Below are 144179 nucleotides of genomic sequence, written 5' to 3' on the forward strand. Positions count from 1 at the left end.
TTTAGCAGAATAAAGGAAGAAATGCCAAGACAGTTTTAACAGACTATATAAATCACATTCTCTAGCTGGTCTTACACGCTTGGAAGAAATGGAAAAATCAATATAAATATGTTTGTATTTCAAATGTCAAATTTTCTTCATGGCTGAAAGTAATGAGGTCTGTACCCAGTCTGGTGCATGGCAGAAAATAGAGTAAGATAAATAGTTTTAAACATTGATGCTTTTATATAACGCTATATTCTCTGTTACACCTCCAGGTCTTTAGCCTTAGAGGTTCTATAATTTGGATAGTTAGCCTAAACAAAATCAAATATTTACTGTGCTGTCATTGCATTCTTGAAAAATATGAAAATTATTTAATTATTGTAATGAAAAAAAAAAAAATCCAATCAAATCAAGTCAAATAATAAAGCAAAATAAAACAAAAAGAGTATAACAGATACCAGCAGATAAAAATGTATTTTAATATATATATATATATATATATATATATATATATATATATATGGTAAAAGAGAGTGAAAAGCTGTAGTATAGTCGAATGGAACCAAAGTCTCGAGTCCTAAGAAATGTTTTCTATGTTCTGCTGACATCTAGTGTATCTCTGAGGAATTTCATGAACGTTATTTGTCCTTTACAAGCTGCCGTTGTTACGTACTCAAACGTTAAACAAGGCTAGCTTTTAGCAAGCAAACAGCCTAACGTCAATTTCACAAAATTCAGGTAATCACAAACAATTTTGTTACATTTGAATATCGTTATTGACTATCCACAAACAGAGTTCCAGATGATGCGAAACACAGCGTGCTCTCAGCATTTTTCGACTGATTATTAAACGTGACCTCCACTTAGTTTAGCCACTGTGCTAGTGAGACATGCATAAATATTAAGAAATTAGTCATTAACTGTTTATTTTAATTCATTCTGTTGTTACACGTGTTGGATTCATTTGTAGACGAATGGATTAGTTTTATATAGTAGTTATATTTATTGTTGTGTAATTTATTGCTTTATTGTCCCTATTATTGTTTCTTTTGGTTAAAAACACGACAGAAGCTGCTTTATTACACCTGGCATGTTTCTAACAATCATCTTGTTATTGTCTAGTCCTTAGCATGTTTCATATGAGGAAATGTGTTTTTTTTTCAGATGATCTAACAAAACTTTCTCTTTCTTTAAAGCGCATTTACTGGGCTGTTTAGCTCTTCTCTAAACAAAGTTTTGGACATATTTTGCAATCATCCATGTTTTCTTGTGAGGTGCCTAATTAACATTTGCATTTGTTGTGTGTAAATAGCAGTTTTCTCTTTAGTTTAATAAGCATAGCCTTGTGGCTATATTAATGCTTTGTTTTTCCTCCACCCACAGGTGAACTGTAAACAGGAGAAGCCCAACAGGATGACCAGTGTGAGTGTGTGATAATTGCCTTGTATTATTTAAGGTGGATCTATGTAAACGCAACACAATCTAACATCATATATAATTCACTATTCTCATTTACAACTTTTTTGCTTACATGTTTGATGTTTACATCATGTTATAAGTGTTATGTAAGTGCTTGATGTGTTTGGTCAGGTGCTCTGCAGCAGAGCTCGGCTGGTGACGTACCTGCCAGGGCTTCACGTTCTAGTTCATCGTGTTGCTGGAGCCAGGACTTTCTCTGGTGCGTCCTGTTCAGATGAGACACACCTTCACAGCAGTACCCCTGACACTGGTAAATGAGTGTATTCCTCTGTAGAATACTAAGACTTGAATACAGCATATTTTACATATGGGATAATAACAACATTTGCTCTTGTATTTATAGTTGATTGTGTTTTCGCAAGGTGTTTTCTAATGATGTGTGCTTGGTATTTCTGTGAGTAGCACAAAGGACAGTGTGGCCGGACGAGACCATGGGCCCGTTCGGACCTCAGGATAAACATTTCCAGTTGCCGGGTAACATGGGTTTTGACTGTCATTTGGAGGGTGCAGTGGAGCAGAGGACCTCAGCGATGGACGGCGTGATGCCAGATGTGCTCACTGCTCAGTCCAGCAGCGAGAGGCACGGCTTCATCCTAGCCCAGTTCATCAGTGAGCTTCATGTATGATGCTTTCAGAGTAACTTGAATTACAGAATAAACAGAATAAACAAATAATAGTAAGTAGTAAAATAATAATTGTATTAATTGCTGTGAAGTTATTAATGATCATAATCACTTAACAATGTGAATTTGAAAAACAAAAGACTGTACAATCATGCTCGCTCCTAAGTATTATCTCATAATAAATGTAAACTAATACTGTTTATATTAAAATGTAAAATATTATGTAATGCAATGGTGTTCTTGTTCCTACACCACTGTTTAAAAGTTTTGAATCAGTTTGATTTTTTTTCTTTAGGATTTTGAAAGTAGTTTCTTTTGCTAATCAAGGCTGTATCAAAATTACAGGAAGAACAATAATAATGGTGAAAAAAAAAATTATATATATATATATATATATATATATATATATATATATATATATATATATATTTTTTTTTTTTTTTACTATTTTGAAAGTATTTTAAAATGTAATTTATTCCTGTAATGCAAAGCTGAATTCTCAGCAGATATTACTCCAGTCTTCAGTTTCACAAGATCCTTCAGAAATCATTTTAATATGCTGATTTGCGGCTCAAGAAGCATTTCTTATTATCAATGTTGGAAACAGTTGTTCTGTTTAATAATTGTGACCCTGGAGCACAAAACCAGTCATGAGTTTTACAGGTATATTTGTAGCAATGGCCAAAAAAACATTGTATGGGGTCAAAATGATAGATTTTTCATTTATGCCAAAAATCATTAGGATATTAAGCAAAGATGATGTTCCATGCAGATATTTTGTAAATTTCCTACCGTAAATAAATCAAAACTTAATTTTTGATTAATCATATGCATTGCTAAGAACTTAATTTGGACAACTTTAAAGGAGATTTTCTCAATATTCAGATTTTTTTGCACTCTCAGATTCCAGATTTTTAGATAATTTATCTTGGCCAAATATTGTTCGATCCTAACAAACCATACATCACTGGAAAGCTTAAAAAAAAAATCATACTAACCCAAACATTTCTCTGATTTGCTATTTTTTATTATTTTTAATTTATTTTATTTTTTTTAGGAAAGTGATAAAACATCCGCAGAACAGAACCTGGATAAAGCAGAGCACTTCTTCGATCATTCCAGCGTGGAGTGTGCCATTCAGTCTTGCCCGGAATCGTTAAAGAAAGGTCTGCATGTTGTTGTTTTAGAGCATTTGAGTTGTTCAGATTTAACATGGACCGCTATAAAGCACTGTGACCTTCTGCTGAGGTTATCTGCAGTGTGCTTGAGCTCATTTGTAATGTTCAATGTAAAATGTGACCACAAGAGGGCAGCATTTCCATCCCTAATTTAGGCACTGAGTGGTGGTTGTGTTCTATATCCCAAAATGTAACAGTGTTGTAGTAAGCAATAATTACCGTACAGATATTTTTATGCATTGTAGCTATCCTGTGGTTATTGTTCATTAATGTTCATCATCTCATTCAGATTTAAAGTCCATGTTCCCTGAGGCCCCGTCGACTGCCATGATGGTGGTCACAGTGACTCAGAAAACACAGAACGACATGACGGCCTGGACTGAGCAAGTGGACCAGGAGAGAGAAGAGCTGCTCGATAAAGTGAGTTCTTCTAGATTATATGATAATATTATTATAAACATCATGTAAAATATGATTTCTGTACACACCTTGCCTTACTTCAGCAGCTGTCAATTAGTATCAACATACCTCCTGATTAATTAATCATATATAGCCTTTCTCTATGGCTTTGTATTGTCCTTGGGCAAAGTTATGTGGCTTTAGATCAGTAAAACTCGCTCAGAACGTGTGTGTACTAGAGGCAGAGCTTTGTGACTCAGCAGTTCATGCCTTGGGCTCTCTGTGTTATGTACTGTCTGCTTCACATCACTGGAGTTCCTGTCTAATCGATGTGGAGCCGTGCTGCAGGCACTGTATTATTCTCATGCTGTTGTTTGTTTGTGAGCTGCTGCATTCAAAAAGTAAAGATTTATAACTAAGCATGTGCCAGAACTGAATGGGAGCTCCACGGTTAAAGCCATTCATTTTTGTTGATGATTGTGTTGTATGCAGTTCGTTGCAGGGGCAAAGGAGATATGCCATGCTCTCCGAACAGAAGGATTCTGGGCTGATTTCATTGACCCGTCGTCTGGACTTGCAGTAAGTGATATACATGTCTGCTAAACTTTTTTCAATCTAAAAACATTGAATCCCTATGTATTTCTATTGCATTTCTCTCTCTGCAGTTCTTTGGTTCATACACAAACAACACGCTCTTTGAAACGGATGAAAGGTATCGCCATTTAGGTTTTCAGATCGAGGACCTGGGCTGCTGTAAAGTGATTCGGCATGTCTTGTGGGGGACGCACGTTTTTGTGGGCACACTTTTCACCACAGCGCCAGCCGACAGCCAGATCATGAAGAAGCTGCAAGGGAACTAAAGTGAATTAGTTAAAGATGCTAAGTCAGAACACTATTCATTTCAAAACCAAACCTCACCTTTGAGATGATTGGCACATTTAAAACACGCTTACATCCCATAATGCACTTAGAGAAGTTGCCTATCAGCTGCTGCTGGAAATTTGTATTTATTTTTGTAGATCGAGAAACACTTTTGGTGTGACTTTTATTTTTGCTACAAAGGGAAGTCCTGTGTCACATGTCCAGCATCTTTCAGTCGCTCTCTTCCTCTATGTTGCCTTTCTTCTACTACAGACCTCAAAGGAACTAAAATGTGACGGCTAAAAATGTTCACACCACTGCTCCATTTAAATGTGTATTTAGTATTTTGTCAGTACGTTATATTTAAAAAGTTTCAGTAGTGATTAAAAGCAGTATTGTCAGATTTCTTCATAGCTTCACAATAGGCACAATAAAGAATTAAGAGTATCACTGGCTGTTATGTTGGCTTATTGTTTGTGTGACCAGTTTGGACCTGATGACCTTGACAACCATCCCATAATCTGAATGGTTGAGCTACCGAGATATAAAGCCTTCATCACTCAGTAGTGACATGCATTTCAAGTAATAGAGTTAGACTGATAATTGGTTTGACAGATTTTTTTTATGCTCTATTAAATGAAAAAAATATATACTGACCCTAATTTTTTTTTACTGTAGTATGCGTGTAAATATAAGTAGATGCATCTTATGTTTTTATGGGTGTAGGCTGCTGATAATCACCGAAAAAACAAAAAACAACAACGATGATTTCTGTGCATACTATAACTTTCTGTAACTATACCATAAAATGTAGTAGCGTCAATAAAAAAGTTCAGTGAATTATCTTTCTGGATTTTAGTCTCTAACCTATATGGTGGATATTTTGGCCTTATTAGCCTAAAGCGATCAAAGCTGGCAGCTGCTGTTGTCAGTGTCTCACGGGTGTCATTAGAATTCATTCAAACACACAACAGATGGACTGTAATCATTCTTCTTTAAACTTTGACACTAGCATTACTGCAGACAGTTCTTCACTCTTCATTAGCACATGCCTGTCAGTCAATTGAATCATGTGGCTCTTACCGCTCATCTCTCCTTGACACAAAGTCACACAAAAATTCTATAAAAGCTATAAAGTGTTTATTTAAATATTTTGCATTATATTAGAAATGATCATTTGCTTGCATCGTTTTTCAGTCCTTCATAGAACATCTTAGTGCATGCATTGAATCTGAATATACTGTACTGTGGTTTTCTTCCAGTGGTAAGCAGCATCTGATCTGGTTTAAGATATTTAAGTCCTGTCATGATGTGTGCAGGAATCAAAGAGGGCGGTTGATCAAAGCTGTGTGTGGATGGTGACATGTTTTAGAGACAGCAGTCATCACCCCGTGTCTGTCTGATTGACACTGCTATCAATTAGATGTAATTGTCTTGCTAAAACTTGGTTCCTGGTTTCTTTCCTGTTTCACTGAATTCAAACTGTCAAACTGAACAACTCATTAATGATATGATTATAATGTCAGCTTGTCCTTTTATCACTCTAAAAGAACAGAGTTTACATTTATAAATGAACTTTGTGTTGTGAGGCATCTGTTTCCATGTCTCAACTTTGTTTCAAAATTGCATAGCATTGTGTTTCATGTGTATATTTAATGCAAAACAAAGTTTTTTTTTTGGTTGCTGTATAAGTACTCGCCTGTTAACCAAAAAATAGTGTATCAAATTTGAAACAGTGATCTCACAGCTTTTCTTTTATTGTTGCTGCTAAATGTGAGCTACCGTTGAACTCTTATCCTAGTAATATGCCCAAAATGTATTTTTAGTCTTTAGCTGAGTGTTGAGGTAACAAATCGGGCAACATTCACACTGCTTGAACTTTTTTTTTTAAGCAGGGTAAAATAACACATTAATTAAATACATTTATTTACATAATCAAATAAAATAATTTTCTTGTGGCATAAATATGAAATATATATTCATAAACTTTATGCGTGACTAAAGCATTTGCATTGGGGCAATGATTCAAATCAAAGGAGAAAGTCAGGATCATACATTTTTAATTGGGGTTAGATATCTAGGTCAGCCATCTTGTTGCTTTTCATGAGAAATAAATTATTCAAACAAACCCCCGCCCTACCGACCCCACGTCCTCTAAGAACAGGGTTTCTTCTTTTTTTGAAGAAATTATATTTGGTTTATATCTATGAATTTGATAAAGGTCCTGTTATATCTGAAAGATAAATCCTTGATTTTTAAGAAATGTGAACTGGAATTTTTGGTAAATATATATGTGCATTAGTAATTACAACAACGACAATTGTCAGATGATTGATTGAATTGGAAATTCCCACCAAATAACTAGAACGAGAAGGCATATTTTTGAGTAATGCTGAAAAATGTATTGAAGCATGAATGACAAGGAAGGACTAAGCAATTCAAATTGAGTCAAGACGAAGAAGTCAAACACGAGAAATGAAAGTATATCTGCATAAATGAAAATCGGTGTGAGTTGGGTGGGGGGTGCTGTGTCTCCTGTTAGTAAAGTGACAGCAGCGCCAGGACTGTAAAGCAAAGGGAAACCTGGTGTCAGAGGTCTGTTCAGACAATGGAACATTCCCACTCTTATCTGCCAACACTTTCCTGTTTTTAGAAAACTGCTCAGATTTACATTGGCTTGGTCATGTAGAGATGCACACCGTTAAAGATTTTTCTCTGCACTGGGCAAACAACGGAAGGTATTTTAGCACCGTATCTCTTGTGGTCATAACTTTTCAAGTTGACCTGTTCAACAAAACTAAAGATCAAGTTTTGTTGACTCAGAAGCTCAGAGTCTGTGTATTTGGACCGAACCTCCACTGGTTTAATGCCAGACATAATGTGTGCATGTTCATTCAGCGCTGCGTATTCTGACTCCTAATCCTTTTCTCTGCTGGAATTTCATTGAATTAGACTCGGATCAGAATTTAATGAATTAGAAAACTCTTAATGAGTGAGAGCTGCAGCTACATGCACAAAACAGCTGGATCTTCAGAAACAACCTTATTAGACTTTAGCAAACAGTTGATGGGCTTACTAATGATTAGGCTCAAATGCTTATACTTTTTAGAACAAATAATTATAATTTGATATAAAAGTTTTTCTTTTAGATCTGTCCTTTTGTTTCTGCCCTGGTCACTCTTTTTGTCAGTGCTTCTTGCAGTGCTGGTTTTTGAACCAGAAGCTATTTTTAGGATTGATAATTCCTATTTTGGTGTATCCTGAGTCTTTATTCCCCTGGGTCTGTCATCATGGTGAAGCTGAAGCTTCTCTCAGGTCTTCCCATCACACTGCAGCAGTCTGTCCTGTGAGATTTTCTTCCTCTGAAGACAGATTTCACACTTATCTGTTGTTGTCTCCACTCTGTCCTGGAAACTCATAGCGTATTCACACACCAAAAGTTACATTTTGTCCAGCATGCATGATTTATTCAGTCACAGATTGTTAAATAAATATGAATTACTTCTACATGAAAGCCTGATGAAATCATATATTTGGTCAAAACTTCATTTGTGTGTGTACAATATGTGTTTATTTTTTATGCTCACCAAAGCTGCTTTTATTTCATCCAAATACTTTGAAGACAGTAATAATGCAAAATTGTTACAATTCTAACATGCTGATTTAGTGCACAAGAAATATTTTTTGTTATCATCAATGCTGAATTTTTTTTTTTTCGCCTCTTAATATCTTTGGGAACACCATGATACATTAACATTCAAAATGCTGGGGTATGTATAGGGTTAAAAATACTTTTATTCTGCAAGGATGCATTCATCTGTTTAAAAGTGACAATAAAGCCATTTATAATTTTATGAAAGATTTATATTTCAAATAAATGATGTTCTTTTAACTTCCCACACTTAAAAAAAGCATATTAGAATGATTTCTGAAGGGTCATGTTGAGTAATGGCTGCTGAAAAGGCATCATTTACTTTTAAATATAAATAAATAAATAAAAAATGATATTTTAAATTGTAATATTCCAAAATATGAAAGCAGCATTGGTAAGCATGAGACAAAGCAATAAAAACCTTTATTATTCAAAACCTTTGACCAGTATACATTTAACTGTACCAGTAATCATTGTTATGAGCAGTCTATTCTAAAATCACTATAAACAACTGCCTTATTATCTGGTGCAATATTAAACCTATATTTTCACATGTGGCTCAGTCATGCAGAACACAGACAGTTGGCATGTTCCCACAGTAAAGAAAGGCCTGCGTTTGTTTCCATTGCTGCTCAATCTATCCCAAAGCTCGGCATGGCCGTACTGAACAGGATATGCTGCCATGCCCTCCAACAATGAGGGTCATTCTTTGGACTTCAGGCCGGGTACCTGAAACCCAACCTGCAACAGCTCTCGATCATTAAAAACATGTTACTGCTCATCTGGAAAGTCAGCTCTAGAGCGGAAATTCGACTTTGTATCGGCAGGGAATGAGCCGAGAAACTGGATTACTAAAGCAAGAAGATGAAGGGAGCTTTTGTTTGGATTTGGAAACTTATCTGAACATTTGTCGAAATGTCTTTTCTATTTCTTTGTTTTCATTCAATTCCTTCTAAATGCATTTAAAACCCTGCAGCTACTCTGTTGTATTGTATTATCACTTTTCTCTGATAAAGCCAACTTTCTGCTATCACAACAGCTGATTGTTACTAAAAACCTCCATATGGTTGACTTCATTTTCAACATGTCCATTTGTGAAACAAGAAGTGCCCAAAAGGTCAGTGGGTGTTCACATTTGACCTCTGGCACTGGGTTTAATGAGAGTTGTGTTTCCTCTTCTCTGCCCCATTTCAAACATCCCCAACTCCAACATAAATCTGAAGACTCATAAAATAAGACGTAAACCTGTCTAGTCAATATTTGAGTGACATAAACCACTGGAGCTAGATACTTATACATATACCAGCTCTAATTGTGGTGAATGTTTAGGGTATGACTTAATATTAAAAATAAATGTAAAAAATTAATAATATAAATAAAATATGGTCTAGATTATATATATATATATATATATATATATATATATATATATATATATATATATATATATAATGTTTTTTTTATTTTTTATTTGTGCATTGCAATTAATCTCAAACTGCAGTTGGGATATTTTGATTAGGTTAAAAAATAACGTAATATAAATACATGATAACATTAAAAAACATGCTAAAAATGTTATAGTGTATGTATATATATATATATATATATATATATATATATATATATATAATTATTATTATTATTTTATTTGTGTCTGTGTGCCAAATTGAGAAAGTTTATCTTTACCTTTCCTTTTTGAGTGGAAAATGGACAGTGGATGTAAGGGTTGAGTGGAAAATGTAAGAAAACTTAAATATATTTTGTGTGAATAGCGAATGCAAGCATTATTTGAAGAGAACACTGACAGACTCATTTGATTTTACTTGTTGAATCATGACGTGTGTATTTTAGCCAAAGCAAACGTAATTAATATTTATTTTATTATCAGTAAACAAAACATCAGTAAACATTTCAACTGAATACATACAACACAGGTAAGAGACCACACAAGTGTTACCGATGTACTCCAGAGGTGTGATTTAAAAACACATCCAAAATTATGTACACAAGAATATACAGGGATATTACAAACAAGCGTAGAAAAAAATATCTACATTTATAAGAAGCCTTGGCACACGATGGCATGCAGCATTCACAATTTTGTAAGTATAAAAAGTTCATGCAACCCTATTACAAATCTGTATTATTATTTTTTTATATTAAAGATGAGAGTAAAAACTGATTTAAAAAACCTTTTTATGTACACAATGTTATAAATCGGAGCTAATGAGAGCACATTCAGAGGCATGTTTAATGCATATAAGCTCAGATTGTTCGGCCGGGTCTACTCAGGATAAAGGTGTTTCTAAACTGGCACTAACTGGTCCATAATTACCTGAGTAAAGGTTTTCAGCCCTTCTGTGATCACCTTGCCCTTTACGTTGTTCTGATTTAAACAAAATGATTTCAGTGAATGTTACAATCCTTTTCATAACTCAACAAAAGACAGGGAAGAAACGGGAAATAGCTTCATTTACAGCCGGGCACATCGCCTAAACAAATCATAACGCCTGAAAAAAATAACACTGTCGCTGCAGACTCAACACTTTTTTGCTGATTACACAGTCAGCCAGGAATTCTGATTAGGAAATATTACAGTACACAACAATGGACCGACAAATGTGTTGGAACATATACATATCTATATCATAATATTAAAGCCCTCCACTGTAGGCTATATGGATGTTCAATGCTAGTCACTCCACTTCCACACGGCAATCTGTACACAAGTGCTTGCATAATGACACAAATACACAGTGCAAAACTAAACAGAGAATGTTCTTTTTATAGGAGCGAGGAATGCTGGATGACACGCTGAACTTGGATCCTATAGGTGCCAAGCCCTTTTCCATGATGACATGAATACTCGAACAATGAGAGGCCTGGCTGGAAAACTCATGTAGCCTGACCCCCCCAGAAAATATGTTCAGCTTCCTACAAAAACGGATGATAAAAAAATAAATATATCTATACAAACGTATAAAACGCGAAACAAGAAAATGTGCAGGTTTGTGTCAGTTTTGCCATAAATATCCCCATCCCACATCCATCACGAAAAACCACTCAGCTTGAGCCAAACCAAACATTAGTATATGATTCATAAAAATGTATTCATAGGAAATAAAAAGTCCAAGAGCTAACACTTCATTTTGAGAAAGGTAAAGCCCACAGCTGACGACGGTTTCCTAACTGACTGCTGTTAAGGTTTATTCCACTCCGGATGATTGTCTCAGTTAATACTGTGGAGCGTCAGGCTGATGATGCAGACAGAGAGCAGCAGCGTGGGACTCTGTGCTGGCTGAATGCTGGCGTTAATAGGAGACGTGGTGGCAAAGATGGCATCAGTCTCGTTTCGTGGGAGGGGCATGTTACAGATGTTCCCCTCACAACAGGATGTGCACACCTGCATAAAGAAAAAACAAATGATAAATAAGCAGAGATTAAGAAAGTGATCGTTTGCCAAAGTGTTAAATGAAAAACAATACGTTACTCTAATGACAAGCAGGGAAAAAGAAAATAATGTGGCCACAAATTAAAATGATGTTGTAACAACTTATGATTTTGTCGGCCAAAATTTAACTACATTAAAACAAGTGGACGAATTAGTACATATAATGGCCATGATTTAACTAAAACGAGGGAACAAAATAATAAAACATGGCCACAAATTTGGGTATATATCTCTTAACTGTTTTGCGGGAAGCGCATTTCCTCTGAAGTTTTGTTGACAAATTATGGACTTAATGCATGAAGTCGAGGACACGCATCGCAGAGCTAGTGCAAGATGAGCATTTGTGGTGTATATAATAGCAGTATATACATTAACACTGACCAGTTGTTTTGCTAGACCCTTATTCCTTTGTTGGGATCGTGTAGAGACCTCTGAAGCTGAAGTGAAACTACAGTTCGGACCTTCAACCCATTGGTCCCTATTAAAGTCCACTATATGAAGAAAAAATGTTTTCCTCAAACTCAAATCTTCCATTTCTTTTCAACCAAAGAAAGAAATACATGAACATCTTGGATGACATGGGGTGTAAGTAAATCTTGAGGAAAGTTTAATTCTGGAGTGAACTCGCGTTGGAGATGGGAAACATTTTAGTCTCAAATTTCTTAATGTTTCATAAATATTTACAGCAACTCCTCAGTGTTAAGTGTTTTGGGCTGAATCGGTTGCTGAAGTTTAATAGCATACTTCAGATTAGGCCAGAGTGTCAGTACAGTGCTGCACTGTAATAAAAGGCTCAACATCACCCGTCTGAACATAAACACTAAACAGCCATTATTTCAAGTTTACCTACAGAGAAAAAAATCACTTCAGACAAACACAAATAAATGAAACCTTTTTAACCTGAGAATGAACCTTCGGCTTCTAAATTTTCCCTTTTAGTGTAGCTGTGGCATCTTTACAGCACATTTATCTCTCAATCTGGCCTTCTCACATCTGCCCCCTGCCCTCTGCATAACTCCTGTCCTGTGCTAGAGGTAAAAGGTAAGACACAAAGAGTTCAGGGAGTGACCGGGCGCACCTTTCAGCAAGGATTACTCAAAGAAGGATTACTGAGAGACGGCAGCATAACTTTATGCACAACTTTATCGCATCTGCAGCGAAATCACTTGAGAGGATAAATGGATTAACTAAAGAGTTTAGTGTCTTACAGGCAGCAGAACCATTCACAAATGTGTTTATCAACCCCTCCACATGTGCTTTCTTTAAGATCACTTCAAGTGCACTGTGTAAAGTGAGATGAGAAGATAAACGTGGATGGATTTCAGCATTGCGAGCAAAACAAAAAAACTGGATGTGTTTGGTCTGAAACAAAAGTTTCTTGATGTGATGTGAGTTATATCTCACCTTGTTTCCTTCATGGTCCATCTCAGAGCAGCCTGTTTCAAGACAGTCTTCCAGCGCCACACAACGCTTTGTCACCGACACTGTGTTTCCATCCCAGCTCATCTTATGTTGTGTGTAGCAATATCTGCTCTCTAAAAGTTACAAATGGGCTTTACTTAGTTTTCTCAAGGACATACAGTATACATCACAAAAGAAAGCTTTCACTTCTATCTAATAAAGGAGTCAGATTTCAGTGAAAAAGCAATATTCCTCAAGGGATTTTTTTTATTTGCAGAACTCGCCCTCAGCCACTTTAAAAATCTTTAAAAAGTGCCCTTGAAGTGTGAGTCTTACAGTAACATAATATTGCACCATATTTAAGAACTATGTGGAAACACTGAACACAACCATATTTGAGCATTCCTGGAAATATATACATTCCCTGCAAATGTGCAGATGTTCTGCAGCAGCATGCGCACTGAAGGAATGAATGTCTGTAAGGGGTTACAGCTCCTGGGTCATTAACACACTCCTGTAAATCAGACATGACACAGCACAGAGCTTCCTTATATGGAAGGCTATTCACGGCAAAAACATGAACTGAATACATATGGAGCAACTTGTGGGCAAAGCAGGTCCTGAAACATACTGACCCAGCTGCATCTTATTCAGTTATTATCTGAGCAATCACTGAATGCACTTCAAAAGCACTGTGCTGTGACTATTTAAACGCACCATTACTGATTCATGATAGATTGATAGATTGTGTCTTAATAAAAATTGTTGGTTCACAGAATGACAGAAATACTTTTGTTTCAGGATACACAGTGCAAGACGAAATGAAATGATGGGTCTGTCAGAGGATGTAATGGAGATGCTGGTACCTCGTGGACAGTAGCGATCTGGAGCCCAGCGGTTGCATTCATAGTTGTCAAGTGCATCTTCACAAGTAAAACATTTAAATCCTCCTGGATATGGAGTTGCTGGGGAAACATGTATAATAAACAACATTAAAAGAAATTATTGGTAATGGCAAAACTTTTGGTGAAACTTGCATATTATTATGTGAAACATTTTTTTTTTTTATTGGTGTCATTGTTTGTTTTTGAAAGCATCTTATTCTCACCAAGGTGGCACTTTTTAATTGTATTAATTGTATTAATTCATTTTAAAAATATATTTTGAACGAGACACAATCTAATCAAGTGCTCTTTCACAAGCATTTTGCTGTCATTTCTTAGGTGAAAAAAGCTCTTGGGAATAGTGTGCTTTTTCTCTTTCTGGAGCTCCTCAATCTGATTATATAGAAACAGAAAAATCTGTCTCTTTTTTAAAGTTTTAAGAAGAAAAACCTCGTGTTGACCTCACCCAGCAAACATTTGAGAATCTGATCAAGTGACCATTTCAAACAGACCATTCATTCATTCATTCATCCGGACAGCCCTGATCTGTTATTACTTCTGAAGTCTCTAAATAGCTCTGTATACGCAAAGCTTTTGACCTACACTTTTTCTGTTAACTCCCCCAAATTCTTGTGACTCTTATAAAAGTGGTCACTCAATAATTAATACAATGATACAACTGACTATAACCTCTCTTAGATACAGCACAGATTTAAAGAGCTGAGAGAAACATTTTAGTTAAAACAACAGCGAGACATAAACAGTCAGAGACACATTTACAGCCATCTGGTGAATATGTAATTATAAAATGATACATTACCCCCCCCCCCAGCTAATTCAATATGCATGTCTTGTTTTTTTATTTTTTGATGTCAAAAAAGAAGAAAACAAACAAAAAAAATTGTTACATAATTGATTGCAAACATGCTTTTGAGTTTTTCAGCTTTTATAATGAGCTTATTTTTGATAGCGTTCTGTTGTGTTTGTGAGCACTCATTGTAAAGTGGTCTTAACTATGCTAAGCAGCTGGAGTGTGTTTTGTTTTCTGAATGATCTCATGTGGTTGTAAATCCACACTTGCGCTCTGCAGTGATAAAACAAAATGAACTGCATCATCATAATAAATCCTCTTCATCAATATGCAACAGCTAGATATCAGCAGGTAACAAAATCGCTGCTGGTACATAACTATATTGGGATCTCATAAGAACTGATTTCTTTTAACCTCTCTCTCTCTCACACACACACACACACACACACTCTCTCTCTCTCAATCCCCGCTGGGACATTGAGCAGATACGGATATCTCCAGCTGCACACTGGTGAGCCGGCACACAGCTAAAAGGATTTTGGGAGGTCCTGCTCACTGTGATGAAAGAGTTTGGGATTTCAGAGATTAATTCATTCAACAGAACTGAAACCAACCTCCAGTCTCTCTCATCATAGCCAAATTGTACTTGAACATTACCACATGTAACCAACTGATTCTGAGATATTACATATTTAAATAGGAACTGGTAACAAATTATTGTAACTATCAATATAAATCATTGACGAACATGTAATGCATATCTACATCTACAATTTTCATAGTCATGAAAATAAAGAAAACTCTTTGAATGAGAAGGTGTGTCCAAACTTTTGGTCTGTACTGTATATATATATATATATGTATATATATAGGAAGATTAGGAATGGGAACCATGAGGAATGTAATGATTCTGGAAAATGGAAATGGAAAAATGTTCAGAAAGTCTTATTGCTTTCACTTATATACATTCCAAAGTATTTGTTTTTATGTAAGTTGTATATATGTGCTGTATTATACAACTTATATTTGTATATATCCAAATACTGTATATCTATATATGTTTTAAGTCAAAGACTGGTCAACTGATCAAAAGTAAATACATGAATTAATTTATATTCATCAAAGAATCCTGAAATAAAGCATCTTGGTTTCCACAAATATATAACAGCCCAGCTATTTTCAACACTTATATATATATATATATATATATATATATATATATATATATATATATATATATATATATATATATATATATATATATATATTATTATTGTATTTCCAAACAAATACAGCCTTGATGAGAATAAGAAACTTTTTCTTAACTAGTTGATTATTAGAATGCATATATACTAAAATATTAGCCATTTATAAGTCATAATTAAGCACATATTAATGCCTTATTCTACATCCCTAATCTTACCCAATAGCTAAACTTAACAACTACCTTAATAACTATTAATAAGCACCAAATAAGGAATTTAATGAGGGAAAAGTTGTAGTTAATAGTGAATAAGTGTTCCCTATTCTAAAGTGCTACCACATTCATGTTTGTTAATTACTTGATTAAGTTTATTTGATGTATATTTAATGAGCATAACAGCCATTTTAAGCATTTCAAGACACAAATCAAATGAGGCTCAAAGTTGAAAATCTCGGGCAGAATAGGCTACAGTACACTGACCCATGGTGCCATGGCTGATGCCACATGCTATAAACAACTAATTTCGCATCAGGAGGGATGATGGGCAATCCATGAGTGTCAGGGTGGGGGATCTTAACACAGCTGAGACACTGAGTTTAGCTACGGATCACTGTCCTGATGCTCAACCACTGATACATCCTGGAAAGCCAACTATTAGGACACAATATAAAATCTAGAACCCCATAAAGGATCTATAGAACTGATTTCTGACTCTTTTGTTATTCCAAATAACCCAGGAAAAACATCAATTATATCCATTTTATCTTCAAGGTTTTGGCAGAATCTAAGAAGAAATACTTACTTGAGGGATGGAGAAAAATAATATCTTTTTCCGTGAAGTCCCTCGATTGAACCACTTTGATGATGGCGGTCAGCATCAGGCCCCAGGCCATGAGAGGCCAGGGTTCCATAGCTGGAGGAAAACTCACATGAGCAGGTATCCAGATCCAACACGGCACCTGATGAACAAAACAACCATTTCTTAAGAAAACATACTACCAGGGTCATACGGAACAACTTAACTATAGGCACTAAAGGGATTAAAGAAACAGCTGCTGAAGATAGAAAGGAAACTCTATAGGATTAAATCAGTTCAAAAGCAGTGTTATCCCTCTCCAGAACACCGGGCACAAAGAGGCATGCTTGTTATTCCAGCAAGTGCTTCATTATATCAGTGACAATGTCAGCAGTCTGCCAGTGTCCTGCCCTCAGCAACAGTGACCCTCTTAGCCGTTCGCTTTGGTTTTTGGCAGCAGAACAAACACTCATCCATTGTTTTCAATTACTGAATGCCATGCTCACAATGACATCTTTGACGAACACCACAAAATGGATAGTTATATATTTATAGTCTATTAAATGGGATCAGATTTATTGGATAAGAATGTTCACGTGGCATATTTTTTTATAGATTTTATTTAACATTTGGAAAAAAAAAATGTTTAGCATTTTTACTTAAAAGTAAAAAAATAATAACATTTCATTTCCACTATGTATTTTTGTTTAAAAATTTAATATTTAAATTTACAAAGGTTGAAATATGAGAAGGATCTATGCTGTTTTTTGGTGTGATACTTGTTCAACAGAAATCCTAAAATAAGCCTGGAGAAAAGCACATGGCTTAAACACAGAGCTGTGTGGTTTACGTTACTGAAACGAAAGCTGGGGCAGATTACACATTTTTCAGAAGTGCTTGACTAAACCGCTTTGTGTGCTTTCTTCAGCAAGTCAGATGGCGAGCCAGCCAGTAATCAATCCATTCATTTTGGTGAATCAATTTCCCTAACTTTGTTTACAACTCACAAATTGAATTCCCCATGGGAAAAAAAGCTGACTCATAAATCCAAGCATGAGAAAGCTATTCAATTTACTTTCAACATGAAGTAAAAAATATCCTTCAACAACCAAAAAAAAAAAAACTGTAAATGAACTCCTGTAAAGTTTATTAGATAATATTTTAGTCATCAGGTATATCAGCGAACCAGAGCACTCTTTTCAGAAGACATTTACTTAATTTACAGCATACCAGACCAAAGCAGCTCATTGACTTTTAATATAAAATGAAGACAACCAGCACAATTTTTATTTTTTTCCCATCTCCATCAGTTCATTCACTTACAAAACTGAACCTGGAAGGCAAGAAAGCACATCTTCAAAGCATAGCCAATTTTTGGTACTTTCTGTGCTTCATTAATAAGGATTAGACCTTCCTTTGATTTAGCAAGTAATTCCCCTTTAATCAAGAGCAACAATCCCAGCATATCTCTGTGAACACAGATGAGAAAAAAACCCCAAACCCTTAGAACTGTATTTTATATAAAAACTAAAATAATAATAATAGTAAACAATAATCTTTTTTTTCTCTGCATCAATTCAAAGTCAACAGAAATCGGTGCAATCAATGTATTAGAAGGCTACTATTAAAGACTGTAACTGATAGGAGTCCCTAAAGTGATACATGTCCAGTACGATTTTAATGGCTTTCCTGTTTAAGGCGGGAAAAACAGATTTCCTCGTGTTTATTGTGTTAGCCATGCTGGTTTCAGAAAAATGATTCAACAGACCGGCACCGGGCAGCCTTGAGCTCCTGCTGCTGTGTAGCTCCTGACCTCTCAGACAATGCAGAGTGGCACAGCACAGCCATGTTAGAGAGCATCAGGTTTCCTCAAAGTGATCCGCTTTCACTGCTGAAGGTCTAAAGCGGTATTGAAAAGGAACACAGAAGTACATATCGGTTTTCGTTTTTAGCTGTAGATTGGTCCCACAAGCTGTTCGTCAACTGGGAATAACAACAAACAATTTAAGAATGTTTTGACACACCTTTAATAAATGTGGTGACCTCTATTATAAGTTAAGTCTGAAGATAATAAATTGGATTTTCCCCTGGGCTTTCAGTATTATATTAGTAAGAATATAACAAGGGGAAATGTGATTCATGTGGATGCTGAACAGAGATGCAGATGCACGGTGATAAATCTTTAAATGAAAAAGCCAGGTGTTATAATTACTTAAAAGTAATTAACTTAATGACACATTTGTGCAATTGTAGTTTCTACAGAAGAAAAGATTACAGGGACAGTCCATCCAGAAATGGATGTTGGGACATCATTTATTCTCCCTCATGTTGTTCCAAACCTGTAAAACGTTTTTCTTCAGAAGAACACAAAAGGTGATAAGAGTTCATGCTACTCTGTCAGGGTCCGTCAAGCGCCAATAAATAAATAAATAAATGAAAAAAGAAAGAAAGAAACAAAAAACACCATAAATCCAGTTCACAATAAATATAAAAAATAGCACAGAAGTCATATGAATTACTCACTGACAGTAAGTAGTTCATATGACCTCTGTGCTATTTTTAATATTTTAATATCTGAGACACCTTTGATAAATGTGGTGACCTCTATAATAAGTTATTTATGAGAATAAATAAGTTACTGTTACTTTTTATTGTTACTTATATTTTGGGAGCTTGACAGCCTCTGCTTTCATTTTAATGTTATGGAACAGAGCAGCACAAAAAACTGCTCACTGTTTCACAAAAGAAATGAAAAAAAAGACTAAACTATTTCAATTATTTAGTGAAATATATTTAGTGTATCTAACTATATCTACTATATATAACTATAAAGATAGATATATACGTTAAATATATTATCTGGCCAACTAACAAAATCTACACGTAAATAGCCAATGCAAAGCGGTTTATTGCATTTGTATTTGCATTTTTAGCTAAAATAGAGAATGCCTGCAGGTGAAATAATCTGAATCTCTGATAAAATCACCCCAGTATGAGACTGTGACACGAAGAGGGAATATGTTAAGTGAGGGAAGCCTAGAGTAACAAAAATACATCATAGCCTACTGATAAAAAAACATGGATTTGGTTTCAACACACAGGTGTCCTCGGCCAGAGTCGTCTTATTCAGCTTTATCTGTTATTTGTGAGTCTGTCTAAGACTATTAAGCTTCATCCCAGGCCACAACTCAGAACAGAACATGGTTGATAAGAGATCATAATTTCTTCATAATTATTTGAATAATTTTATTTCAAGCGTTGACATTCTAATCACAATAATGACAACTGCAACTCATGCCAGTCAAATATATTTAATTGAAATACATCCGTTTCCAAACAGGGCACATAATAATTACTCTGACATTCAAAGGCAACCTTCCAGACCAATCAGGAAGTGCCTGAGGTTGAACTTCAGTGCCCCATCTCCTCTAAAGCTTTGCCAGGTGCCTGCCATGAGCAATAGCTGTCATCAAAGCCTACACGCCTGCGAGTCGCTCTGGAAAATGGAAACTGCGGTTGTCGGTTTGTTTAAGCAGACTATTCTGTTGTTTAGAGAGGGTTGAAGAGGATCACGCTGCATTAAAGCACTTTTATGTTCAGCATAAAAAAGAAACGACATGATGGAGAGTAACTGATGAAAAAAATTTCATTTTTGTGTGAACTATTCCTTTAAGCATAAACTTTCAGTCTCAGATGTGTTCTGCTCAAATGAAATAACAGAAACAAATAAGACTTTGCTGAATTTGTTGAAATATACTACTGTTTAGATGTTTGGGGTGGGTATGATTTTTTAAATATTTTATGCTCAGAAAGACTGAATTCATTTAATCAGAAATACAGTGAAAACAGTAATATTGTGAAATACTATTACTATTTTATATTTGAATATATTTTAATGCAATTGAAACCTGTGATGGAAATAAAATCAAAATTTTCATAGGTAATTACAACAGTCTTCAGTGTCACATGATCCTTCAGAAATCATACTAATATGCAGATTTGCTGCTCAATAAATATTTCTAATTATTATCAATGTTGAAAACATGCGTGTTGCTTAATATTTACAGAACAGTGTTTATTTAAAACAGAACGTTTTTGTAATATTATGCATGTCTTTACTATCACTTTTGATCACTTAATTGCATGTACAAATAATGTGCATAGTGATGTTTAGTTTCTTTGGTCTATTTTGTAAGAAATGCTTAAAGCTATATCGCAATTTCTGATGTTTTGGCTGAGCCATTGTTGAAAAAACAACAAAGAACAATTCACTTCAATTCATGCAAAATTAGTAGTTCGACTGCATGTATTACTCTACTTTTAAAGCAAAAGTGCTTGTTTTAGTGTTTAGCACCTGTGATATGACTCAATGAAAGCCTGACTTCTTCTCTGTACAGCATGACACATCCAGTCACATTCATGTCATCTCATTACTGCAGGTCACCGGCTGACGGCTGAGGAAAGAGGCTCGCAGCAGGACAAGGGCCCTGGAGTTGCTGCCTGAGCCACTGCCAGGTGAGTAAGACTAACTCAGGTCAGAAACACAATACTCCAGGTTGTGAATTGGCCTGTGAATGCAGTCGCTCCCATTAATGGAGGGAAAGAAATGCAAATCCTCTCTTGTGACTTCCAGAACTTGTTGGACCAGATTTCGCACAGGTTTGAGAAGTGAAAGGAGAAGAGTAGCCTGCCACAAACACCTGAATCTCAGTAATTCACCTAGAAGGAAAACATTATACAAGAGGTTGATATTACAATAGCACAATCCTTATCTATGCCATGAATAGAAAACAAATACAAATATTGCATAACTTATTCAAAACAGTTTATTGTAAAGCTAAATTCCTTGGAAAGCCACAATACGACAAAAACGGACAATAACAAAGATGAAGCTGCACATCTCCATTCATTTGAGAGAGCACAGTGCCATTTCAACAAAGCCAAATGCCATCGAGCAATGCCTGTGCCCTATAGTGCACCCGGCCAAAACCAAAGGAGTCACGTTGGATCAGAATCACACACCAGCTAATTGAAATCCTACAAGCATGCACACACACACACACACACACACACACACACACGCACTAATCCGGCACTATTCGTTTGAAGTGGTCCAGTTCAGCTGCATAATTTTTAATCCCCTCTTCAGTCTCTTGACACATTCAAAGATCCAAGGAATCGGTCATGTAGCACAGAGTAACACAATGGAAAATCAGCTCTCTGTTTAAAAAGATCACTGCTGGAACAATACTAATATGACACAATGTCATATGCTGCATGCTTAAGTTTGGGGGAATACATTTTCATTCATATAATAAAAAATAATTTCAACAGAATAAAAAATACATTAAAAAAAAATAGTAGTTTGATTTTACCTTTTATTATAATTTCGGTAACACTTTAGAATAGGTAACACTTATTTGTTGCTTATTAGCATGCATATTACTAGACTATTAGCCATGTATTAGTGCTAATTAAGAACATATTAATGCCTTATTTTACTTGACCTTATTCTACATCCCTAATCTTACCCAATACCTAAACCTAACAACTACCTTACTAACTATTAATAAATGTAAATATTAAGAGAAATGTCATAGTTAATAGTTAACAAGTGTTACCTATTCTAAAGTGCTACCATAATGTCTATATTGTTTTTGTTCATTTTATTTCTATTTTAGTTGTAGTTATTTTTATATATCTAGTTAAACAATTAAAATATGAAATGCTGCCATTTTATATTTTACTGTACTTCCGTTAATGTTTATTTTATTTTATTTCAAGTAATGATGTTTTTTTATGGTTTTAGATGCACAGTAGTTAACTATGATAACCCGGATGAGTAAATAATAACAGATTTTTTAGCTTTGGGTGAACTAGGCCTTTAATCATTTTCTATTTTGATATGTTTTCTCAACAAGTTATTGATTCATCTGTTTTGCTTGTGTAGATTTGGGATTAACTGATTCTGCTAGATCATATGAACTCTGCAATAGTCTCTCTTCTCTCTTTGGGTTCGGTGAATCCACTGCTTGAAACTAGGAAAAAGACTTGAGCTCTTTGTAGGGCAGGGCAGATACAATAATGTCTTGGCGTGGGGGGGGGGGGGTCGGACTGAAGAAGGGATAAAATATCCTTGTGGCAGCTGTAGAAAACCAAGTGGGTGGGGTAAGTCTGATTCCCTTGAACTTTGGGCCAGCAAAACCATAACAGAATAAGGGTAAATGGGGGCTAAATAGGAATGTTCATGAAAGGATTTGCTACCTCTTTTGTCTTTGGGGCTCAGATGGCAAAACCTCACATTCTCCCAACAAGACATTTACACTCCGTGATCACCGGGAGTTTAATCAGCTCTGCTCTCAACTTTAAGGCTTTTGTGCATGTTTTCATGTAAACATCTACAGTTCAGACATCATTGAAATTCAGATCACCTGACTCTGGAGGTGCTGGTGATTCAGTCAAAATACCATGTCAAAGAACATTAGTAACATAACTTGCCCAAACATAACACCACTATGTCTGTTCAAGGTCTAAATGAAGGGAATAAGATGAATAAAAAAAAAGTGTATGCCTATGTTTTTGCAAAACAGACAACCTGTGGAAAGAATTCACCCATGAAGAAAGAAATGGTTTTGTTGTGTAAACATGAAAGGTTTGAGATGGCAATCAAAAACATACCAGTGTAAAACCTCTACAATTAGGCATGAGGTTTTGAATCTCGTGTCTGCAGTGAAAGCGGGATGACAGGACTGTATTTACAAGGAATGACAATAAGGACAGTCACCTCAACTTTTAAAATGTCATTGAGTAATATCAAAGAAATATACAAGAATATACAAATCAGTGTAGACCATTTATTTATTTATTTATTTCAGAAAATTTTATTAAGGATCAGGTTAAAAGCACTTTTAAATTATATGCTTTTGTATATGCTTGCAATATCAATTATCTGCAAGAATTCAACCAAGCATTCTCATGGAAAGAAAAAAAGATCAAAGGAAATGGAAAAGCTCTGGAGGCATGCTGAGAAAGTATCTGCTGCTGATGCTGAGGAGGGAGAAATGTACCCTGCAAGACAACACCAGGATCGACTGCATACATATACATACAACACATAAAATAATGTGAAATGGCAAAAATAACAGACTAGGCAGTAGTTAAATTTACACTACTAAATGCAATATCATGATCAAATCAAACAAATCAAATCTTTTTATTATATTTATTTTTTTCAGGATTCTTCGATAAACAGAAAGTTCAAAAGCATAGCATTTATTTAAAAATATATATATTTTGGAACAGTTTATAAGTCTGCACTGTCCCTTTTGATCAGGTTAATCTGTCTATGTTGAATAATAAATGAATGAACGAGGTGCTGAACGAAATGCTTGATTTCATAATAAATTCATTTCAAAATATATCTCATTACACTGATATTGAACTACACACTGACTGAGCTGAATGAGCCTTGTTGTTCAAATCCTGGTACAAAGTGTATTAACAGACTGCATATAAATCTTCATATGCAGACAAAAGATGGCAGCAGCTTCACTACAGGGTGCAAAAAGGCCTCCGTAAGACAAATCGGATACATCTGTTCAGTAAAGCATTCAAATGGGGTTCAAGAGCAGCTAATTAGCATCAAAATCTGCCAAAAGCTCCTTAACACCACACAGTTTTACATTGTCCTCTTTGACCAGGATATTCTCCATAGTGACTTATAAAAATACATATATCATGTGGTAATGCTAAAAAGACTTGAAAATGTAAATAATGGAATAATGGGGCATAACATGCAAAAATAACAGATGCATTAAGAGCGCCAGGCGCCTCAGGCAGACTAGCATTGACTCGGGGATAGTGATCTTTGCCTGGTCACTCATGCAGTTAACGCTAAACAAACTTTGCTAAATAATTCAAAAAGAGCATAAGTAATGCCCAGCGTTGAGGGATTCTCCCTTATGCCCCGATGAACAGCGCTTGTTATGTATTCGGCCCAAAGTGAAGGATCATTATCTAAAGACCATCAGCCTTTGTCAAGTTCCTCGACATGGTGAGGGGAAACAAAGGGGTCAGATGAAGCCATCGCTCTGTCTTCTGCCTCACCGTCCCCATTGAGATGGCACTCTGGGTAATGGAGGGTCCGATCAGCACATGGAGCACTGAACCCCCTCCCCCACTACAACGCTTCTCTGATGGTCACGCAATGGTAAAAAAGGTGATATATTGTGGGTATTACAAGATTATTTAAAGAAAAAAGATGCTCCTGACATCTAGCATGTGTTTAATTATACAAAGAGAGTAAATGAATAGATAAATTCATGCACAACACACAGTAACATCGTTACATGTAATGAGCTGGTCAATGGTTCGGAACGACCAGATCAAACATTCCTGTGGCATTCCTCAGCCTGCATCATGCCGTCAGAAAACCACCCTCATACATCAGTAATAAAGACCCATATAACTCGAAATGCTTCTATACCCTTGTCATTAGAAGGTCTCAAATAACACCTTTCAGTTTCCCGGCTGGCTGTCTGGAGAAACACCTGCCCCGGCTCTAACGTGTTTTCAGGTGATCAACTGTTTCTTGGGGTCAGAGGACATGCAAATATGTGGGCCTTCCTGTCACAAGTGTCTATAAGGGAAAATATTCACTCAAACCCAGTGGAATCCACAAACTGGTCGACAGGTAAAGCTAATCCATCAAACCCAAACTAACAAGATGTCAGATTTCTCCATCACAATTATTAGCAGGGCTGGATAATACAGATGGCCTTATTGAACAGAGCCAGTGTGAGAGAGTTTCAGGCCAGTTGTGGAAATGTATAAACACGATATTTGCATAAAAAATTTGACCCTATCTGTGAAAACCCTGAAGCCATTTTTTTTTGTGATCAAGTATTTCTACATAAAATCATCCTTCATAAGGTAAAGAACATTCTGTGAAAATGTAACCTTGATATCTTTAATATTGACTGAGTAAGACTATGTCAAAGATTGAAATCATAGTGAAATAAATGGCTGAAATCAAACGTTGATGCTTTTTACTGTATCTCATAATTAGATTTTGAAACTTTAGCCTGGATTTCACAGAGAGGTTCACAAATATATAGGATATATATGAAGCATTTTAATACAACTACAAATTATATATTGACCTATATTATATTTTACTTTTGTTGTGAGGTTACAGTGGACATATAGTCAGGGTAAAATAGTACTACTACTACTACTACTACTACTATTATTAATAATAATAATAATAATAATAATAATGTATATTGCAAAAGAGCTCTGCACTCTTGTTTCTCTTTCTGTCACTCTTTCAGTCACTATAGTGTTGTAATTGTTTCAGTAAAGCCTTGTACTTAGAACTTGCTAATTAGCTGCATATTTAATTAATCATAAAAGAAGTCTGACCCTTTTCTGAAAACTAAAACATGCCTGAGCATCTATTTTATAACACAAACTACAACTACAGTCTGTATCTCATATTTACTAAGCTTTACTGCTTTGCAAACAGATAATGAAGCAAATCTCTTCAGTTAATATTTACAGAAAATATCACATAAGCCTATGCGTGAGATTGTCTCGAGTTACACCACCCCCATCCAGATAAAGTGAACCAAGAACTAATGGACGATAAATCTTATGCGTGGGTACTGGGATTTTAAAAACGAAGACAAATGCATTTTTCACGCTGGTGAGGACCCTTTCACTTCTTAAACATTTTCTTCTTGAATTCATTGTTCTGACCGTGTCCCTTCAACCAAGACTGCAGCCCCACCACAAAACCAGACCGTCCACAGATGGGCTTTAGACACACATCACTCTATAATTCCATTCTTCCTATGCATGTTTGCAGGAGACGATGCATTTCCTTTGCTTCTGACTGGACGAGACTATAGGCTTTGGTGTATTTAACACTGAAGATGGCTTTACAGATGTACTATATGATTTTAAACCAGTACTTGCTAGATCAACATTATGCAATAGTTAACATAAACTTATACATTCACATCATATATTAACCTCAGTTATGGTTATTATCAAAATACAGTATACACTATATATATATATATATATATATATATATATATATATTTAACATTTAAATTATAAATGATAACATTATTTCAAGCATTATAATCTAATACTAAGTATAAATGATCAAAAATACAAAGTAAAATTAATTAAACATAAAATACGTAATAGTGGTTGCATGAACAACAAAAATTATAATGTGATCAACATTTACACCTAAAGCCTAAAGCATCAACTAATGTTAATGCATATTACTGCAAATCATTCCCATGATATTCTTGAATTTGAAGGTGAATGCTACGCTTTCCAACAGTACTTTGACTTTGCATTGTCTGAAATTGTCATCAGGGCTTTACCGGTAAGAAAAGGGCTTTCCACCTCAGTTGAAATATTTTCTCCTGTCTAATCTCAAAGGAAGCTTGGCTCATAAATTACTCTGTGGATTTCCTCTCACTGTCTGCTAAGTGAGAATATTTTGCAGTGCTCCTTCCCGTTGTGTCCTTGGCTGCTTGTGTTGAGTCTGTACACACACAACCTCGGCACAGACTACAGATAAAAAGCGCTTCAGACTATTTTTTGCACTGAAAAATCTCACTGTGGAAATGAGCATGGAGTCGTTTATCTTCTCCAGCCCCACGCAGGTGCATTACAACTAAATGAGATTAAGCATCGGCTCTAGAAAGCGAAAACAAACGGCCCGGGAACATTCATAAAAAGGTCATTAAAAAGAGAAGATGAGATTCTCATGGTTGGTCAATATTAGGCATTGACTGTGAGCCAAAAAACATTAATCAAAACATTTTTGCATTATATTCTGTATAATAAGCAGCCTACGTATTTGTATTGATGCAGAGAACAAATGGAAAGAAGCAGTGTATACATAGACACTGAATTAACCACTCCTACAAGCATGGCAAACACAAAGCAGCACACAACGCTCCATCAAGCCAAGGGATCGACCCATATCAAATAAAATCTGCCTCATTCCTAAAAAAAAAAAAAAATACAACAACAAAAACATGCACTGCTGCATCCATGCACCTGCTGCATATTTTAATATGAAATATTATAGATCCATTGTTGTGCATGCATTCACACTAATAGATGTTAGAGCGCTTCATTGCTTATTAGTTCCATATAATATAGTACAAATGCATGACACTACACATTCCTGGCATAAACTCATGGTGGGCAGGGAGGGTCATTGCTGACCTTTTATAAATGCATAAATGCAATAAATGCAATACACACATTTAATGAGAATGGAATATAACTTGCTTTTTTGGCCAGCACTGTGTTAAAGATATGAACAGATTTAAGAGTGCAATTTACAGTGAGCTGAATTTCAACCCCTTCGTATGTTTAATTGAACTTATATAATGTCAAATATCAATGATGACTTTTGACAGGATGACCATGTTGTTTGACTTTTGAAAATGGCATTGTGTCTTACACTCCTTACTAATGTAGACTAAATTAAAAAACCACATCTATATTGTTAAGCAACAAACTACACTGCAATATATATATATATATATATACATTAGTAAGGAGCGTAAGACACAATGCCATTTTCAAAGGTCATTGATTGATATTTTACATTATATAAGTTCAATTAAACATACGAAGGGGTTGAAATTCAGCTCACTGTAAATTGCACTCTATAGTACAATTATAATATATACTTTTCTATATGTCAATAAACTATATAATGGTAATATATACACCCATTTAAGATATTTTAATCTGTTTGTCACTGTAAAATTTACTGGAATGAAACAGGAGGACAATAAATGGCCACATGATAAATTATAGTTTATCAAAATGCACAGTGTAATTCACACATAGACAAAACACATCAGGCTATCATAAAACACCAAAATAATGCAAGGAACATTAACTAAATAACCTATAAGGCCATAAATTCCCCATAAATAATTTTTTTGTAAAATATAATTTTTTACCAATAAAATATACATATTGCATTTTTAAAGCCATACATAAAAATCCACAAACATTGTTACAATATTTAAAAGCAAAATTTGAAACGTAGTAGCCTATATGGTAATGTAATAGTTCTGTCATCACAATCAATTGTTTGTTTGTTTTTTATATATTTTTTTAAATATTATAATTATTATTATTATTTTTATGTGTTAAGATCCCCAACATTTTCAGAACGTAAATCACCATAATCAGAAGCGTGTAGCGCGAGCGTTCGCTTCAGTCTAATTGATTATAATGCAAGCGTTCTAGTTTTGACGCAACGCTGTCAAACAAGCTGCCGCTGTTATTTACTATGATTACTATCTTTCAGCTGTGGTTTGGATCAGAAGGTGGAGTGAATACATTTTACATTTTACACACAAAAAAATAACTCTTCTACAGATGAAAACATGACATTATTCAGATTTTAAAGGGTGTGCTCTGTCATGCATTAATCCAATCGCAGCAGGTCAAATAAAAAAGATTACGGCCACTTACCGAGAATGATTCAAACGACTGTAGTCAAACTTTTAGCACGGCAGATTTATCCCTGTATGGCAAGAGCCGAAGAGAGTCATGTATATCAATAGTGTCCTTTCAGTTGTCTGTACTCATGACACGTCCGAGCTGAATCCCTGTGAACTCGAAGCTTCCTAAAAGGCGGATGAGACGCTCGGCTGCGCCTATCAGAGGTCGAGAGGAGGCGCGTCCCGATGGATCCACACACACACACACACCTACTGTACTGGGTTTTATTCGCACCACTTGAAGCCTTGGCTAAAATATCTGGTAAAGTATGTTATAAGCTTTACATTATAGGCTAAGCATATAGCTAATAATAATAGTCTTTTTGTGCACAATACGAACGCGAATTGACTTGTGAGCATATGGTTCATAAAAACGATTTGACAAAAATGCCGTTTAGATTGGCAGTTTACTGAAGTCTTTTCAATGGGCCCTCTGCTGGTGATAAAACTGACTGTGAAATGTCAAATCAAACACTTCCTGTCAGTGAACCACAACCGAATAAATGTTGACAAAATGAGACTTATAAATGGATATAATCCAGCATTCCTATTTCTTACTTTAGTTAAAATAAATATCAACAACTAAATCACAACATTCACAAACTATATGTGTGCGTGTGTGTGTGTGTGTGTGTGTGTGTGTGTATATATATATATATATTTGTAATGTCTGAAATGATTCATTTCTTCACAGTGGAGCTAGACAGTCAAAAATATATTTCTTTCTACTGAATATTAATGGAGACACTTGTGACTAGAAATGGTAAAGAAAGTTTGTTTTGATTTAAAATCACGACACATTTATGGTAAAAGGCTCCTGCACACATGGGGCAAAGTGTATAGGTGCACCTTGAATAAAAAACATTTTTTTTTGTCTAAAAATTTGTTACACTTTCATAGATTCTCACTGGCTACATAAATCTGCAACATTTTAAAAATGACAAAATATTATATTCAATTGACTTGAAAATCAAAATGGAAAATGTACCATAATGGCAAACATGCACTTCGATTTAGTTTTGGTTTTTTGCTATTAACTGTTTTGGGAGAAACACTAAATAGGCCTTTTATCATGGAGAAAAAGTACCCTATCAAGACAACAGATCTATGGCCAGATAATTCACATTTACAGAAGTAATTCTGTAAGTTAAAAGTGCAACAGATCTACCTGCTGTAAGCATTTTAATATCGAGCTCTACTGTCTTTAATGGCGTCCAATTTGGTATATCCTGGGTCACGTAAACCTGCAAGCAAACCTTATTTGTGAGGGTGAGTTAAAAGCTGTGCGGGAGGTAACCCGTAAAGCGGGGAGCATCACAGACCCCCCTGTCACTGCTCTGCCTTTGAGCAAGACCCTAAACCCCGGGTGGCTTCAAGAGGACTGTCTCTGTAATTAGTGCACAGTGAATCACTTTGATTAAAAATGTCAACCTCACACATTACTATATCATGTATGCAATCAGTAAATATGCCTTACTTAGCTTGTTATTATCTAATTATGTGCTAAACCTCCAAATATTATATGCACTGATGTCATGAATAGGTTGTAAAATGCTCCATGCCACAAAAATCCAAAATGTTTCCCTAAGGCAACAATCACCAATTTAAAGACAGAGAGCCTGATGAAAAGTGGCATGTTCTTGAGGAATGAAGATATGTGGCATCAGTAAAACCATAAAACAAGCTGTTCACACTTTTAGTCAATAAAAAAAAAAAAAAAAAACAACGTATTTTGAATCATTGATAATACATTTTACATGTTAAATATTCTTTATTATAAATAATATAATTTACATATCATTTAAATTATTATTATTATTAAATTAAATTGATAATAATAATTTAAATAAATAGATTAATTAACCTATAGACTGCATAATATTGAAAATTAAATATGTAAAAAAAAAAAAATCTAGTGTTTTGAAGAAAACTGGCTTCCTCTGGAAAAACTCCAGGGCCCTTAAAACATTAAGTTAAAGTGTAAATAAATCCATCGTAGCTACTTAAAAGCCTGTGTCTAAAGATCAACTTCAAAGCAGAGAATCTTTGCACAGGATGAGAGTTTGATTTGTAGCGAGCGGATTTAGAGAAGTGCAGAGAGATTGATGGCAGGACTAGATCATGAGGTGAGATCAGCCATGTAAATACAGTGTTTTCATGTGGTTTACTCACTGTACAACTCCTATGTCTCTGAGTAGAATACAATAGGTAGCTTGATGAACAGACCCAAATTCAAACACATCTGAAATAGATGTTCAGAGTTTGTTCTGTAAAAAAAAATGGAAAATTTTCCTCTCCATCTCCACACGAGTTTCCCGTCTGACATGCTGAGATAGTGTCCACACAGCATGGCAGATATCACTGGATCGGCCCGACGGGATGAAGAAAAGAGCATCAGCACCATGTACAAATTTTGTGCATGACTGGATTCCACTTGAAGTTGAAATCTAAAATCAGCCGTTCAGCCATAATTACAACCTCCTCCCGTGGGGTCAGATTTCATGTAATGGAGGTGCAGGGTCTCGCTGGTATGCAGAGCCATGAGATAAGGATAATTTTACTACAGGTTGAAACGAACAGTGAATTAGCAGAGCAAGAGGAGTTCACAAAGATCCTGGAGAAACAAAACGAAGGCAAATAGTTCAGTCTCGATTATTAGCATGCTTTTGGCATCATATTGATAAAAATATGTCATTTGCATGCACGAGGGACATCTTATTGAGTCAAACTGAAGAAAATGCATACTGTTGGTGTTCTTTAATGCACATAGTCTGACCTTTCTTTAAACATGATGGTGTCTCTCCACCTTATTTTACAACATGACATAAGCTATTTTCTGTGAATATGCTAAAATATTTGTGCTGCAAACAGTGTTTATGAATACAATAATAATGTCAAATACCAGTTTGCATAATCAAGCAGCATAACAGACTGTCTTTGTACAACTAAAATAACTAAAGCGGATGACACCAGAAGCCTCACACATTAAAGTTACAAATGGCATCATACTTTAAAAATAAGGTGGATGATCTCTTTATGGCAGCTGTGACAATTTTAAACATTAACAGAATTAAACAAATGTGTGGTATTATGTGAGGCTCTGCTAAAAGGAAAGGGTCTGAGACTATGTTAATACTCTCTTTAGTAAGACCACATAAATAATTCTAGGATTTGCTCTATAACTTCTAAATTCCACAGTCTTGTCTGAAAATAGAGCTACTGTAGACAGAGAGTAGAAGGTAAGAAACAGATTAAACTGCCATTGTCATTTCTGCCTCAGGCTGTCCAGCTGCAAATCAACACCAGCAGTCCTTACAGGCCTGCATGCGCTCCGAGGAACATCTCAGTTGTAGATAATCTGCTTCTCAAAGAAAAAAAGCACCCATGACTTTCAACATTTGCCCACGTGCCAAAGTAAAAAACACATTGATGAGTTGACTGTTACTCATCACAGTCGTTATGCTTTTTTTTTTTTTTTACCTCCAGAAGGGAATAACACACCTGGTCTGTCCTCTTACCTGTCACCAGGCGTCTAGTTGATTTGGTTGGCATGCGAGAGGCACATAATCATCTCAAACTGAATGAACGGGTTGGCTTTGATGATGTGCACTACAGGGACACTGGTGAAGGCATGACTGCCTCGGGCATACTTCAATCATCCGTTCTGGTCTCTTCAAGGAGCACCAATCCTTCTTCACAACATGTCAATCATTTGTACAGAACGAGATAAATGCCCATTTGCAAAAGAGGATTTAGAGATGAAATGCTGGTAGCAATTCTGCATTCCTCCTTCTAATGACTTAGGCCACTTCTTTTTATTCTGCTTTCATCTAGAGTCGCATCTCAAGACATTTGCTTTAGGCAATTTTTGTTGTGCTCAGGTCATATACTCATAAAGCATTAGTTCAGACAGAAATAAAAAAATGTCATCATTTAGTCCCTCATGTCACTATGAAACCCATCAGCATGTCATTCTTCTTTAGAACAAAAATTAAACTTTTAATATTCTTCTAACTTTCTGTCCATGTAATCAACATTTTCAAGCTTTAAAAAGTACATAAAAGGCAGAGTAATATATTAATCAAGTTGTTAAATCCAATTTTTCTGAAGAGACATTGGGCTGGTTGCATAAACCACTTCACTAGACTTGAAAAGCAATTAATCTAATTTGTTTTCCTCAAGGCTCGTCTTAACTCTTTAAAGTTGGTTACAAAAAGGTTAATTTGAATCAGGAAAGTAATACTGATTAGCTCTTGGCTAACAATTTTATTTTTGGCTGAACTAACTCTTTAATACCTCTTAATGTGGGAGGGATAATGAAAAGTTAAGCTAAATTCTATTTCTGGTCCCTAAATGTTTGGCGAGAGAGGGTCAACAGGGGCCAAGTATGTACTTTCCATCAGCCCCAAGTTATTTCTTCTTCATGTTGAAAGGTTTGTAGGCAACACAGGGGGTGTAAGATCTCAGCAAGTCTTCAGACTTCACAGAAACTGCTCTTCACGTGTGCTTAAAGATCACAGAGCGAGATACACCTGTCCTCTTCCATCAGCTGCACATCAGGATTGTAGCACAGTCTCTACTTTTAGACCAGGCTCTGGGTTTTGTACAAACTTTAACTTGTTCTAAGAGGTTATGTAGTTTATAAGGTGGGTTCATCTCACTTTGTCTAAAGCAGTTGTTTGTTACTTATTTTACAATGTACTTCTGATTGTATGTTTAGGAAATTCACTCTATTTTGCACTGTTCATTTAAAAGGTCACAGGCCCATGTTCTACATCTCTGAATCATAAACAATGAGGCCCACTACTCTGCAATCCATCAGAAAACTTCTCGCTCACTGGTATTTTTATTGTCCAATGACTAAGTGGCACTGAGGGTACAGAGCCGTCTTTGAGGTCCGGTTCAACCAGGTTTCAGAGAGGTCCAATCCTCATGGAGAACAAAATCCCTCTGAAAACACCGCCGGCTGCCAATTAGTTCGGTGATCTCTGGCCCTGCAGCGGCTGGCCGTCACAGAGCATATACACACATGATCAAATACGGCCAGTGCTGTGTTGGGATTACCAGAGAAGGCTTGTCCAAAGAGGGTATTTGTGTTCAAAGTACATTTCTTGTTCGTCAAGAGCCCTTGAAGTAGGGAAAGGCTTTTCCCAATGTATTTGCATGTTTGTTTTTTTCACAATTTAATTCTAAACATCTAAAGACATAGAGTAGCTGCCAAGCGTTAATGGCCGGATTCCAGCAGTATGAATGAATGAATTAATCAATTAATCCCAAACTGATCAACAATAATAATAATAATAATGAAAAGCCAGATGAATTATAAAAAAAAGAAAAAGAAAAAAAGAAACAGTACAAAGATTAGGAAATCTCCATATTCTCCAGATAAGGTACTATTGATTACTTTTATTTCATTTGCTAAAGATGTATGTGCACAGTGCTGCCAATCACAAGCCACTTCCTTAACAAGAAGAACACAGTTATTGAAGAAGCCTGTGTGAGGAGACATCATCAATCACCAGACTTCATTCAAACACAAATTTACATGGCGCCACCATAAAAACAAGAGCAGGAATGAAGGTTGTTCATTGTTTGAGGGTATCAAATGCCTCTCAGTAAATGAATGTTGCTTTTGTACTACTTTTATGACGTAAAAGTTTTGCAGTGACTCTTCTTACCAAATGCATCACTGGATAATCCAATAAATCAATTTGTATGTGTAAAACCTGATTATGTTCTCCAGCATTAGAATTTTTTAAAATCTCATGCAACAATGGATGCAAGAAAATCTGTACATCATGTGGCGTTCACATGATCAATATTCTAATTGGATTATTGTATTAAAGGGATACTCCACACCAAAATGAAAATTTATCGTTAATCACTTACCCTCATGTCGTTCCAAACCCGTAAAAGCTTTGTTTTAAGAACACAATTTAAGATATTTTGGATGAAAACCAGGAGGCTTGTGACTGTCCCAGACTGCCAAGTAAGTTACACTGTTACTCAGAATTGTCCATCTGCCATCTGTGTTTCAACCGCAACATTATGAAGCAACGAGAATACTTTTTGTATGTGAATAAAACAAAAATAATGACTTTATTCAACAATTCCTTTGTCTCTCCACATCACTCAAATTGCCTACACTCTTCTGTGTCAGCAGTGCCACAAGGATGTGCTGTTTCTACAGGTATTTATGCCTTGATTGGAAAGAAAACAGCGCATCCTTGTGGCGCGGCTGATACAGAGGAGCATAGGCAGTTTGAGTGATGTGGAGAGACACTGAGGAGACTTTTGACAAAGTTTTCATCCAAAATATTGTAAATTGTTTCCGAAGATGAACGAAGCTTTTACGGGTTTGGCATGGGCATAAGTGATTAATGACAAAATTTTCATTTTGGGGTGGAGTATCCCTTTAATGAGCTAAAATACATTACATTTTATTATTATTATTATTATTATAAGAATTTATTTTTCTCTTTATCTATAACAATTTATTTCTTAAAAAAAAAAAAATCCAATGGTAACCTATGCACACCACTATACAATAAAGCATATTGTGAAAAGTTTTAATTAATTACAATGTCTTTTGGTTGGCTAACATTCTCACAGCAATGCTTCTGGATGGAAGAGACATGAGCTTTCTGTCTCCTCATCTGAACAGACTAGGTTCTGAATAGTAGAGACACATGCGGTGCAGATGAGAGCAACAGCGCTGATACGGTTTTCCTCAAAGGGAGATAAACAACTCTCCAAAGCCTGAAAGTGACAGACTCCAACTCCACGCCTAATAAAACAAGAACAAAGACAGCCAGCAGCCAGAGCAAACAGCACACACGACGAGACAGTCAGCGGAGCAGGAACACACACACACACACACACACACACTTTAACTTCATAAGTCAGTATAAAGCAGCTACACGGAAAGCAAATCTCATTTCCTCTGCAACAATTTTAGAGGAAGAACCATATGTCATGTTTGGTTTAGAGAGAAAAACCCTCATTATTCCAGACAGCAATGATATTAATGGTCCACGGCTTTGTGTCCCACACTGAGATCCTCTTGGGAATGTTTTTATTGTTCTCAGAGCTCTGGGGGGGAAGTTGCTCTTTTGTGCTGTTTGAGGTTCAGCTCCCTCCACAAAATTTAAACCTGGGCATTCTCACGTGAAAAGACAGAAACTGTCCTCCGATCAGCATGGAAGGAATTTTAAAAACGTAGCCCTGCTGCTCTTATACAAAAAGCACAGCGGTATGTTATAGATTAAAGAGATGAGAAACCGTTTACACACTCAGTCAACCCAATGAACGTAAACAAGACTATTTATCATAACTCACTTCAACCTTCATGGGAAGGAACACAGCCGCGTTGTGAGGTTTGTACATTAACATCTATAAAACGCTTTTAGAACTAGGTTTTCTTAGGTTTTATACGTACAGAATTTCGTATTTATACTTTTTTTTATATGCCATGACTAAAAATGTAAAAATTAACTGAATTTGCAATTTGCAAAAATGATATAGGCTATATAAAATGGTGTTTTTATTAGTTTTTACATTTTCAAAGTTTTGATGACAAAATCTTTTCTTCAGTATTTTGATTCCGAGTGAAAACTATCGAATAAGAAAATAAAAATGTAGGATGAGGACTCAATTCTACTTATCAGTTCTTGATTTGATGGAGGCAAATCAGCTAAATGCAAACTTGCATTAGGTTGTAGGTCAGGGGTGTGGTTTAGGACATTTTGGTTAAAAATTATGAGGTTAATTTTTTTTTACACACAATAAAATTAATAAAGTATATTTAGAAAATAGATGAAAGTGAATTTTCATGTAATGCCAGCTGTAAGGGAAATATTAGTAGCAAAATAACAGAGTATTTGTGCATGGACACCTTAGCATTAGTTAAAAAAATAAAAATAAAAAAAATATATATATTTTTATTTCTATTGGTTTTTCGGGAAAGTAAAACATGACAGCATTTGCAATAGTCAAGACTGAATAATTCAAAATATACTTAATTGTAATTAATGAATCACTGCTTTTACATGATGCAGGTCCACCTTCTTAAAGCACTGATATTTATGCAGCAATCCAGATCTCTTTTAGAGACATTCACACCATTTAGAAAACTAGAACAACACATCCCGCGTCCTCTCATTGCTGTGCTCGGCCTGTGAGACAGAATCTGGGACCAGAGCCACAGGAACATCCCACATAGAGACTTCTAATGCTCAGTGTGTGAGCCTCAATTTGCTCAATACAAATCCAGTGAGGCAGTATAAGTTAATTCCACTGCTTTAGTTGCTAAATGCCCATCTGGTTCTCTGTCCTATTTAGCACGTCATTAGTAAGCAGTGATTAGAAGCAAAACTACTCCACTGACAGATCTTCCTGACACAGCAACTTCCTGTGCACACAGTTCCTCAACCACTGGCCGACTGGTTGTCTCCTCGCTGAAAAATGAAGATATGGTTTTGCTAATTTGCATAGTTGAGTTGCCACTACACCATTTGGTTGCAAAATGCATCTGTCTCCACTCCAAGTCATTGTGTTTTCTAAGAGAATAAAATAATTTGTAAGTAATGTATAAGTCACAAACATGTCATTATATTATTGTAGATTATTCAGTGTCCACAACTGTTTTTGAAGGGAGCCTCCAAGTGTGAAATTGACTTATATTACAGCTCCAGACAGTCACTAGTAAGTGTTCTTCTTCTTGTGGTTCATTACCCAATCAGCCAAGCCATGATGTAATTTTTCTTGCGGCTCCAGGGTGATTAGTCACTGATCAGTCGTGAGAACATCTGCGAGCCCATCAGCAAAGATGCCAATCACATTCTTAGAGAGAATCCTGCGAGTGCGACATCCTGCCACTGAGATGAATGGGAACGCTAGCTTTCTCCTGCATGATATTACTGTGTGTGACCTTAATGAAAACATCCATCTGACTGTATTAATATTCCAGTGTGGATGACGTCTCCTCAGTCTCAATGATTTGCAGTGCTGTTCATCACCGAACAGGTTCTTATGACTGAGGATCACAATGGTAGCAGTCCCAGGAGAACTGGGACCAGCAGGGTCACACAATCCCAGATCCTGAAAGTGGGTGCTGCCGAGCTTTGGGTTTGTCTCTGGGTAAACACTGCATTACTGTGATTGGTCGGCAGCTCTACGTTACAAACCATCCCTTCACAGCAAGAAATGCACTCCTGCAAGACAGAAACACATTTTGCAAGTGAATAGTTTTGATGTAAGAGATTATACATGGGTATGAGTGGAATAATGTGCATGTGAATACTCACATGGTGTGTGTTTTTGTGATGTCTACAGCCAGCTAACTGGCATTCTTCACGCACAGCACATCTTTTGGTAACTAATTTTGTCTTTCCATGATGGCTGAAGTGGTGTATTGTCATACAAAATTGAGTATCTGTAAATGAAAAAACAGGTTTTGCTTTACAAAGTAAATGTAGAGACAACTGTGCAGATCTGACAGCGGTGGGTTTGTTTAGTAAACTCACTCTGAGGACACCACACATCTTCTGCCCAGCGGTTACAGCTGTAGTTGTCTAAGGCCTGTTCACATGTGAAGCACTTGAAACTCTTGGGGTACGGGGTGGCTGCACAGACATGAACACTGTGTTATACTATCGCTATAAAGTCACTGGAAGTTCACAAAATTAAAATGAATGAAGAAAACAACTAAATGACCTAGAATAAACAAACTCACCTTCTACAGCAGGCATGATATTGTAGAAGTCAATGCTGTCACCTGTCACCAAATCAACAAGAAGCTGGACGAGAACAGTGACTAAGGCCAGATCTGCTGCCATGTTTAAAACACTGATAGTGACTCCTAAAATAAACAGTCGAAGATAAAGTTTAAGTCTCTGAACATCTGACTTTCTGTTTCAGTCTTTGATGCACGTTCAAAAGAGTAGGGTTGCATTATGAAGTGCCAAAGAGCTCTCGGATTACATAAAAATATTTTATTTTGTGTTCAGAAAATGAACAAAGGTTTTATGGGTTTGCAATGACATGAGGATGAGTAATTAATGACAGAATTGAACTATATTTATGACAGAATAACCACTAATCACAAATGCCTAAATAACAGAACAGAAATAGAGGTGATGGATGGATGGATTCACACATTACTTCTTTTAATTACAGCAAAAGGCTCATACTCTGAAGAAGCACAACCTATGAATTCTAATCATCCAAACAGTATTAATTTCATGCATTATTAAATTAACTGAATGAGCTGGATTCATGACCATTTACATAAAGCCCTCAGGTACAGTACTTCAATTGCAAGTACCTACATTTTTAAGCAGGAAACCAAAATCCAGCCTAATAACTGATGACGAGGGACTAAAGTCCCCATCCACGTCTTCCGCCCCCATTTTTGAAATGTCTTGCACCTGCCCCTGGCATTTTAAGAAGCAGTAAGGCACGGTGACCTCAGAGGTTAATGATTAAGGCTGAACACATTCTCTGAGGACATTAACATGCTCTAGTGCTTGTCTCCATCAGAGTTTAGTTACACAGCATTGACAATCTCACTGTGTGTGATGGACGTTTGCCTACTGCATAACTTATTTCCTGTTTGAAAAAAACATGAGAGTGCATCAGCGAAACATGCTGTGGGCAAGTTCTTTAAATACATATATTTTACTTTTCAAATGACTTAAATCAAGCACTCAGCATCAGTTTAGTACACAGAATTCCACAGGCTCTCCTTCATCTGCAGACAGCATATGGTTTAAAAGCAAACAGACGAGTGTCATTAATCTTGTGGCAGTGACAATCTTCTCCTAAGGTCTCTAGCAGAGTAAAGAGAGATCACACATATATAATGACTGACAGCACAACAGCAATCAGCTCCACTGACCTAGAGGTTAAAACACACACAGGGGCCTGCAGTCTGAAGCTTTTCAGCTCCAAACATAAGTGTTCTTAGGTCACAAACCAGCCAGGGCACATGTAGGGTCTTAAAAGCAGTTCATTAAGAGTGAAGAGCATAAAATGGCCATTTGCATGCATCTTTATTTTGGCATTTTTATGCTGAATTCAAAACCACACAAACATGCGCTCATTCTTACATACACAAAGGCTGCAATCTGAAACATGGTTGGATTTTAAATCAAAACCGTAGTCTAGTTGGATATTGAAATGCATTTTTTGACAGTAAATGTCTTTAAGTGAAATGAAAATGTAAATGAGTTCTAGAGGCCAGTTATGTCTGACTGGTTTGAGAACTTCAGAGGCCTGTTGATTGCTTCAGTGATCTGTGAAGCCACCTGAATAACCAAGACTTTTAACATAGTAACATATATATATATATATATATATATATATATATATAACATCTGTTAGAATCTGATAATTAATATTTAGAATTTACAGAAACTGATGCCTTACTAAAAACACATACCTACTCATCCAATACAAATATCACACTAAATAATATTTACACAAAACATGCATAAATTTGAAATATATATATATATATATATATATATATATATATATATATATATACAAAAAAGACTTACCTTTTGTCTGTATGGAAAGCTTATAGGTTTAACAGGCCAAGTAGACAGATTCCCTGATAAATGTGCAGAGGCTCCTGTCTTGACTGAGGCTTTCAAAGGAAAAGGAAAAGGAAAAGGAAAGAGAAAGCTTAGAAGACATTTTCCATTTCAGCTCTCTCTCCCAACAACAGAAAAGAAACCACCGACCCCAACCCTCCTGAAAACCAAGGCTTCTGATTGGACGGCAGGTGCATTGTGGGGGTGGAGCCTCTAGCCTTTGTGTGAAGTCAGTGACAGTGTGGTGTCAAGCCAGTCTAGTCCATGTAATTAGCATTCACACAAACACACTTAGCTCACACCCCATCTCCTTAACCTCTGGAACACCCAGAACACATGAACTGTACTTTCCTCAATACACTACATGAGTGATTCATGCATTGACTTTTGCTAAATCTGTAGAGATCAACACTAAAACCCACTAATGATAAGAGGTACTTGATAATCTTTGGGGGTTTGCAAAGTCGATTGCTTTATTACTTAGAAATCTCTAGCAGGGAGATTCAATTAATTCCTTGTATTGTAAAAACTATTCATGAGGATCTTACATCTTACAATTTAAAATAACTTTTCTATTTATTTATTTCTTTTTCATTAAAAAAAGTAATAACTACTAATTTCCTTTTTAAAAACAAAACAAAACAAAAAGACTCACACTTTAATGGTAGTGCATTATACAACACCTACTTAGAGAGGTGGTTATTTATCATATCATAAATAAAGCTTTTTATTTCAGAACCAAGCATCACCATGTTTAAACCTTCTGTCATGCACTTGCATGGGGAAAATAAACAGTTGAATTTGAGCCAGGACTGCTAACACATGGAAATGAGCAGGGATCGCCAATTATTTTTGCCTTCTTCTTTTTTTTTTTTTTTTTACCATTGTGGCATGCAGGTTATTTAGGCTTTAGTTCCTCAAGGGGAATTTACCTACTGTGATATACTTCGAATAAATCACAAATTAAATAACATCTTATAAAATAATTTGACCTACAGTATAACTGCGAGCAGCAGCAACAGTTAGCAGTACAGTACGTGTTATTCATCTATGGAGAGCTGCCATTGAGAGGTGAGATCATCAGTGAGTGAAGTGAGGAAAAGACTGCTGAGTGTACAAATCACATCAACACCTCAATAACAGGAAATACAGGCTTCATACTGTGTGTTACCACTCACTTTCTGATACAATATGAATATCATGTACTAAAATATATTACAGTATAGCCTTCTGCCAGTCCCCATAAAAAACTACATGTGGAATATCAATGAAATATGATACAGCACTGCTCATATGATAGCTTGAGTTCTAGCTGTCCCTCACGGCTGTCACAGTAAATATACAGCTGTGAAATCTTCAAGTCTTGTGTAAACATCACACCACCGTGAGTTTTAGTGCATCCTTTGAGCTTTATAAAAGCCTGATGTGCTGACAGGGTTAGAATTACAGGAATGTTCCCAGACTAACCAGGGCTTTTAAAAATCCCTAAAAATTAATGGCGGATTATCCTTTGAATATCCAAATAAAACACTGGTGATATTCTCAAATACATTCCTGAATATTTCACGACTGCCTTTTGGCCATAGACAGTTTGTTTTTCCCCATTTATGTCTTTAAGTGAAGGTTTAACGCTTTATGCTTTATGTCATGGCACTATTTCTATAAAAATAAGAAACGGTTCTTTAAACACATTTTAGTGGAGAATGCTAATCAGCCAGTGTCTTGTCTTGCCTCCAGGGAAAGCATCTTCCACAGTGACAATTTCAAAACAGAGGCTCAACAGGATTGGAAAGGAACGAATCAAGGACAAATTGTTGTGACTTCAGGGTCTTTCTTCAGTTAATCTTAGAATGAGTTAATCCACTATTTTCAATGAGCCAGAGAAATGTAATTAATATGACTTTTCTTCCTGGTCTTTCAGAAATAGACTCTGTAGCTATTAAGAGTCACTTACAGCCACATGCTTTATTTATGTCTTATCTTGTGTTCTTTAGGGATGGTAAAAGTCAGACTGGGTTCATACTCAAAGGAGATTTGCAAACATTAATGCCAAAACAAGATGTACAGTATATGTCCAGGAATACTATATTTCTCTGTCATCTCTTATACTGGAAGACACTGCTGACAGATTTACTACTTTGTTTTTGAAACCAGCAGATTTCTGTCTTTTGACAGATAAAACAGGACACATGACGTGCTCTTCTATAGGTGTCTCAAGGGCCGGAGGGCTTTTCTGATGGCCTGAGGGCCGGTGGATCCATTTCATTACATTATACAGTGCTCTATTTCTACTTGTTTGAGGTTACAGTTGAAAAAAAAGAGGAATGTGAAGAAACTGGGGAAGAAATGTGATGTCACATGAAATCTAATCTTTAAGGCCAATCTTCAGATGTACTGGACCAATCTAGCTTTTTGTCCTATGATTGGCATGATTTAATGCTCCTCAACAACCTTCTCGTAAATGTGATCCTAAGTCTAGCAATTTAAAAACAATTTGTCTGAAAATAAAGATTTAAAAAAAAAAACATTCCCACAGCTCACTTGGAGGCACCTGCATAGGTACGACCCAGATCCTGAGCATTCAAGTGAAAAACACTTAAACCCACATGTCATGTGTCTTGAAATATGTCATAACTGAAAGCTTAGCATGTGTTAGAAAAATAAGCTTTAAAGACCCAAACGCCCCGGTTCCAAGACACTTTGATGTATCAGATTTCTTTTGTGACATCAAAGCAATATTTCTAAGACCTCCATGTTGCTCAGTACACAGTAACACTGGCAGAATTTCAAGTACGCCACACACTCAAGTGTGTATATATCTACCAAGCTCATGAATCATCATGGCATAGCAACACTGAAAGAACAACTCAAACATTCAAATGTTCCAGTTACCTGAGACTTCCTGTTGAGATCCTCAAATGGATAAATCGCTTCCACTTTCTCTCTTAAATGACTTTCCTCCTTAAGAAACAGCTGATAAAAAGGGAAAACAATTAGAGTAACCACACAATTAAATCTATCTATCCAGACTGCTTACTTGACAAACATCTTCATTTCCTCTCTGGACTGAAAGAGTTCAGGATTTTTCCTACACAATCTTCTTTGTCTTCCATTGGTCAGTTACTGGTTAGGTACGTGAGCCCACCTTCACAGGAAGACAGACCGTCATAAACACACCAGGTCAAGGATATAAACTCAAGGGGGCTTTGTGTGACTCATTTTATTGCTCATTTGTGATTGGTGCCTTTTCCACTCATTTATCAATACTGACCAAGTCAGCACACAGACATGTAGGCTGTAAAACACAGAGGCCTGAGGACAATACGGGGGGGCTATTAGTACTCTGGTGGACTAGCAGACATCTTTTAAAGGGGGGGTGAAATGCTCGTTTTCACTCAATATCCTGTTAATCTTGAGTACCTATAAAGTAGTACTGCATCCTTCATAACTCCAAAAAGTCTTTAGTTTTATTATATTCATAAGAGAAAGATAGTCTGTACCGATTTTTCCCGGAAAAACACGACCGGCTGGAGGCGTGACGTGTGGGCGGAGCTAAAGAATCACGAGCGCCAGTAGGCTTTTGCGTTGAGAGCATGTGGAAGCTGTGACATTACCGTGAGGGAAAAACCATCATCCAAAACAAACCATGGCTTACAGTCAGATTCAGCCGTTTATTTATGATCCAGAATCAGATCCCGAGGCTGAAACTGAACGAGAGCAGCAGCAGCAACGACTCGCTCCGAGCGGGGCTCGAACCTGCGTCTCCGGCATGGGAGGGGACGCACTAACAAGGAGGCAGAGATATTTGAAGCAGTTTTACTCACCGCCTGCGGTTCCAACACACGATCGTGACTCTTTTTCGTTGGGATTGCATCATCCTTAAGAAATAAACGATACGCAAATCCGTCGTCAAACTGGGCCTTGTTTGTAAAACAAGCATCTTCGAAATGCAGGGAACAAACAAAAACACTTGCACAACTCCGTTGATGCTCTGTAAAAATAAACTCCATCCACTGGTCCCTTAATGCTGTTTTTTTTTGGTAATCTGTGCAGGGTTGTCTTGCCCTGGCAACCAAAAACACACTTCTTTTGTGACTTTTCGTGACGCTCTCGCTCTGATCAGTGAATTGCTCTGATCAGTGAAATGTCTGTGCTGCTCAGCCTCGCTATACGGGAGCGCGCGCTCTTCCGGCAGAAGTTCCCTTAGGACCCATATAAGGAAATTCCGCTCCATCTAACGTCACACAGAGCCATACTCGAAAAAAAACTTTCCGAAACTTGTGACAAACCGGAAGGAGTATTTTGGAAACAAAAATACTCCTTCAAACGTACAACTTAATTTTTGAAACTTTGTCCATGTTTAGCATGGGAATCCAACTATTTAACAGTGTAAAAAACTCAGTATGCATGAAATAGCATTTCACCCCCCCTTTAATAAAAAAACTATTTGTGCTTTACATTTAAGTCATATTTAAATTTTTTATATTCTAAAGTCACTTTAAATAATAAATTAACTCACAACTGCATTTGAAATTAATTAAATAGTACTAAGTATCGATTAGTACTGAGAATAAAAGAAAGAAAATGAGCAGATCGTGGTAATTTATTTATTCCCGTCTTTATTTGTTAGGGAAGGATGTAGGCTAATAGTTTAAATCTGTTCATTCTGTAAATCTATTACTAACTTGCACAATCTTTTCCATCAACAGATAAACATCAGAATGGCAATTGTTTATTGTTATATAAAACTGCCATGTAAAGATTTCCATTATTTCCTTCAGGCTAAGTCATGTGGATAACGGAGGTGACGTACAGTCATAAATTCAGGATAATGCCTTTCTGTTATCCGATCAGGTCTAGTCGTGCCTAAGAGAGATTTGTGTGGAAAATCCCTGAGGTGTGTATTTATGTGTGTGTGAAGATGAGGGTCATGGTAAGTTAGGATAGAAAAAGAAACTTGTAGTAGATAATTCTCACTTGTGTCATGACATGAGAAGACCAGCACTAGTTGTTACACATTTAGTGAAGATTTTAGTCTTAATTTTTAAGTTTAAGTCAATTTCTGCTTAGGCACGTACCTTAATATCCTGACTACAAAAAGCCATCAAACATTCCCACTGTTGCTGTCCTGAAAAATAAATAAATAAATCAGTCGCTAATTTGCCGCAAACCGCAAAAAAAGTCAAACATAAAAAAATTAAATGTAATCAATCAATTATATATTTCAATCAATTATGTATACATTTCCAATATTTAAAATGTGGCAACTTCTTCAAACAACTGATATTTATGAAAAATAATCTTGCCCTTGCTCATCCGTTCAGAATAGTGCTTTTGTGACAACGTCTTAGTTACGTGAAGTTGAACTAGCTGTGACCTGCAGTTCAGTTTACTTAAACAATAATTAATAACTTAACAAATCTACAAACTTCCAATGATTATAGAAAACGTAAATGTAATACTTAGCATCTTGGCTAACAAAGGCAAATTCTAATATAATGAAAGGATATATTTTCAAGGCAATGTTTTAAAAATAAACTAAATCAAAGCTAATACATATCTGACAAAAACTACTTCTTAAAAGTTTGGAGTCGATAAGATTGTAAAGATCAGAGGAGTGAGCCACACCGTTTGGCACCTGAACTGAACCATGAAAAAGGTTTCAGAAAGGGAAGCTGAACGTCTCTTTCCACAGCAATTTTAAGGGCTCAACGGCCACCCTGGTAAAATTACACGCTTCTTATATTTAGCGTTAAATTTCTTTGTGGGCTCTTATGATTACTTTTTGGTACATGACACCTAAAAGCAGCTTAGAAAGCTTTAAAAAAATTCTGAGAATGTGCACTTGGTGTCTCAACCCTTCATTAGTCCATCCAAGTTAAAATACGGGTCTATCTAAAGGAATACTGTCAAAAGTACATCATGAACTGAGAAGCAAATTGGTCTTCTGTCCCAAAACCTTTAGACTACTTAGACCAACTGCCTTTCATAATTAACACAAATATTATTTTAATCTTGGTAAAATTGGTAAATTTTAAATGGTAACCAGCACATAACAAATGTGTATAGCTTATCTGTGCATACAAAGAAGAAGTATCCCTTCCCAAGGTTCGTATGTTGAGAAAGGAACCCTCGAGTGTCAGTCTCGCTCATTACATGGGGGTGAGAGACCAGGGTCTGATTAATTGGCCAACTGATTACAGCGCACACGCTCTTTCGCTCGCCCCGTTCTCCTGCAGACTCTCAGAAGCCTTCCTGTTCTCTGGCCCGCAGGTTCAGAGAGATCAGAGCCCCACAACAAGGGCTTCCTTTGTCTGCTTCACTGGGCTGGGAAATGGAGATGAGTTTGTCCATTTGCTTCTGAGGCCACAGCGAGGGCTGGATGGGGCCCTGGGAGAAACATGGGCTCAGGTATCACGAACTGCAGGTGAAGCATATGGCTCTGAACTGATATCTAACTGAATGAGATCTGGCGAAATCCAGCATGACTACAGACTACAGATGTTCAAATGATTTGGCTCACACTGGATCCAAGAAAGTTCTTAAAGTTTATAATATCAGTCACACTTTATTTTAAAGTCCAGTTCTCACTATTAACAAACTATTAATTGCGACTTTTCCCCTCAGTAAACTCCAAATTACTCCTTATTTAGAGTAAGTAAGGTAGTTTTTAAGTTTAGGTATTAGACAAGGATGTAGGATATGGTCATGCAGAATATGTGATTTAGAAGTACTAATAAACAGCCAATATGCATGCTAATAAGCAACTAGTTAAGAGTGAGAATTGGTCTCTATACTAAAGTGTTACCATAACATTTTTCACACACACAAACTAAATGATTAATGATAAAATTTTAAAAAGAATAGCTTTTGTGACATCATTTGTGACATCAGAGGGTCAGTTAGAATTTGGTGAAGCATCAATTTATAATTTTATATAAATTCTTGCAGTCCTATTAGTTTTTACAGCAGAATATTATGGAAATATATGAGTGCACATATACAGTACTTGCATGATGTACAATACTTGCATAAACATACTTGGCTGAACAAACTTCATTGGTTTCTGTGCGTCAGGCAAGCTGGTCTGAGCTTCTGTTTACTATATTTGATGGACTTTATATGGATGGGGGAAAAAACTATGAGAAAATATATACAAATTAAGATTTCTTTTTATTCGAAAAAGAAAGTAAGTCTTAAGGATTTGGAACAACATGATGATGAATGATAATAGAATTTTCATACATCTCTTTTAATAATCATCTATTAAATTAAAAACATTTCTGCATGTTGCACTTTGATAGGTCTAAGGCCAGAGTTTTCAACCAGAGACTTTTATCCCAAAAACCAATTAAAAAAATGAGCTTCATATATATGGTCTATTCACTGACTCAATAATTAATAAACAAAAGGAGCAAAAAGGAGAAAAGGTGTTGCCAAAGACACTAACAAAAGAAAAGGGAAGCTGACTAAAATAGTCTCAACTCAACCTGACTACACAGAAGACAACATCCACTGACATCCTAAACTAGGCAAGTAAACAAAATAAATGAGTCTTTGTGCTGCACAATGTGATGGGTCCCTTATTCACATCCAGCACAAGAACTCATACACACAGCAAGGAAGGCAGTGGGCCAGGCCTGCACACAATAGTAGGTCTGAAATTCACAAAGGACTCACAAAACAGATTGTAAACAAAACTTGCCAGTAAAAGGGTCTAACAAATATGTTCTTAGTCTCGTTCTTTTTAAAAATTAAAATAAATAAAAAATAAAAAACAGTACAGTATATGTGTTTGGTTATGATGAATAGATAGCTGGCGGTTGTTGGCAATGAATGGTATGTAGGAAGAGTAATCGGGAGATTTGCAGAGAAACAGATACGCCCCAAAGGGCGTAACACTTCCCTTCCCTAAAATGTGCTGCTTTTGTAATCACTAAGATATGAATTAATGCACTTCTTTTTGCATTTGCTAATCATAAGACTATACAACTCCATCTGCAAACATTGGAATTTAGTTAACCTGAGAAGTTAAATTTAACATTAGTGCTGATAATTGGGTGTAAATGAGTAATTCATGTGTCTGAATAATTTAATTTTGTCAAAAGCTGCTTATTACTCTTCTGGAACGTTTCTATTCATGCTTAATTAACCGGTCAGAGTGCTTCATCCAAAAACACACTGGGTTCAGAAACCCAGACCTAAGTGCCTATTACGCTGGCCACTGCTTTCCACGCATCTGATTTGTGGGTGTGCGGATCTAATCTCCGGAGATGATGAGAGATTCTTTTCCAAAGTGCTCTCGTCAAGTTAAGATTAAATAGACCCTTTAACGGTCTCACCTGGACTGTGGCCAAGGTAACTGAATAGAGATGCCTGGACATTTATTCTGTGTGAGAGTCTCCCTGCATTCTCAGGTTCTGATGAGGATTACAGTGCTCTTATTGAAGAGAGCAATGAGAAGGAATGCAGACTGTGCTAAGTGCCATAATACTGCAGAGGTCATGTGCAGTTTACCTGAAGAATGAGAAAAAGGTGGAAATACAGCAGAATAATGTGGACTGCCCTGCCCTGAACTGCAGACTGGGACTGTTGGCTTAACCAGATCCTGTTATAAATGACAATTTGTGCTCAAACTTAAAAAAAACTATATTTTTTCATGTAGTGCCTAGTTTAAGAAAGAAAATAAATAAATAAAACAGATATATATATTTTACATTACAATACATTTTATTTGTAATGTGCCTCGTACACTCAAGGCGCTACAACAGTATATATATAAAAAAACAAATAAAAGAAACAACACTACTCCATGATAACAATCACAATGACAACATAGTAATAACAATGGCAAGAACAGCTGTAAGATTATAACTTAAAAGCTTCACTAAAGATATGTTTTGAGTAATTTCTTAAAACAATCAAAAGATGGAGCATTAGGAAAAGGCAGAGAATTCCACAACCTGGGAGCAATACAAGAGAAAGATCTCCCACCCATAGTTTTGAGTTTACAACGAGGCTGGTAGAGAGCAAGAGAACCAGCAGAGCGGAGAGACCGAGATGGTGCAGACACTGTGACCAAATTACAAATACAGTACATAGTAAATAATGAACAAACCTCATAAGGGAGGACCTATTCTTCAACTACAGTATATAAAGAGTTTATTCTAGATACTCTACTAATGCTTCCTCTGACTTTTTGGAGATAAAAGAGTATGTGTTTCTCACCCATGACCCCGGGGACCTCTGTTATTATCATGACCTTGAGGCCAAGAGCTGGTGACCCTCCTCTGTCATTCTACTTGGTGTCACTGCGATACTCAGGTCAGGCCCATCTCCACGCTTGACCATCCCCAGTCATTCAAGAGGGATTCTCTCAGCTGAGCTAAAGCACGTTCACATTTTCTGCTTCTCCATTTATTGATTTTTTGTTCTGGAGCACAAAGAGAATTGGTATCTTCAGGATGTAATCATATAGTGTAGTAACTACTACAAACAACCTCTTTAAACCTGAATGTATTGGTCTAAACATGCCCACAGTGAGGCAGGGCCTGTCAGGGTAGTCGTTAAGAAGTGGGGCACAAAAAATACAAGTCAGAACCTTTCTATGAACTGAAATGACATCTTTACATCATTCCTTGAGCTAGAACATGACATAACTCTAGAGTCATGATACCAGTCAAGAGCTTGTACTTTAAGGTTTGATGAAGACCCACTTGTGAGCTCTAAGCTCCCTCTCAAGTCAACTGTAAAGAGCTGATATTCATGACTCATTCTAATGATAGACTGCAGGAAAATAGCTGAGCTCTTAGCTATCGTAAGCAGCACTTCAGGGAGTAAAACAACCCTGTGTTTAAAGTACATCCAAACACCTATTAAACGAAAAGATCTCCGCATGTCATCCATAAAGGAACAGACCCACTCAAAAATGTGGAACGACATGAGCATCTGAAACAAATAAGAGATGAATCTTCTCCTGATTATATAGTAAACATGAGTTGAAATTACAGTATCTTTGCTATGCAAACATAAAAAGACGTAGTTTGGCATCGAGCACAATGCCGTGTAAGTCAGTCAACAGCAGCTGCGACCTCTAAGATCACCAAGCCTTCGTGCCTTCTGTCCCCCTTCATCTGTCCACAACAGTCCCTCTGAATCAAATAGGGCAAGCAAACAAGGCTCTTACTCTCTATGCAAGTGATAAAAATGTAATTGGCGTGTTATGCAGCCACTCCTGAAATTCCACAGTAATTGCAAAGGTCTGAATCAGGACCAAAACAGCCGAGTCATGTGACTTTGATCAGAACAATTTTATGTAGAACATCCTAAGCAAAGTATTGACAAAAAATCTGAGACAAGGACTCAACTGAATTGATGCAGCATTCTTACAATTACTCTTTAAATTATAATTGGTTTTCTAAATCTTTTTTTGTCTGGTTCTATTAATTTATTTAAAAATACATGATAAACACAACTTTATCATACAAACAGTAACTCTAATACACCTCTTCTGTGATGAGCATGTTTTTAAATTCTTATTCTTTTTTGGAAGCTGTATATAAACAACTGTCAAAACAGCTATAGGTACTCACAGCGCGCCGATGTCCAGCCATATCGCACTGATACTCGCATGATATTACATTTATACAACACTGAAAACAACATTTTAGAGCTAGTGGTGACACTTTATTTTAAGGCTCAATTACCAATACTAACTAGTTGTTTAGTCTTTGGGTTATTGGTGCGTAGCTTTGAATGACAGGATGTGACCAGTTCATCTCTATCTTGTGGGCTCCTCAACACACTGTTAATGACAGTCTGACTCTTGATTGCACAGATACATGGCAGCTGACAGCAGAATCTGATCCCTGGGTAAAAGTGAGCTTTCCCTGACAGGCTAATGGAAGCTAGAGAGGGAGCCTCGATGGTATCTTTAGGAGCTGAGGGCCACATCAAAGACAACAATCCTGCCTGTGATCTGCTAGTGTCTTCCAGTTCTACATGAGAGCGGAGATGAGTGACGGCTGAGGTAAGAAGAGAGGAGGGGCTCTCGAGCAAGCCTTAACCCTATGAGAAATTACACATGGAGGAAGACATGCAGAGGAAAACATGTAGTGGAAGTCAGGGCCAACAGAGGTTCTAATCACAATATAATCATTTGGACCTGCACCGTCAAAATGAAGTGCAGCTGATATTCTCAGTCTCTGGGAGGATGAATGAACAAATTTATAAAAAATAGGCTATTATGTTTCTTTTCACCAAAAACTTCATTTCAACTTTAATTAACTTTGATTTTGCATTTGTGTAATCCGGATAACTTTGGTTGATGAATCAACCTGGATATATATACAGGACAGTCCAAAATTTGGACACACCTTCTCATTCAAAGAGTTTTCTTTATTTTCATGACTATGAAAATTGTAGAGTCACACTGAAGGCATCAAGAGCTATATTTGACCAAGAAGGAGAGTGATGGGGTGCTGCGCCAGATGACCTGGCCTCCACAGTCACTGGACCTGAACCCAATCGAGATGGTTTAGGGGTGAGCTGGACCGCAGACAGAAGGCAAAAGGTGCAAAGCATCTCTCGGGGAACTCCTTCAAGACTGTTGGAAGACCATTTCAGGTGACTACCTCTTGAAGCTCATCAAGAGAATGCCAAGAGCGTACAAAGCAGTAATCAAAGCAAAAGGTGGCTACTTTGAAGAACCTAGAACATGACATATTTTCAGTTGTTTCACACTTTTTTGTTATGTATATAATTCCACATGTGTTAATTCATAGTTTTGATGCCTTCAGTGTGAATCTACAATTTTCATAGTCATAGTCAAAGAAAACTCTTTGAATGAGAAGGTGTGTCCAAACTTTTGGTCTGTACTGTGTATATATATATATATATATATATATATATATATAAACAATGCTAATGAAAGGTGGTTACAAAAACCCAGGTAAAAACTAAAAGTAATAACAATTTTAAAAAAGTGAATTATCAGCCAAACTAAAATTCCAGTCATTTTTTTTTTATATTGCTTTAATAATTATAATGAAGGACAGGGGCATTTGTCAGAAATATAAATAATTACATTATCACATTATAATTATTTGACTTTTTTTGTAATTCTGTTCATTTCTTCTGTTTTTTTTCATAATTTATTTATAGATCAAAATATGAAGAGAAATTAACTTTCATTAATCATTAACTTGTCTACTTTGTATAATGTATAATGGCATTTTGATTTTAAATACAGTGTCAACATGAACATATCCCAACGTGCTTCAATGAACTGCATTTACTTGTTTGTAGACAAGACTGTGGTGCGTCAAAAAAGATTGTTATAACATAACATCATGCTGCTGAGTGTTATATTCAATTACATAAAACGTGTGACAACTAGCCCCGGTTTGCCCCGTTTAAAGCTGTGAATGCCAGGGAACTTAAACTGATGCGAAGATCTTGCTCCATTAGGTCTAAGTCGGTTGGATAAAATATTTAGACTCACATCATGTAAAAGTGTCTAACGTGAAATAATGGGTCACGCTGTGTAGGCGTTTCGTTCACGAGTTTGGTGTTAGTAAAGAAATCTAGCGTTTTTCCCAGAGTAAGTAGAATTTAAACCGTCAAACTTAGAGAGCTCAAAGCGTACTCACCGTCGACGTGTGTTACTTCATTCACAATAACAGAAATAAAACCACGTCTCCTTGTATTATGTGAAGGTCATCCGCATCCCCTCTGCGAAGCGGGACCAGCCCACATACACTGCGCCCACAGTCCACTTCAATGAGGTTTTCGCGTCTCGCCGCTCACATAAACAGAGTCTCTGATTGGTCGACCGGATCCGTCCTTTTCTTCTTTCTTTTGAATTGAATCTTTGAATGAATCGATTGAAACAGTTCACTTAACTAAATGATCCGTTAACGTGATTTAAAAAGAACAACAACAAAAAACAACAACAACAACCTTGAAACCTCAAAAAAAAAAAAAAGTAATGTACCTGGTACATATGGATTTATTAGATAATTTTAGCCCATGTTGTAATATTCTGAGTTCTGACTGGGAAGCCAGGATCACTTGATGACACAATTATATAGAAAATTGAACCCATTTAACTTTGGTTCTTTGATACGAACTGTTCAAAAGAATCGATTCACTGAAAAGGTGTAGGCTACTCGCCTTTACTGTTCTTTACTGTCACCATCAAACTGACGATATATGTAGTCCTGCTCATTTTCTTTCCTCAAAGCAAATTACAGCAAATACAAACTTGTTTGCCAATAAGAGACAAAGTAAATGCAAGATACATTTAGTAAACTTTTTTTATTCCACATCTACATCTGATAATTGAGTGTCACACTCTGTAGGTAAAACCCTGTTGTCCATAACACATGTGCTTTATCTTGAAACAATCTCTAGAAACCTTTTCATATCCTTGTTGTGGCACTTCCTTCACCTACAAAACAACTGAATCATTTGAAGTAAATTCCATGTTGTTTAATTTCTCAAAAGCTTCATACACTGCTGAGGTAAAGTTATAGCACATTTCAGAAACTTCAGAAACACTGATGAACAAGACAAAATCGATGAGGTCTCTGTGTGCAATACAGTAACTCACCACAATAGAGGACACATACTGTATACAAAAACACTAGACCTTGTTAGGATATGGGGTTTTATATTTTACATTAGATCAGTGGTTCTCAAACCTGCCCTGCACATTTCGTATGTCTCCCTCAATTATCACACCTGATTCAAATCATCAGCTAATTAATGGAGACTGCAAGACCTGAAGTGTGAGTGTCAGATATAGGGAGAGATACAAAACGTGCAGTGCTGGGGGTACTTCATGGAGAGGTTTGAGAACCCCTGCATTAGATGATCTTAACTAATTATTTCAGTGATGAAGGAAGTCTTTTTGATAGCACAGGTTATCAAATAGAAACCTGAGATGAACTTCCATCATTTGTGTTTTTCTTCATCAGCTCACAACATCCAACAAGAAAGTTGCAAGAAAGTGCTCACATTACTTATCATGGAGTTGGTCACCATACTGACATTTTCATGTACTGATCACTTTGTTACAGCTGATAAAACAGTGCTGAACATACAGACGTACCAGAGACAATTAACACAAGACAGATAGTAGGCAACATTTTTGCATTAGCACAAGAATGTAAATAGCTATGGCATGATAGCATGGTTTACCTGTTCAAATAGTATTTGTGGTTCTTGAGTCAATATTTCTCCTTACAGTTCTTTTTTTAAAGAATCATTGGTAATTCATATCATAATGATATCAAGAATAAGAAATAATCACACAAAAATAAGTCAAATTAAATTCAGCAGATTAATGGCAAATAAACAAACAGTTGAAAAAACTCTCCACTTTTGCTTTCTTGAATTTATCTGAATTTTTTCATATGCTGTAATATCTCTGACTTTGACTTTCTCTAAATGACTGCATTTCATTCCTTTCAAAACTAATGTGGTAATAAATACTGATATTTTACAGTTGTTGTTTGCTCCAGAGCACCTTACGGTATAAATTAATGCATTTTCAAAGCACCTATATTCTGTATAAAAACATGTACACATGATGACCTGGATCTAATAAAAGGAACTTAAAAATAATATACAAAAGACATTAGGTAAACATAAAAAAACTCAATTCCAATACTTAATGTATATAAAATTAAATAAAATTAATTTAACATCTAGTAATATCATATTGACTATATACACGATGAGTTAAGCTTGAAGCAATGTGTGTATTCCTAAGCTACATTCCCAAGTCATGTCACTGCATGTTCTCAATGGCCATTAAGACAGAAGGAATTAGTGCCAATTAAAAGAACAGAAAGGTCTCAATGAATCTCCTGAGGGGATAAAAACTTCCAGTGTAGGTTTTGGTGAATACTTTTCATCTTTCCAGACTAACCTGGTGTGAGTTATGACAGATACGTTGAATTTGACAGAAACACTGACGATATTTTCAAATACAAAATGACTCAATGCAGAAAGAAGCCAAGAAAAACAGAAATTCAGTGAAATAGCACTTCTATGACTTTAAAATCCAATATCCTTTAGTCTTACTTTGTGGGTCTGGGTTTGTTTATTGATAGTTGAGTCCACAAATCTCCACTTAAACAGGATGAATGTAAGGAGGTCATGGTAAGGACAGGAAATGAACTTGAAGATGACAGTAGTTCTTCCCCCGCACCTCACTGAATAGAAAAGACTGCATTGGAAAAGACGTCGTCTTGTTGCCACACATAGTTGGAATGGAAAGAATGCGCAGACTGGAGTCAGACCGGTCATTTTTTGTCCCCTGTTGGAAGTGTAAATAGTTAGACACACTGTGTTGGGAGACAACCTGTCAGAAAAAAAAAATATTAGCAAGAATCGTTGAACCAAATTACTGACAAACAGCTTTTCTTGTCACACAGAACATGAAGAATGTTATCTTCATGACTGGGTAAAAGAAAATGACCTACCCTGAAATAGATCCATAAACTTTGACAACATTTCAGCGAATGCCAGATGGCACTAGACGCTGTCCACAGTTCACTGACTTTCCCAAGCATTCGGGCACAAGTCTTTTGTAGCTATTATAACCATGCTGCTCCATCTTTGTCAAACAGTTGGCACAGTAACTAATGTCACACCACAACTTTCTGTTATTTGTGCTTCCCAGATGCATCACATGCTGGAAAACTAATCAGCAGCATTTCCATTCATCTCAACATTAAGCCAAACAAAATCACTCCAGCTTGTTCCAGTGTCCAATTAAGATGAGAAAACGCATGTATCTATAGGTACATGACATGACATGACTCCATGACTTTTAGAAAAATTTTATAAAATTGTCTTCTTTCCATTATATCTTTACTGATTTGTATAAAGTAAATGTATCTATAACTTCTATATTGTTAGTAATATTGAAGCAGTTTAGGTTTACTTAATACACTTCTAGAAAAACCATGTTAAAATGTAAGTGTGTAAAATATGATTAATCAGGTTTTAAGGAACCTTTATTTGTATATCTCTCAATCATTTCTGTATTGCACTGGATTATATGTTTCACCCCTAACTATTAAAACAGATATTTGACCATAAATTATGTATAATATTATCTATCAAAGACATATTATTAGGAGACATAGTGACAATTGATATATAAATATCTTTTATGTATGCGAGTAGTCTGCTATAATGCATTAGCCTAAATTTGCTCACTTTATTGAATCTGAATAAAATCAAGGTGATTTTCCCCCTTCTTGATTATGAGCTCTGCATTCTCATGATATATTATATGAGCCATAAAAGCCTGATGTATCAAATGTGATACTTATAAAAAAAAAACAGACTGTTATTTCACCTGCCAGTTTTTACAGGGTTAAAATGAAGCAATTCATATAGTTGTAGCAGAAAAGGCACTAAACCAAACATACATGGAGAGTTTTTCACTTGCTCCTGTGATGGTACTGCTGCTGCTGCTGCTGTTGCTGCTGTGGCTGGTGCTGGTGGCGTCGTCGTGGGCTTGGGACGCCCCCTCTGATACTGTGGCCCAGTGAGGCAGAAGCCGCTGAGTGATGATGTCCAGCACGAATAGGCTTAGCTATAAGAGACAGTGTAGTTTAAATGGAAAATATTTAAAAAACTTTTAACTTCAATGAACATGCATATATAGATATATGGAACATGCATAATACATGGGAAACATGCACCAATACATAAGAGCATTTGGGTAACCGGAGACAAGGTATTTCTGAGTATGTGGTGCCCTCTACTGGATATAATGCAACAGTGAGATCTGAAGATGAAGCAGCTCTGACCGATCTGTGCGTTTTGTTTCATCCTGGCCTGGTTGTTGGCTCGGATGACCTCCTTGATGCGGTCCACTTCCTGCTGGTACTTCTTACGGTCTCTCATGGCGCTTTCTTTGGCCTCTCTCAGAGCAGACTCTAGGATCTTCACTCGCTCAGCAGTTGCACGCAGGCGCTTCTCCAGTTTGGGCAGCTCACACCTTAAGTCTGCATTATCACGTACCAGCTAAGAAAATCACAGAATATATAGACAGAATTATCCATATTATATTATATTACAATACATATTACTATTACTTTGTTGTAGTTCGTTATATGTGGAATTACTGTGGAAAGTGAAAAAAATAAAAATGAAATGCAAACCTGCTTGTGGACTTTAGTGAGCTGCTCCAGGTTATTCTCGAGGAAAATTATTTTCTGTTTTTGAGCCAGACTTCCCCCTGATTCATCAGTGTCCAACTCTACACTCTATAAAACAGAAATGGATTTTTTTTTTTTTTTTGTTACAGTGGCTTGTTACACTGTATTTATCTGAACCATTTTAAAAACGTAATTTAATAGGTAAAAATATTATTACTAATACTGCAGACATCACCATAGTTCCTGACGTTTTGTATTACACGTTTTCTAAAAAGTTATGTTTAAATATATATAAAAAAACATTATCAATTTAAATTAGATCTAATTTGCATAATGTCTCCAAAACAGAAATCTGAACACTGGATAAAGCCAGGTTCAGTTCTTGTAGACATATTAGAGTTAATGGTTTTTACAGGTTTGTTTACTCAAGTTTGTTCATTCATGTCATTTTACATGATTTATAAAACATCATATCCCTAAAAACATTAATAGTTTTTAATACTGTTGAAAGTATTTATTGATTTATGATTTGATAAAAATACCTATCTAAAATGTAAAAACCCTCAGTTAAAAAAACTTTAACTAAGGTGTCAACCAAATAAAACAGGAATTTTATTTAGAATTTAGCTCGGAATAATACGGAGCCCAAAAAATAGGCTAAATTGTGCACTCAATTTACCATTAAGTTCCCTTAAATTATTAATTGTCCGCACGATTTACTAATATGTTCTCTTGATTTGCTAAATAGTGTAGTGAACGAATTAGTAAATTGTGCGTATGATTTAACAAATCGAGGAAACAAAATCGTAATCTTGCGCATGTTTTATTACATTGAGGGAATTAATTAGTAAATCATGTGCACTATTTATTTATTTTTTCTTGCATGTCATGTGCAGGGCTCCGTACAATAGTGAAAGAGAGATTTTTGGCTCAGTGCATGGGAACTTTTTTATTTATATTTTTATGATATTTAAAAGATAATAAGCCTTTAAAGATATGTGTTGAAATAATATCTACAGATGCACATAGGAAAGATTATTAAATTAAACACTTAATTGTGTAGTTTGGCTATGTTCTATCCACTAGTCCGAAAGAAGACAATTTATGGAAGCTTTAACGCGTTACTTCATTCCTACTGTTGTCTAGTTTTGCATCACTACAAACAGTAATTAGCAGTTGTTGGTCAGAGGATACTAGCACATTGCCACTCAGATAAAAATAAAAATATCAAAAAAGAAGGGAACAGTGTTTGTTCTGCATACTCACTCGTCCAATGCGATTATTGATGTCCTGGATGAACATCACACGCAGGTTCAGGAGAGTCTGGAGCTCCTTGGCCTTGTTGAAAAGCAAATGGCATGATAAGTGATCTAAAAATACTTTGTACAAAAATAACACCTTTGCAGGTTTAATATTCAAGGTGAACGACTCTGAGATAGCAGATAGTGGTGCTCAGAGACAAACTGTAAGAATGCCAGGTAATGTAATAGTACTCACCACAGTCTCCTCCAGACCCTTGAGATCTTCTTTAGCTTGCTCCCTCTTCTCATTCAACAAGCTGATTACAACAAAAATGATCATATCTGTTCAAAATAGCTTTATTAGCAGAACAGAGCTGTTTTACAAAGATTGTCGCTCTTAAAATCTTTGACTTATTCTATGAGCAGATCATTTATATGTCTTTTTAATATGAGCAGTTGACTCACAGAAGCTTCTGCAGCCTCTCGTCCTTCTTCTGTTCCTCTTGTTTCAGCTTTTCATAGTCAGACCTGAGCTGATTCTGTTCAAGCTGAAGAGCCTGGTTCACACTGACAGCAGGGAATTAGTGATTTTTATTTTTATGAGTTCATTAATTTGGAGTAATACCAGTCAAAAGCAGATTTTTTAACAGTCTAAAAATAAGTATTACAAATTAATGTTAGACATACAACAGAAGTGATTAGAAGTAATCAGAAATAAAGTACTTACTCTTTCAGCTCATCAAGGATCCTCTGTTTCACGTCGATCTCATCTCGCAGACGTGAAAGCTGCTTCTGATGAGCCTCTCGGTGGCTTTCCATCTGCTGTTCCAGCGCTTTCTACATGCAGATGTATATGGGATTTATAGATTCAATATAAATGACACAGTGTTAATATTCTAGGACGATTTGGTTTCAATAATAAAATATATTTTCCTATTCTACGCAGCAGATTTGGCCTTTCAGAGTATCTTTATATCTTGAACTATCAAAATTAATTGTAGTTTATCATGCAGAGACAACTACTGTATAAAATAGTCGTTTTTAGATTGATTTCTCTGTAACGTTGCTCTGCTATCTGTTCATGCTCATCACCTTCATCTCCTCAGCGTCCTGCATCCTGCTCATGTGCTCCTTTTCCTTATCCATGACTGAAACCTCATGCATCTTTTCTGTATGAACCAAAAGAAGATTTTTACATTTATAGTAAAACCACTGTGAATGAAACAGGTTGTGCTTGTTTGAATTTGAATATAATATAATATCACAGTGTTTTGTGACAACGTTGCATGTAAATGCTTCAAAAAAATGTGTGTGCATCACAAAGACCTTGCGCATTGAGTTTAGCGAGCTCCTCCGTCAGTGAGTCGTGGCTTTCCTCCAGCTGTCTCTTCTTCTGTTCCATGTTCTGCATGTAGTCGGTGAGGGATTTGATCTTTGCTTGATGCTAGACACAAAAACAATGTTGAGATTACTGGGCTTGAGGACTGGTATTGCAGGGAGGCTACTAGGTTAGTATTTCTCTTCAATTAGGGACATTAATTGCATATCTGTTCTTAATCCCTTACTTTGTGGTTTCAAAAGTAAAAGTGAACTTGCTTGAATTAACACCTTTAAATGTTACTCATTAAAATCACTTAAATGGACGTGAAAAATCGCCCATGTACAGTGTTTTGATGTAAAACCAACACTAGAGGGCGCTGTTTGCTGCTCTAAATAAATCACTGCGAGTACCTGAGAGATCAGCAGCTGACAGGAAGCCAGCTCTTTCTCGTTGGCCTGTATTTTCCGCATCGTGTCGGCCTGTGTGCTCTCAAGCTGTTTACTGCGGTTGACCAGAGACTTCACTTCTGACTTCATCTTACTTATGAAGAGCCGTGCCATGGTGAATTCCTCCTCCATTCCTCCGTTCATCTCTGTCATCTGAATAAAGAGAAACCAAATAAATGGCATAATACTACTCCTGTCATTTGCTCTTTGAATATTTGTAATCAGAAGTGAAAGTATATACAATAAATTCTATTTCAAATACATGTGGTTTAATTTGACCTTTCAATTTATCACATAATATATAAAAAATTCAGCATATTAGAATGATTTCTGAATCATGAAGTGACACTGAAGACTGGAGTAATTATGCTGAATTATGCTGAAAATTCAGCTTTGCCATCAGAGTAAAAAAGTAATAAATGGTATTTCAACATAATTCAAATATATTGAATCTTTTAACTTGCATTAATATTTCATAATATTAATTTTTTTTTTTTTAACAAATTACATTGTTTGTTAGCATAGGAGATATTCGAATGGAAAGTCATATAAAATGTCTAAACACATTTGTAAATAATCGCATGTTCACATTTATATGCAAGTAGTTGTGAGGTATGCATTATTTACAATGATGAAAAGTAATGTGCAGTTTACAAATTATATAAAAAATGGAAAAACATCTGCACAAATAACAGCCCCTTTTTAACTGATTAAAATTGTATCTTTTGATAGGTGAATAAGTTGTGCATTTACTTTTTTTCTTTTTGAAGATGTGTATTCTTACCTTGTGGTCATTCAAGGCAATAACACTGCCAATCTCATTGAGGTCCCGGAGCAAGAGACTGAGGATCTCTGCTGATCTCTTCTTGTGATGTCCACTGTGCTCCTGCAGGGCAGACAGATCCCTCTCCACACCAGCCAGAGCTGCCTACCAGATAACAGGACAAAATCACCATCACTACTCCTTCATTTGAGCTTTATTATTTCCTCCTCATTCTGCTTACACTCTTCTGCATAAGCTCCTCTGTGAGCTGCTGGTTTGTCTTGCTTCTGTCTTCCACCTCATGGCTTTTCTGGTCGTAGTTCACAGCCAGCTCTTCTAAGGCCTGGAGCACCTCCTTCACCTCATCTTTAGCTGCCTCGTTCTCATGCTGCAAACGGCTCAGATCTTCCTGGATCTTCTCATAGTCACGCCGTGTGGATGCCAGTAACTGTAACAATACAGGACGGAGAAATCAGACATTCATGTTAGTCAGCAGATTGTCTGGAGACAAATAATTGAGCAAAAGTAACAGTAAAGGTTGAATTAAGCAGAACAACTGTTGAAAACACTGCTAATAATAATAATAATAATAATAATAATAGTTTCTTTAGCACCAAATCAGCATTTTACAATTATTGACATTTTTTGTGTCTGTTTGATCAAATAGATGCTGCTTTAGTGAACATAATTATAATAAAAAAACTAACTAACCCCAAACTAACTCAGAGACAGCAAAACTATCAGATCTCAGATGGAAGTAAAGGGTAGGCTACAGAATGTGGTCACTGGAATGCTGTTCAGAAAGATTGACACTGACACAGAAATATGGGACTTTTTTGAGTTCATGAGGTTGTTTCAAAAGAGATCCTGTGGAACTGTTTCCATAGGAGCAACATTTATATTTAAATGTCTTTCACTTCCACCTGTATAACCAGAACTAATTTTGCTTTGTTGCTACTCTTTGTACATGAGTGGAATTTCTAAGTACAGGCAAAGAAATGATAGAGCTAAGTATAATTTTTTTTTTTTAAACTGAAGATAATATTTGTATTAAAGAGATTTGATAGACACATTGCAATTAAGACATGCAACGGTTTCATTCTCTGTCATAGTTACGTCTTGTTTCAGTTTCAGATGCATTGCAGATACAGTAAGGCATCATGGGAAGGTGTGTGACATCATAAACTGCGGAGGGCATGAGTTTTCTGCTCTATGTTGCTGCTCTTGAGCCAGACTGACCTCATCCTGGTCCACCATCTGCTGTTTCAGGTTCTCTGCCAGCTGACTGTGCTGGTTGATCTCATCATCCTGTGGTGAGAGAGAGAGGAGGGTCTGAATTGTGAAGGTTGCACTTCCTGATGCACTTTTCTAACAGTGTGTGAGAGGTATTTATCACCTTGTCGTCTAGTTGCTGATACAGGTCATTGATCAGCTCCTCATACTGGGTTTTCTCTGAATCAGAAAGCGGCTCAGGGGGCGGAGCTGAAGTCTCAATTATGGGAGCGGCTTCAGCATTCTTTAATTCTTTACTGCTGTGCTGCTCATCAGCAGGGACATTCTCACCTAATGATATAGAGGTCAAATACGTAAAGCTGTTGTTTTATGCAATATTCTTTTTTGTAGTATGGAGTTATTTTTGTGCAAAATAAAATAAAATAAATTAAAATAAAATAAAAAGGCATTGGATTATTAATTAAAAGAAGGACCAAGGCTTCCAGGAAGTCCTGCAGACTTGATGATAAAGACAGAGATGAGAACGACTGATTGGATGTAAAGGAAAGAACAGCTGAGTCAGAGGCACAGTTATTCTCTGGGCTTTATAGAGCTGGGATGGCATCTGTGTGTTTTATGTGCAGAAGAGGTGGAGGGAGCTGATAACACTGACAAAGAAATAAAAACCTATTCATGGGATGCAGGAGAGAGAAAGTAATACATACAGAGGGAATGACAAAAACAGCAGGATTCATAGAAAGGAAAAAAGAAAAGGTTTGGACATGTCGGAGGCTTAGTGTCCTTATAATAAGGAAAGTAAATATATTTAGTCATATACAGTAGTGTTGACATACATACTGTAAGTACTATGTAGCAAACATGCTTTCACTTAAAGACAGGCCTGTTTGTTCAGAGTCATTATGTCTGTACCATTACACAATCTGTGTAATTATTGCTAATTGGTATTTATCATTGTCAATTATTGTGAATTTCTGTCATCAGCACATGCATGGTTTATATGAAGACCAATTTCTGTCAAGTTCTATATAACAAAATTTCATAAACTATTCAATAACTTCATTTTCTCTTTGAACATCATTATTTTACTAAACAACATAAATTGGCCCTGACTTTAATAAGTCTTAGACAAACAGGGGAAGTTGAAATAACTGGCTCCTTATCATAGAGTCAATTTTAAGGACTCGAAATCCAAACAAAAAGCATTTGTTAAGACAATTACATCAAAAATTGACTGGCCTCTGCAAATTTGACCCAGCAAACAAAATAATATGCATCATCTCAACCATTACAGTATTTTCAAAGCAACCACTTCAAATGTCAAGCATCATTTCAATGAAATTTTCCTCTGTGATAATAGTATATATAAAATCTATAACAAATATATAATACCACATAACAATGACACAACTATTGAACACGATACAAAATAAAAATCTAATTTTCATCAGTTAAATATTTGTCAGCTTTTTTTTTTTAACACCCATGTTTATTCTCCATCTTGTCGCTTTACCTTTCCGCCATCGTTTAAGCTCATTTTCTAGCCGCTGGATGGTGATTTTCAGATTTCTGGTCTTCTCTTTCTCTTTCTCATATTTCTTCTTCCATTCCTCAGCTGTAAGCTCCATGTTCACAGAAACTGTGTTTTTGATGGTTTTGGCCCTGTGTGAATAAAGCATGGTGGATTTGTATATGCATTTGTATATGTTTTTTGTGACTATCTATTCTTAATTTCAGTCTTTATACAGTGAAAGAGAAATCTTCTAGGGCATAAAATGGCTTCACCTTTGGCCGAACATGAGTGTGGATTTGGTCTCAGCATCATTATATACGGATGGAGAGCAGCAGATGACGATAGTTGTTCTGCAGTTCCCACCTAAAGAGTCCTGCAGGATCCTGGTCATTTTACTGTCTCTGTATGGCACATGGGTTTTCTGTAATGAGAAAGATAAGGCAAAACTATAAATAATGTATAAAGCAAATATTGCTTTACTGTGTGAGGCAGAGAGATGAGTGGCATTTTAGTGAAAAGAGAAAAAGAAACCATCAGGGCAGTTGAAATGAGTTGAGCACTTACAGTTCCTTCAGCCAGGGCTGAGATGACGTTCCCCAGAGCAGACAGAGACTTATTGATATTTTTAGCCTCGTCCAGCACAGATCCTTCTGCTCCAGTTTTACTGACCTGTGAAAGAGAAAGAGCCACAGAGAGGTCGAGAGAGAAAGAGTGGAGGTATTATATCATTATATTATGATTATGTCAGGGTTTAACTATAATTCTATAATTACACAAATATTATACAAAGTTAAAAAGAAACAAATAGAGATAAATTTAAAGGCAACAATATATATATATATATATATATATATATATATATATATATATATATAAATCAATAAAAGCATGCCTTTTCACTTCCTGCCAGATCCACCAGGTAGAGTTTTCCGCTCAGTTTCTTCTCTGTCTCCACATTCTCCTGCTTAATATTAATGAGGAAAATGCTGTGACTGCGGGAGCTGTGCTCATTCATGTCTGGAACACAGTGTAACATCAAAGGATCATGGGTTAGGGTAAAAACTGTGTGACACAAGGTCAAGATAATAACACTGTATATTAGTTATGTTTGATTCAAGATGTGATGTATTATATCAGGGAATAAGGAATAGTCAGTCACTTACTTGTGACAGCCACGTGACGATTGGATTTCCCCTCATCGATCACATCCATGACGTCCTCCGGACTGGACACAAAACGCTCGGTACAGCCCTGGTACAGGAACAGCATCAAAAGACACAAGACATCAAGGAAGGGTTTGCTTCATGCCTGGTGCATAAAAACACTGTATTTCAATGTGTATTAGCTTTCCTACCTTGACAAATGGCACCCTGTTCTTATCTTCATGGACAGCCAGGTTGGTTTTGGAAACTTTAGAATCGGACAACAAAAATTTATTTTACACCCTGAAAAATCTATTAATATATATATATTTTTTAAGAATCTTAATAATATGAAGAATATTGCTTTTATCTCACCATCAAGCAAATCTCGAATTTTGTCCATGTAGATTTCAAAATAAGAGACCTGTGGTAAGGGATGGCCATGAATAATAATAATAAAAAATTATAAAAATATTTAAAAAAAGCACATTCAAATCAATGTAATACTGAACAAATTCTCATGTGAAAATAAGCTGAATGTTTTCACCTTGATATGGAACTCCAGGTTCTCATCCATAGAGTAGATGTGGTCAAAGATGTCCTGGGCGATGCGAGGGATGATGCCCTTCAGTTGGGAGTTATGGAGCTGCCCCTGTGTGCATGTTGCAGAGGATATTTACAGCAAATATCTGATAATATGCCACTTTATTTCTAACAACTAATGACAGTTTGTGTAAGACCTAAGCACTGCATTATAGAAAGGTGTATCATTTCTATTTCCCTCCACTATGTGTGTAATGTGAATAAGAAAGATACAACGCTATCTCCTGACCAATTCGTACATATTTTACAAGGTGGCTAATTCGTAGGAATTCATACGACCTCACTCGTACGATTTTGTATGATTCGTCTAGTCCCCAGTGACGGGTAGGTTTAGGGGCGGGGTTAGATCTAGCTCATTCGTACAAAATCATACGAATTGTGCAATTCGTAAATTAGGTATGATTTAGCACAAAACGTATGAATTTGTATGAATGAGTTCGTACAAATTCATACGAATTAGCCATCTCGTAAAATATGTACGAATTGGTGTTAGATCAGGCTGGAAAGATATAAGCATTTCCTCTGAAGTATGTATGGGGACATCCAGTTTGGATCATTTTCATCTTTCAATGGTTACAGAGTGATTCATTTCCGAAACTGAATTTATTGACTTTATATTCAAAACACTTGCTGAAATCGCAGACTGTTTCCAGGGCAACGCCTGCAGTCAAGTGGCATTTTGCAGCTGTTGCAGCAGTTTGGCATTTCAGTCATTTCATGAAAGATGCCGAGAGATTCATCCATCTAGAGCATTTTCTGGCTGAGCAACTAGTGACATTTTCTCACCGTACATGAGATGAACGGTTTTTCTATTATTGAACTACAAAAATGTTTGAACTTGATACCATTCGTGATATGATTATAATAGTTTTTTTTTTCCCCTTACCTCCATAGTGTGCGTCTTCCCTGATGAGGTTTGGCCATATGCAAAGATTGTCCCATTATAGCCATCCAGCACATCTGAAATGCAAGATTCATGGTTAAAAAAAAAAAAAGATTCTTTAAAGGCCTGTATAATTTAACCTTCCATGCAGCTACACGTAAAGTATATACCACCTTTAACAATCTGTTTGGCACAGGTATCATATACTTGTTCTTGTGTTGTGTTTGGAGGAAAGACTCGGTCAAAGATATACGGTTTGCCCTAAAAAGACAAACACATTAGTCAACACATTGTAATGAACAGGTCTTAAAACATAAAATAGTTCAAAAAGACATCTCTAACAGAAAATATCATTAATGTTTTGTTTTAACCTTTAAAACCCTACAATAAATTCATCTCTTTAATATCCACAATAATAAATGTGTTCGTAAATGTATGTTTCTGTGTAACTTTTTCAATGATTTAGCCCAAAACAGATCCGTTTGATTTCATTATATATCATGGTCATTTCAGAATTAATCTGTTTTTTTTTTTTATCAAGAGGTCACTCTCATAAATGGCCCCAGCACCTCTTTGTTTTGGTGATGCTGCACAGATTCTACTAACGGCTATTTGTGAAGTTCCCCAGAGGATTTGAAGGCTCTACATTGTTGAAGAGAAAATAAGAGGACCTTGTGTTGAATGCAGCCCAACCCCCAGCTGCCAGTCGATCTTATTGAGCCTCAACAAATCCATTTCTTTTGTTTTGATTCTCTGAGCCGGAGCCTGAACCTGCTGCTGAAATCTATAACTGTGATTAGAAATGAAAATTAACTCCCCAAAGAAAGAACTACGTGCAAAATATAGACTTTAAACTATAAGTTAATCCTGCTAAGCTAGAAAAAAGTTTTGGAAATTCAGTCTGATGATCCTACTGGCACAAAAATTACTTCTTCTCTCCCCCTTTCTCCTCTGTTTTTAATTGTTTCTCTGTCATTTTTATTTTTTACAATATTTTTTGCATGTATTTTGTCTAACCCTTATGTTTAAACTTTAGTTTAGACAAAAACGTATAAATAAGAAATAAAAAATGTTAAGCTGGATAAATATTTAAGCATGCTTCTTTCTTTTACTGTATATATACTGTATATCTCAACTTACTGAGATGTGAGAATTAGCATTAGTGTTGTGTTCACACATGCAAACAAAGATCACGGGGAGCTCATTTTTCCACATCCTCTTTCGCCCATATGCACATCAGGTGACGTAAAACAGACATGCATTTGCCCTGTTGACTATCAGTGTAAGACATCACACAGACGCTAATACTGCTGTATCAGAGTTGACAGTGTTCACACAGACACACAATGTTTCTGTCTCTGTTTTATTAAGCTGGTCGGGGTCATGCATCCCTGCCGAGACTCAAATGAGAGCAGTTGCTCAAACCCAGACCGTCACCACGGAAACTACATCTCGCCCAGAAAGAAAAGCACTGATTGGCTGGTAGTCAGCACCTGTCTCCTGGCCAATACAGGAGGAGAATAACATGATGAAAACCATCTCTTCCTTCCATCGCTCTCATTATGGGTCCAACCTTTTATGTTAGAAGTCAAATAAATACTGCAGATTGAAATTAATTCTTGTAATACAGAAAAATTAATAACTACTGGAAAGCCACTGTCAACAGGCAAACAAGTATTTTATATATAGCGTGTATGTAGTCTGTAAATAGGCAAGGATATTTACATGTATCACTCCACATTTAATCCATGTGCTGGAATCTAAACACAGTCTTTTATAAACACAAACACTGGCTGTATATAAAAGCGCATGTGTTCGGGACAATGTATTCTTTTAGTCAATAATTCATGCATATTATCTGGGGACCATCAAGGCTTTTTCAAGAGTGCAGGATTTTACCACATTCAATCAAATATCTATATCGCTTACTTCCTGAACAAGTACTTGGAAAAGATAATGCATGTTTTTCTATCCATTTCAGATGGGTTTATTGAAGAAAAATAGCACATATACAGTATTTAGAGAAATTATATAGAAACAAATGTGCATCATAAATAAATCCAATAATGCAGTAAATGTAAGGGTTGTTTGTAAGGTGGTGCAGAAGATAATGCCAAAATATTAAAGAGAATAAGAAATACAGCTACAAGAAGGGGGTTTATACAAGCAACGTGCATGTGACTGTGCGTGGCAAACAACAATTGTCCCAATCCTCAGTGGACTGGCTTAAATATTCCACTAAATCAGCCTAACCGTTCCCTTCCAGTCCTGGCCCCTCAAACAGCACCTCTGTCACTACGGCAACGTAAATTACTCACAGGGGCCCTGGGCCTCTTTGTGGCCTTGCACATATAATAAGATGTTAGCACCCACATTAAACACTGCTGACCAGATAACCCTCATAAAGCAAAACATCAAACCCAGCCTGGTATTGACAAGCTGCAAATAATCAGTAATTTCTCACTGTCACAATCTGTCCTATAAATCTTCCTGCAATTGTTTTGTGGTGGATATTAATTTAAGGAGTTTATTCTCAAACACAAACCATGCAATCTTTTTACTGCTGGTTGTTTATGCTAAACTATGAATGAATAAACAATGAAAGAAAGAAATCATTTGAAAATAATGTATATTTTTATATTTGTATCCTTTTTTATAATTAAATAATTATACTGCAAAAAAAAAAAACAACTATTTATCAAAGTTGTTACTGAATATTTTTAGCAAAATTGTTGCCACGTTGGTGCATTTTTCAATTAAATAAAGAGTGTAAATAAAGTAGGCTATAAAGAAAATAAAAATAAATAAATAACAAACTATTCAAATACATTTACAAAACTATAGAATTGTGCTATTTATAAATAAATACACAAGTATACTCTTCACATTTTCAGTCCATTTACATTTTCATCAATAATTCAAAGGCTAATTAAAAATTATTTATTTAAAATAAAAAAATGTCATTGTGACTCTGTGGAAGTTAGTATTTGATTCATACATAAAATACAAATAGAGCACTAGAAAAATACTGTAGATAGATCACTGGATAGCTAGATAGCTAGATAAACAGATTTTCATTTCTATTTATTTCCAGTTCTTTAGAGCTGTTGGAGGAGGAGGTGTGAAATCCCCCCTTCCCCCACAAATGAATTTGAGTTTATTAAGGGTTTAAAATCTATTGCATTAAAGCAACACATGGAAAGATTCACTACCAAAAAACTCTCTAATGAGATGCAGTTAGATAAACATTGACAGTAATAAATGTACATAAATTACCTAGATTTCCATTCAAAGTCACACTTGTATCCTAAAGCTAAATGTCTGGGATAAGGACCATCAGGCTGTGCAGAGCCTGCAGGGTACCATTAAAGAGAATTTACATTAGAAGCAGAAGTCTAATACCTGCTACGCTCCATTTTGTGTGCAGATTAGGCATGGAAATGTCGATTACCATCTCAATGGGTCAGATAATATGGGCTATTGTGTTTGCACAAGGGATTTCTGGAGGTTTACTGTAAAACATAAAAACCATCAGTATCTTACTGTGTCGACAGGCCAGCTTATTTAAAGCACGTAACACACCCACACTCTTTCAGACTCTCATTCCAGATATCAAATGCTCTTTAATTTGATCCCACTACTAAAATATAAATCATATTGTGTTTTTAAAAGAAACATGAAGGCTCTGACCCATAATCAGCATGTATCTTCCAGACTGAGTAACCACAAATAATTCCAACCCTAAAAGTGCAGATGGCCGACAATCATTCTACACTCTACATCTGCATTCAAAACAAAGAGGACAGATTTAATGTAGCTAGATAGCTAAATAAATAAATAAATCTGATGTGATTGAATTAAGGTTAAAGTGAAATTAATAAAATTACAGGAAATACGTGACAGGTAACTTGCCATTTATTCTTTAAAAAAGCCCGGCACAACTGGTGGTCATTAAGAAAATTATGATTTTAAAGTAAACAAAGATATTATGGTGAGATGGTGAGAATACAGAGAACACTGACATTCTCAAAGGTCAACATGTTGGAAATTTGTCACAATGAATTTGAGAATATTTTTTTATAAATTCTGCCCTCCATACTAAAATTTCTAAAACATAAAATATCATTGTTATATCTATTCCGTATGAACACAAAGTACATTCAGACAAGAGTCAACTTGAACTATATAATAAAGGTAGCCTAAAATTAAAAGAAAAAAAGAAAAATCTATTATCTGTGATCTCTGGACATTTTGACCCACGTGTTTTATGTGATGTGCACAATTTATCAGTTACAATGTGTTGTTGTTGTTGTACATTACCTTCCACATTTTTATTTTGCGTTACATACAGGTTTGCAGTTAAATTTTTGCTGAGAAGCCTATCATAAACTATTTCATGGTCGGTCTCAACACGTAGCACTGGTCATCGTGAGACATCTTTTTACTGCCATAAGGGGAATGTTCAACAGCTCTATGTACCCAACTCGATAATGTATGTAATTATAAAAATAAAATAAAAATACAAAATTGAAACAAACTCGCTTAAGTAAAAAGAAACCATGTTCAACATAGCACTGTGTGGGGCGAGTGTCGCAAAAAAAAAAAAAAAATACAAATAAACAGACGCATAGCAATATAAATAACTCAAAGCGCAACTAATTTTCAAATGAAAGATAATTTCTTTCATTTCTTACTAAGAATCAGTTCAAGGTTAAAATTTATGAAAGGACCATACGAATATGATTCACCCAGACAGATATGAAATGATCACATCGATGAGTCAAGTTAGACTAATAGATATATTTATCTGAAGTTACATCATATATAACATCCTGCTCAAAAAAAAAAAAAAAAAAAAAAAAAAAAAAAAAAAAGAAGAAGAAATGCGCGCCTTGATAACATCTGTAGACTCTGAAGACATCTTACCGATATCACCACGGTGTCTTCTCCTTTGAATTTCGGTATGTATTTGTCACCTCTGGTGATTTCCGATTCGTTAAGTGGCCTGAATCGGCACATCACCTTCACACAACATTCAGCCGCATCCATCATCGTGTATGATTTTATCCAAGGAAACTTTCTCTCCGGTCAGCAGATCTGGTCGTCCACGCAGTCTGCAGAGGAATGCATCAATCAAACAATCAAAATGTCTCGTCGCTTGCCAGTCGTTCAGCCCGCACAGTCCAGTCCCACTGAAAGAAGCTTTGAAACGGAAAACAACCTCAGATCAAATAAACTCCTGGACACCGTTTCAAACAGCACGTAACATATCACATAATCATTTCAGACGAGTGTAGTTTTGTTGTCGTTGGCGCTCGCTGTTAGGAGCTAAAGCGGAGTGCACCTTGAGTGTTTGAAGAGCGTCAGCACTGGACAGTTCCACGCGCTCTGACTGACGGCGGCCGCTCCTTCCGCACGCGCTTCTGCTGTCCAACAGCGCCTCTCAGCAGAGCTGCCCACGACTGCAACTAATCACAAATTTGCTCAAATAAATCAATAGAACACACTGGCCAAGAAATTGACCCAGAATCTTGGTGAGGTGCGGTAAATTAATAAAAGAAGCAAGGGGGAAGTTCACTCCGTATAATATTCTTCATAGATGGGCTATTACCGCACTCCGGTAAGACTTTATGATGAAAGACCATTTATGTTGGAAATGCTAGTTGGAAACAGGTACCTTTTTACAACGTATTTGAGAATGTAGTCTTGTTAAACCTTTCTGGAAACAAGTTATGGCTGCGAAATATCTTTAACCTCTAAATTGTGTCTGTTGTGACAAGTCTCATATTTTGTGTTCTGTCTTGTAGTGCATTTTGTTACATGGTGCATGAAAAAATCTGTAACCTTGTATAATTATGCTAATGTTGTATTTGTTACATATCAACCTTCCGAAAAAAAAGCAATAAAACTAAGAAATCAACAACACTTTTGCAAAATATATTTTATTTGACGTAGTCCTACACTTACATGCGCCATCATGATGTCATCAAGATGCTTTATAAAACATAAACATATAACTTTACATGTAAACAAAGCAAATGCTAGACTTAAAAAACATAAAATGACTAGTCTAAATAATGTATATTGATACTGATAGGAAAAGAATATTTTCCAAACAAACACTTCCTGCTGGAGTGATAAAACAAACCGCTTGTTTATTTAATTATTTATTTTTTTTGCATTCAGTGATAGTTTTTTAAATGGAATTCAACAGTTATATAGTATATCAATTGTGCGATTGTAAACGAATAACATTTTTTTATTCAGTTGGTTTTCTACACACACACACACACATGCACACGCATACACACACATTTAGATAATGTTTAACTTTTTTCCCTCAAGCAGTTTAATCAAAGCTATTGTTTACAACATCAGCAGTATATCAGCAGTGAACACTAGAGGTCGTGAAGTTCTTCGAGGTTGTTCAAGTCTTGTATTTGTTATATTGTCTAAACTAAAATGTTAAATATAAAGTATTACAGCCAACTGTAAAATTGAATGGAGTTCCTGTAAGTACTGTCAAAGGTATAGCAAAGATTCATTTAGATCACGATCAATTATGTGGATCATTACAGTGATTCTTTAGAAAACTGCTGTGTAATTCTGTCTATGAAGGACTCTGGTTCAAGTGAAGGTCAATCAATGCAACCGAATCTCCCACAGAATGACTCCCAGGACAAGCTTCGGCTCAACACAAGTGCAAAGAGGTTACAAGAGACAACTTATATGCTGACTGGGATATAAGGTTTGTGATGAAGGTGTAAAATACTGACATAATAAAATAGGCATTTAAAATTCCTCCTTTGCTTTAGTATCTTATGTTCACTAATCTGTAAAAAAAAAAAAGGTGTCTGGCAAACACTATAAATGAATGAATTAAAATCATAGAATTATTATATATATATTTATCATAACAACCAAATGCAAATTCTCATGTGGACATTTCTGCACACTTCCCCTTTGAAACCAAAACAAAGGTCTCATGGTGAGTTCATTGTTTTCATGCCAAAGCTGTCGTCTCCTTGGCAACAGGCTGTAAACTCAAAGCTGCTTCAGGCAAATGCGCAATGAAGACAAAGGACTGACCCTAAAAAGAAAAGGACGCAAACACAGGAACTAATTTAACTTCATTTAACTCAAACATTTCAGTCCAGAGAAGTAAAAAACTGCTTACACAGGTGAGTCTTGCTTGTTTAAACATAAGCAAAAGAAAATACTTTTCATTTCCTTATTTAGTAACTATTGTTTAACAAATATTTTATTTTCCTTGGGAAGTTCTATGCTGATATATGCATTATGAATAGTGATTATTAGTTTATAGGGACTTGCTTTTCTTACGCAGTGAATGCATGGTCATTTAGTAATTTCTACTGTCTACTAATATTACATTTATTAGTAAATTATGCAGAAAGTTGCTTAAGGGAAAATGTCCTAATCAATAACTTCAAAAGCAAACATTGACAATTTATTAAAGCTATACAAATATCTTTAAAAATACAGTACTGAGACTATGCATTTCCTTCAACATAAACACAACCACATGGGGGCAACAAAGTAGTTCTTGTGCATGCTGTGAATATTGAAGACGGCATTCATTACAGTTAGTGCATCAGAACGGCAGCTAATTTTCTGTGTTTGTGCATCTGCCAGAACTCTGGAGCATGAGTAAACATGAAAGAAGCAGATTTGTGGAGCAGCTGTTGAAGGACGAGCTTGAGGCTGTGGCTCTGGGACTGGAGCAGGGAGTCTACGTCTGGGAAGTGATTGACCTGCCTCATGATTCACAGGGCTCCACTCCTCTTATCACTGCCTGCAGGATGGGTCTTACTAGGGTATGAGACAAATGGGTGATACGGTCAAAACTAAGTGGAAACTATAGCTGACTTCTGTGTAGGAAAGCTAATGTAGTGTAACAGGGGTTTAATATATTGATTACAATAATGGGCATAATGTTTCAGTTACTGTAGTAGCTACTTTCTACTGCTTCCTGCTTTCTTGATTGAATTGCTGCATTATGCATCAAACAACAGTTAGTTTTAAGAGTAATGATATAGAGTCCAACAGGGGCTTTGGATTGTTTGTTTTTCTCTGTTTGTGTGTGTCTGTACTACGAGGAATCTTTTGTAGTCAATCTTCCTTCCTGTTACAATGTTTCACCACTATGTGGCGACAACACTATCAAGTGCACTCATTCAATTCCATAATCCGATGAGTGTCCCACGAAATAATTTCCCATGTCTGTAGCACTTCCAATACACTCAGTATCTGAATTTGGTCAATTTGTTTATTTTTTATTTAATAACTCATTCAGTAGACTATAATAGTGGAGTAATGTAAGGAATAGTGAATGAACTTATAGGGGACATCTTCTCTTGAGTCATTGAATCATTTACTCAATCGATCGGTTAAAAATGTCTGATTCATTCACAGCTTAATAGCACTCGCTCAGAAGTTGCAACATTATTTTGGAATTATTTTTGCAAGAAGAGCAAAAACAAACTAACTGCCAATACTGTCTAAAATGTAGATTACTCGGTATTAAGTTAAAGGGGGGGGGGGGGGTGAAATGCTATTTCATGCATACTGAGTTTTTTACACTGTTAAAGAGTTGGATTCCCATGCTAAACATGGACAAAGTTAAAAAAATTAAGTTGTACGTTTGAAGGAGTATTTTTGTTCCAAAAATACCTCTTCCGGTTTGTCACAAGTTTCGGAAAGTTTTTTTCGAGTATGGCTCTGTGTGACGTTAGATGGAGCGGAATTTCCTTATATGGGTCCTAAGGGAACTTCTGCCGGAAGAGCGCGCGCTCCCGTATAGCGAGGCTGAGTACAGACATTTCACTGATCAGAGCGAGAGCGTCGCGAAAAGTCACAAAAGAAGTGTGTTTTTGGTTGCCAGGGCAAGACAACCCTGCACAGATTACCAAAAAAAAAGAGCATCAATGGAGTTGTGCAAGTGTTTTTGTTTGTTCCCTGGATTTCGAAGATGCTTGTTTTACAAACAAGGCCCAGTTTGACGAGGGATTTGCGTATCGTTTATTTCTTAAGGATGATGCAATCCCAACGAAAAAGGGTCACGATCGTGTGTTGGAACCGCAGGCGGTGAGTAAAACTGCTTCAAATATCTCTGCCTCCTTGTTAGTGCGTCCCCTCCCATGCCGGAGACCCGGGTTCGAGCCCCGCTCGGAGCGAGTCGTTGCTGCTGCTGCTCTTTTTCAGTTTCAGCCTCGGGATCTGATTCTGGATCATAAATAAACGGCTGAATCTGACTGTAAGCCATGGTTTGTTTTGGATGATGGGTTTTCCCTCACGGTAATGTCACAACTTCCAAATGCTCTCAACGCAAAAGCCTACTGGCGCTCGTGATTCTTTAGCTCCGCCCACACGTCACGCCTCCAGCCGGTCGTGTTTTTCCGGGAAAAATCGGTACAGACTATCTTTCTCTTATGAATATAATAAAACTAAAGACTTTTTGGAGTTATGAAGGATGCAGTACTACTCTATAGGTACTTAACAGGATATTGAGTGAAAACGAGCATTTCACCCCCCCTTTAATGAATTGTTGAATAAAAGCAATATCACACTTGAAATCGTAATGTTTGAGTTCTGACATTCACCTGGTTCATTAACATTGTAATAATTTGGATACATTGCTTTTAACATATTTTGAACACAGGTTATGCATTTCCTTCTGAAAGGAGGAGCCGACGCTACACTGTGTAACAATAGCAATCAGACAGCTCTTCATGTTAGTCAACCAGCACTCCAGGGAGAGCTGTTGACGGCTATGATCAGAGACGTACCCCATCAGAGGCAGCTCTCACTAGCAGCCTGGAGGGGAGACCTCTGCTGTCTACAGGACCTTATGGTGAGCAGCTCAGACTTCAACTTCCACTTGCACTTTGACTGTTAGTAATGCGATATCAACCGTAGGTTCACACAAAGCAGGCTAGACTCCATAGGGAGTTCTCTGATGGATCAGTATTGGCCACCTGTCATGTGAGAGCGAGATATTTTTACACTCACCTCAGGCAATGGCTGGAGTAATTACAACAAATAAAGCTTATGTTGTTTGTCTGTTGCAGGTCCAGGCAGACTTGTTGGAGTTAAATAAACAGAACAGAGATGGACTGACCCCACTGATGCTGGCTGTAAAGGATGTGGATCTATTTGAAGGATTTGAGACACCATGGGAATATCAACCTGTGGAAGTGGTGAAGGAACTTATGTCTTTTCCAGTGTAAGGAAACAAAACATTTCAACTTAATCTGGTCAATCCCTTCTTGTAATTTTAATTGGAAATGCAAAATATAAAACAGTAAAATGTCATTTAAGATGAATGTTGATTTAATCGGCCTCTTAAATCAAAAACAGTCACGAATCCACCTGCTCTGATTTCCAGTGATCAGAAGATCCTTGATGGAAGAGGTCATACTGCTCTGTGGTACGCTTCTCAGATCAAGAGCACCAAGAAAGAAGAACTCTTCCATATAATGGATTCTTCAATGCAAACAGGTAAAATACTATATATTCATTTTATTTTGAAATGTGGAATTAAGCTGTTCTGTGAAAGTGCAGTAAATGGTAAATGTAATAAGGTGGATAAAACAATTATTTTATCTTCATAAATCATGGACTAGATCTACATTGTGTGTAATCATTTCATATTTTATATGTAGTCCAATCAGTGTTTTCACTGAAGTTAATTATCAAGCATGTGAATGCAATGGTACAAGCAGCAATACCAGTTTAATAGAACTTCATAACACTGTTTAAACAGTTTTAGAAGAAAAAGCATTCATTTATTTGTAGTGTAATTCATTAGAAACCTGTTTATGTTTATAATGCGATGACTTATTTTAGTATTTGTATTGTATTTTTGGAGAAACAATATTCACGTGTCTGGACACATCTTATCGGCCATCGAGTCCCTCAGTACTCCCCAGCTTCTCTCCTACACGTGGCTGTTCCACAGCAGATTCAGATGGGATGAAGGTCAGGTGCTCTCACACTTCTTACATTATATACAATGAATCTTGGCAGTGTGTCTTGCAGAAATCCATTTGCACATTCAAACATAACAACAGCATAAACCGAGTCAAATAATAAATAAGGCTCAGTGGGACTGTAAATGCAAAGCCAATTAAATGTAGTTTATTTACTCTGAAATGTTTTGATTAAACCCTTCATGGCGTTTCATTTGGCTGCGTCTTGGTCACAGGCATCACAGCTGGCTAATGATAGTGTTATCTGACTGAATAGACCGTCTCCAGATGGTCAGTAGTCAACAGGTGAATTAGTCATGTGTGATTCTGTGAAAGGTTATTGTAAGGGACGCCCAACCTCAAAGCTTTTGTTTCTTGCTGTATACCAGCTGTGTCATTGATAACCTTTCCTTTACTGAACTTTATTTCTTGCAGAAGGATTTAGCTGAGATTATCGTGGCACAAAAGGATCATGCAGATATCCACCAAGGTCAGTCAAACAACTAGACTTGTGCATTGTTAAACCTAGAAGACAGAATACAGTGTTAGTGGTACACCTGCAGGATCATTCAAGACAGCGACACTCTGTGTCCACCGGGCTTTCAAAAGCTTTGGCAAACTTTTCCACCACCCTCAAACACACACACAAAGAGTAGTCGCAGACTCTCAGCCCGTCCCTCAGAGAATCCATGACAATCGGAGGGGTGTGTCTGACTCTGCTTTTTGGGCTCCTCGGTTTCTAATGAGTCAGACGACACAAAAGTCATCCACAGAGAACCTCTGACTCTCACAGATAAGGATTATGCAAGACTCGCAGGAACTGTAAAACATTTGGTTTCACTGAAGCTCGGGCTAATTTAGAGAGGACTGACTTTGTGAAAGGTACATTTTGTATATATATTTAGTTTACAAGCTGTGTCTGTATATATGCACAGTTCAAAGATTTGTGGTCCTTAAGATTTTTAAAATGTTTTTGAAAGACAATTTACAAATCAAAACAGCGGTTTTCTTTTTCTTTTTTTTTTCTTTTTTTTAAATGTAATTTATTCCTGATGACAAAGTAGAATTTGAAGTAGTCATTACTCCAAATTTTCTTTTTTAATAATAATAAAAAAAAATGTGTTGGCACAGTGGATAAGACACATGCCTTTGGTGTGAGAGACCTGGGTTCGAATCCACTGTGAGACACCAAAGGGTCCCTGAGTAAGACACTTAATTCCTAGTTGCTCCAGAGGTGTGCAACCTCTGACATATATAGCAATTGTAAGTTGCTTTGGATAAATAAAAAAAAAAAAAAAAAAAAAAAAAAAAAAAAAAAAGCAGCATCAGCTAAATGAATAAATGTTCTGGCATTTAAAAAAAAAAGTATATATATCCATATACATACATACGTGCACATATTCTCCTTCCATAATTCTCATTTCATCTTATTTTATTCTCCTTCAGTAATATAGGTGCTACCATTTTTTTTACATGACCATTTTACATCTACCCTTCTCACCCAGAGTGTATTTGGCTGTGTGTCTGCAGATAACAGGATTTGCTTTGAGGGTTGGATGGAGCCAAAGATAGACATCAGCCAAGACGGCAGAGACGAGAGGAAGCGAAGCAGGTTAGCCAGCTGACTGCATACACACCCATTCATCGCTTCCTCATCAAATAAAAATTAGCAAACAGATAAACAAGAGATCCAATCACAAGTCAACAAATCACACTTAAACACCACCAACTGCAGCAGCTGTGTAAACATAACATTCACAAACAGACCTCACAAACAATTTGCCTGCATGGAACCTCATGTCCATTCAGTGGCTCTCTCTCATTTCTACACAAAGACTGTACAGAGGAGTACAGTTACAGGATCGAGCCGTTGTCAGCATAATACTACGGTTCCAGGCTGTCCTATTATCCAGAGAGAGAAAGAGAGGAGAACTTGTCCAAATAAGATTTAACTGCCCTTACTGCAAATAAACATTCAGCATGTAGAAAAAGCGAATTTTTTTTTTTAAATGCTTTGAACAATGTGAACATGCTAATGTAAATTAATTTTCACTTAGTCGGACATCATCCTTGCCTAGCTTATGGAACAACAGAAAAGACTGGGGCAAAATAAGGTCCTTGCATCCATCAGTCAGTCTGACTTCTTCCTCAATACCTGTTCTTCCTGCTGCTCATGTCACTCAGCTCAGTAAGTCAGCACCAGTGCTAATGGACCCTCTTCTTGATGCAAGTGTGCTGCTGCAAGCACGGACTAACATTCATAATAGTAAGTATAGACAGTTGTTTATTGTGAAAGAATTTGCTTTTATTTAAAATATGACACTGATGAATAGATACATACAGAAATATGCACATACATGCATTTCCTGTAATGCAGTTTGACATATTTTAGTGAATTAGCAAACACAGTAAGCCAAAAAATTTAACTGGGTCCACTTGTTAAGGCTGTATCACATTGCACAGATAGATGCAACAGACATGTTTGTCAAGTTTAGTCGAATCAAAGTTTCCCCTGTCGGCATCTGTTGCTGTGGGTCACAGAATGCCTAAGCTCTATTGTAATCTGATGTTTCTCGTTGCTGGTTTGCGTCTACCAGTGTATTGTGAACTAGCCTTTAGTAAAACTGCATGATATCTAAACTGGGTGTGCGAGGATGTAGAAAAGTGTTTGTGGATTCACAACCACAATCACCATGTTCAGGGCTCTAGACTAACTTTTTGCATTAGTGCGCCTAACCTTTTTCCTTAGGTGCACTAGCACAAAAGTGAATTTTTTTTATTTTTTTATAATCGCTGTCGATATGGGCAATATTTACTTGTAGCCTAAAAGATGAATTAACAATATGGTTAACAAAGTTCTTTATTTGAAGCACAATAAGGTAACTTAATGAAAAAGTGTTGGTGTTTAAAGTGCTTCACTGAGCTAAAATTTAGACTTAAAACATTACAAGATAAATGAAATAAAAAGAAAATCTGAATTAAGTGTTTTAATTGATTCAAACTGAACATCTCATGGCTCAATGTCTTATGGAATATCCTCTATTGCAGTCACATGCCCCTCAGATGGCTAACTCCTGTAGTTTGGCCTTCTTGATCTTTGGCATTGGCAAAACCAGCTGGCCACACTCTCTCTAGCATCAAAATCATCCAGACTTGGCCGCTCTACACGGATTCTTATCAGATCTTCCACAGTCTCTGAATAAAGGGATGCTCTAGTGTCTGATTTGAACAGCTAAACAGTCCCTAAACAGATTATACTACTGTTTCAGCTATTAAAATAGTTCAGTTTTGTATGTAATAGCGAAGTGATTATATATCGTTACGTTTTTTTTTAAAGTTAATTTTGAAAAACATTTGGATTTTTACGTTTTTTTTTTTTTAAGTAACGATCAAGCGGCAGACAATGAGCCTATATTTGATAAATTTAGCCTTTCTCAAATCATCACGACTTGCCTAAAATAAAATCTATAGATCTAAAACAGTTCAAACTTATAACAACGTTTAAACGTTAGTCCCAGATAAACATGCGCTGTATCCAATAGTTTCTGCCTAGATGCTTGAGGACATGGAGGGGACAGCTTGATCACTTACATTTTTTTCAGTGTATAAGCCGTCATTTTTGCTCTTAAAGGTAAAAGTAATACATCATTCTTAATTGCAAAGGGTCTACTTTTATTTGTGTGCACTCATAATAAATCAACAAAATGCTGTGCTTTTATAAAATAAAGAAAACAAACATGTGCTTTCTGCCATCTCGTCTTTAACAGGATTAGAAAAATGAACAAACTCAATGAAAACATACCTCACAGACATGATAAATATATCTATAGAAAGCTTTAAACGACTACTTAATGAAATAAAACAAATCAAAAACAAAAACTCTTTAATTATAATCATAATCTGTAAAGATGCACTTCTCTCTAAAGGCGCGTCGAATGAGGAGATGACAAGTCAGGCTCAGCAACTTCATCTTTGCGACACAGACTCAGAAAACACTAGTTTATTATTAAATAATCAAATATCTCACTATTTTCCCCTGTACCTAGTGGTTTCCCAGTGCCAAAGCAATCAAGCATTAATTGCTCTTTCTGATGAGACTGTAAGAGTTTCCAAAAATATACAAGTAACATAAGAAGCAAGAAGGGAAGTAGTGCCAGTGTTGATCATTTTTGCTATCTAGAGTCTGTTATTAGGTTAGTCTGTGATCAGGGATACATCTACTCATATTGCCAGGAGCTTGCATTTCAGTTAGAAAAACTTAATTGATTATAAGAGAGTAAAGAACTCACCATTTTAGAGAACATAATCCTGACAGGGCTACATTTACCCCAGAAGTCTCCTCACTTGATCAGCTGTGTCTGAGAAGAATGCGTGTGGGAACTTAGGGTATTTTGTCATCAGAAGACCATGCATTAGAAGAGACCTTCACTAATACTTTGTAAAATCCATTAGGGAGAGGATTATTTACAGGATGCTCAAGGGGTAGTTTTCAAACAAACATACTGTATGCCTAAAACTCTTGCCTAAAGCTGTGTCACCAAAAGCGAGGACACATTCCCTTAGTACAGGTATCTGGAAGTAACTAAACTTTTAAGTTTTAATATCTGTGTTCAACTGATTGTAATGACTGAAAAGCACTGTTGAGAAGGTTGTCATTTGAGAGGCATTTAATAAAAGTTTTCAATTAACTACAGGACTTGGAGGTGTTAACACAGGGGATGACAATAGCAGACAAAAGGTGAGGAATTATTTTATTTTTTTTAACTAATTTCAACAAATACAAAAATTCATGCCCTTTAATGCCATTTTGTGCTGGGATTTCCAGACACTACCTACTCTATGTTCAAAGTCACCTAAACATCTTGCTCCGCTGGATAATATATATAGGAATGACTCTGCACGTTCAAGTCTTGAGCACCCACTGCTCTTAAAACAAAGTAGCATATTGCCCATCTCATCACAATCCAGGAGAAGACTGGAAAGGATCTCCAGGCCATCTTCCAGAAGATCCAGAGGCACCAGAACAGGCAGTGAAGAGAGCAACTCCTGCAGCAGTAGTAGCCAAGAAGAGGATGAGACAGTGCCTCAAGATACACAAAAGATTCATGGGGGCATAGATAAGTCTCTTAATCTGGAACTGGGGACATATTTGGATTTTCAGGACTTTGTCAGTTCAGTAATAAAAAATACTAGAAAAGTTATAACTTCAGACAACAAGAAAGGCTCTACATCTATCAAATCAGTGACTGCCAGGGAAGTCGAGGATGAAATAAGATGCAAGTCTACTAAAACAACTGAAAACTCAGAGGAATTTCTGAGGAAGTCCCCAAATATGGACTGCTGCTCGGTCTCTGAAGAGCCCCAAAGCATAATCAGACAAACACAACCTATAGACAGAGGATCCCATTTTATTTCAGGTGAGAAGCATCGCGCTACTGTGGATACTGATGTAGCAGAAGACACTCCAAATGAAAAGAACAAACCTGTTAAGATTATCAAAAGAAATGACAGTAAAGGCAAAACATCTATTCAGACAAATCAGTCATTCAATGTTCTGGCACACAGAAAACAGCTCTGTTCTGTTAAAACCACAAGGAATAGGATAAATTCACCAATTCACTCAAAGGTGCAACTCCGAGAAAGTAAACCGACCAGCCTAGTTATTACAGGAGAGTCTAACAACAAATATTTGCCAAGAGCACCTTGTAAAAAAACTGCACATGAAGCCCCAACAGCAATGGGGGTCTCTGAACCTTTTCAACACATGAAGTTGAGTGATGACAAGAAAGTAAGCGGTAACAGCCAAAACCAACTTCACAGAGATCTAAGAGGTGCAAAAGCATCCAAAAAGCCAGGAACAGGACCAGTACAGCGAACAAGGTCTGCTGTGGATTATGTCACTTACAACGACATGTTTCTGAAGATCAGTCAGGGAGATGAAGGTCCAGCAATCTACGAAATGTTTGCGACTCCAGTTTATGAAAATCTTAGAGTAGACAGTTCTGCGGAGAGAACCAGACAGGTCCATACAGCACTTCAAGTTAAAAGACAAACCAATGGAAAACTGAAGGGCCAAAAAACAGTGGAGGTTAACCGAAGGAAACAAGCTCAATCAGAGAGATCCAGTCGAGCTAAACACAGGCAACTCAAGCGGAGGGATACTGTTAACAAAGGAATAAGGAAAAACCCACCTTTTTCAGAGAATAAATGCCATGTCCTTGTAACTTCTGCTCGTGCAGCAGTCCAGCTGAATATATCCAAAATGCACATCGAGGGAGATGGAAGGGAATTATCAACCGCAGAGAGACAACATACTTCCATACTATCAGTGATTGAGGAAGTACTTTCCAACACTGTATCCAAAACTCTCATAAAGGAAATAATACATCAAGAACAAACTCCAATTGATGCAAGTTCCAAAAGTGAACCTGAAGTATTACATGAAACCAAATTGCCATCGCAGCCTCTTATCAATACCTGGACAAGTGACGGAACAGTCTCACCAGTGTACCAAAGCCTTCTAGATGAGGTTGGCGATGGACCTCTCACAGATGACTTGTTGAGGTCTTTGGCAGAGGAGTTGATCTCACTCGAGAGAAGAGATTTTGAAACACTCAAGACTGAAAAGGAATATAGCACAGAGTTCAAACATAATCTGCCTTCAAGATTTAGAATGTTTTTAAATGAGGTAACATTCTAACATATTCCACTTGTTCATCAACCAGCTCTGCTCCTAGATAGCACCTTTCCTGCAGAATTCAGACTACAACCCTGCTTTAACATGCTTACCTGTAATTTATTAAGTTATAACCGTAAAACTAACCCTGAATACCTTGATTAACTGCTTTAGATTTGTTTGACTGGGTTGGAGCTGAAATCCCCAGAATGGTAGCTCTTCAGGAGCAGGGTTGGCTACCCCTGCGCTATTTCATGGGCCATTACATTGAGTTTCTGTTGTCCATCAGGGTTCATCCTCAGGTGAACTGCATTACACCAATGGATCTTGCTCAGATGATGCCATCACATGGACAAAAGGAGAGGTTCTGGGTAAAGGAGCTTATGGAACAGTAAGCATTTCAATGCAATAATTTTAAAGCACCCTTCTTAGCTTTAACATAAACATTCATGATTTGCAAAAAGTTCTCCATGTATAATCCAATGTAAAGCTTTCACATCTTATTTTATATTACTATTCATAGGTGTATTGTGGGCTAACCAGTCAAGGTCAGCTGATTGCAGTAAAACAAGTGGCACTGGATGCTTCAACTTCAGAGATGGCAGAAAAAGAGTATGAACGCCTGGAGAGAGAGGTGGATCTTCTCAAGACCCTTCATCATACTAACATTGTTGGTTTCTTGGGCACAGCTCTCTGTGAGAATGCTGTTAGCATCTTCATGGAGTATGTTCCAGGGGGCTCCATCTCAAACATCTTGAGCCAGTTTGGACCCTTGCCAGAGAAGGTCTTTGTTCTATACACTCGACAAATTCTGGAAGGTGTTGCCTATCTTCATGCCAACAGGGTCATCCATAGAGATCTGAAGGGGAACAACATTATGCTTATGCCCAACGGAGTGGTCAAGCTAATCGACTTTGGTTGTGCTCGCCGTCTTAGCTGTCTTCAGACTTCAGCTGGAAGTAAGAGTGACCTTCTGAAGTCTGTGCATGGTACTCCATACTGGATGGCACCAGAGGTGATAAGTGAGACAGGTCATGGACGAAAATCAGACATCTGGAGCATTGGCTGCACTGTGTATGAAATGGCCACAGGAAAGCCACCCCTCGCTCACATGAACAAGATAGCAGCCCTCTTTTACATTGGGGGCTCAAAAGGGCTTAATGCCATCTCTGACTGATGACTTCACTACACATGCAAAAGGATTTGTCAAGGCTTGCCTAACCAGGTAATTTTCTCTTACTCAGAAATGAAAGGTTTGCTCTGGATATTTTGTGCTAATGCTTTTTTTTATAATTTTTTCGTAGTATATTATTAGTCTAATACTGTGTCTACACCAGATGCGACAAAGTGACGATTAAACATCAGTTAAACTTTGTTTTCAGTACATCATAAATAGAACGAGGCATCAGTTTACTGTGGGGGATTTGTCGTGTCGCATCCAGTGTCATTGATTATAATGGGTTCTGCGGTATTTTTTTGCACCGTGCTGCTCGGATCCGGTGTAGACATGGTGTAAGTTCTCCACACACTATCCTTTTTCATATAACAGTGAAACAATTTTCCTCTTTGCAGAGATCCAAAGCAACGACCTTCAGCAGAGGAACTGTTAAGACATGCATTCCTCTCTCATCACAGCCAAGCCTGCAGTAGGCAAATGAACTGAAAACTTAATTCACCAAATCAAAAAGTGACTTTTAAAAACAATTGTGAGGCAACAATTTAACATGGAGAAAAATGTAATTTATAACAGTGAATTAGTCTGGAACTGGAAATAGTCAGATGTGCCAATAAGTTCTTAATGCAATAAATGATCACATAAAGACTGAGGTTAAGGTAGTGGAAACCATGGAATTTTTTATTAAATCTAAATAATAAAAAAAAAAAAAGTAGTGCCAGGGTTTGCACTTGCCTTATCCAACTGCAATTCAGCGATCCATAGTAAAATGATGATTTTACAATGCTGGCCTCATTTACCAATATCTTCACACTAAAAAGTATCAAAAAAAAAAAAAAAATGAAAACCATTCATCCGTATTCAGAAATAATGTTAAGGGCCTGTGAAAGCCCAGATCTCTTTGGGTAAGTACTGTGATAATGAACTCAATCTCCTTTTACTCACGTATGTTTCTGGTCATTTATTAAAGGCTACTGCTTCAAGCCAAGAAATATATAAAATGCACTTCACAGCGAAGGTTATGTAAACTTCATAGAACTATACTTTTTGAGGCACAGCCTTTGGCATCCAGCTTAAGGTCATCTTGACGTTCAAAAAAGGTACAAATTGCATGGCCCCTGACAACATGCCAGGTAATTGGCAGGGTGTGGATTGCCTGCTAGTTTACCCTCTCCTGATAGCAACATGGAACACCAGTTCTAGAGCACATCACTGGAAGGCAGCGCTAGAATTCCCAATGTGATAAATTCTAACACTGAGTCACAAAACCCCCCCTACCCCAATATATATATATATATTTTTTTTTTTACAAGCAGCTCCAAACCTGAGAAGTTATGGTACAGCTTTTAACATACGAGAATGTATGTAAATTTTTCTTCACAATCAGTAAACAACTATCTCATCCCTTTCATTATTAACATGCAGCTCACATAGAAGGTATCAGATGAGGGAAAAGGAAACAAATAAACATTCAAGGAATTATGGAACTTAAATCTTGATTCTGCATTCCTTCTACTAACTTTGTTTAACAAACGAGAGAAGCGTCAAGTCATTTTAGAGGGTGCTTTCAGTCTTATAAATTTTCTTGTGGCAAAAACTTTCATCACTCGTTACGCTTTTATCATGATAAGTTTTTTTTTTTTTTCATTTTACTATAATGGCCCTGACATTCATATACTGGCTCAAGCATTCATACAGACTGCTCGTGAGGGAATACTGAGGAAAGCAGCAGTTATTCAGAGATGGCGAGACTGAACCGAACTGCCAGAAGATCGGGAAGCATTTTTATTTCCTTTCTCTTAATCTTCACATTCCTGTTTTTTCCTCTTCCTAATAATGAAATCTATGCTTGATTTTCTTTTATATTTTATTTTCTTTCCTATCGTTCAAGAGTCCATTCCTTGGGCACTTAACAGCGACTCAAGCGTGTCAAAAGTATCTTTGTTGTCTGTGTGATGGCCATTAGCTAGGCCGGCGCCCTCAGGGCCATGGCTCTCCACTGGTTTCCTGTCCAGTTTCACTAGGGTGCTGAGATGTTCGTAGCCCACCTGGTATGTGACAGGGGGAGGGGGAAGGGAAGGTTAAGAACAGAGCTGTGAGAAGACACACACTGCTGAACAGAGGAACAATGAGAGGAACTACCTGCACTGCCTTTGGAGCTTTTGTTCTTTTTGGAGTGGTGATTGTGGCTGGCTTCGGGGTTAACTCTCTTGCGTGAGGAACTGGAAGCTGAGCTTGTGTCATCGCCGCCAGAACCTACTGGGCTCCGAAGGGCCGAACCAGATGCGGGTGCCTCAAGGTTGCTCCTGCCGTTGCCACTATGTGTGTGCGAGTGGCCGTGTTTGTGATGGTGACGATGGGCTGAGTGGTCTCTGTGTTTCTCCTTGATCACAAGCGGGCTGGAATGTTTGCTCTTTGCAGCACCCTCATCTGAGGAGCTGTGCCGCTCAGAGGAGACCTTGATTTTCATTTTTAGCTCCTCCTTACTTGATCCCCCCTTCTCACTCTGGGAAGGTACCGGAAGACGCAGTTTTAAAGAGCTCCCTTTCTCGCGTTTGTCCTGGAGCTTGTCCTGCCCAGAGACTGGCAGCTTCATCTTCAGGGGCGAGGCAGTGGTGGCTCCTGCTCCCTGCTGCCCGTGAGACAGTTGGGGCAGGTGCTTGCGGTGATCTGTCTGAGCAACATAGACCTCCGTCTCCACGTTCTGCTGCTCTTGCCTGCGTTTCAGCACAGCCAGCTCAGCAGCGTGTTTCTCCCTGTACTTGTCCAGAGACATTTTCTGTGTGGGTGCTGCAGGTGGAGGATGGGCCATGGCCTGGTGCTTCACCCCACCACTGGCCTTGTGTTCGTGTTTAGCAGGGTTGAACTCTACACTTTTATCAGGCCGGTGTGGATGCATAGAACTGTGTGGGGGAAGCTCTTTGACAGAATACTGGTCTGAGTGCACTTGGTCCTGAGGCCAGTCACTGGGGGCGGTGTAAGTGTATGAGGTTCCTTGCATGTTGGCAATGGAATCAAGAGAAAGAGTGCTGCTTGAGTTGCTTGGCAGGGTCACTGGGAAAGATGTTGAGGCTTTGGAGAATGCTGTATTTCTAGAAACTCCGGGAAGGGCATCCATCAAGGCCATGTCCTGGGTTAATGACGGTCCCGCTAAAGAGCCACTGTCTGAGGCTTGACCATCTGATTTGGGCTTCTTAGCAGCTTGTGTAGCCTAGAAATAAACATCAACAACTATGTGTTATCCAAATTAACCAATGTAAAGAAACCAATTGCTTTACTTATCTAATCACTTACCCTCCAGTTACGAATCCTCTTTAACCTGCTAGGTGTCTTCTCTAATATTTGCAGAAACTCATGGGTCAGTTCTACAACAAAATTTGAATGAATATAAATCATGGGTGACAAGCAAATAGCACAAAATGAGACTAACATTATAATGTACAGGAATATCCATTTACCATCAAGCAGTTCAAGTGTAACTGAGCTGTCCACATACTCCCACCAGTGCTTGCCATCGGTGGAAACAGGGATCTCCCAGTTGGACCACTTGCAGGCCAGGTGAATGCAGACGCAGGCAATGACTGTGGGCTTGTACTGCAAGCAGAAGGTGGTGAGGTGCAGACTGCAAGAGCAGGACATTATGGAGGAAGAAAAGAGACAAAAAAGAAAGAGCACAAAACGATCAGTCACTAAGCAGATAGAAGGCACTGGTGAACATCTAGAGCAGTGCTTCCCAAACCTGTCCTGGAGGACACCCTCACCTTGCACATTTTGTATGTCTCCCTAATCAGACACACCCAATTTAGTTTTTGCAGTCTCTACTAATGAGTGGAATCAGGTGTGTTAGATGAGGGAGACACATAAAAGTGCAGGGCAGGGGGGGCTCCAGGACAGGTTTCAGAAACACTGATCTAGAGAATGCTATTATGGAAGCACTGAAGCCACTAATATATTTCCCAGTTGTGAGTAACAACTCAAAAATGTACCTGCACAGTTCAGAAACTACTTTATTTAGCACCATGTGATTTATTAACATTTTGCATTTTAGACATTACAAAAAAAAGTGTATTTTCCTTAAAAATGTACAGTTCATGCTCAGTAGTTTACAATGGGTACAAGATAAAGAGCAAAAGCCAACAATAGAAGGGAAGCGCCAATCAATATTTTTATTAACCTTAAAAAGCAGGACACTAAAGTTATCCATGTAAAGATACACAGATTGGCATAAGAGGAAATGGTCTATAAGGCCTAATGTTGGAGTGTAATCAGCCAATTCTGATCAGTAGCTGATCAATTGCATCATCCCTATATTTTAAAGGGGTCATATGATGCGATATCATGTTTTCCTTTCTCTTTGGAGTGTTACAAGCCGTTTGTGCATAGATAAAATCCCTAAAGTTGCAAAGACTTAAGTCTCTAAACCAAAGATATATTCTTTAAAAAAGTTGAGACTCATTCACAGCCTCCTAAAACACTTCATTTAAACATGCCTCCACATGTCTACGTAACTTTGTGGGAAGATTTGCATAACACCACCCAAATGTTCACGCAAAGAAAAAAGGCATAAATTTTATCCTCGCTGTTGTCGCCGCCGCCATGTTGTGGAGACGCTGTGTGTTTCATTATGAAAGTGAAGCTACTTTGTTTGCTCTTCCAAAAGAGGACACAAACTACAAATTAGTGGTTAAGTTGTATTTGCAAAACTGTTCCAGAACGGCTCAAGCCAAATATTCATGTGTTTTTATTTGTGATTATTGCAGGCAAAAATACTTGATTATGCGGCACGTTTTCTTAAAAAATGCGATGGAATATGCGGGATATTTTTGCAATGAAATTGCGTGAACTTGCAAAAACTGCGGTTTGATAAAAAAAGAGAAAAAAAGGTCCCCAACACCCTTTTCTCACTAGGCTACTACCTTAATGTAAAGAGTAATTTCTTATTACTTCCTATGATAAGCGAGCATACTAAATCACAGAATATTTAAGTTGCAATCTCTTACTGCAACGTAAATTATTTTACATACTACTAATATAATTACAACTGTAAGTTTTTGGGTACTGTTCTGTAACAAAAAAGTGCAATCTTACAACTGTAAACTTCTGAATGAAACTACAACAGTGTTAGTAGCCTAGTGAGAAGGGGGTGTTGGGGGAATCACCTTTTTTTCTCTATTTCATCAAACCGCAGTTTTCGCAAGTTCTCCCAATATAATTTGGCTCCACTGTCATGTAACAAATCGGGAAACTGCTTCGCGCGTTCTTTTGTGCTTATTTTTGTTGGCAAATAAGAATGATTTGCGCGCTTCAAGTTTCACCGCAGGGTTTGCAGATGATGTTCACATCACGTAATTACGTCACTTCATAAGGTTCCCATGGCAATAGGGGGAAAATGGCGCTTTACTTGTGTGAAGTAAACGCAACATTTTTCAACTTTCTGCTAATATATATATATGTATTTTTTTGCAACGAAAATACAGGGATTATGAAATCATGCTAGCCCCGCATATTTTGCTTCCTGAAATCGGCAATTTATGCGGCAAAAGAGCAGCGTATTTGAAAAAATGCGACCCCGTATATGTGGCCTTTGGCTGATTATGCATTAAATCACGCGATCGCATAATCGCGTTTTTCTGGAGGGACTGGTTTTCTGAACCAGTAGCCTACAATGGCAGTGTTTTGACAAATAATACTGACTCATAGCCTGTAAGTATGTTTTCATATTTAAAAGATATGCCTCTGCCGATTCAAACACGAGTTTTGAGCAGTTGAGGGTAGCGCTTGTTTGTCATTTCTGAGATCACAAATGTAGGCATAGTTTTATGTTTACGTGGCACGATGCAATGCATAAAAATACATTAATAAATCATTAATTATGTAATCAGTAATTATGTACCCACTTGTTATAACAAATACCTCGTTTGCATTGGGTTTTATTGGATTTGTCTCATAGCACTGGGACACACGGCATCACAGTATGGAAAGGGATGTAACATTTCTGTCACATGCTTAAGGTATTCGGCCAATCACAACGTACTGCATAGCAGGACAATTAGCATCCGCCTCGCTTTTCAGAACGATGAGATTTGTACAAATCAATTCGTTTCAGAAAGGTGGGGCAGTACGTAGAAAATAATGATGATAATTTATCTTTAACTGCATAAACACATTCCATTTCACCAAATACACAATCACTTATTTATTTTTAGCAATGTCATATGACCCCTTTAAATTTAGAATAGCAGTAGAAAGCATAAAACCATTCTATAAAATGAGTTTTACTTTGTGAAAAAAAAATCTGTGCAAGCAAAAAAAAAAAAAAAAAAGGTTTGTTACTCATAATCAAGGATGAATTTGATACTATTGACATATTACTGTACATTCAATAACAGCCATAAAAGCCTGCATTCAACAATCATATGGAACTATAAAGCAAACAAGCATATGGTTACCATCCATATTTACCACATAAGAATCGCAGCCCACATAATAAAAACAAAGCAGGGCTGTCTGTTTGGCCTCATCAAGAGCTTGTTCTTTAATCTCTGTAAACTTGTCTATATCTTAAAAAAAAACAATGTTACTATTTTAAAGTATGTGAAAGGTAGTTACTTGTTCTACTATGGGGAAAAAGGGAATGCATAAGAACTACATCATTAGTCCCTGAAGAAATATGCTAACAATCTTACATTGAACATAGTAGTGTTGTACTGACATTTGAGACAAATAGCATTAAACTAAAGCCTCAGTCAAAGCTGGATGGTAACCCTGTGCTACAGAACAGAATCAATGTTTGGACATGGGGCGAGAGGAGACTATAAATCCTAATGCAACAAAGACAAACAAATAATAACTGCAACATTCATAAGCTGCATTAGCAATAGGCGATCAGGATCTAAAAGAAAAGCAGCCTCTACTTAAAAAAAAAAAAAAAAAAAAAAACCTTGATGGCCATATAATACGCAGACCATGTGTTGAGCATATGCCACTCTAGTCCCATGTTCAGACATCGTATACAATGCTGAAGTATCCCTATTCAAACAAGGGGGCAAACACTAATGACAGCTAACCTGATTTAAAAATAACTACACAATAAGGGACAAACACAAACAACAACAACTAAAAAATTATATTTGATTAAATTAATGACGACTACACCCTTTAAGGACCTTTTGTTACACATCTGATACAAACAATTTTTCAAAATTATAATTGGTATAAAAATACATTTAAAAATAAGAAAACCAAACAGGTCCTTAATGGGTTAATTTGCAATAAACAAGGTATATCACAGCGGAACCACAACAAATGTCTATCTCAAAATCAATTCAGGCATTAAAAAAAAAACAAAAAAAAACCTTCTAAATAGTCTGAATACGAAATACCAAAACAAAGGTTCAATTATCACTTTGAGAATAACAAAATCATAGGAAAAAACAAAGGGGTCTGGGTACTTACCGTGAGGACTTCTATGTAATGTTTACATCTGTGTAATCTTTAGCTGCTATTCAGGCTACCAAAGCGTCTTTTTTAGACAAATGCACTTCTGTAACCGAGCAAACGTGAGGTTCAAGAGCACCACTACACTTCACATTGTGCATTCAACCCCTCTGTGCCAACAATGATCCCCCGTACAATACACCGCACTGCAACCGGGGCCGGTGCCACCGAACCCCCTCCCCACCCTGCTCTGAGGGCATGTTTGAGAGAGGGGGGGCGTCCCAGTAGCCACCGGTGCAAGGAGGGCGTTGGACACTGGTAGGGTAACCTGCAGTAAAGGAAGCTATAGTGTGCAGTCACAGTGCAACAAATGAGGTTCTGGATAACAACCTGTTGGTAGCCATGAAATAGGAAGTCTGTGCCAGATCCTTGCTTGCTGTGAAAGTAAACAGAGAGGGAGAGAGAATGGCAAAAGAATGAGAGTAAGTCAAACTATACATGCAAGTAAGAATGAGACACATTTACCCTCAATACAGTGAGGTTTACCTCTCCCTTAACTCCATGCTTAGCCATAATTCAAAAGCCAATAGTTTGATTCAAATATTAAGCACTGTTTTATATCTAAAGTTGGTTGCAGAGAGCATATGAAGGAAAATCTATACCTCGCACTAGCTGGGAACATTTCACTACATCAGTGTGTGGATGTTCAATTGTTATTTCAAAGCCTGCAATATAAAGCACATGAATTTCATTCAAAGCTGAATCACACTGCTATCAACACCTGTGGATCATGAAAGATAACCATGCATTAGTTAGACCAATTTGGTTTCTTTGCAACAACATTCAAAATCATAATTTAGTGATGATGATACAACTTTTGCTTTTTCTCTAAAAGTGACCCACTGTCAGCAAGTCTTCTATGTCCACTCTAATATTCAGTTGAGAGAAACCTCCTTTCATAGACTTACCTAAAGTCTGCAGCACTATGGTTTCAAGTATCACCAGCTCTTGAGCTTGCTGGAGGTATGCCTGAAGTTCAATAGACAATCATTACATGAGGCTTGTAATGTGTCTTTCTGTATCTTCAACCCATAAACTGAATTCTCTGCACTCTTCCAATTACAGGCAACATTAATTGTTTGCCACACAATTATTTTCTATTTTGTCTTTTTCAAGACAATTTTTCTCATTCAACAGAGATTTCTGTCCCAGCACTGACATGCTGGATGTCTAATGTCAGTGTCTCACTAGTCTATTTTCACTTGTAAGCCTCATTTACAGTGTTGCCTGGGAATCAAAGGGAGTCAAGGGTTCTGTGAGATTCACATGAACGGGAAAGAAATAGCAGAGGCATTTATATAATCTGTCTCCCCTCTGTCATTCTTAGAGGAATAGTTTGCTCAAAAATTAAAACTGCATCATCATTTACTCATCCGCATGTTGTTCCAGAGCCATATAAGATTAGTTTATCTTCAGAACAAATGTAGATCAATATTTCTGGATTTCTTGAAATGGATCTCTGTCCCTCAAGTGAAAGTTAATTCATTAAAAACTTTCAAATATGGTCAGGGGAACTTGCATGACACACAAGATCAAACCTCATTCATTGGTAGATCATGCATGTTTGAGCTTCTTTTAACCGATTAACGCTTATATGTGCACAACAGCTAAAATGAAATGTATTCACATTTATATGATCATGTCCGAGACTTGGATTAAATAATTTGTTTCATATGGATTTATGCTCACTCTATCAACTTTTTGCAGTGTCAAAGTTTTAGGTGAATACTTGAAATAGAGGCAAAAAAAAAAAAAACTGTCATTTTCATAAAAATATTTTCATTTGTGTTTTGAACGAACAAAAATCTTATGGGTTTGGAACCCAAGAGGTTGAGTTAATGATGACATTTTATTTTAATTTTTTTGGGGATGAAATAAACTTGCAATCACTGTGTGTGACAGACATGATAAAAGAGGACAAGATTTTTAAAAACTGTTGAAACTAATCAAAGTCAAGTTGTTTGGAGTTGACTAGTGAGACGACTGATTCTGTAGTGACAGGAGCTAAACACTCTTATGGATGCAAGTGTAGCTGAAATTATCCAGTGTGATGAAAAGGTTGAGGAAATTGAAGAAGAAATAACAAAACAATAATAATACTTAGGACTTACATTACTCTTTGTATCCAGTGGAGGTTCCTGGGGGTTTAAACACGCATGCGCTACTTTAATGACATGTTCGAGTTTCCGTGGTTGCTCTTCAACTTTTGCAGCCAGAAATAATGTCGTTGGGGAGATGGTCTGGAGAGGAAAGGAAAAAAATATCATGGTCATGTCAAAAGATGTAAGCATATTTTAAACAGTTATTTAGCTTAAAATGAAAATGCTGTCATCATTTACTCTTATGATGTTCCAAACCCATAAGACTTTAATTCTTCTTCAAAACACAAATGAAGATATTTTTAATTTAGCCTGAAAGATTTCTTAAAGTTCATAAAATGATTATTAAAAATGAGCCTATTTCTGCAGTTTAGTCTTCTGAAGAGACACAATTGCTTTAAATAAACAGATTTCATTTAGGCTTTTATTCACATAGAACCAATGAATTTTGTTCTCCGGTTTATTGCGGTGGTTAACAGAGTCCTATAACGCATCTATTTCATTTTCGTTTTGGAAACCGCAGTAACGGTTGCACCGAAAGACCATTCTCACACTCCAGGGGAAGCACAGGCTCATGAATATTCATATGGTTGAGAAGGGTATGTGTAATAGATGCAAGCAGTGTGGATGGAAACACTTACATTTCTGTGGAATTTGGTGAAAGAGTGGTTCATATAAAATCTGTGCATGTAAACAATGGCAGTATTTATTGTGAGTTGAGAACTGATGTTTAGGGTTAAGGAAAACGTAGTTACGTAACTTCAGCCATTAACTGACTGAACGTATTACGTATCCGTACGTATTACGAACACTTTACGTATTCGCATTTCGTACCGATACCATTTGCCAGAAATACCAATATTAATATTTTTAAACAAACGTCAAAATGTTTACATAAATCATACCTTGACATGGTTTAGTAGTGCAGAGCGGATTTAATTTTTACGGTAACCGGCCTGCTCGCGTGCCCCTGACATCACAAATGCGCGTGCTCTCACACGCCTGAGCTACTTGAACATAAACAACATAAATTCAAGGTACAACTAGCTCATTATTATGCTACATATATATTATATGTAAATATACAAATCGTACTTTAAACACTTGTACAACATTAACATTAATCAGCGAGCGCCTGTCCTAGACTAAATGCGCTCTACTACCATAAGGGTGTTTAATTGACAACCTCAAATAATTTCAGTCGCGTTCAGTTATTACAGATATTCGTGGTAAGTTAAAAAAAAAACTGCGAGATACAGAAACAGAAAAGTCACTGCGAGATACAGAAACGGGCCTGATGCTGTTGATCAGCGCGTCTAAAGGATACACATTTAGTCTCTGGCCCATGTCCTGAATAAGATTCGCGGCTTGCTGTCGATAAGACAGCTCTCTGTCCGGCTCCATTCCGCAGCGGCGGGACGGGGTGTTTTCGAGCTGTTCCCGGGTAAAAAACCATTTGGACGATGAACCCCGGCACGCCGCCATTACCGTCCAGCAGACGAACAGAGAACGACGGTCACGTATTTTCACATAAGTCACGTGCACGCGACGTAAAGTCTTTGACGTACGTCTCACAAGTTTCTGCTGGGAACTGTAGTTTACTTTCTTATTTTGAGGTTTTGTGGTGGTTGGCAAACCAGCTTTTGGTGCATATTCTGCCACCTAGTGGGATGGAGTGTGAGGCGATGATATCAAGGGAAATGCTAATAATAATAATAATAATAATAATAAGTAAAAAAAAAATTGTTAACTATTTATTATATACATTTGTTCTTTTCAGAAAATAAATGAGGGCTTTATGACAACTGTTTAACACGGACGGACGGATGGACAGACAGACATGGATAGATGGATAGCGGTTTATCTTACCTTTAGTGAACTATCAAACTCATCCATGGATTCAATTAATGGCTCCCGTTCCCCCAGTGGAAATGGGTAATCTGTGCCTAACATTATTTTATCTTGCAAGAAAGAGAATCCTTTAATACGTCATCGTTTATTATACTTTGTTACAGTAGCTGAACGTCATGGAAAAGTGGAGTGGTAAGTGGAAAGGGCATGTACTGTCACTCCTAAAAAAAATTAAAACAAATCTCGGTAATAGATATAACAATACACTAAAGTTTAAGTGGTCTGAAGATAATGTAAATGTAGATAAGTATTTTAGATATAAAATATTTATTTATTTGATTAAAAAAAAAATCACTGAGAAGTAACCACCGCTTTACTGTCTTTACCATACTTGTCCATCCAAGCATCTGCATCCCAGCAGTTTTCCTGCTCACTTCCATCCACTTCCACATACCATCCTTTTCCATCATTTTAGCTTCTCCCTTGTACACACAAATCCATGCTGTGTTTTTAAAAGGTAAAAATGAGCCAAATCTGACATTTCTGTGCCTATGGACTGATTTTCACATAGCCACATGGCACTATGTATTTTCAGCCACTTGGCGGCAGTGTGGAAAAAGGTCAAATACATACAGTAATTCAATGCAGTGGACTTTAGTCAGGAAGGAGGTGCAAAGTTTTTAGCATGACAAGCATCAGCAGTCAATGTTCATCTTGAAGTGCAGAGAATAAGAGTGGTAAATTAGGATGAAAATTATTGCACTTATTTAGTCTATATTGTTGTTCATTTATTACAAGGTACATTATGTTTTAAGACACAGCTTCGGGTGTGTTTATATATGCAGCAGCCGTATTATCGCGCTCAAGGTGAATGGGTTTTAGTCTGACATTTTACTGAAGCTAAAGCCCATGTGGAGCTCTACAGCTGCTCAGACAGGGAGTGCAGGGAAGGCCTGCTGTCCTCTTTTTCCACACACAAAAGCACTTCTTTCCTGCCAATATTGTCAAGAATGCGTGCTTTCTAGGAAGTCTTGCTCATTTTGAAAAGAAAAGCAGTGGACCCTGAAGAGGAATTAATGCAAAAAACTGGGCTGCTACAGTGACACACATCAAAATGTTTTAATAAGCATTATTCTTATGCTTATTCAGTGGATCCATTTTAGAGTTCTTCCTACTGCACTGGAGAACAGAATAAGCTGAGTATCCGAGTAGACCTGAAACCACCTGAGACACCAGCTGAAGCGCAGTACAGAACAATCCAATTACTCTAAAGGCCTGCAGGTATAAAAGAAGCTGGCAGATGCTTAAACATCCTCCTGTTCTGAGTGGAGGATCAGATCTGTCTCTGCTGCCCACTCATTCCTCATGGAGGTCGTAACATACTCTCACACACTCACGCTTTCTGTCTGTAAGCGCTCATACCAGCTGGATCTATGGCTAACCATGCAGAACTCTTTGTGTCCAGCTGGTATCTTCTTCGTTTTCAGTATATTAAATGATGGGGGGAAACAGAACACATTAAAACTGACCAAAATATATTAAAATCCAGCAGGGCAATTAGAAGCTTGTCTGAAGAAACAAGGAAATGTTAAATAATGAAAAACTGTTGAAAAATGTTACGAGCAAGGTAATCTCGGTTAACATTGGATAGCACATTATATAAAGATAACTTTCTCTCCTTAAGCAGTCTACCTGTTTCAGGTCAGACCGTTCCTTTGGTACAATATGATTATGAATATCAGTCTGCTGATAATGAGAGCCCAAATTGTAGGCCTGAAGATTTGACAACCTTGTTAATGAAATCTTCACCCCTTGTGTAGTTGTGAATGTTCAGCAGTGTGTGAAACAGAAGACAAATATTCCCACCCCTGTCCTGTCTTCTGAAATGGCCTAATGAAAACCCCTGAGAAGAGACACACCAACCCGTATTAGCTTGTCTGCAAGAGCTTATTGTCAGAACAAATTAATGTCTTTGTAACTTAAGAAATATATGGCAGTCATTTGCATGCAATACCAATGGTTAAAAATGAATAAACACAAAAATAAGGTTTGAAAATTCATAAGGAGAGACTGCTGCATGCAATCTTTCAGGAGTATTTCAATGAATTCAGGAATTATCAGCCCTGCCTTATCCATTTACTTTACATCCTTCACAGCAGTGTCCTCTAGCGGTTACTTGGGGTATGGCAACAGACGCTACAAGCTGGAAACCTTTTCATTGTTGACAGTCTGTTCAGTTTTATTGATTTACACATATGCGAATAATAATGAATAATGTTTAAAATATATAAACTAAAAATCCAAGTGTGTTTGACTAGTGTGATGCTCCGTGCCAAGCTCGAGCGTGGTTTGTTTAGCCAGCCCTGGCTCGGTTGGAAGAGGTGGGCCAGAGCACGGTCCAGTTGGGCTCGGGTGTGATACGCATGAAGTGTTGCAGCGCTGAACTTTTGATACATGCAGCATGATTGAGTGAACATTTCTGACCGTCAAAAAGTGATAGATTTGTAAACCAATATATTATAGGAGGGCCGTGTGTTACCGTGTCCCAGACGACTCAAAATAATAAACCAAAAAAGTTTTAAAAAATGAAGCACTCCACTGGGCTGAGCGAGAGCAAGAGGAATATTATTCCTGCCACCCCAAATGCTCTCATTGGTTAAGACACGTGATGACACCCATCCCAAGCCAGTAGGGTCAAGTTCAAGCTCAAACCAGTGCACAACGTTTTGAACGACTTGTTTCCTGGAAACGGTGTGCAGCAGTGTGCAAGGGGTTTGAGATACATTGCCACTGTATAAAAACCAGAAACCCTACCCCTAAACCTAGTTATGGGTAGGTTTAGGGGTGGGGTTAGGATTTTATACAGTGGCTGCATCCGATAACTTAGGCAGGTGACTTGTCGCCTTGCTGCTGCATCAGGCATTGACTTTGCAGGCAGCGTTTTTGCACGAAGGCACCTCATGAAACTAATTTTGGACAGGATTCTGAGGCAGAGTAATGGTTTAATGATTAGCAAAATGTTGAGCATTGGTTTCAGTCGCGTTCAGTTATTACAGTTATTCGTGGTAAGTTACACAAAAATGATAGATATTATCGATGTGAAGGCAACACGACCAGTCACTGCGAGAGACAAAATTGTACGGGTGAGGAATTAGCCACCTCCTTAAAATAGGCTATGTACGAAGTGGTCATGATATAGCGTTGGCCCAGCCCTATTTGAAATATAATTAAATTCAGTAATGAAAATTTTCATCAGCTGTTACTCCAGCTTTCAGAGTAATATGATCAGATATCAATATATTGATTTATTACCAGTGTTGGAAACAGTTTTTGCTACTTAATATTTTTTTGGATACTGTGGCTGGGACATTTTCTCAAACAAACAGGATTTTTTCTCAAACAGGATTTTTTGATGATAGAAAGCTAAAAAGAATAGCATTGATAATAGATCATCATATTGTAATGATTATGTGAGACTGAAGACCAGCGTGAAGGCTGTTGAAAATGACATCACTGAAATAAATAAAATTTAAAAAATTACAAATATTTTGAAAGGCTGTGTGTGTATTCTAGGCTGTATATAGCCTATATATACAGGTGCTGGTCATATGATTAGAATATCATCAAAAAGTTTATTTATTTCACTGAAAAAAAGTGAAACTTGTATATTATATTCATTCATTACACACATACTGATATATTTCAAATGTTTATTTCTTTTAATTTTGATGATTATAACTGACAACTAAGGAAAATCTCAAATTCAGTATCTTAGAAAATGTGAATATTACTTAAGACCAATACGAAGATAGGATTTTTGAAATCTTCGCCAACTGAAAAATATGAACATGACAGTATAAGCATGTACAGTACACAATACTTAGTTGGGACTCCTTTTGCCTGAATTACTGCGGCGTGGCATGGAGTCAATCAGTCTGTGGCACGGCTCAGGTGTTATGAGAGCCCAGGCTGCTCTGATAGCGGCCTTCAGCTCTTCTGCATTGTTGGGTCTGGCATATCGCATCTTCCTCTTCACAATACCCCATAGATTTTCAATGGGGTTAAGGTCAGGCGAGTTTGCTGGCCAATTAAGCCATGGTCCTTAAACCAGGTAGCTTTGGCACTCTATGAAATCTGCATCTCCATAAAGGTGGTCACCAGCAGGAAGCATGAAGTGCTCTAAAACTTTCTGGTATACGACTGCATTTTATTATTGCAACAAACTCAGAAAACACAGTGACCCAACACCAACGGATGACATGGCATCCCAAACCATCACTGACTTTGGAAACTTTACACTGAACCTCAAACAACGTGGATTGTGTGCCTCTCCTCTCTTTCTCCAGACTCTGGGACCCTGATTTCCAAAGGAAATGCAAAATTTACTTTCATCAGAGAACATAACTTTGGACCACTCAGCAGCAGGTCCAGTCCTTTTTGTCTTTAGCCCAGGTGAGATGCTTCTGACAATGTCTGTTGTTCAAGAGTGGCTTGGCACAAGGAATGCGACAGCTGAAACCCATGTCTTGCATACGTCTGTGTGTAGTGATTCTTGAAGCACTGACTCCAGCTGCAGTCCACTCTTAATGAATCTCCCCCAGATTTTTGAATGGGTTTTGCTTAACAATCCTCTCCACTTTTTTCTACCCTATCTTTTCCTTCCCTTCGCCTCTCTATTAATGTGCTTGAAAACAGAGCTCTGTGAACAGCCAGCCTCTTTTTTTCTGAGATAATGAATTTGGGATTTTCCTTAGTTGTCAGTGATAATCATCAAAATTAAAAGACATAAACATTTGAAATATACAAGTCTGTGTGTAATGATTGAATATAATATTCAAGTTTCACTTTTTGAATGGAATTAGTGAAATAAATCAACTTTTTGATGATATTCTAATTATATGACCAGCATACACACACCTTTCTTTTTTACTCTTACTCAAGCAGCTATTCAGACGATTATTTTTACTTTTAATTGAGTAGCTTTTGGGTACTCGACCCACCTCTGTGTGGAAGACAAAAGACAACGAGTGGAACACTGAAAAGGGCGGGGCTATAAAGTCTTGGCGGTGTCCTTCAGTGCGCAAAAACACCATTTGGAATTCGCATAGTGTCTTTTTTCACAGAGTCATTTTGTTTAGATTTATTGTTTTCTATCGGAATTGGAAACGAAGTTGTGTGTGACTGTTGACTGCAGTTTGGAGCGGGTTTATCTCACCAGAGAGCGATAATGGAACTACCATCAGTTGTCCCTCGAACCCTGTTCATCGTTTGGAGCGGGTTTATTTCACTAATGAGAAAATGGAAATCCCGGACTGGATCATGAGCCTTACAGAAGGTTTGAGCAAAGAGGGAAAAAGTTACTGTTGCTCCGTTCCACTTAATTTAAATCCTGTCCGTTGCTTGGTAACCTGCCAAACTTGGCGCTTTGGATTCTTTAGGAGGTATTTTCGTTCGCTGTGAATGAATATAGCAAATATGCGAGGCCAACTTTTCTCCATAATTTCGGGGGGGAAATGAATTCACTTTTAAACGAAGCAGCTTTCTGTTGGTCAACTGCTCAGACCAACTCAAACCCATTGTGGGCTAAGGAAATGTGGAACAACGTTGAACGCACCTAAGTTAATAAAATATTAACTTGTTATACTACTTCTGTAAATCAGTATCACAATTGTGTTATAGATATCAGATTGAATCACGCTTTGTATTTAGCCTAAAACACGTGGGAGATATTGCTGTTAGATTTGAATGAATAGAATAAAACGGAAAAATAAAATCATTAGCCTATAATATAAGGTTATCTGACTGAAGGTTGGAGACAGCTAGGCTGTGGCAGGTACCCTGTCAAATTCACCTGACAAGATCGTTTCTCAAGTCACAGGCTATGCAGCTTTATCTCCTCGATCAGATGTTGTGCAAAAGTCATATGTTGAAACCAGACAGCGATAAAAAAAAAATCTTCCTCATCCGCACGTCAAATTACATTTGGGTGGCTGCAATTCTTGCGCTCGGATTGGAGTTGTTCTCGGTGGGAGGGTGTGGTGGGGGTCCGTTGCTGATGCTGGGCAGATTGCGTTTATCTCCGCATCTCTGCTCCACTACCCTTAATGCTGCCACTGGATGGCTGCGCGTCGCACTTCGACGTGAGATCATATATTGAGGGCTTCATCTGATTAGAGAATGCAAACAAACATGACAGACAGTACGACTTCTGATCCATGCCCTGTTCCTAATCCGACTATTGTTGACCCGTCGGCTGTGCGAAACGGACAATGCGCCGCTGCCCAGGATCCGAACCTACCCAAAAGAGGGAGCCAGGACGATCCTTTTAACATGGACCGGGACCAGGAGATGAAAATCACAGATAGCGTTGAGGGCCAAGGTAAACGCACCTCATCTCTCTAACATACAACAGATCGAGCTGCACTTTTTTGGAGTTGTTTGAGAAATGTATTTAAAACACAATGAGATTCTTTAAAGTAATTTATTTGGAATGCATGTGAATAAAACTGAAAGGCTGGAGAAGGTTGCGGTCCAGTGGAGCACGCAGGCGCGCGCTCTTGAAGCTAGCCTATTAATAATTCAGGTGAGCACAAAACACTCGCAGTTTAACTTAAAAAACAGAACAGAGACAGACTAAGCATCCTTATAGTACAACAAAATAGGTTTAGCTCGTAAGGGAATAGATGGACATTGTTTATTATATAAAATATTGTTCTGTCTGTTTCAATGGAACGGCTTGATTTGTTTCATTCAGTTTCGTCGTCGCGCTCTGTGTCTCATTGAGTCTGTTTGACACTTCACCACAAGCGGCTCCATAAGTTTCATGTTTGGAAAAAATTTTTTTGTGGATATTGTAATGTATCGCATAGACTATATTTCGTTCCTTATGTTATCATCATAAACTTTGTTACTATATAAATCAATGTTGTCTTCAGCAGTGATTTGACTTGGCATGCTTGTAGGCTGCGTCACGGTGCGATTTTCTCCAGTATTTCGGACAATCCTTTGGCTACGACAAAATTATTTATTATCAATTTCTGTGTAACTAATTAGTATATATACATATGAATCTTTATAAGAAGTTGTTTATTTGATATTCTCATACCTTTGTTTAGGCTACTGTGTTTGTGTTGACGTGGTTAGAAATTTGTTGTTCAAAATAGTTGTAGTCAGGATTCAAGTGAATGAAAATCGTATGTGTGTGTATTTTCATCAAATCTCAGAATTTTATACAAAATGTTTTTTTTTTATTATTGCAACAAACGTATGCATTCTTAAGTGATGTGACATTCAGCCAAGCATGACCCATACTCAGAATTCGTGCTCTTCATTTAACCCATCCAAAGTGCACACACACAGAGCGGTGAAAACACACACACTGTGAACACACACCTGGAGCAGTGGACAGCCATTTATGCTGCGGCGCCCGGGGAGCAGTTGGGGGTTCGGTGCCTTGCTCAAGGGCACCTAAGTCGTGGTATTGCCGGCCCAAGATTTGAACTCACAACCCTAGGGTTAGGTTTAACTGTGGTATGCGGAAGCCGTTCTGCAGATGGACGTCGGCGTTACGTGATTAATGATGACCATGGAGAGAGAACAACACAAAATGACGGTCATAAACTAGAAGTACAGACTTAAGATTTGTAAAGAAAAATGGTGCAGGATTTCAGTGTAAGCCAAGAGGAGACTGGTTTTACTTTGCTAAAGTAAGGAAACTTTGCTTCCTTTGCTCCTGAAAACAAACCAGTGAAACTAACATATCTCTGAGGTGTGTGCTGCGCATACATGCTGCATCATCCGCCTGGAAGAAAAGTGTTTTTTATGTTTGAAATATGGATATTTTAGGAAGATATTTATAGATATTTTAGAAAAACGAATGGATTTGCTACAGGAGGCCTTTATTCATGCCCCAAAGGTACTTTTTATTATGGATGCGCATGCTTTATTTGACGTCTTGTGACTGTTGAACAGAAACACCCACCCACTGCAATGATAACGCTTGGAATAGCCAGAACAATTTTTTATATAACTGAGATTGGATTCGTCTAAAGAGAAGAAAGTCTAATACACCTAGGATGCCTCGAGGGTGAGTAAAACACAACCGTTTAAGCTTTTGTTAACTTGCATGTTGACAAAACTCTAACCATTTGGAGTAAACAAATATTGTAGTTTACTATCTGGCCATCTATGATGGTTATGTCTTTGCTGTAAAAGACTGGAAACTTTGTTTCTGCTACTCCTCAAGCTGGATCTACACTGATTCATTACCTCCAGTGGAGCTGTTCAGAGGTGCATCTGATCTCATATCAGCACTTCTACTTTTGAAGCAGCATTAGTCTCTGCACCTGCAGGATCTGAGCCTGACTGTATGCTGCAGCACCCCCTGTGCAATCAGTTTGAGCCACTGAATAATTTATAAAACCTTTAAATTCCGGTGAAATTGTGAGGGCATTAGAATGAGACTAAGAAGCCTGAGAGAAATAAAATTTAAAGATGAAGCAAAAACAGGAGTTTTAATTAAAAGCAGCAGTCTGTAGTTTACATTCTCAGCACTTGGATTATTTAATTATATTTTGAAAATGTATGCTAGTTTACTATTTTGGTATCATGTCTACATTTCAAATAAGGTCTGTCTGCTCAAGACTTTCAGTTACTTAAACCAGCAGTTGCAGCCATTAGGATGGACAGCTAGTTTAGGATAGAAATGAATTGGCAGCCTTCAGTGAATTCTTGGCACATAAAGCAAGTAGAAACTTTAGGCTGCCAGGGCCAGTTGGCAGTCACAATTGTTGGCAGTGCTGTCTTATGTTCTATGAACACAATCAGATTTTTATAATTTTTCTACTTAATCCCAATGATAAACAAAGGGGGTCACAATTGATTATTAAAATAATATGGATTAAAAACAGTTTCTTCATATTTATTCATTGCATTTGGACATGCAGCCCTTTTGTCCAAAAAATCTGTTTATAAAGAGAAGCATATCCTGTTTTTCTAAGTAACATCATTAATGCCAAAAATGGCTTAATTCCACTTACAGCTTTTCCTACAAGTTGAATCAAAAGCTAATCTTTTAGCCGACATCCTTTAATCCACTAAAAAGAATGTTTCTCTCTTTCATGCAAACCCTATTAAGCATGGGTGAAATGCTGGGTCATGTGGATGTCCTTCTTCCACATGATTAACAGACAGACGGAGATGGGGCAAGACCTTTATGTTGAGTTGTGGCTCATTTTATGTGTCTATGGTCTAGAGTTTGCATGGGAAAATACAAACTGAGCACTGTGTGTAAAGGTTTCTAATAGATCAGTAAGAACAAAGTTCAGCTTAACTGGAGTGTGTTTTTGGTTCGGAATTAAAATAGTTTGGAACTTATGGGTTACATTTGTGTGAGAGCAAAATATGCTTGCGATCCTGACTGATGAAATAAATCATGTGAGTGGACACATTCCCCAGCTCTGTTTTTCAGTTCCTACAATCACACTGACTGACCACCTATTGACTCTGTGCTCATGACCCTCAACATGTGACTTCCACAGGCCGACAGATCAGTTTGGTGAGCATAGGGGAAGATAAACACAGCCACCCACTGTCACCATGACATAGCTGCCATTCATTTAGAACAGATGACAGAGGCATATTTGAATTTCACCTCTTTGGCAAACACAGCACAATATAATCATTGATTGGAGGCTATACAATAGACAGTCATCAGATTCTGCTGATTCTGTTCACTTATTCATAATTACACTCATGGATTAAATTAGTGACCTGTCGTGGAGAGTTTATCTCTAATAAAGTCTTGATAAAGACTGTTTTGAGGGACACAGATGTAGTTTCCCACACTCAGGGAACTGCATTTCAAAGCTAAACAGCAAAGCTAACATAAACATGATGTTTATGCCTCAGAGTGAAAAATAAAAAGATAAGTGAGAGCCAAAGTTTAAAATATTGAGACATTCAACATTTTGGGGTCAGTAAGATTTAATACTTTTATTTAAAGATGTGGTAAATTTATCAAAAGTTACAGTAAAGACATTTATAATATTACAGAAGGTTTCTGTTTCTGGAATAATCTATGTTATAAAACATATTAAAAAAAAAAAAAAAAAAAAAAAAATATATATATATATATATATATATATTGAATTTCAGTGTATCTTAATTAAATAAATGCAGCCTTGGTGAGCATAACATACTTCTGTCAAAAACAATCAAATCTTACCAATTCCAAACCTTAGTACAAAACTGGCATGTGATATGAAGTCAAACAGCAAGATATAAAGTCATTCTGATATATAACGTCCCAAATACATGTTTTACATGTTTAATTGACTCTTTGTTATTTGACTCTGAGGTGGAAACAGGCTTTCATCGTTGTCTCATTTTCCAATAGCTAAAGATCTCCCAGGGCCACTCGCGAACAGCATTTAAAGTCATATCTTTTGTGACTTGATACATGATAAACATAATTTAGTGGCATCTAAATCTTATTGAAACCATTTTGCTCTGCTGATTAAACCGATCCAATGCCCCTCTGACAGTGCAGATTCATTTCTGCTCATCTTTGCGTCTGACACAAAGCTCTTTAATATTGCTACCCTCAGGCTCAATGCCTGTCACGGTCCAGTAAGTAAATAATCAGCCCCTGTTGTTTGTTCTCCTAGTGCACTTAATTTAATTGTATAATGGCCTTTAACTAGTGTTTTATTTACTCTTTTGACAGGACTCTTGGAGAGCAGCATGCGCCTGAAGCCTCACGAAGCTCAGAGTTACAGGAAGAAAGCTTTGTGGGTGTCCTGGATCTCCATTGTGGTGACACTCATCCTGGCTGTGGCAGGCTTCAGTAAGTCCATGGTGATTCTTTTCCTGTCTGTGGCAGGCAGCCGTCAGGATGTTCAGCTAGTTTTAGTTAGAAATATATTCAATCACCCACAGACCACCCACAGTCTGTTCACTAACTGTCTGGAGCATATTACACACAAAACTGAAAAATACTACTTTCTCAGTCTGGCAAGCTTCAGTCTGATTGGCTGACTCAATTATGATTACTCTGATTACACATTTTCTTTACAACCATTTGCAGTAAATTTATTCATGTCTAGTTTTAAGTCTTTTACTCTGGTCTAAAGTATTTATGATAAATGAAATGGACTAAATGACGTATTACATTTCAGTTGAATCCCTGCCTGTCTAACTGGGCCATTTTTGGCCTAAATAAGCTGCAATGTGGACCGGACCTTATGCTGTTGAGTCAAAGCCCTGGCTTTGTGATACTTGATTCAACTGCCAGTGGCATCCATCAGGATGGTCAGCTAGCTGAGACTAGAACTGGCAGAGACGGTCCTTAATAAATTCAAGTGTGGGCTAGAACTGGCCACTGTGGTGTGTAGGCGGTCAGAATGGTTGGCACTATTGAGTCATAGTTCTTAAATATTTTAGGTTTTGCTAGTATTTGAGGTACGTTTTGGTAATTACAGGAAACTTTTCTTCCATTTTTTTCATAATGTTAGAAGACATTTTCATGATAAAGATGTCAGAGGTGTTTGCTGCCATAGTAGAGTTAAACATTTTTGTATTTTGTATTTTTTGGTCAGAAATAGACACAATTACATATCTTTAATATATATATATATATATATATATATATATATATATATATATATATATATATATATATATATATATAAATTTTAAAGATTTATTTCATTTACAAATTTATTTATTTATTTGTATGTATTTTTATGTATTTCTAAATGTTATGCAATAAAGTAACTGAAAAACTATTAATGAAGCATAGATTCATAGATTGAATCGCAATAGAGTTGAAGTTGTGGCAGTATGGCGCAACTAAGCGGTCTGAGCGGTCCAGCATTGGCATTCTCAGAAATACATTACACAACGTATTGTAAAAGATTGATATTGTAGTGTTTATTCTTTGTTTATTGGTATGTATATCTCATGTTTTTTTATTATTATTATTATTATTTTTTTTTTACATATATTCAGTAATGGTTTGCATTGATTTTTTTTTAGAGGGATTTTTTTTTCTTGTCAATCTTGCCTTTTCTATGTTCTGTGAAGCTGCTAAATAAATAGCTTTATACCTTTAAAATAGGAGAGAGTCATTCTCAATAGGCTCATTGGCATTAAAACATTTAGACAATAGCTTCATAACTTCTCACAAGACAGCATGAGGCAATTTGCAGCAAACGAATTTTGCTAATTTTAAAAGAGGTTTAACATTTGTGCAGCAGATACTCATTTAAAATGCCAAAGATCTGAGAATTTATAACCAACTTTGCTTCTCTGATGCTTTTTCTGTCTTCACACCTTGATTTAGAGATAACTATGACAAAGAGGTCTTCCACAGTTCTTCATTATAATAAACGTGGTTTCAATATATCAAATTGATACACAGTTTTTTTGCACATGCACAAAGATGAAGTGTGTGAAGGGTTTACAGGATGTTTCAGTATTTGGTTACCAGATGACGATGACTCAGCTGAGTCTTGGTTCCTGCCAAGGTTTCTTCCTCATTCTGACTAATCATCTTAATTTTGCCTTCGTCTCAGTCATTAAAGATTGTAAGGCATTATTCTATGTAAAGCTGCTTTGGAGCCATACATCTTGTGGAAAGAGCAGTGTAAATTAAATTGAGAAGGAATTATTTGAGGATGTAAGCTGAGAGAAATGAAGATTTATGCTACGGCACTGAAATTAAGAAAAGGAATTTCTCATGCCCTGTAGCTTTAATGTTTTTATATTTATCTTCCTACATTCACCTATATCTCTCAAACACACACACACACACACACACAAAACATATTTCCACATGCTCTTTCATTATACCATCTCTGTCTATTGTAATCTTTATGTCGTAACATGATGATTAACAGAGAAGAGGAAGTTGGCATTTGGCCCATATGAAGCACACAGTGTGTTTATCACGAGTTGTCTGCAGTGATAAAGTGTATGGTTGTTGGACATCTGACATGACAGTATGACATGACAGTGTGTTATCAGAGTCCGTAAAATTTCTGTTTTCAATTGAACATTAACTGTGACTTCAGTTTGTACCAATTGATTTTCTTTGCCTCCGTACCCTTAATTTATGTAAAGCCCATAGCTCAGCTGTCTGTGAGCACTCTGAATGTCTCATGCTGAAGCAGCATGTTTGATGTGTCCTCTGTGTTTTGAAACCTATAATGATGTGGCATAATTACACTTTCTCTCTATAGCACAGTCACACTTACAATGTAAATAATGGTAACTCTTTAGAATATTGTTCCATTAGTTAATGTTAGCTAATGTATTTATTAACATGATATATTTATTACTGTATTTATTAATCTTTGTTAATGTTAGTTAATGAAAATACAGTTATTCACTGTTTGTTCATGCTAATTCACAGTGAATTAACTAATGTTATTACATGGCTCTGTGGAATACCTGATTCTGATTGGTCAGTCGTGTCATTCCAAGGTATGTTATCTCTCAATAACAACCTGTAAAAGCTAATAACACAGGCTCATCCGGGTAACAGCAGTTGGTGCTGTACTCTTGTTGGAACAATTTTTTTCAAGCTGGAAGTTTTGTGTTTGTTTAGCTAATAAAATATTAAAACTCACTTAAAATTGGTGTACAATTGTTTAATTATGTCTTCCTGGTATTGCGGACTAACTCTCATTTCATACAAACGCAGCTGTTGCCATTTTGCTACGATTGTTTTGTACGCTGTAATGGATTATAAGAGAACTAACAAACTGGTAAGGTTTTAAAATTTTATTGACTTAATTATTTTATTGTCTTAATTATTTTGTGGTGAAATGTTGTGTAATAAATGGTTTGACTGCACCATTCCCCTTAAATGTCCGTCTTTACAGAAGCTTTGCATTCAAATATTTCAACTCAAATCAATATTTTGCATCTAATTATTTACTTATGTGGAAAGTAGCCATGTAATAAGTGGGGTAATGTACATCCAGCTGGTTGTTCTTGCAGAATAAACCCCTTCAGGCTGATACAAGACCCCTAGGCTTCATGTCGGGGTTTTGATCTCCCTGTCGGGGTTTATTCTGCGAAAACAACCGGCTGGATGTACATTATCCCTTACTTAACAAGCACAACATTTGATTGGAATAATGCATTAGTAAATGTTGAAATTAACATTAGATGAATAAATCCTGTAGAAGGATTGTTCTTGCTTAGTTCATGTTAACTAAAGTAGTTAACTAACATTAACTAATGGAACACGAACGAACCATCACTAGTGTCATTCCCTGTAGCCTATATTAAATATTTGGAATATTTTCATATTTTATTGGGTTCTTTGATAAGGTTACAATTCGAATGTCTGAGTAGCAACGTAACTTCCATGATGTCCCTGATGCGTGGGGTGGGTCGGGGCGGGTAAAGAAATTTTACTTTATTTGCGGGGCGGGTTGGGGCGGGCCAAATAATTTCCGAAAAGCGGGACCTGCCGGTTTGGAAATAAAGCCGACCCGCGCATCACTAGTGTGGGGCTTGTGACCATCTTTGGATTCTGAGGAGATGAACAACACCCAGCTTTGTTTTTGTGATTTGGCCTGAATACTTTTCCAGATATTTCATGCAAGTGAGTTGGGAATTCATAACATATGCTGAATCTGAAAACATTCTTACAGAATCTCATGGGAAAATATGTTTAGGCAATGCATCTTATTGGGAAAGCTCAGAGATTTTTTGAGTCTAACAGCAGGAACTGTTTGCTTGCTCTATTGACTTTTTCAATCAGTGTAAGTCAGAATATTCTCTAGTCTAGTGGAACTCTATTTGCTGTAACTGTAATTGCTGTATTTCAGCAATTGTTAAAGTGATAGTTAATTCAAAAATGAAAACTCTATAATCAGAATTACCTTATTATATCTGCAAAATAATTTGAGTGATGTGAGGACTGGAGCTTTCAAGCTTCAAAAATTATGCACAAGCACCATAATTATAATCGTAATCATTAACGTGGCCTATCTTAAATACAGTCTTCTAAAACCATACAGTAGCTTTGTGTGATGAATAGTTGTTATTCACTCATAACCTTCTTTTCTGGTGAGATATGTTGTTGACCACTGAAATGACTTTTAGCAATGAATTGGTCTGATTCAGAATGTTTCTCTCAAATCATTCTAAATTACTTACAGTTAATTAACACTATTTGAAACAGTGTTTTTGAATAATTTTTATTACAGATGTTTCCATGACTGATTCATCTGATCTTTTAAGTAAAACAAATATACAGCAGCACAAGCCCTTTGTTCTGCTTAAATGTCAGATTTGTTCTAATATATTTTTAAAGAGAGCTAATAAACTCTCATCTAGGGTAGTATTTCTGTGAAAAAGATGAAGGTCTTCCTTTGTAGTTATTTAAGATTCAGTGTAATATATACATGATATTTCTTAGAAGGAAATTGTATTCTCCAGTCCAGTCTTGTTCAGTAGTTCAGCCGAATAGACTAGCATGAAAATGCATTGTTAACATTCCCTTAACATACAATATGTGTGCAAGTTTTTACTTGTATGTTTGACATAAAGGATTATTAAAGCTAAAAAATCTATTTGATTGGCAGTTAGAAATAATGAATCTGCATATGACACTGGTTTACCGCCATACTATGAGGTGTCTGCATTTAATATTTGCACAGTTTCTTTGGTCAGATACTGCATAATTAGATGCCGTGTACAAGATTTGTGTTGTCAAAGAAGCATACTATCAACATATCAGATACCTTTTCATAAGATGGATGTTATGTGAACATTAAGCAAAATGTACCCATAACTCCATGTCTTAATAGTTCTATCTAATTACGTTTTACAATGTGATGCACTGATCAGCAAAATAGTTTTATTTCTGCTCTTATCAGTCACTGTCATGATTAGTGGTTTTGTATCTCTACCCAGCAGTGATTTCACAATAAGGGCATGTCTTGAAACTTGCCTTACCTTGCTAGAAATATTATATTTAAAAGTATTAATTTCTTGAAAAAAAATCGTATTGATTCCAATCTTTTGAACGATATAATTTCAGCGTGCCTTTCAGTACTTTACATTGACTTAAGTCAATCCATTATGTGTACTGAGAAATGTATCTGTATCTGTGAAGGCTTTCATTCAATCAGGTCAATGTTGAAAGTCAGGATGTTCATTTGCACTGTATTTTTTTAGGGTTATCCTATTACCCTATTATCATTCTTATTATTCTGTTATGTCATTTACTTTTAATGATTAGAAGGCAGGATTATGAAATCATTATTCATTTATTCCTGAGTTCATTTACTTACAGTGCAGACAGCAGATCAAGTGCTTGTTGGAAAGCTTGACAAAATAACTAGAAGGTGAAAAGAGCTTATTAATGAAGGGTCAGTATAATTCAGCTGGTGATGTGATACATGCTTTGTGTTTTAAACCCCTTGTACCATTTATTCATGACATAGCAACATTAATATTTTGCATTTGGTTTTAGGTGAAGCATAACAACACAGCACAAATGAAATCTGGATTTTAACACTAACTAAATGCCAGATATGTGCTCAGAGAACATTTGCTCTTTATGCAAATTATCATCTCTTTCATTCCTTCAATGTCACCTTCCTCATACTGCAGTAGCTACATTCACTATATTCACAAATAAAAAAACTGGTTAAAACCTTATCATTTAGTCCTGTCAATTATCATATGAGCCTACTGTATATAAGCAGCAGTATTTGTGTGTCTCAACCACAATTCTTCTGGCATCCCTCCACCTCACCATTTCCTCTTCTATTTCTGTTATTTTCGCTGTACACTGTAGCCTGTAAAGTAATCAAATATATAAAAACACTGCATATTTTTCACTATGTATATGAAATATATATTTCTTCTTATTAAACAAAGGTCAAAGTCTGCTTTATTGTCAATTCTTCCACATGTACAACACATGCATACATAGAATTTAAATTACATTACTCTCAGACCGTTAGTGCATACAGATAACACTAAAAACAGAGAATAAAAATGCTTTAAAAATTGAAAATTAAATAAAGCAGCAAATGGCACATGGCAGATAGTGAATCAGTGAATTAAACAGTGCAGATAAAATGTTGAATGAGTTAGTGAGCAGACCAATGCTGCCCAAAGTGTCTGGTGCAGGTCACAGTTTGTTAGTGGGAGTGGAAGGACCTGGGGATGTGGAGCTGGGGGCAAAGAAGGGCAGGGAGTTCAGAGTTCAGTGGTGCCTCGGGCAAAAGAGGGGGGGGGGGGGGCGGTCAAGATCGGGAGGAAGTTCAGCTTTCTGACAGTCTGATGAATGAAGCTGTCCATCAGTCTGCTGGTTCTGGCCTGGAGACACTGCAGTGTCCTCCCTGATGGCAGTAGACTGAAGGAGCTGTATGTCAGGTGGGTGGGATTACCTGCAATGCAGAGGGCTTTGCGGGTGAGATGGGTTCCATAAATGTCCTGGAGGGAGGGGAGAGAGACACCAACGATCTTCTCAGCTGCTCTCACTATGCATTGAAGGGTCTTCTGGCAGGATGCGTTGCAGGTGCCATACCACACAGTGATGCAGCTATTCAGGATGCTCTCGATGGTGCCTCTGTAGAAGGTGCACATGATGGGGGCCGGGGGCTCTGGCTCTTTTCAGTTTGAGGAGGAAGTAGAGACACTGCTGTGCTTTCTTGGCCAGTGCTGTGGTGTTGTTAGTCCAGGAGAGGTCCTCTGTGATGTAAACACCCAGGAATTTGGTGCTGTTAACTCTCTCCACAATCGCACCATTGATGGTCAGAGGACCATGTTAAGTGTGCACTCTCCTGAAGTCAACAACAATCTCTTTCATCTTCTCCACATTCAGAGAGAGATTGTTGTCACTGCATCACCTGGCCAGGCGGCTCACCTTGCTCTTGTAGTTTGTCTCATCTCTGTTGCTAATGAGACCCACTACAGTTGTGTCATCTGCAAACTTAAAGAAGAGGTTGGAGTTGTGTGATGGTGTGCAGTCATGGGTCAGCAGAGTGAAGAGGAGCGGGCTCAGCACACATCCTTGGGGTACCCCAGTGTTCAGTGTGATGGTGCTGGATGTGTTACATGCCGAACCGTACTGCTGAAGTCTTCCAGTCAGAAAGTCTAACAGCCAGTTGGACAGTGAAGTGTTGAGCCCCAACTGGACCAGTTTGTGAATGAGCTGTTGAGGGATGATTGTGTTGAATGCTGAACTGAAGTCTATGAACTGTATTCTGACGTATGAGTCTTTTTTTGTCTAGATGTGTGAGTGCTGAGTGGAGGGCAGTGGCGATGGCGTCATCGGTCGAGCAGATATGGTGCATGACTAGCCGTTTAAAGCGCTTAATGAACTTGCCTGTTTTTCACGGCTTCTGGTTGACCCGGACAGTAATGGTCTTTCTGACTGTTACATCACCAATATACTCTTGATGTAGTCAAGAGCGGTGAGAGATTTTCTCTTTTGTTGTTTAATTAAGATGAATAACAGATGGCAGGAATATTGGACTGGTGTCACTTTAAGAGCTGCAAATTACTACTTGTTAATCTTGTCTACTGGTTTATAGCAGACTCTATGAAAAGGATTAAAAAGCCATAAATAGATGGTATTATCATATAAGTATTTCTCATGATTCATATATTCCAAATCTTCAAAATATTCTTTAAAAGTCAAAATTAGTTTTCATGGTATAAAGTACAGCAAACAAGTTGAACTATTCTAATAAATAAATGTTTAATTAATTAATTAATTCATTTTTTATAAATGACTTAATTAAGAAGCAGGCAGGGAGGAAATTCAGATGTATTATATATGTATAATGACATATGTCACCTGAATTACAGTATACTCGTGAATTAGTGATCATCATTTTCATTACTGAAAATGTGATGTGGATATGTGTTGTAGGGTGTGCAATTGAGTTTTTAATGATTTTACATGAAGAACAGGATTCATAGTCAAAAATGAGACAGTGGTGGAATGTAGCCCTCATGGGAAATCAGTATTCTAGCTTTCAAGTCATTCTATGTGGCATAATAACTAGATTCTTGAGACTTCTATTTTAATTAAGCCCTTCCAATGCGAACCCATGTTTCTTGCTACCAAAATAATCCTGTAAATGAGAATTGATAATGAGGAGTCATTAGCTTGTAATTTCAGCCTTTTTAGTGAACTGAAGTAACGTGCAGTGCTTTATCACTGCAGCAGTCACTCTGCTTTTCAACCTCATCAGTGTCTTCAGTTTTATTACTTACAAAGATCCAATATCTCATGATATTAATTTTACATTTCAAATGGGATTCTAGGCAACATCAGATCCAAATTTAGAACTGTTTAATTGAACTGACATTTAGCCAACTGAGGCCAAGTTCTCCAGATACATGCAGCACTGGTCAGAGTTAATTAATAGTTATGAAAATAGTGTGTGTATGCGTGTGTGTGTGAAATATAATATCGCCCATTAGGGCAGCTTCACTGAGAGGTTGTTGGGTCTTGTTTTAGTGCTGTATCTTTACACTGGGACTGTCTTTATCTGCCTCATCCTGACATGTGCTACAGCTGTTTGTTTCACAGTATAATGTATTATATCTGTGCACACAGTGCCAAAAGACATAGAAGATTTATTCACTGCAGTTGAACTTTATTCCCGGCTGTCTGTCTTTATTCCTGATGACAGGCATTTTATATCAAGTTCAACCAAGCTTTTAGGAGAAAATTTTCACTTCAGATGCATTGCGATTACTTATTCAGATTTTATTTCAATTTTATTGCAATTATGATTAATCTGGTTTCTCACATGTAAGCCCAGTTTCTTTAAAATCATTAGACACTCCCTTTTCACTTGTGAATCATCGCTGAGATATGACATCACCTTTAAAAGACTGTGGTTGGTGACATCTTCAGTGTGGCAACACATTTCAACTAAAGTCACAGTCCATTTTCTGCACATACAGTAGTTAATGTTCTTCTCTCATCTTCTCAACGTGTTCTGCTACCTGGGGCTATTTTGAACATGTTGTCATAAGATGATGATCGTTCATTGTCTAGTCCTAGTTTTGTCATCCCCACTGTTGTTAACTGATTATGTTTTTGTTCCTCTGCAGGACCTACTTAAAACATCAAGAAAGGTTTGGCTAAATGAGTTGCATGTATTTTACTGGCCCTGTAACCTGAGCAGAGCGCTGCAGACGTCTGCCGTTCAGCTCCATTAGGAAACTGTCTAAACACATTAAGTCTCGGTGTTGAGTTCTCTTTCCAGTCCACTTAGGCAGGATCGGCATCACAAAATTGTTCTCTAATAATGGAACTAGCGTCCTGATGGCAGCCATGCTGCTGGTGTTTATGGGACACATCATCAGTTACTCTGAAACTCTGCACTTTTTTTCTATCTACCTGTCTATGTGTTTATCTGTCCATCTGAAATAATATAATTTGTCTATATTGAGTTTCTTTACAAAAATTTCAATAATCCCTTCTTTTATTTATACTGCGTACTTTTCTTTCTGCATGTCTTTCTTCATTTCTTTCTGCATTTCCTTATTGAAATACCATTTGTCTACTGAGTTTCTTTACAAAATTGCAATACATCTTTCTTTCTTTCTTTCTGCATTTCTTACTTTTCTGCATTTCTTTCTTTCTGAATTCTTTCTAAAATATATGTAATGTCTTGAGTTTCTTTTTACAAAAATAAACTCTCCTTTCCTCATTCTATCCCTAGTAATGCCTCAAGATGTTTGTTGATGGAATACAGTGGGGTGGTCTATTTGGTACATATAATATCTCAGTTTCTAAATTAATTTCTCTGCCTGCTCCTTATGTGTGTGTGTGTTTTTTTTTAAATTCAGAATTATTGCACTACAGCAACAACTGGTTCTTATAATGCTTTAATGTATGCACTCAAACACAGAATACACTGAAAAAATATGCTAATGCTGTGTATATGTAAGTTGAAAGAATATGTTTATCCACTATGTTCCTGCTATTGTCAGCATTCAGTGGCATCAGCCGGCACATGTATTCCAGCTGCATGATCTTCTGGTCTATGTGTTCTCATTGTATTGTTCAAAGTAGTAAAAATCACCTGGTGTGCTGATGCTGTCCATGGTCCTGAATTCCTCCTGGCTATTACCGTTTAGAAAGCCTGGATTAAGTTATAATTAACTAATTTTAATAGCCCCTAATTTTAAAAGTTATTTTGCCCCTGAAAAAAATGGTGGTTAAAATAACTGGATATGTCATGTTAGAATGCATGAAAGGACACCATATTGAACTCTAGGACATTACAGTCTATTTCACCTGAACTCCTGTACTGCTCATGTTAAAATATGGACAGGAACAGCTGCTGCTCTGGTATCTTGTTGTCAGGGCCTCAGACATGTGTTCATGTACAGCACACAGACACGCATTAGCAGGTGTCCCTAGAGCATGTCAGCTCATCAGGTCAGCTTTCAATCTGTACCACAGTCTGTAGGCAACTGTAATGTAGAGGAAAAAATATATTTTAAAACTAAAAAGTGTATTTTTTATGTTAAAGCACTGTCTATAACATACAGCCATAGGTAAGCTATTTGTATGATCATTCCACTGAAAAAGTGTAAACACTGTAGTTCTGTTGCACTTTAAACATTATTATGCCAGTTCTAGCATCCCATCCAGCTTGACCAAAGACTTTAGAGATTCCAAGATGGTGCAAATACACTCACCGGCCACTTTATTAGGTATGCCTGTTCAATTGCTTGGTAACACACATTGCTAATCAGCCAATCACATGGCAACAACTCAATGCATTTGGCATGTAGATGTGGTGAAGACGACTTGCTGAAACCAGAGAGGTTTTTGAGTAATATGAAGTCATTATACCAATAAAACAGGCCTCTTTATTTAGGTAATTTCTGATTAAACTTTAAACAGGTTAAAACTGTAAACAGAAATCTTTAGTATCAAAGGCTGCAGGCCATATTTACTAACAGCTTGCACTATAGCAAACCATCCTTTGGCATTAAAATAGTTATGTCAAGATTTACTGAAATTGCACAGTGAAGAATTGGCACTGAAAAGGCATGGACAGTTATTTTTGCGCCTGACATTAGAGTTTAGAGTTTAGAGTTCCATTAAAGTTTCCCTTGCACACACAAAATTTATGGGAGGAGCGTATTTAAATGATTCACGCAATGCAAATTACAAACGTTTGTGCTTGTCAAATTACTGGTATTTGTGCCATTATTTAACACCCCCATAAAAATATATGTATTAGAGCAGGCGGTAATTTGCGCTGCTCTTGGTAGATTGTGCTGGTCATTATGGAAATGATCTGGCTGCGTCTGTGTTCTTTAATGCACACATTTTTTGTTAATCACCCGAGTAATTTTATTTAAGTGCGCTATAACACTAATTTGCCCTGTTTGGTAAACCTGGCCCTGTTTTTATTGCCACCCAAATATGTAAAAATAGCAATTATAATAGATTACTTCAGTCCAGTTAAATTTTTGTATATCTGTTAGCAGTGCCTATTGAATTAATTTGTTCAGCTTCATGCAGTAAAAATAATAAGCAAACAAACAAACAAACAAAAAAACAATTAAAATATTTAATGTTCCAGCTTTCTTTTTTTCCAGAAATATTTAAAATCTCTTTATTATTAATGTTTTCTGTGTACTGATGTAATTTTTTCTTTTCAGTCCTGCAGAATGTATTCAGTTATTCAGTCAGTCGAATGCCATTGGGGTGTTTATGTGAGCTGTGACTGAAAAATCAGATGTGTCTGTGGGCATGCCAATCCTGTCACATGCTTATTCACACATACCACATTAAATTGGAATGCCTTGAAACATGCAAACCATAAAACTTCCGTAGAAACAGTGTCAATCTGGCATGTCCTGAAGCCTATATCAGTATTTGAAAGTGTTCTGCAGCAGAAAGCAGGTGCAGCTCTCTTCCTGTTAACAGCGAAACGGCAGCCAAGCAAATCTGCTCGACCGGCCATATTGGCGGGGAGTCTCTGGTCTCAAGGGGCTCCTGGAAGCCGAGCTCAGACGTGAGCTGCATGTGCTGTGAGTGTGACCTCAATAAATCAGCCTAGATTAGGTTTCTGAAACCTGGATGCAGTACCATAGGGGTTCTGAGGGTGAGGAGGCGGGTCGGACGTGTGACTGGTCCCACAAGAGGGAATACCAGAAATCTGTGAATAATTCTGGGAATAAGAAGAATTCTTTCTTGATATTTGCCTTAAAAGAGATTTATCTCCAACTTGTTAAAATAATTAAATGAATGCCTATTTTTTATTGGAATGTCACACTTTGTACTATTGCATGAAATTGAATATTTCCTAAAAATATGTGGAAGATTCTATTTTGTTGTTGTCAAAGGTCTATAACGTCTCCACATTATAACAGCATGATTTATAATCTAATCTAATAGTCATAATCTAATACTCTTTCAAACCTTTTTTTTCCTACAGACTATCAAAGTCCTTAGAAATCTCCTCTATCAATACTTTTTTTTTCACAACAAATTATTATAAAATCAAGAACTGATGTGTCAATCTCAACAACAACAATAAAACAATACAATTGATTATTTATTTGCATTATTTACTGACTTAATTAAAGTAAATCAAAAGTATCATATAAAATTCAAATTTGGCATTATAAGCAGACTAAAGTTTTTTTTTCGTTTCTAGTCTTATAAAGTGCAGACTTCTCGACTAATATGCCTTTTTTTTCTTATACTAAATGCTTTAGAAATGCATTGAAGTATTTTAGGTGCCGCTGTGTGCTAGGCAGTGTGTAAATTCTTTTGTGGGTAAACACATCAATTTTAAAGTCACACTTTTCCACCAGCTCACAGCTGAACAGTAATCTAAGAAAACATCAAGCCACTGGGGCAGTGAGTCACTGATATACTGCTTGACTGTTCCGTCTGCTTATTTGTCCTTTGACTAAAGCTCGTAGCAGAACAAATATTCTACTGAAGTCCAATAATAGTGTGAATTACAGCTTACTTTATGAATGTGCAAAGTGCCTTATACCTTTTCTGGAATTTGGTTGGTTTATATGTTTGTTTGTGGTGAGAAACTAATCACGTTATGTGAAACATAATTAAAAAAAGGTGCACTTTTAAACTTCTTTATTCAATTCTAGTCTCACCCATAGAGCACACGGCTTGAGCTCCCTTGGACTGTGTGATGATCATATTTTAAATGAAGTCTAAACTCAACCGTTTTTCTCAAACAAAATTCCCTAAATTTGATGGCAGCACTGGTGAGCTGCACTGAGGGTTGGGAGTACAGTAAACTCCACTCTGCATGTGGCAAATGGCTCAGCGCTGTAGGTTGTGAATTATTAAAGACAACATATTGCAGCAGAGCTGAGGAAGAGCATTGTTGTGATAGCCAGCGTCCCCTAATGTGCTACACGAGGTCAAGGAATTTGCATTAATTTCCATTGGAATTGGCGATGAAATCCTTTGCTTATGCACACAGACTAATGTTAAATTCACACATGTGGGGTGACTTTGTCACTTAGGTTTTAAGAGCATGTTATGTATTGATATCTGCTTAGGCCAACTGACTCTTTTAAAAGTGATGATTTCTGCTGTGCTTCTAAAATTGATTTCAAATAGATTACAGTAGAATTAGCGAGACACTGGCTATTGATTTACCCAGTCAGTTATAAATATACTGGATTTCCACTGCAGAAAATGGATGGAAGATTCTCCCTTTCATAACAACAAATTAGCTGCACTGCACCACAAATAAAGCATTGAAAAGAGAATCCTGGGACTACCTGTGACATCTCTAGTCACAACCTTAAATAAGCAATGACGCTTTGACGAATATTTGTGACAGTTCAAAGCTTTTAATGTATTCTTCCTTTAGAAATCTGATCAACAGGAAGCAGCAAATTCTACTTTCTGTTTTGCTGACGTCTCTGTCCTCCTTTGAAATTCATAGCACACACAGTCTAACAAGAGGACGACATCCTCAGTCAGCTCGTCTCCTCTGAGACGGGGATTAGTGGGATGAAAAGCAGGAGCGGTGGCCATTATCAGCCCGAAGCTCTCAGAGAGGGGTTCTCCCACCATTCATTACAAAGACATTGTATTGACAATCTAATTAAACAAACAGTTCTCCCTAAAAATACAAATATTATCATCATTTACACAGCCTCTTGTAACTTGAAACCCATGTTTGTTTGTTTTTTGTGGAACACATATGAACAAATTTTGAATAACTACCTTTTTCATTTTTCCATGCAATTACAATTACTAGCTATGTTTAATGAGATTTAGTGCCACAAAAAAATTTAAGTGCCACAAAAGTATAACATGATCATACAAGTTGTCCATACAATTCACCCTGGCGCCATTTTGGAGAGTATCATATATGTTGACCGTATGCAACGCATATATGTATGTAATGTATTTGAATGTCATTGCTCTTTTGTTGATTTTGATTGCTTCCATTGTTCTCATTTGAATTCATCAAAAATATCTTAACTTGTGTTCTGAAGATGAACAATTGTCTCACAGTTTTGAAACAACAGGTTGAGCAATTAACACAAGAATTTTCATTTTTGGGTGAGCTATCCATTTAACTACTGCTCTAAGATCGCGGATTCAGTGAGTTTATCTGAAGAAACCATTCAGAGAATTTTTGTGAATTGGATTAGCTGAAAAAAAAAAAAAAGACTCATTAAAAAAATGTGTGGGAGAAACTTCAATGTGCAAATGTGGTGGTTTTAGTTACTGCCAAGTTCAAGAAAATTTCATGCACATTTCACAGGCATGCAGAGATGTATAAAGCACCAAACACACAGAAGTCACATTCAAAACAGGCAAATCATTCACCCTCAGGCGAAATTCCTATTTCCAAATGTTTTTGAAATGATTTTTTGAGAAATTCAAACAATAAATAACGTTTTGTGGCTCTTTAATGTGTCATGCCTCAGTTCAAGTGGAACGTGAACTTATCATCGCTTCCACTTTTCTATAGCATGAAATAAACATGAATGAACATCACAAGGTATCTTGTTTCAAGTGCGGATAGATGTCAATATACAAAATTTTTCAAGTTTTAAGTACACCAACGTTAATCTACACTCATGTCTAGTTTGATTGTCGGACAAAATGGCAGATTTGGCATTTTGATGGGTCAGACTGCATTAACAGTCAAACTCCCTGCAATGGGTGAATTGCAAGGATCCCCAATGAAATGATTGGTTTCCACCCATGAAAATTCGGAAAACAATGCTAAATGTGAACTCACCTTTCTAAATAAATTGGTAAAATCATTGCATCACTGAAGATTCTGTTAGAAACTCTGATTCTTAGAGAAACCTGAGATTCCCTTAGAACTGCACTTGTGTTTTGACTGGACCAACCTGTAATATATATACACTATATACTACTATTTACTATTTGAGCATTTGAAACAACATTCTTATGAGACATTTCATGTCTGATTTTGTTGCTGATTTAAGTGACAGTCTCTCCTGGTCCACAAATACAACAGCAACCTCTGCGCTTCCTGCTTCTAAAGAAAAAATGTCTGTTTCAAAAACTGCTGGTGGCATTCTGCCGCTCTGCCATAGAGAGTGTTTTAATTGTCTTATGATGTGGTATAGGGGCTGTTCAGGAGCTAACAAAAAAGCTCTACAGAGGGTTATAAAGCCTGTGCAGAATATCACCGGCTGACCCTCTCCCCTTCTACAGGACATTGCAAACACTCAGTACCCATAGAACTGCACTTTATTGTCTTACCTGCATCATTCAGATTTTTTTACATTGACTTTGATTATGTTATTGTGGTCTATGTGTATGTGGTTATCATATTGTAGCACCTAAGAGTGAGATTTCATTGCATTCCAATGCAATGACAATAAAAGCTTGAAATTGAAGTTGAAAATTGATATTTGTGATGTTATTTAAATGTGAGGAAGGCATTTTTGGAGATTTTACTATTTCCCTGTTCAATAAGATAAGAGTTGGTCTTACCTGAAATAGCTGTCCAGAGACATTGTAAACACAGCTTCTGCGTGAACTGAGATTCATTGAAAGGTGCCTTGAACCATACACTCGAGGCTAGGACAGACTGAAAGTGAAATAGTGACTAAGTGCAAATTTAGAGAAGACACCCATCTTCCTCTGTCTTCTCTTTTTCTTCCTTTGCAGCTTTTCCCCTGTTAATAGGTGTCTTGTGTCTTGTTAGCAAACCCCCAACAAGGAGTTTTCGTTTTGTGCTCCGACTTGGAAATTTTAAGTATAAATTTTCCCAGTTTAGATCTGCTGTTTGTCAAAAGATCTGGACCAACCTACACTTTCTACCTCCAGTTTCCACCTGAGCCTAAAGAAAATGGTTTAACAAATCAAAGTATGCTGACACCTGAACACCAAAACGATGTGCTTATTGAACATTTCAAAACCATGCATTTACATAAACAGAAAAAAAAAAGTGTCTTGTTAATACTAATATGGATATAATGCAGGACTGAGGACATTCACACTGATTTTGACCTACTTCCTCAGGCATTTTTCCTACACTCACTGAGTTCTTTGATCATCACATTCCTTCTTATGTGCTAAATTTTTTGGAGGAATATTTCATATGCATATATATAGGCCAGGAAGATAGATCTGTAATTTTTTATCTGCTCATATTGCCAAGTTCACAAAATCTATAGTTCATAGTTATTAAAGACTGTAAGCTGTTTCTCCGTTTTACTATTATGACCCCTCAGCCACAATTTTGGTTTTTATTGATCGAGAGAGTTGAGAAAAAAATGAAGAGAGAGAATGTGATGGAAACACGATCTGGTTCAAACTTGAACTAAACCACTGATTTAGACTTGTACTGACTCGTTGGATATGATATATTACAATGCATCAACATTTGTCATAGGCTCTGAAGAGTCCTCAGTTGTTTTATCATTTGATTTAATAAACAAAAAAATCTTTTTTTCATACATAATAACAGCTCCTGAGCAGAAGTGTTGTTCTGTTTCAAGGGCAGTGTGGGATATCATGCGATGTGCAGCCCCTCTGTTGCTATGACACGTGGTGCTCGAGTCTGTCTTTAAAGTTGGAGATCAATAGAACCGTGAGGGTTCTCCACTCAACAGGGGGGAAGCAAATAGAGCCTCTCCAATGCAAGCTCACGCTCGGTAAAATGGAGAGCCTCATTTCTCTACAGCTTTGTCAAAAAGTCAAAACACAGTGGGCAGCCTTTTTTAATTCACATTTTAATAGATGCAAATAGAGGGGGGAGTTGACTGTGCATTCTGTTACTGATAAATGAAACATAATGTGGAGCTGAATAGAATAGAATAGAACAATACATATTATATAATACAGATGATATTTACATGAAAATATGCTGCTCAGAAAAAAAAAATACAAAGTATTGTCACTGTAACATTTCCAAGAACAATTATAATAGTGTTATTTTTATGTTATTTTAATGATTTATTACTAAACATTAGTTCAGAATAATAATAAAATAATAATAATAATAATAAAAACAGCTTAACAGCCATCAGACGCTCCTTTACATTAGTCAGTGCTGCAAAGTGCTATACTGTGTATCATTTATCCTTTGTCACGCAATATGTAAATACATTAATTTTTAAATGTCTTTTTTTTTGTCTTTTTTTTTCTGTTGTTTTGTTTTACCCCAATAGCTGCATCCTTCATGAGACACAGCGCATCAGCTTTTGGATTTGCCGTAAGTATAATCTTCCGTGTTAAAGAACTACATTTTATTTTTATGCAAAATTTTCTGGAAATATGTGCAGTTGTTTTTGCCTAATGTTCAGTTGTCAAGCTATGTGCTGATATCATTTAAATGGTGTCTATGTTAAGCATATCCCAACACCTGATGTAGGATATGAGAGATGATTGCTAATGACAATAAAAAAATACACCAAGCTGCTTAACAGGATATTTTTATGATCCAGGTTTTGTTTTTGATTTATTACATTTACATTCATTACATGCTAGTGCTCAAGGCAGCCGTGGGAGGGTTTCATTAGACTAAATGTATCACTGGATCTAAGTTTGTGACAGTGAGATGATTGAATGAGCATTATTTGTGTAGCACTGATGAATCACTGTTGTTTTTCAGTTTGATGCATCGTTAGATGTTCTTTCCTCCATTATAGTGCTGTGGCGCTATAGCAACGCTGCAGCAGTGCACTCTGCCCATAGAGAATACATGTAAGTAAACAAAAGCCAAGCTGTCTGTGGTATGTAGGGCACTGCATAGTATAAAAAACCTGCAGCAAAACACTAAAAAGCATGAATAATGCTTCCTCTGTGACCAACACTAAAAAAACAAAACTTCCAAACATTTTAAAATATGCGTCAACAATTCACTGTCAGTTCTATTCTTAGTAAAGCTAGTGCATTTGGAATTGTGGTGGAGCATTGTAGAAAACGTAATCGACTAGATCATACCAGCATTCAGTGCAACACGTTTAGGGTCTGAACATGTTCGATTTATCAGGTTTGTTGAGTGATCTGCCATGTTTCAGGTTTTCCCCTTGACTGTCTCTATTGGAGACGTATTACGCTGATGAAGGCCTATGCTGCTGGTTTCATCCTCAGTCTGTGGGGGCTTGTGAATTTCATTTCTCTGGTAGATGTGTCAAAAAGGGAGATTTATAGTGCAATACTAGAGAAGAATTGCAGGTCTCTGTAGGTGTACCGGCGGCCGTACAGAGAATCTGAACGTGCATTGTGGGCACTTTTCATATTTTTCAAAGTGGATCAGGTTTCTGCAGGTTTACTATAAAAAGCGAAGCATTTGTAAATCAGTTGAGGCCAGTGTTTCCAGGTAACCCTTTGTGAAACTGTCAGTGTTTTTGCTTCAACCTTGAATCAACATCAGCTACCAAAGAATATACGAAGTATAGAAGAGGTATAATAACATATACACTACCATTAAAATGTTTAATTTTAATGAAGTCTCTTACGCTCACCAATGCTGCATAAAACAGTGGTAACACTTTAGTTTAGGGACCAATTCTCACTAATTACTATAGTTGCATATTAGCCTGCCTTATTAAAATATTGGCTGTTTATTAGTACTATTAAAGCACATATTCTGCAGGATTATATTCTATATCCCTAATGCCAAACTTAACAACTACATTATTATCTATAAATAAGCAGTAATTAGGAGTTTATTGAGACAAAAGTTGTAATTCATAGCTAGTTAATAGTCAGAACTGGACCTTAAAATACAGTGTGACCTAAACGGTAATCTTGTAAAACAGTATTACAATTTAAAATATTATTTGAACATGTTTAAAATGTAGTTTATGTCTGTGCTAATAAATCTGAATTTTCGGCGTCATTGCTCCAGTCTTCAGTGTCACGTGATCCTGATTTGGTGTTCAATGAACATTTCAGTTATTATTATTAATGTTGAAACAGTTTATACAATGATGTGTTTTTTTAGGATTCTTTGATGAATAGAAAGTTCAAAAGAACAGCACTTATTTGATATGTGAATCTTTTGTAAATTTATAAATGTATTAACTGTCACTTTTAATTAATTGAATGCATCTTTGCTAAATATTTATATCTTTAAAACAAATCTTACTGACCCCAAACATGTGAACGATAAAGTAACTCAAATCATATAAACTCAAACCATGTAAACTAATTCAAGATTTGATTAAATGTATTATTTTATCAGCATATTTGTTCTGGTTTTCTCCATCAACAGAGCATGTGTGATCCTGGGAGTGATTTTCATCTTGTCTTCTATGTGTATTTTGGGGAAGGCCATCCATGATCTGGCCACCAAACTTCTTCCTGAAGTGGTGAGTTCAATGGCAGTGTCTCATATTTATCATTTTAAGATGAATGTTCCTACATTTAATATATTAGATGGAATACAATCATCTTCACACCTTAAAACAATCAAATGATAAATTGTTAGCATAAGGACCTCGTTCTACCTATTTTGATCCTTAAAAATAACTTTAGGTTAGCTGACAAACTTGTTCTTCACTGCAGTATTTCATCTCACAGACAGTTGTGGATTTTAACAGCAGTCACAGCTAACAGCAATGTGTTCACTATTTATCCATTAATTAGTCAAAGACTGGCACCACTCCAAAGAGCTGCAGGATAATCATTTCAGAGGTGGTGATTAATGGGATTGCGATTTTAATCTCTCTCTGTTTTAGTCTCTTTCACACCGCTGATAAATCTCTGAGCACTGAAACATCCCTACTCTAACATTACTGAACTTTATTTTTATGATCATCTACTGTACCAACAAAATGTTAACTGATATCCAGGCCTGGAGACTTGCAGTTATCGGTGCATCACAAAATACTCTCTCTGTTTATGCTGCGTGAGGAAACATGTAAGGAGGGGAGAAGGAATAACAGAGAGAAAAAATGGCTATACTCAAAATAAATAAATAAAAAGATTAATGACAACCAACAATATATTTTTCCATTTGTTTGCCATTGACAGCCTAAAGGCACCTCTCTAATCAAAGAAAATCTAAATGTAAATCAGTGTTTTCACTCAGTGTTTATTTTTTCTAGCTGGGAGATAGCAAATCACACCCTTTTCATCTTCCCAGACTATAAAATGCTAATGAGCAGGAGGAAACGGCAGTAATCACACATAGATGCTGCTGACAGGAATAATAGGTGTCAGAGGTCTGTTATGATTCACTCCAGCAGCACAGCAGGAGGGTCAAGATTGAGTTTTTATCACTGTCTTCCGCGGTTTATTTGATGCATTTCTAATGTGATTTTTTAGCTGAAAAATGTTGCCAGAATCTGGTGTGGAATGCGTTACTTGCACCCAAGATATTTATTAACTAGTCAACTAATACTAAAACTATAAAACAATTGGTTAATTTAAATGAAGCTAAAATACAATATTCAATCAATTAGTCAATTAAAGCTAAAACTGAAATTAAAATGAAAACATAAAAATAAATGCAAATTTGAAACATTCACAAATGCTACAAAATCATTGGCATATAAATAATACTGAAATAACACTGGTTGCACCGAATAAACTTGAGTTTAGTAAATGGCATGTTTTACGTTTTTGCTTAAACTAATACATCTATATAGATGCACTTATAATGATAGCTGATTTATATTGAGATTTTCCGTTTTATACTGATATCTAAGTGTGTGTGTGTGTGTGTGTGTGTGTGTGTGTGTGTGTGTGTGTGTATCGTGTCATCACTCAACAAGTCACTAGTGAATGTCACCTCTGATGTAAATATTTACTGTCATCACAGACAGTTTAATTTATTCATATGCTTTCAAGCCTTGTTTAGTCCCACAAGTGTTAAAGAAACATCACAGCAGCAGCTTTAATGATGGATTGGTGCTGGCCGGAAGCCATCGGTTCTGTCGGCCCTCTCCTATTGCATTAGGATGGATGATTCGGAAATGGGCTTTCACCTTCTTTAATGTGCTTTTTTTCATTCTATCAGCCTGCAGTTCCACATTCATTAGACCTGGAGTCTCCATGTCAGGCCCCTTCACTGGTAAATGGCCATCGCTCTGAATCCCTAAGGTGGCCTTATTGAAAAATGTGTGGTCCAATTCATCCAAATTCATCCAAATTAATCCATAACCAGCCAGTCTACAGCTTAAAAGACGAAAGTCTGAATTTAAACACATTCTTTGTCTCTCAGCTGTTCCTAGGAGATGAAGGTCTCTGAACAAACTGTCTTGTATGTAAGATAAATACTTCTAGATGTCGTGTGGGTGGAAAGCAGACATTCTTAGTTTGGAGAGAAAAGTGAAAAGCAAAAGAGACACAAACAGCTGTAGTTCATCTGTGATGCACCTGAAAATGTCCTCAAGACTATGCAGTTTTATTATTTATAATAGCTATTTTTGTACCTTTCGTTTTCCTTTTTCATCTGTCTTTGGTTTTGCATCGTGTCATGTCTTTTTATTGTGATGCTTTTGTGATCAGTTTCACTGACCTTGTGTGTTTAGTTTTTGTCCATATTTCTGGTACAAACGTTAATTTTTCATATATATTAGAATAGTTCTGTTAACTGTTTGTTGTGTAAATCAGTTTGTGTGAGTCTTATATCTAGTCTAGTCCTGTTATCATGCTTTTTCGATTCCTTTTTAAATATTAAGCATACTTTTCGCTTGTACTTAAAATGAACTGCACTTCATCTCTCTATCGCCTCAAGAGCCGACAAGACATAAATGAAAGACAGACTGATATTGTTATATTTTTACACATTTATCCCTCTTCCACAGGAGTTCAGGCTTTAATATCTCCATATTGGTATTGCATGTGCCCCCCTCCCAATGTAAGATTCAACCATATGGACCCTGCATCATTTCTACTGTGAACAATTCTTTTTTCTGTCTGTTACTGTCTGTCTCTCTGCCAGGGTGACTTCCTGTTCAGCGTTTCTATCGTCAGTGGCCTCATGTGTGTCATTCTTGCTGTTGCCAAGTTCATGCTGGGAAGGATTTTGACCAGCAGAGCTCTAATCACTGATGGTATGATGACACACACACACACACACACACACACACAGCATGTACCTTTTCACTGTTTCTCATTAAGTTCATATTATTATCTCAAAATGTCATGGTGCCACCTGCCTCTGTGACTATTACTTTTTTTTTTTGAATCACAAGCACCAATTTTTTACTTTTTCTGTCATTTTTTCAAAACTCTTCACATAGTGAGCACAACAGCAATCTATGTGGGTTTAACTGTGGATCATTTTTTATTGCTTTGGCCCCAAATGCATTCTATGGCTACATCTTTAAAATGACATTAAATCTTTTTCTCATTTAGACACAACCAAATGCCTGTGTATCTACAGGCCAGCCTTCCAATTAAAATGCTATGTTCAAAACTGTTAAACTTAAGTTCAAAACGCAAAATAATACAGGTAGCAATTTGCTACATTTCTACAGTAATCTCATTTTCTAATATAGTAGTTTTAACATGTATACATTTAACATCTTTTGTTGTTTGATTAACATTAATGAGACAGACAGGTAGTTAATTAAGCTGCCGTCTCTTTAAGACTGTAATATTGTAAGAATGCAAAATACTGACACATGCCCGGTTTCCACCCACCTGTTTATGTTCGCTTAGATATGTTCTGTGCAATTGTTTTGATTGAGGGAAATAAGATACAATTCTAATTTTAACAATATTTCTTCTTCAGACTTTGTTCTTTAAATAAACTAAGAATCAGCTGCATACAAAGTGACGAAATCTGGTTTCCAACCACTGAAATTGGGTAATATCTATAAAAAAAATTATGATATCTTTAGTACTTCTTGATTTATAGGCATGCAAACGTTGTCATTGACAGAAAGGGAACAAGATACATCTCATGTTTCAACATTATTTGTTCTACAGACATTCCTCTTTTTAAAAAAAGAAGTATATTTGCCAACTGACCAACATTTAGTTTTTGACCACTGATTATATGTGCATTTTAACGATTTACTCCTGGAGCCAAATTCACATTTCTCTGGAACTGAACCATATAAGGCCTTAAAAATAAATATGCTAAAAGGAAAGTTTGTTAAAACCCAATATCTAAAAGGACATTTAGATATCTTTAATAGTTCTTGATTTACTGGCACGCAAACTTTGGAGGAAAAAAACGTGCTATTTCCCCATTTTTGAATGGTCACCATTGGCACAGAAGTCAACAGTTTTTTTTTCTTACAGACCTACCAATCTCTGTGTAAAAGTAACTTATGATGCTGCCATATTTCTGAGTCTTTACTCCCCTGTAATTTGACTCTGAATCTCAGGTGAAAACTGCCATTTTGACCTCCCGTCTACAAAATAGTGGAATAGTCAGTAAATATTCATCCATGACATTTAATATTTTGGCTTTCATCACTATACATGTCTATCTTACTGCTGTTCATAAACCTTAAATGAGGGTGTCATGAAGATGAAATTCATAGCAACACATAAAATGTAATTGCTCTCTGTTCATTTATTTTTCTGAAGGCTTTAATTCTATGGTTGGAGGCATCATGGGATTTTCCATCCTCATCAGCGCTGAGGTGTTTAAACATCATCCCACCATCTGGTACCTGGACGGAACCACTGGGGTCCTGATTGGACTCATCATTCTAGCTTATGGGGTCAAGTAAGTGTATTCACTGAGAACATACTGATAGTTTCTGCCATTCACACTATCATGTCTCTAATGTGAATCTTTCCATTCTTCATTTCTCCTGCAGGCTGTTGATCGACATGGTGCCGCGAGTAAGACAGACTCGAAACTATGAGCGCTTTGAGTAACGCTGGTTCAGAAGAACAAAAAAGGCATCATATGGATCCAGTTATCCCTCTCGGCTCCTGCTGCTCTCTCAACTCACACGATACCCAAATACATCCAGGAATGAAGTCTGCTGGCAGCCAATTCAGCATCATGTATTGTAGAATCCCCAGTCTGACCAGCTCCTGATGTCCTCTTTCACTCAGCACAACATTTAAGAGAAGGAAGGAGGAAGAAGAAAGAGCTGATCAGTGGATCCGTGTCACTCCTAGCACTCAAGATATCATCCTGAAGAGAGTCACTGGTTTTAAACAGAGATCAGCATTTATTGGTCACATCCATGAAATTTTATTATGCCACATTTTATGTTTTTGTTTCTTAAATTATGGAGGAAGACATTGACTTATACTATATTATACTCTATGTTTAATGAAAAATCACGTGAATGTGTATGTGAAACCACACGACTATAATTCATTTTAGGTCAGTTTTAGAGATCATCTTTCTGTTACATCACATCGTCCCACCTGTTGTCCACCAGAATGATTTAATTTATATGGTATGTTTATTTATTAGTGTATAATATTGTATATATCTCAGAGCTAGAGACCAGCATCGTTTCCAGTGTAGAGGTGATACTTATTTAAATGAAGAAAGCACACAGAAATGTCCTGAATTAGTCATAACTATATTATAGGTTAAAGACCACAGTTCAGGGTCAGTAGGATAATTATATGAAATATCGATATTGGAAAAATAGCTTCAGGTATTTACAGGAAAGGCCCATAATGCACCAGTGATCTGTCAATAGTCAAAATGACTAACCAGAACAGAAAGCAGCTTGAACTTCCTGACCGTTTAGCTATTTCTAGCACCACAACCAGGAAAAAATACAAAAACTGAAATAATCCTAGATCCATGTACTCTTGTGTTTTACTACTTTTAATTTTTCAATTTTACTGCACACTCTGCAATTCAATGCTAAATATCTTTATTCATGTTTTTAGCTGAACTATTTTTTTTTAATAGCAGTTGATTAATCTGACCTTTGCTGATTTCTGTGGCATGCATTGCTGTGTCTGTTTGCCACTTGCTATTGAATTTATCAGATATTGTTTTTGTGCCAAGACAGAATGAGATTAGAATGGCCTGAAGTATCGTCTGATGTAGAAATGATTGATTTGGGCTCCAGCAGACAGAATGAATCATTGGTGTATTATGGAGGGTTTGTGGGGCAGGGCAGCTTATTCCTCAATGGAGCGCAAATCATTGGAAAAACAAAGCACATTTTAGTTTCTTACCGCACTAACAAAACTAATCTATAGTATAATGGGGGTTTCACCTTTCATTTCTGTTTTCACAAAGATTGAATCATAAATCCAAATGTTTGTCATTTCTGACCTGCGAATCTTTACCTACATGACCTACATTTTATAAAATGTTATATTTTTCTGGAAAAACAATATTTTCACAAGGATGCGGTAAATTAATTTAATAAGTAATCAGTAAAACATTTATGTTACAAAAGATTTTTATTTCAAATAAATGCTATTTCTTTGAACTTTCTATTCATCAGGGGATCCTGAAAAATCTGCATATTAGAATGATTTCTGAGGGATCATGTGACACTGAAGACTGGAGTAATGACTGCTGAAAATTCAGCTTTGCCACCACAATAAATTAAATTTTTAAACAGAAAACAGTCCTTTAAATCGGTAATAATTCACACTATTAGTATTTCTATGTTATCTTTGATCAAATAAATTCAGCCTTCTTGAGCACAAAATACTTTTTTCAAAAACATTTTTTTAATCTTACCGATCCCAACCTTGTGAACCGTAGTGCATTTTAAAATGCATTTATTTTATTCATATATAAAACACATCAGTGACTATAAAAATGCACATCATTTTTTAAAATTATGTATTTATTTGCACATTTGAGTTGCTTCCTAAGCATTCAAATCTTATAATTTTTTCACTGACCATCACAAATATAATTAACTCTAATTCCTGTTACAGAATAACTGCGTGTTTGATGTGTTATGCAAATGAGCTTCAGTGGAAGATCTTTTTACTGTCTCACAAGCACAGTGTCACACAAAGGGTACCTATTTTTTCATCATCAAAATTGAACATCAGCTATCATATTTCCCCCACTTTTAAACATAACTTCTTTTTGCTTCTGTGTCTCATAATTGGGACATAAATGGAACTGAATGTAAAAGACTGCGATCGGTTCACAGATCATCTACTGCACACTGATTTATGTATCTCACCGATATTACCAGACAATCACGAGTCGACCAATAACTGCAGCACAGACTCCCGAAGCCTTTTGTCTACTGATCAATGTGATCTGAAGAGGGAAACTTTAAAGCAGGACATTTTATATTTATGTTCTTTTACATCACAGCAAAGTTGTTTTTATTTATTATTGATTTGTACTCAAGTGATTGTGTGTTTGTGCTGTAACACAATAGCGTCATTCCATATACGTATATAGTGGAAGTCCTTGCGTTATAATTTGAATATTTCTTCAAATTCAGTGTTTCATATATAAACTGTACTGACTAGACTGTATATTTGTGTGTAGACTGCCCATGGTAATGTGCCGAATTGATGCTGTAGTATGTTTACAAAATTTGGTATTGAGTACTTATAATATTCATATGTCAGGTCACATCTGCCAGATATAGGCAGTTGCTTTATTCGTTCATTTTCATCAGGCATATTGTGCTAGTTTTGTAGATTTACGCTTGTGTTAGGCTGTAATGTACCATCAGCTGACACATAGGAGAACAGCGCTGTCTGTTCATAGACTTCAGTGGCTGCAGTTGCTTATCCATTACTGTAAAGATCATCAGGGTCACACAAATGTTACATTAGCATAGTTTAGGTGGTGATGACTGTATAAATCAGCCTATATTCCAAAGACAAACTGACAGCTGGACCCTGTATTAGATGGCTCAGGCCTGTAGTCTGTACTTATGCTGTAGTTTAGTCATAAGCAATAGCCTAGGCCTACTCACTGCTACGCTTTGCATGAAAACAACCACGTTCCCGCAAAATGTTGCACAAACACACACTGATACACACATGCACAGCACAGGCAAATACATACACAACACATTTCTAATGTCTTGCACATAGACAAGAGGTTCTGAATGTACATTTATTATCTATATTTCTGTAGAACATGTGAAATATGGCTTGACCTAAAGGTTGTACAAAAATAAAATCTCTTAAGAAAACACTGCTTGATTATGTCTTGTCCATAGTTTGGACTGTGTACAATAGTGTGCTATACTTATTTTGTAGGCCTATCATTTTATCAGTCAGTTTGTCATATTTATTGTGACATTACTTGGTATAACTACTGTAACAGTACCAGCTGAACAGTCTATGTTAATGAATATTTGAGTGAATATAATTTAATCTGTTAGACATGTATGATGAAGTATAAACATGTTTAGGTTACAACAAGTGGTTACAAAAACTAAATCTAAATTAGGAAAAAAAGTCAAACGTGTGACAACTTGCCCCTGTGACTTTTATTGTTGCATTATTTTTTAGAAGGAGGTGTTCTGCATTTTTAATTTATGGCCACTAGATGGCGAGCTGTTACAGTGACAGGTAGTTACACCGAAAATTCAACGGGACACAACAGATCAACCGACAAGCTTGTGTCCGTGTTTCTACCGATTTGTTGACAAACAACTACTGATTCCTACTACTACTACTACTTTTTTCTTTATTCTTCTTTCATCTAAACAAAAGCTATACAACTTTAATGTGTATAAACATCTTATTAATTACCAGTAGGTTATAGTACTATTTTATTCATTTTATTAAGTAATACAATTACACGTTGATGAGTTTGTAATTAAGTTTGTAATTAAGGGCTTTATGGGGCGATTTTATATGTTTGAGTTTTTTAGATGCATGTTGGAGAAGTGAATGTGTGTAATACTTTGTAATAGTATTTGTAATACTAATACTATACAACCAGTAGGAGGCAGGAAAACAAGTTGCACTTTATTTTACAGTACGTGTACTTCCATGTACTTATAGTGTACTTACAGTGTATTTATCTAAGAAAGTTCTGGTAACACAAGGTAACTACATGGGGTAGGGTTAGGTTTAGGGGTTGGTTCAGGGTTAGTACCTAGTTATTACATAGTTAGTGTAATTACTATAATAAGTACATAGTATATACAAGAGGAACAGGACTGTAAAATAAAGTGCTACCTCTGCAGGTAAACAATGGTAATGCCATGGTATTTTGGTACCTTTTTGATGGTGAAAGATAATCAGAGGAGGATGAAGCAGGGATGTTTAGCTAAACCATGACAATCTAAAGTTAAAGTAGTGTTACTATATTACATTTTTAACATTATATCTAACAATGAGTCAGATCCGTTGTCTATGTCACATGTAAATACAATTAATTTCCATTACAGATTCATTGTGATTTCAGATTAATCTAATACACAGCAATTGTGAAAACTACCATCTGCCTTTTCAGCTGACAGCAATTGGATTTCAGAGCACTTCTGCGCTCAGAGAAACTCTGACTGCGAGACCCTGGAGTCAGACTGTGCTGAATGAACAGATTTCACACTGGATGCAGGCGCAGAGTCAAACTCAAGCTTGGAGCCATGGTGACAGACAGACCACAACAGCCCAATTCTCTTGGGCAGTTTAAAGTGGGGTTCAGAGGGGAGTCGAGCTTTCAAATGTTGCCCCAAAGCCAGAGGGAATGGCTGGAATCTCCTGATCCATTCCTCCCCCGCAAGACCCGCCTCGAGTGTAAATCCCAGACTGACATGTTTGAAATGACAGATACAGCTGTTCAGTGTTGCTTTTAGACTCTAAGACTATATCTAAAATGGACTTTGAATTATCTTCTTACATGTCAAGGACACCTACTTTAGAAACGATGTTGCTGTTTAAAGCTAAGTATCAAGCATTAATTCTTAAATGTTTATATTCATATATATATATATATATGTACACACACACACACACACACACACACACAAACATACATATCACACACAAAAATGTGAACCGGTAAGAAAGAGGCCTATGGGTGACAAAGTCTCTTGTTCTGTAGTACATGCTTTTGGATCTGACTAATAAGAAGATGGTTCACATTTCTCATTCCAGCATGTTCCCAGGCTGGTCAGTCTGCTCCAGTAACAGAACATATTCGAAGCTCTCCTCCCCTCTGAGGTGGATGAACCTTAAAGCAGGGGTGAAGCTCTGTTCACTGAATGGAGCAGCATTCCAGAGGTGATGTGAACATACCACAACACAAGATCATATGAGCTACAGCTCACAGCTGCAGATCTTCGTCTCCTCTGACCTTGCTTTGGCCTCCATGGCCACAGAGAAAAAGAGTATCAGCTTCTACATGCAGGGTCTTTTATGATTACATTGATACGGTATATGCCAATGTGTGAAATATTCAATTTTATTATCACTTAATAAAATGAATAAAGCTGTACAATAAGCTATTTGTTATTATTAAGTTATACATTTAAAGTTGAACTGAAGACTTAGATTAACTGTTTTATTAGATGTTGGCTAATAATTCATGATCTGTTTTACATGGTCACCTCTTTGGATATTTATGAACACTCTAAATTAATCTTGACTGTATAAAGGTATTTCTGCAATGGCATTGAAAACAATGGCCTTGAAAACTGTCACATGACGTTGCATCCGCACCACTAGATGTCAATATAAAGACAACCGGCAAAACATAAACAAAACATTGCTGAATGCTGAATGCACATTTAATGTCATATCATGATGCGGTTACAATCAGTATAAAATTAAAGAATAATATTTAAGGTCTTCACAGCTTATTTTGTTTTGCAGATGACTGTCATTTGATATTCTGCATTCATGTTTCTTTTTTTAGCGTAGTGATTGATATCAGCTCATGCTTTAGTAAGTGCTTAACAGTCTTTGCAGCCACTTGCCCCGTGTGCTTTGTCAGAAGTAGGTCAAGTCGTCTGTCTTCCACCAAACAATCAAACGATGCAGTTTCCTTGATGAAAATCAGGTATCATGGGGTTAGAGCCCAGACAGAAGTCAGCACTGTATCGATTCAAAGGCCTGGAGGGTCATGCTAATGGAAACTGGTGTTGTGCTGCAGCAAATTTATACATATTAATATAAACAGCGGTCGAGACACATGAACAATGTACACAAATGCATGCACGATAGTACACACTGACATTGACACTGACTGATAGAGACCTCAGGATTTGCTGCTTATGGAATGTCTGTATCAGCCAATGGGAGACAGGAGAGGGGAGCAGCTGTTGCCATGACAACAGCCATACGCTTGCCATATGGAGGAGGAGGGGGAAAACAGGCTAATAAATGCCAATGAGCGGTGGATGGAGACGTCTGCAGTGTTGGCAGATGGACTCAATTTACCACAGGGAACATTCACATATACAAACCTGAGAAATTATTTAACTGGCAGAAAAAAGCTTTTGAGCTGAAGTGCCAGTATATTTTGAGAACTGTCAGTATTCTGAATCTGTTCAGCCTTGCTGTCAGAAAAATGAAGCTGAATACAAGGGAAGACACAAGTGATGTTGAATAGAAAATAATTGAACTGGCAGATGTTTACATTTATTTCTGCTGAAGTATTTTGAGAAATGTTTGGGAGATTTCTGTTGAGCTTTAATGTAAAATAAAAGAAAGTGAAAGCAAGGGAGGAATAAAAAATACACATTCAGATGGCCTCCGAATATACAGTACATACTGGTATGTCTGAATTCAAAGCATTCATAAAACAAGTGCCAAAAATTACGCGGATGACCTGCTACCTTCAGTGAGATTCTGAATTCCCATGAGGCCACGGGAGAGGGTTTGTGAATGGCAGTGAACTGACACAACTGATGCTACAGGTCAATAATCTGCCATTTTTGTCTGACAAACAAACCACACAGGAGAAGATTAACTTCAGTCTATTTAAACGTGAAAAGTAGTGTGTACTGATGTCTTTCCATGGTTGAAACAAGATACCTTCCGATGTACATGCATATTTATTTCATGCTATTTCATGCAAGTGCCGCTTAAACAGGGGTGCTACAGTGGGCCACAGAACACTATTTATTGTTTTAATCTTATAAAAATGACAAATTTGAAAGCTGAGACTTTGTTTCATACCAAAAGTAACCTGCTCGTCTTGTCTGTCAGCAAATTGCCACTGTCCTCTTTGCTCCTTGTGAGAGAGAGAGCGCTATGGCTTGTCAGACAAAGCAACAGTAACGAAGAGGGAATGGGGTTTTAGGTCATAAAATTTTAGTTTTGTATCTCATATAGGCACCAGAGGTGGTGTGTGAAGGCATCATTGAGGAATAGGACCACAGACCTGGCCTTACACACCTCTGGGGATGTTAATGTGTAAACTTTATCACAGAGTAAATGTTTCACCAGCGTCCTTCATTTCCAGAATTAGGGACCATTCAGAGAGAGTATTTCTCTGTTTAAAAACAAGAGACGCAGACAGTGGAACGTGAGACAAGTGACAATTGTCAAGCACATCTGTCTAACGCATGTTTACCAAGAAAATCATTGGGAAAAACAGCATAGTGGAATACAATAATGCTTTCTGTGTAAATGGCCACTTAGAGTGCATAGCTCTTGGTTTCCAAAGCACTGTTTACAAGCAAATTAAATGAAGGGAGGACACAGAGATTCAAGTAATTAAATGTATGGCAAACACCCAAAGATTCCAGTCTGACCTCAACAGACAGAACTCCTTAAACATAATGAATGAACACAGCACAGGCGTGGTCTGGATTTGTGCCTAGATAATACGCAATAAATAAACACACTTTTGTGTTACGACATGCCACTGAAATAACTGCGTCAATGGTTCAATGAACAGAGAAATAATTGACTATAAAGTATTAGCAGTCTAAACTTTCATATTCATATTTGTTCAAGACAAACCAGTTGGTACAATCCTACCAAGATTGAAACATGCCTTCTTTTCAGGCCAGTCATGAGAATTTATGTAACAGTGAATTTGTGTGCAAGCTAACAAGAACTGGAATGGAAAAATACAAAGAAGTCAAGAATAGTTTATCTGTCCTGCTGGGGATTTGTAGAACAGCTTGTGTGGATATATCACTTAGTATGTCTCCTTGTCTTTAATCTGTTCTGTCTCCTTCAAAACAGGCTTTGACATGCCATTTTGGGCTTATCAGCTTTATCACTTATACGTATCTGTAAATATACTTGCTATTTTTGGACAGTCAGCAGGTTGAGGTAAATCAGACATTATCATTCAGCCTTTGCTTAAGAACGGTTTACAGTAAGGAGCAGCTGCAGGGTTGATGTGATCATGGTTGGATCTCCTGCTGCAACATGATCTCATAAACCACATTCTCATAAACATGTGATTTACAAATCCCTACCCTTATCTTTTATGCAAATATGACAACATATTTAATATACAAATAGTATTTATGTGGAAAAAAAGGTGTATAGCTAATGGAAATGCAATTTTGTATGAAAATGTGCAAGAGTTTTCTGTACTTTACCTCAAATATATGTGTCAATAATTCTTTGTGAATAAAAATGTTCTGAACTAACAAAACTCTTCATCAGATGTACATTTACATGTTAATGTTAGCTAGCTAGCTATTGTCTTATTTTTCTTAACAGCTTGTGCACCTAATTTCCCTAAATAATGGTAAATTATGTTTAAAATAGCTGTAAAGTTGAGCTAAGCTATTTAATAAAAAGCTGTTTTCTGATTTAAAAGGGCAGATCTTTTCAGGAATCATACAGGCATGATAACGTACATCATGAAACCCAAAACTGCACTTAGTTACTGTTTGCTGCTATAAACAAATGTCAACTGTGTGTTTCTGTCAGGCTTGTTTGTTAAATGTAAACAACACGTGTGCTCGTGAAAGTCAAGCTCTTATGATGTCTACACCCTGTTATTGAGAAACACCCAGAGTGCTTGTTCAGACTGGAAAATGTTTGACTCAGAACACAAACACTACAGGAGCAAGCTAAGACATGTCTGAGTGCTCTCACAATCTCACTACACTGACGTGAAGATATTCTACAATTCATATTTGCATCTTACGAGGTCAAAGCATGTAATGTGTTGTGTATTTAATCAGCATTTTAAGGCATATTTAACACTGTTTGATTGAGAACACGTAGCCCAGAGCAAACGAAAATATAGAAAAGCTAATTAACCAAGAAGCCCAGAAGACAGGCAGTCAAAGCTTGTCTGGATTTACGCTCTCCAGCTGGGGACCCCTCAAAACCACCTCTGACCCTCCGGTCACACAAAGACCAGGGCTGTAGTCTCAGTAAGGCTGTCCGTGTGTGGGAATTGCTTCCTGAGAACGAGTGGTTGAAAACAGAGAAGAACAAAGAGAAGAACAAAGAACTCTTTGTTGTAATTCCCAAAACCGTCCATCATTTAATCTAATGTGGCAAGATACTGTTTCGCCAATGTCTAACGTGTTTTTTCAGGGATAATGGTGTAGATTTTAGTTTCCTGACTTTTTTCAAGCTTAGACATTATTACCAACGCTCCCTATTAATATAATAAGGACAGAAATATTACATAACTCTTTAAGTCCTTAAGTTGCATTTCTCATGCAAGCTTTCTACTATAATATTGTTTTATAAGAGGACACAAAGATGAATTTGAGCTCCTGTGTCATTACCTGGCACCACCTCCCAGCTTTCATCAGGGTGAAGTTGTTCTTCTATTACTGACTAATAATGTCTCAGCCATGAATCAACCTTTGTACAAGGAGCCGCTCTCTCTCTCTTCCTCTCTCTCTCTGTCTGTCTAAATTTGTCTCTTGTTGTTTTTTGTAGTTGTGCAAAGAAAGGCCATTCTACCTGCTTTAGAAGGAACAATGAATGACTTGGTCCTTTTCTCCATGAGGAATGTTTGCCTGTGAGGGCCTGTAAAGGAGACTTCAATTTAGGACTTCAGTAGTTTTGGATATTTATTTGTATAATGCTTGAGAAATGCCTTTCAGCCCTTTTGATTAAATGTAAAAGTTCTATTTAGCTTGACTCATAAATAAGTCTGACCATGTTACTTGCATTCTATGGAATGACATTATTCCTTCTTAGTTTTCTTAGTTTTAAATGTTAGAATGTTAATTCATCAATTCATTCACCATAATATTCATCAACCTATATTGGTTTCTTTGGAATTTTGTCTTACATTCGCTGTTATCCAATCGTATGTTCTGAATCAACTGCATAACGTCTAAATCTTTCAAGCACACAGATTAGTTACAGTACTTGCACCAGTAATGAACCTCTGACTCATGCTATTGATTTAGCAATGCTAACAGCCTAGCACTCTCACTATTTTTCCACAGAATTTGCTAAATAATGTTCAGAGTCATCAAAAAGTGTGGATGAATGGTCAGCATTTGACTAATGACATTTAAGATGCCGAATGAATCACATTCCCACACACAATTTTGTCACAGCTAAAGATAACAAATGATGCTCGGCGCAAAACATGTCTAGTGGGGGAGAATAAATGGTTGGAAAAGCACAGTGCAGATAGTTTTGAGCCTAAAAATAGATTGTTCATGTAAGATCAAAAATTCAATTTAGAAAATGTGCTTGCAGATCTAATGTTTAATTGAAGAGGGAATTTAAAAAAAAAGTTGTTCCATGTTCATGATCATTACTTGATTATAGAATCTGTAAAGTTGACATAAAAGTGCATAAATATGCAACCTAAATGATATTAAGACATTTTATATGAGTACTGCCCCATAACAGCTTTTGTATCATTTTTTTTTCTGAGAGGATAAGACTATGTCTTTATTGGTCTGAAACATAATCGCTGATGCAGAATGCATCTTTGTACAAAGAAACAACTGCAAACTATACAGCATGGAGCAGAAGAGACAACTGTTGACCATGACCAATGAAAACGGGAAAAAAAACAAGAGAGTTAGTCAAATAGATCCCTGTGAAGATGTAATCTGTGCTCATGGAAGCAAGATGGCATGACAGATGTTGACCACAGAAGACCTTTCCTTTCCTAACAGTCATTAGAAGAATGGCAGAAGACTATATAGCAATTTCTTGTGGTGAAGAGATAATTTAGGAGTTTAAAGCTGACTTCACAAAGAAGACTTTCAGTCAGCCGAAATACAAAGAAAAGGTTCATTTCTAAGTCTGCACAACCACATGTATTTATTTTATAATACAACTGTTTTCAGAAAAAGGTTACATGAAATAGATTCTGTTTTTGCAAGATGCCCATTGTGTCTTTATTTTGTTGAAGTGTTATCTGTGGCTTTAGAAGTTCAGAGTTTCACATTCAAGGCGTTCTTGTGAATAGTTTCCCCCATGCACTGAAACC

At 36.8% G+C, this 144179-nt stretch overlaps 8 protein-coding genes and 1 pseudogene across 10 annotated transcripts; 5 read left to right on the forward strand and 4 right to left on the reverse strand.

Annotated features, from left to right (window-relative positions):
- The first annotated feature begins 628 nt into the window (after positions 1–628).
- LOC113108504 (methylmalonic aciduria and homocystinuria type D homolog, mitochondrial-like) lies at positions 629–4980 on the forward strand. Of its 2 annotated transcripts, XM_026271678.1 has the most exons (9): positions 629–723; positions 1182–1259; positions 1369–1407; positions 1576–1714; positions 1867–2084; positions 3145–3253; positions 3555–3685; positions 4157–4243; positions 4330–4980. In XM_026271678.1, exons 2-9 carry the CDS (start codon positions 1245–1247, stop codon positions 4522–4524), a joined length of 933 nt encoding a protein of 310 aa, XP_026127463.1. In that variant the 5' UTR covers positions 629–723; positions 1182–1244; the 3' UTR covers positions 4525–4980. The 2 variants fall into 2 exon arrangements, with proteins under 2 accessions (XP_026127463.1, XP_026127464.1); XM_026271679.1 differs by lacking the exon at positions 1182–1259.
- Positions 4981–11107: 6127 nt separating this feature from the next.
- Positions 11108–29430, reverse strand: LOC113108506 (ly6/PLAUR domain-containing protein 6). Its single transcript, XM_026271681.1, has 5 exons — positions 29256–29430; positions 16731–16887; positions 13896–13994; positions 13033–13163; positions 11108–11580 (listed from the first exon to the last, which is right to left on the reverse strand). The coding sequence occupies exons 2-5, from the start codon at positions 16837–16839 to the stop codon at positions 11407–11409; spliced, it is 513 nt and encodes a 170-aa protein (XP_026127466.1). The 5' UTR covers positions 16840–16887; positions 29256–29430; the 3' UTR covers positions 11108–11406.
- Positions 29431–37737: 8307 nt separating this feature from the next.
- On the reverse strand, positions 37738–53639 carry LOC113109320 (ly6/PLAUR domain-containing protein 6B). 2 transcript variants are annotated; one of them, XM_026272937.1, is made up of 8 exons: positions 53532–53639; positions 43919–44026; positions 43774–43842; positions 40846–40934; positions 39018–39143; positions 38809–38907; positions 38590–38717; positions 37738–38496 (listed from the first exon to the last, which is right to left on the reverse strand). In XM_026272937.1, the coding sequence occupies exons 5-8, from the start codon at positions 39118–39120 to the stop codon at positions 38326–38328; spliced, it is 501 nt and encodes a 166-aa protein (XP_026128722.1). In that variant the 5' UTR covers positions 39121–39143; positions 40846–40934; positions 43774–43842; positions 43919–44026; positions 53532–53639; the 3' UTR covers positions 37738–38325. The 2 variants fall into 2 exon arrangements, with proteins under 2 accessions (XP_026128722.1, XP_026128721.1); XM_026272936.1 differs by having other exon boundaries at positions 43774–43854.
- A 2231-nt stretch (positions 53640–55870) lies between these two features.
- On the reverse strand, positions 55871–72590 carry LOC113108507 (kinesin heavy chain-like). Its single transcript, XM_026271682.1, has 26 exons — positions 72133–72590; positions 67380–67467; positions 67210–67283; positions 66268–66372; positions 66096–66144; positions 65933–65988; positions 65742–65829; positions 65471–65595; positions 65143–65247; positions 64851–64999; positions 64579–64727; positions 63232–63398; positions 63075–63143; positions 62077–62283; positions 61857–62000; positions 61037–61225; positions 60632–60749; positions 60398–60474; positions 60033–60142; positions 59771–59872; positions 59562–59622; positions 59331–59402; positions 58068–58172; positions 57714–57930; positions 57330–57496; positions 55871–56206 (listed from the first exon to the last, which is right to left on the reverse strand). The coding sequence occupies exons 1-25, from the start codon at positions 72256–72258 to the stop codon at positions 57342–57344; spliced, it is 2907 nt and encodes a 968-aa protein (XP_026127467.1). The 5' UTR covers positions 72259–72590; the 3' UTR covers positions 55871–56206; positions 57330–57341.
- Positions 72591–74756: 2166 nt separating this feature from the next.
- LOC113109321 (palmitoyltransferase AKR1-like) lies at positions 74757–77319 on the forward strand. The gene is made up of 2 exons (XM_026272939.1): positions 74757–75041; positions 76886–77319. The coding sequence occupies exons 1-2, from the start codon at positions 74871–74873 to the stop codon at positions 77120–77122; spliced, it is 408 nt and encodes a 135-aa protein (XP_026128724.1). The 5' UTR covers positions 74757–74870; the 3' UTR covers positions 77123–77319.
- LOC113108043 (uncharacterized) lies at positions 77244–81265 on the forward strand. The gene is made up of 8 exons (XM_026270870.1): positions 77244–77252; positions 77295–77449; positions 77612–77724; positions 78095–78204; positions 78630–78684; positions 79725–79806; positions 80273–80460; positions 81243–81265. The coding sequence occupies exons 1-8, from the start codon at positions 77244–77246 to the stop codon at positions 81263–81265; spliced, it is 735 nt and encodes a 244-aa protein (XP_026126655.1).
- A 2672-nt stretch (positions 81266–83937) lies between these two features.
- On the forward strand, positions 83938–87504 carry LOC113108510 (mitogen-activated protein kinase kinase kinase 19-like). Its single transcript, XM_026271683.1, is given in 5 exon segments — positions 83938–84882; positions 85160–85261; positions 85394–86011; positions 86013–86095; positions 86443–87504. Coding segments are annotated over 5 exon segments (1818 nt in total). The 5' UTR covers positions 83938–83958; the 3' UTR covers positions 86534–87504.
- Positions 87505–87806: 302 nt separating this feature from the next.
- Positions 87807–97186, reverse strand: LOC113108509 (cyclin-T2-like; annotated as a pseudogene).
- A 6381-nt stretch (positions 97187–103567) lies between these two features.
- On the forward strand, positions 103568–133057 carry LOC113109322 (transmembrane protein 163). Its single transcript, XM_026272940.1, has 8 exons — positions 103568–103870; positions 108218–108337; positions 126169–126212; positions 126612–126703; positions 128220–128316; positions 130896–131007; positions 132497–132638; positions 132733–133057. Exons 1-8 carry the CDS (start codon positions 103669–103671, stop codon positions 132791–132793), a joined length of 870 nt encoding a protein of 289 aa, XP_026128725.1. The 5' UTR covers positions 103568–103668; the 3' UTR covers positions 132794–133057.
- The last annotated feature ends 11122 nt before the right edge of the window (positions 133058–144179 follow it).

Source organism: Carassius auratus, chromosome 9, assembly GCF_003368295.1.
Source record: "Carassius auratus strain Wakin chromosome 9, ASM336829v1, whole genome shotgun sequence".
NCBI classification, from domain to species: domain Eukaryota; kingdom Metazoa; phylum Chordata; class Actinopteri; order Cypriniformes; family Cyprinidae; genus Carassius; species Carassius auratus.

What these genes read in the sequence shown, in the direction of transcription:
- LOC113108504 (XM_026271678.1), top strand. An exon ending in AGTTCATCAGTGAGCTTCAT is followed by an intron (nt 2,085 to 3,144) that starts GTATGATGCTTT and finishes TATTTTTTTTAG; the next exon opens with GAAAGTGATAAAACATCCGC. An exon ending in CCCGGAATCGTTAAAGAAAG is followed by an intron (nt 3,254 to 3,554) that starts GTCTGCATGTTG and finishes CATCTCATTCAG; the next exon opens with ATTTAAAGTCCATGTTCCCT.
- LOC113108506 (XM_026271681.1), bottom strand. Translation starts at nt 16,839, where the DNA reads ATGGAACCCTGGCCTCTCATGGCCTGGGGCCTGATGCTGACCGCCATC. An exon ending in TATTTTTCTCCATCCCTCAA is followed by an intron (nt 13,995 to 16,730) that starts GTAAGTATTTCT and finishes ATGTTTCCCCAG; the next exon opens with CAACTCCATATCCAGGAGGA. An exon ending in AGATCGCTACTGTCCACGAG is followed by an intron (nt 13,164 to 13,895) that starts GTACCAGCATCT and finishes TGTAACTTTTAG; the next exon opens with AGAGCAGATATTGCTACACA.
- LOC113109320 (XM_026272937.1), bottom strand. Translation starts at nt 39,120, where the DNA reads ATGGCAGCAGATCTGGCCTTAGTCACTGTTCTCGTCCAGCTTCTTGTT. An exon ending in TATCATGCCTGCTGTAGAAG is followed by an intron (nt 38,908 to 39,017) that starts GTGAGTTTGTTT and finishes ATGTCTGTGCAG; the next exon opens with CCACCCCGTACCCCAAGAGT. An exon ending in AGATGTGTGGTGTCCTCAGA is followed by an intron (nt 38,718 to 38,808) that starts GTGAGTTTACTA and finishes TTTCATTTACAG; the next exon opens with ATACTCAATTTTGTATGACA.
- LOC113108507 (XM_026271682.1), bottom strand. Translation starts at nt 72,258, where the DNA reads ATGATGGATGCGGCTGAATGTTGTGTGAAGGTGATGTGCCGATTCAGG. An exon ending in ACCTGGAGTTCCATATCAAG is followed by an intron (nt 66,145 to 66,267) that starts GTGAAAACATTC and finishes CCCTTACCACAG; the next exon opens with GTCTCTTATTTTGAAATCTA. An exon ending in GAAACAAAACGCACAGATCG is followed by an intron (nt 57,497 to 57,713) that starts GTCAGAGCTGCT and finishes TGTCTCTTATAG; the next exon opens with CTAAGCCTATTCGTGCTGGA.
- LOC113109321 (XM_026272939.1), top strand. Translation starts at nt 74,871, where the DNA reads ATGAGTAAACATGAAAGAAGCAGATTTGTGGAGCAGCTGTTGAAGGAC. An exon ending in GCAGGATGGGTCTTACTAGG is followed by an intron (nt 75,042 to 76,885) that starts GTATGAGACAAA and finishes TTTTGAACACAG; the next exon opens with GTTATGCATTTCCTTCTGAA.
- LOC113108043 (XM_026270870.1), top strand. An exon ending in CAGATTCAGATGGGATGAAG is followed by an intron (nt 78,205 to 78,629) that starts GTCAGGTGCTCT and finishes TATTTCTTGCAG; the next exon opens with AAGGATTTAGCTGAGATTAT. An exon ending in ACGGACTAACATTCATAATA is followed by an intron (nt 80,461 to 81,242) that starts GTAAGTATAGAC and finishes CCTCTATTGCAG; the next exon opens with TCACATGCCCCTCAGATGGC.
- LOC113109322 (XM_026272940.1), top strand. Translation starts at nt 103,669, where the DNA reads ATGCAAACAAACATGACAGACAGTACGACTTCTGATCCATGCCCTGTT. An exon ending in AGATAGCGTTGAGGGCCAAG is followed by an intron (nt 103,871 to 108,217) that starts GTAAACGCACCT and finishes CTCTTTTGACAG; the next exon opens with GACTCTTGGAGAGCAGCATG. An exon ending in CATCAGCTTTTGGATTTGCC is followed by an intron (nt 126,213 to 126,611) that starts GTAAGTATAATC and finishes GTTGTTTTTCAG; the next exon opens with TTTGATGCATCGTTAGATGT.